The sequence below is a fragment of the Amblyomma maculatum genome, chromosome 8 (assembly GCF_055883805.1).
Source record: "Amblyomma maculatum isolate TAMU_Amacu chromosome 8, ASM5588380v1, whole genome shotgun sequence".
In the NCBI taxonomy this organism is placed as follows: domain Eukaryota; kingdom Metazoa; phylum Arthropoda; class Arachnida; order Ixodida; family Ixodidae; genus Amblyomma; species Amblyomma maculatum.
The window spans coordinates 91,854,192-91,967,524 of NC_139351.1; the positions used below are offsets into that span (position 1 = coordinate 91,854,192).

At 45.2% G+C, this 113,333-nt stretch overlaps 3 protein-coding genes across 6 annotated transcripts; 1 reads left to right on the plus strand and 2 right to left on the minus strand.

Annotated features, from left to right (window-relative positions):
* Positions 1 to 26,027: 26,027 nt before the first annotated feature.
* TfIIFalpha (transcription factor IIFalpha) lies at positions 26,028 to 52,512 on the minus strand. Of its 2 annotated transcripts, XM_084576801.1 has the most exons (13): positions 52,461 to 52,512; positions 51,951 to 51,994; positions 51,758 to 51,830; positions 49,037 to 49,230; positions 42,532 to 42,702; positions 42,240 to 42,378; positions 41,828 to 42,057; positions 38,014 to 38,234; positions 37,381 to 37,490; positions 37,178 to 37,268; positions 32,638 to 32,673; positions 31,640 to 31,760; positions 26,028 to 26,370 (listed from the first exon to the last, which is right to left on the minus strand). In XM_084576801.1, exons 1-13 carry the CDS (start codon positions 52,488 to 52,490, stop codon positions 26,154 to 26,156), a joined length of 1,677 nt encoding a protein of 558 aa, XP_084432927.1. In that variant the 5' UTR covers positions 52,491 to 52,512; the 3' UTR covers positions 26,028 to 26,153. The 2 variants fall into 2 exon arrangements, with proteins under 2 accessions (XP_084432927.1, XP_084432929.1); XM_084576803.1 differs by lacking the exon at positions 32,638 to 32,673.
* A 184-nt stretch (positions 52,513 to 52,696) lies between these two features.
* On the plus strand, positions 52,697 to 56,989 carry Nup160 (nuclear pore complex protein Nup160). Its single transcript, XM_084576804.1, has one exon. The coding sequence runs from the start codon at positions 52,812 to 52,814 to the stop codon at positions 56,925 to 56,927; it is 4,116 nt and encodes a 1,371-aa protein (XP_084432930.1). The 5' UTR covers positions 52,697 to 52,811; the 3' UTR covers positions 56,928 to 56,989.
* A 6,562-nt stretch (positions 56,990 to 63,551) lies between these two features.
* LOC146181804 (non-structural maintenance of chromosomes element 3 homolog) lies at positions 63,552 to 81,846 on the minus strand. 3 transcript variants are annotated; one of them, XM_084576811.1, is made up of 10 exons: positions 81,545 to 81,846; positions 80,136 to 80,290; positions 80,000 to 80,059; positions 79,046 to 79,109; positions 77,959 to 78,038; positions 74,687 to 74,784; positions 72,635 to 72,717; positions 71,247 to 71,289; positions 65,025 to 65,205; positions 63,552 to 63,758 (listed from the first exon to the last, which is right to left on the minus strand). In XM_084576811.1, exons 2-10 carry the CDS (start codon positions 80,271 to 80,273, stop codon positions 63,696 to 63,698), a joined length of 810 nt encoding a protein of 269 aa, XP_084432937.1. In that variant the 5' UTR covers positions 80,274 to 80,290; positions 81,545 to 81,846; the 3' UTR covers positions 63,552 to 63,695. The 3 variants fall into 3 exon arrangements, with proteins under 3 accessions (XP_084432937.1, XP_084432934.1, XP_084432935.1); XM_084576808.1 differs by lacking the exon at positions 81,545 to 81,846 and adding an exon at positions 80,444 to 80,516; XM_084576809.1 differs by lacking the exon at positions 81,545 to 81,846 and adding an exon at positions 80,390 to 80,483.
* Positions 81,847 to 113,333: the final 31,487 nt, after the last annotated feature.

The window sequence follows — 113,333 nt, forward strand, 5'->3', positions numbered from 1 at the left end:
ACGGGCTGATCAAGAAAAATAAAGAACATACCACGGTTTCGCGCTCGAACCACACATTCGCGATCAACCCAATCTGGTCAGGTTTCCCTTTTTGTCGCTTTCTGCAACGCTACAACTAGGCAGTAGGGTGAGGGGAAACGTTGCTGTTTGCAGCACAACGAAGGGTAAGGTACACATAATGATTCTGTTCATGCCCTTCCTTACACCATGGTTGGCAGGCGCGTAGGAACACAGTCATGTAGTGCGTCCCATCCTGATTGGCTCAGGTCGCCTTTACCTTTTGTAGTGCTACGAAGAGGTTACGGACCTCCGCAGTCTCTAGTAGGGCGTAACCCCCCCCCCCCCCCCCCCCTTCTCAGCTGCAGTCTTTGTAGAGCCAATAACAGCCCTTTCCTGGCGACCTCAGGCAGACCTTGTGATGCTCAGAGGCAGAATTCGCGCGAAAAAAATGGCGCCGGTGGTCTCGGTGAGGTACAAGAGTGGCAACTAAAAAAAAATTCATAGTTTGTTCTTTTTTCTGAGGACTTGTAAGCGGCAAGCATGATCGGTGCCATTTGCCTGCAAAATGAAAGCTCTTGACAGACATTTTTTTACCCTTTCGGGAACTTTTTTGGCAAGCGATGATGATGTATATTGTATCCCATTTTCGTGTTACCGGACACAAAACCAAGTATCCCCCGTTGTATGACTTGCAGATATCATTCCATTATTTTTACCTTGTTAACAAATTATTACTGCTGAAAAAGCTGTGAGTTATAAACTAGTTTGTACATTTAGCGCTTCTCATCTTTGTGTTTCGTTCTATATATGGCTTAAATGTAACCAGTCAACGAATAGTGTTTCAGCTTTCCTGTTTCAACCTTTTTCTCACGACTATGGTGCTATCTATTTAGTGCATGTATGGGTCAAATGCTCCTTACATGCTTTGATCGTCAAGCCTAAATATGCCTCGTAAGTGTTTAGTCAGCGCATTTATCCTCTGCCTGTCGTGCTGTTCCGTCGCAGAGTTTTAATGCCTTGCTGCGTTATATAATGCTTGCCTTTCACTTATTGCACTGCAGGACTGCACCACAGAACACGGAAGACATGGAGGTTGTCACGTCCCCTTCCAGCGCCTCAAGGCATTCGGCGAGGCCTTTTCGTGCGCTCCGGTCGAGCCATTATGTTCGCTGACTTAACCAGGGTTCATACTATCAAATTATGTCGCAATAGGTTGAATGAAGACAAAGCGATAGGATCAACATACCTGAAATGCTGCCGATATGTCACAGTTCCTTTCATTACGCATCATTGATAGAAAGAAACAAGAACAGAAGAAAACTATTCACACTGCACTACGAAGATTCGGACGTTGTGCACAAGCTGCGATAAGGGGAGAATAAAGCAATTGCATGCGCTCGAAATCATCTGAGAGTTTGCACATATAATTAAAACATGAATTACAGTAAGCCGATCACCAAATCTCAAACAGTGTGGTGCAGGAGAGTTAGTTAAAAGATATGTATGTGTTGTGTATGTGTTGTGTATGTGTGACCAATTCTCAGCCTGCACAGAGCTACTTCTTTAAATCTGTCTCGTTTTTCTGTGGTGTACCTGCCTATCCTTGGCTTTATTGTGAGCAGTTTATTTTCTGTTGCTGCGTCCCATTCCTCTTGCCATTGTTGCCGAATCATGTTTTTTATGTGTGGCTTGAGGTCATGATAAGTTATCTTGTCAACGTCTGTGTCATTTCGAAGGGCAGCTTACGCAGCAAGCCTATCAGCAACCTCGTTGCCTGGTATACAACGGTGGCCTGGTACCCAACATAGCGTAATTTTAAGTTCTAATTTATGGGCAGACATGAGGTTGTAAAAGAGAAAATTTAGGACTGGGTTCTTATGCCATTTCGAAGAAGATAGAGGTTAAAACGCTGAGGAAGTCTGTAGATTACCGCTGTACGTATTTTGTTTTCAATAATGTGTCTCACAGCTAGCAGGATTCCAAGGCATTCAGCGGTAAATATACTTGTATGCCTGTTGAGTGTTGAAAGTGAAAATTGTGGTCCATGTGCTGCACAGGACACTTGAGCAGACTTTGAAGCATCAGTGTAATATTCACCACAAGTGTACTTCGCCTGAAGTGACATGAAGTGCTGCTGTAATGGCAATGGGGGATGCGTGCTTCCCCACTTCAAGAAACGACAGGTCACAATTAACAGCGTGCATTACTGATGTTCTTGCAGTACTGACTTTCTTGCAAACCTCATACTGAATTTTGTCCAGGCCGGACGCTATTTTCCGTTTCGCATCGTCAATTTCAGCCAGCAGCTCAGACATCGAAAAGGGACTCGCAATTCCATCTGCGTCGGCAGCAGATGGTAGTTTCCAACCTGCCAAATTAAAATTTTCAGCTGAAGGAGGCAATATATCGTATTTTGGGAAAAATGTTCGAGCAGCTTCTTTGGCGAAATCGCCCGGCGACAGATTAGCCGCAAAGCATGCTGTTGCTGCTGCGTCAGTAGAACGACGACCGTGTTCCATTGCACGAAACGTTCGCAGAGTGAGGCATTCGAGGATTTATGAGAAAATAGTTCACACCATGCATTCCACTGGCGTCGCGAGAGATCGCGTTCACATCTCCGAGCCTTCGCAGTAAGATAATTCAGTCGTGTACGTGCCTGCCCCGAAGTAGGGTCTCGCGTAGCAGCCATCTCAGCTTAACGGCGGGCTGCCCACAAGTTAAGCAGGCCAAGATCTGGTGCCGGTCGACCTACATCAATCCGGGTAGTAGTCGTAGCGCTGTTTAGTGCTCTTTGTATACGGTCAACAAGGAGTGACGACGAATCTCAAGACATACTGTCTAGACATGAGTGAAAGCTGTCCCAGTTGATCACAGAACATTTGCGGCGTAAAGGGCGGAGACGGGAGGGATGGAGACCGATGATGATATGGTGGTGATCACTTCCCCAGCAGTCTGGCTCCATATGCCATGAGGGAGTTCCCGCGCCCAACCACCACGTCAAGTCTGAAGCATAGGCAGCACTACGTATTTGACGCACAGACCGTGTTGCTGTCCCAGGTTGATTAAGCAAAACAAAGCATCAGTGAAGGCGTCCCGCACACGCCTACCACGAGGGCTTGCAGTCGGATACCCCCAATCCGGGTGAGGGGCGTTAAAGTCGCCTCCGACTAAAATTGGTCACCCGAGGTATTGCTGACGGACACTTAATACAAAGCCAAGATTAATACGGGAAGGGGCGCCTCCAGCTGGTCTAACGTAATGTGAAACAAGCACAACGGTTCCTTTCAAAAATTTTGCAGCAACTGCTACTACCTCTTGACATAATGTGCACCAGTTTTCAAGCGAAAGGCGCACATGAGGAATGCGCGTTTCAGCATATGCCGCCGCCTTTCCCGGGTGAGAAGCAGTCTGCACGCGACGGTCGGTCATTGAAGGAGACACGTAGCCGCTGAAGCCCGCAATTGATGGCAAGGCGTTCGTTTCCTATAGAAATTCATAGCCCACACCCGGAGCTTGTTAAATTGCAGTCGGGTTTTTAGCTCGCCCACCTTCGTGGAAATGCCTCTACAGTTCCACTGTAGTACACCAGGACGACCGGAATTCGCCATTTTCGGGTACTAGTCCAAGCGCTGCAGTATCACAGATGTCAGGTTGGGCAACTGGTTGATCATATAGCAGAGCAGCGATATTGCAGAGTTATTTGGCGGTGTGGTACACTGGGAACAGGCCGCAAATGGCACTGTTGTGCGGAATGAAGGCGGTTGTGTTGGGCAATTACTAGATTTGGCGGTTACTTCTGCAGCTCGCCGACGTCGAGCAAGCATTTCATGGTGTTGCCGGAGCTTAGAGACCTCTGCTAAGAGACGATTGGTTTGCTCATCCACTACAGCCATATCGTTGTCTGATAGATCAGTACGCTGCTGTATTGGCTGTTGTCGACGGCGTTTCTTGAGCACCGTATCATTAGACTTTGTTCTAGGTGGAGGTGCATTCGAAGCGGGCTCAGGAATCTCTGGCCATTCGTCATCATCCCACTGGAGAGCTGCAAAGCGATTGCATATCTGCACTGGTGTCATGTCTTCCATTGGCCAATGCTTAGAGTTCCGAAGATAAGCCTTCTGCGTTGCCTTTTGCTTTGTCGGACAACTTGGAGATGTTATCTCATGGTCGTCCGATTTGCAGAGGCCGCATCGGTACGTAACTTTTTCTTCAGACGCACCTTCATCGGCAGTAACTAAAGGGCAAGATTTGCGCATGTACCCTGCCCGGAAACAGTTGTAACAGTAAACCACACTCGGTTTGTACGGCCGCGGCCTCAATATGCAGCCTTGGTAGTACAGACAGGCTGGGAGTGTCGGAGGGCCTTGCAAGGTGGTCATGCAGGAACGCCCCTTTCCTATGTGTCGGGCCTGTATGCCTTGGTGCGTGGGGAAGTACAGCTCACGTTGAAGGGCTGTTTGATCTTCGTTTGTGTCGACGTTGTAAACGACGCAACGCTGCAATTCGGAGCCTTCAACTAGATACACTTGCCCAGGCACTGAGATCTCACTTGTGACTGAAATACAACTAAGCGTTTGGATGCGTTCCACCGCAGTACGTTCCACCGCAGGGAGCCACACAGCTATAGTGTTTGACTTCTTCCTTGCCGTGAAGCCCCGAAAACATCTGGTTCCAAGACACGCGTCCAAGTTGGCCTGATGATCCTGTTTGGTATATCGGTCAGGCTTTTGTTGGCTAGAGATTTATCCCGGTGTAGGCGACCTGGTTTTCGATAGTTAAACAGGAGCGCTTTCCTTAATAGCCATCACTTGCCGAAGACGAATTCGGTTTATTATCTTCCGAATGACGCTTGTGAAGGGCACGAGTGCTCGTTGACACGGGTGGTGATACCGATAAGTCCATTGTAGAGCACGTCTCCTCATGTCGCACTGTTGGATGTCCATCTCGGCTTGTTGACTGGGTGGTCATAGCCGTGCTCCGCCCAGAGAACAGTTCACTTACGGGATGTTGTGCATTTTGGGAAGGCTGAATGGGCGCTGGTGCTGATAAACTGGGAGCACCAAGCTGGACCCGAGGCCGATGGTCAGGTTGAGGTGTCGACGGCAGGGCAGGAGTTGCAGCGAGCAACTCCGGCGAAGCTACCTCTGCCAGCGTGGCCGCGGCAGCACTAGGCCTAACCACCGTGCCGACCGGAGCTGCAATCATGCATGGGTACCATGCGCTGGAGGTCTCGCAACCTGACGCCGAGAAGACGTCTGGAGCTTCCTCGGAAGTAGAGGATCCACTTCTCTAGAGACAGTACAGGTGTTTACAAGGACGGCAAGAATCAGACCCTTTCAGACCCTCTTTCGCACATATGCACTGTGCTGTTCGCTTAATAATTGTATTGATGATGTACCTCTATTACCTCTTATATACTGATTATAATACTGTTGTAAGCTAGCAAATTAAAGACCACCGACATAGATATAAACACCTCTTTAACGAAGCCGCACCAACAGTGCTTTAGGGCTGAGTTCCGCTCTCACCCTCCCATCTCCCAGGCAAAGCCCGAGTTGGTAGCATTGTTATGGCCGAGCCGTTAGTCAGGAAACCATTCCAGCGCATCCGCGTGTTCGGACGGCGGCGCTGGAGAGCAGGTCGTGTTTTCTCCGAGAACACGACGAGCGGACCTAGGACAGCAGCACAAGGGCGCAGGTCCGTATCATCGCGACACGGGGAGACGCGCCTTCGAGAAGATAATTCGAGTCGAGCACACTTTTGTCTCACTGAAGGGGACGAACGGGAGCGGTTGCCTCGTCGCCGGGCTCAACCCGGAGCAGGCCGCCGTGTTGTGACTCGCCAAGTGCAACCAGTTATGTTGAAAGGCTAACGTGCTCTCTTTTACGTGGCCGCATATTTTCTCGCGTTCTGAAAATATGCTCGATAAACCTTCAGTTTGCTCATATCCTGAGTGACTCGTGCCTCCCTCAATGCCATGCGGTGATGTCCTATGTCCCGCTCTTCCGATCACATTAGCGTCTACCCGCTCAGCCATGTCACGTGATCTTGTGACGTCACAAAACCCGACGGCCAATCAGTGCACGGCCACATAGCCTTCGAACTACCACCTGACCATGATTTCTCGCTCATAATGCCGACAATGGCGACGCCGGATATCGTAGCGAACAGGGCTATTAACGTTATCGTAGGTGTTAAAAATCACTAGCATGGCTGAATCTATCGCCGCAAAGATATTAATCATCAAAAGGCCCGGAAATACACAACCAGGTCAAGAGAACGGCGGCGAGACTGCCGCCATTCCGTACGGCCGCAGGAACATCAACAGGATCTGTGCGTGGACAGGGATGGGAATCGCGCTCCCCGCTCGCAACAATTGTCAAGGAACATCCTTGCTTTTTTCTCAAAAGCCCTTTGCATGCGGTGTATAGTATTCGATTGTCCTGTGGACTATGCTATATTAGACGCAGATATGCGTCAGATATGCGACTGTGAAGGCACATGAGGTATCTGGAACATGGCAGGCGGAGAGGACACTTAGCAACGCACTACAGGTCGGAAGAAGGCCGGAAGAGCAAACCTGAAACCTCTAGGGTAGGCATCGGTAACGTACACATGACGCAAAATTCATGTTCAGTCGAGGCCTGTGCGCCACCTGCAATGAAGCGAGTCGGCAGGAAGCAGCAGACAGCATCAGCTGCGTCAGGAGCTTGTAAAAGCAAGAAGGAACAATATGAATGAGAAGGCCTTCCAGTCGCATAAAGTTCACCTCTTTAATGGTAGCGTTTCTACGCCAAAAAAATGTTCGGCGAAAACTGTGCCGCTCGTGAAAGCCCAGGTTTTCTGCCTTGATAGCTTTTTGTGTGTTAAAAATGTTTACATGCTGCAAGCAATGAGACAGTATTGGGTTCTATTCACGCATTCCATACGAGTCTTCAATGCGTTTATCTGCGGTACCTGACAGGAAGGGAAGCAGCGTGTTTAAATGCTGTTAGTGCAACAGCTTACAAGTAACAAGAAACGCAGCGTAACCTGCTTTATATTATGTAGAAAGTTTACTTTCACGCGTATAATAAGAAAGAAATAATTGCGTTCCTCCTGTTGAATGTGGTTTTAAATGCGCTTGCTCTTTACCGTGGAATGTGCCCTGTGTTTGGTGTGAAGCCCCCGGTGGAGAGGAGACCAAATGTAGAAAGAAACTCTGCCTGTCCACTCCAGGTCAGATCAGGGAGTGGAAATATGGGTGGCGCCGCGAGTTCAATCCCACGCATGACCATAAAGTGACTAATTCATTACGTAGTCTACTAATAATGCGCCCATAATGACAAGCACCTTCTCTTACATTGTGCATGCGCTCGGCCTATATAATTTATATAATGTCCAGAGTTTCGCTGGTTTGCCCAGCAGAGACCCACCCCATTCCCTTAAAATTTAAAAAGTGAAACTTTGGTTGCAAAAACTGTTACTGAATAGAGATTACACCATGATTGCGTATCGTAGGAAACTTCGAGGATACAGGCTGTAAGTTACTCGCGCATTGCTGTGTCCCCGTTGGTCGTGTTGGAGGACAAGCGCGGCAAGGTTGGATTGCGCGTAACATGACGGTTCGTGCGACAGGATACAGAGTAGGTAGCCAATTAAAGATGGCTTGTTACAGCCACCCACAATGCTGATGGTTGTTGACAAAGTTCCGGCCCTCAAAGGCAAAGCCCAAGTTGTCTTTGGTGGCCACAACTACTGTCTCAGGGCGACACGAAAGGAGCCACAAGCAAGTGCCTATTGCTGAACTTGAATTTCGGACGTATCTTCATAGTTCTCATACAGCTATACTTTGTCTCGATCAGCGAACTTTTGAGGTAATGTATCACAGTCAAGGTCCCACCGCAGGCCTACTTTCCGTAGCCAGCACTCTCACGGATGCCGTAGCTGGGCAGATCCACAATGGATGCTTCGCATCGCACGTGTTCGCTGGCGCAAAGATTATTTCTCGGAAACATGGGACATGAGCGGATCTGGGGGAAGAGGGGAAGGTGGCGGGATGTCTGAAGTGTCACGGTGTGTGATTTTATCCACATGGATATGTAGATCGTGAGCATGGCCGCGAATCCAGTGTATACGCACAGGACAGGGGTATTTTTTACAGAGCTGGTGAATAGATGGTGTAATTTTGAATTTGCGCTGAACAGCCTTAAGCTGCTTATGGGCGGCTAGGGAGTTAGTGTAGATGTGAACAGTATCAAACGTGGGTTGAAGTGGGAGGAAACTAATTGCGTTATGTATCGCCTGAAGCTCCAATGCAAGGGGGCTGCATGTATCCACGCCATACGTTGCGCGAGAGTTAATTTGAGGATGGGAGGGACTGTACACAGCGGTAACTGTACACAGAGCTCCACACATTGGTAATTCTCGATATCATGGCAGATATTGCAAAGCCAAAAACCTTTCACTAAAGCGCTAAATGAAGCGCACTGAAACGAATGCACCGGACATCGACCACTCTCGATGACGTCTTGGCAGATTGCGAAGCCAAGATTCATTCACTCAAGCGCTAATTAAAGCGCAGTGATTAGAGCACCACACTTTGCCTATTATCGATGACGTCTTGGCAGAGACTGGGAAGCCAAAATCCCTTCACTCAAGCGCTAAATGAAGAGCATTGACGAGAGCACCACACGTTGACCATTCTCGGTAACATCTTGGCAGATTGCGAAGCCAAGATTCATTCACTCAAGCGCTAATTGAAGCGCAGTGATTAGAGCACCACACTTTGCCTATTATCGATGACGTCTTGGCAGAGACTGGGAAGCCAAAATCCTTTCACTCAAGCGCTAAATGAAGAGCATTGACGAGAGCACCACACGTTGACCATTCTCGGTAACATCTTGGCAGATTGCGAAGCCAAGATTCCTTCACTAAAATGCTAAATGAAGCGCTGTGAAACGTGAGCACCACATTCAACATTCTCGGTGACATCTTGGCAGAGATTGCGAAGCCAAGATCCCTTCACTCCAGCGCTAAATTAAGTGCTGTGAAACGAGAGCACCACACGTTGACCATTCTCGATGCCGTCTTGACAGAGATTGTGAATCCAAGATCCATTTACTCAAGTTCTAAATGAAGCGCAGTGTAGCGAGAGTAGGGCACATTAGCCATTCTCGATGACATCCTGGCAGAGATTGCAAAGCCAAGATCTATTCGCTCAAGCGCTAAATGAAGCACAGTGTAACGAGAGCACCACATGCTGTCTTCGTTCCTTGTCATGAATAGGGTGCATATTCTTAGGGATCAGTGCAATTTTGAATAGTTTCCGCGTCTCAAGCTCCAGCAGTTCAGCGACATAGGGTGGCTTACCTGACTGAAGCTGTACTCTGAGGCTTGCAATCTCTGCAACGTACCTCTGAGTCAAAATCTCCTAATCTGGCAATGTCCCGATTCTCCGGGAGCTAAAGAAACTGACCCCCCTGATCAAATTACCTGGGAGTCCTACATCCGCAGCCCAAATGTGGATGAACAAAAGATCGTCCTACGCCTGGCGGAGGAGGCTTACTCCAGGACCTTTTCTGCGGCCACGGCATAGGAAAGCCGGCAAGGAGACCCTCCCCCTGGCTGAGCCCCTGCCCCAAGGTCCATGTCGGTGTAAATAAAGTCTTCTCACTCACTCATTCTTCGCGTGTGCGTAGAAATAGTTTTGCTTAGGCCCAGAGACTAGTTAAGCATTTTTGCAGCCGATTACTGCTGGAATCACATGGCTAAGAGCTGCATTGGCTTCCTTCGCCGTGACCTCAACAGCGCTGCTGCGGTGGGTGGCTGTAGTGAATGATTAAAAAAAGTTATAGTCAACACTGTTCAACTCCCGGGCCTATATATATGCTAGCGCATGAAATGAGGACAACGATATGAATGTCTGGAAATGTTTTCATGTGGCGACTATTTTGACGAGACCTGCAACTATAAGGAACTAGGTATTTCTAGCTCACTGTACCTCCAAGTGACAGAATTTCATCGAATAAGAAGAACTCAATGTTTTAGTTATTTGTAACATTCGCATAGAGTGCGCTGCCAAATTGTTCTATCCTACTCGATAAAATACGTTTTAAGTCTGTCTCATCGTAAGACATTTTAAGGTGATTCACAGGTTAATATAGGTATACATGAAGGCTTTTCAGAGTAATCTCATTTTGTTCTCTTTGCACTAATGAAAAGGTGCATTGGCGCAAACACAGTGTTCTCCACAATCGCTTCCAGCGAAATTTAAGCGATCTGCTGATATTTGTTTAATATAACTGGAACATTTTTATTCAACTGCACGTCATCCTATTCTGCTTGTTTTGCACCCCTCATAATAATAATAATAATTGGTTCACAGGAATGGAAAGGCGCAGTATCTGTCACACTTGTGTCTGTGGATACCTGAACCGCGCCATGAGGGAAGGGAGAAGGTGGCAGTTAAAGTGGAAAAAGAGAAATAGGAGCCGTAGTGGAGGGCTACGGTGTAATTTTGACCACCTGGGGACATTTTATGGCCCTGCCGGGGTGGCGCAGTGGTAAGACGCCCGACCACTGTTGCCGGAGTTCCCGGGTTCGAACCCGACCTCGGCGGCTGCGTTTCGATGGAGGTGAAACGAAGTGGCGTCCGTGTGCTGTGCGATGTCAGCGCACGTTAAAGATCCCCAGGTGGTCGAAATTACTCCGTAGCCCTCCACTCGGCCCCCCTTTCTCTTTCCACTTTCACTCCCACCTTCCTCCCTTCCCTTACGGCGCGGTTCAGGTGTCCACAGAGCAAGTGCGACAGATACTGCGCCTTTCCCTTCCTGTGAACCAACCAAAAAAAAAAAAACCGTCGGTGATGAGCATTCAAACATCTGCTATGCTCAGTTTGGCATGTGACGACTTTTCAGTGTTCCGATTATTTGACGTGATTAATACCATCGCTAAATGGTGGCAAAACGTTTAGTAATGAAGAGATGAGGAAGCACACATTTATAGGAAGCACACATTTATAGTTGAAGGCTGAGCTGTCCAAATGTTTTGTTTGGTCACGCTGTACACTTGCAGCACTGTCGGAAGGAAATGCGGCGCTTGCCACGTCAACTTCGACCAAGCTACATCCTCGACCCCAGGTTGTAGGCCGTAATTGCACCCGCCACCGCTTCGGTGGTGGACGACGGCTTTTGTTGCGGTGCGCGTCTTTCTCTCCCTCTTCCTTTTCTTCTTCTGTCTGCACGAGGCAGCGGAGGTGGCTCAGCTACAGAGCCAGTAGCAGGCCCGTGAATTTTCTTTTCCTTCTTCCTACAGCCACAATAACTCGACCTCACTACAGCCATGCTTGGTGAGAGTTAGCCGATAGGACTACAGCAGCCGTGTCAAGTCTTCTCGTCTCGATAAGTCCATCGAAAACGCAGGAAACTTGACGCTGCGATGCAGCGCAGTCGAAACTTCCGACAGTTACAGTGTGGCTGGCAAAATATATGCAGCGTGCACGAAAGAAATTTTGCACGACACTTGACTGACATCACTCCAGATGTCATCGCCAGCCGAATGCACTACCGCAAGTGCAAGCACACCTGCAAAGATAGAGAAAAAAAAAAAGGATGTAGGCAACCTGCCGCAGACTCACAAGCGTACCGCATTCTTGCATACTCACCGTGGCAGCGGAATAAGCACGCCGAACTCCCAAGAAGCTCGGGAAACAAGCCTGACGTAGCGAAGTTGAAAAAAAAAAAAAAGCGGGGGGGGGGGGGGGGGGCTACTTACCTTGGCTGCGGCGGAAACACGCTGTGCCGCAGACCGCAGGCAGCGTCCGTTCTTCAGAGTTGCTGGACGGGGTGGCGAGAATTTCTGAGCGCCGTGTGCAGCCGCAAACCATATGTCGGTCAAAGTCACGTGTGCGCCCGGAAGTCCGGTAACTCGACATAGTGGCTTGGTAGCAACGACGTTCGGAACGAGATTTTTTTCTCAGTGACGCAAGCGGCAGCGGGCTCGCATAATCCCCCTTGAGGCAGCGAGCAAAGCTGGGTATAGGCCCTGTAGTGTTTTGCGCCAATTGTACATGACACGACACAACCCCCGGCTACGTTCAACCTCCGAAGATGCCCCGAGCCGCTCTGCCTAAAACCCGAAGCCCGGGGTTTTGTAAACACAGAGGAGTGGCCAGCCGGAGGAAGACAAAAAGGATCGAAGAGCTGAGTGCGTACCGCGAGTGGAGTCTTTGTGAATGCGGATGCCAGGGAATAAACAGCTCGGTTCTAGCAGAGTGTCGTCGTTATGGATGAACTCTGAAGACGACAAAAATTGGAACCAAGATGGGAAACCCAATGTGAACCAATAACGACGCAGCAGAGCGACGGCACCACACTTAAAGACAGACGACTCGGCGTTGTGACGCACCCGAGATGGAACAAAGAAACTCCTGCTTCTCGGGTCAGACCAATATAAGCATGGAGGTGCATTACTGCTTTTTGTCCGCACGCAGACTCCGTGTCACTGACCCAGCGTTGGAAGCGATGCCATTCGAAATTCGATCACCCCACTGCTGTTAAGATGACAACAGATGGACAACGATGTTGCTGCTTCTTGCCGGAAAGATTTTCTACATCTTTCTGCCGCTCTACCACACGAGTCTTTCGCACGAAACCGCTGTTCAAAGTCTAAACGACCATTTTTCACCAGGGAAGAACATAGTCTTCGAGCCTCTCGTGTTCCACTAAGCGAAGCAGGAGGAAAACGAAACAATCGATCAGTTCCACGTAGTACGTGTAGGACAGCTGGTAGCCAGGTGCTGCTTCGTTGAGCAGGATGTAGAAAGTCTATCAGAAATTAGAGGAGGCACTACATGATCGAGGCTAAGGAGAATCACTCTTCGAGAGTCGGAGACTCACACAACCGCTTTGCTTAGCGAGGGACGCAGCCTAGAGAACGCCAAAAGGAAAGCTACCGGCACAGAGAAACATACTACAGTAGCGGTAAGTAAGGTGGTCCCAAATAAGAAGCAGCTGGCACAACCGCCAGCAGAAAAATAAAATGCACAGAACAAACCCTGATCGTGATGTAGAGGACAGCACTCACATGCTGGAGTAAAATAGAAATGTCCAGCATGGGGATCTGCCTACCAACACAAGAACAAAAATGAGTGTGCTCAATTGAGTATATCGCAGAGGTTATAGAGCGAAGACTCCAATTACTGGACAAGACAACAGACCTCCTGAAAACGAGATCCAGTGCATAAAGGGCAAGGAGTGCAAGTTCCCTATACAGTACTACATAGGACTCGATGTACTCAAGGTGGAATTCTGCCTAGACTCGGGAGCCGGAATTGGTGTGATTGGCGGAAAGGCTTGGAGGGACCTCCTGAAAGCACCCTTGCAAGAAACGAGCATACATCTCGTGTCATACGTAGTGAGTGCAGTTTTTACGGTGTTAGGAGTCTTCAGGGCAAATATGAAAGCCAGACAGAAGTAGGTTGAAATAAACCTTTACGTCATCCAAAGGGAGCAAGCAGTGAGCTGCGAAACTTCATAGTACCCGTTTCATACAAGCAGTAAACGGAGTTTTCAACAACTCTCGTGTGAACTTTGAGAAAGAGTTCCCAAACCTCTTCAAGGTATCGGAAAAACTGAAATATTGCAGTAAGCTCGAAATCAAGGCAGGCTTGAGACCAGTAGCCCGCCTACACAGAGCATCCATTTCAAATTGCGAAATTGAGTGAAGAGATGTCTAGAGGCTAGAACAACTCGACATAAGGCAGCAACAGGGCCGACCTCGTGGATTTCTCCAATAGTGGTAGTCTCAAAACAAATTGATCCGGGTGTAGTTAGGATGTGCATGGACATGTTGGAGCCAAACGTTGCCATAAGACGAGAAAGACGCGTCACGCCGATGCAAAGTGCCTCTCGAAGTCACGGCCGAATGAGGGCAACCACCAACTAGAGATTCACGAGACACCGCAACAGACTGCAGCGTTCGGAACTCACTGCAAACTGAGAAGATGCAACAGTTCCCTTTGAAGTAAACGCAGCAGCAGAAATTTTCGAAGACGCCACCCGACAGACTCCATCTGACGAAGAGGAGATCAACAATATAAGCGATGATACTTGAGTGTCCGGACGTTCTATCGAAGAGTACTTAGGTTAATATCATTGAAAGAAGCCGGACTGACCTTGAATAAGTGGGTTATCGCGACAACTAGAATAAAGTGCTTCGAACACACCTTCTTCGAGTGAGGCATCAACACTAGGCCTTGGCTAGGTGGAGGCAGTCAAGCGCACCATTGGTTCAAAGAATCGCTCGAAAATTCGAAGCTTGGGGATGGTGAGCTACTGTGGCCGATTCATCTCACAGTTAGATCAGATCGTAGAACTACTACTGAAGCTCACCCAAAAACAGAATACATTTGAATGGACCAGCAAAGAGTATGGGCTTTGAATAATGTCAAGCAAGAATTGGTTGCCAGCCATTCCCTCAACTACTGCGACAAAGAAACCTGCCTCATCACAGCTAGATGCAGAGCTAGAGGAATAGGCGCGGTGCTGATTGAAAAGAGTAAAAAAGAAACGCAATATATTGTCATGTTATAGTATAGCGTTGACTCCTACAGAAAGGTGCTATCCTCAAATTGATAAGTAAATGCAGGCCATATTTTCTTTTTTTTTTTTTACTGTAACCGCCTCGAGGAGCTTTTATATTTGAGACGGACCGCAAAACGCTCGTCTCCCCCCTCAAAATCCCCAGTGAAAAACTGTATATCAGCCAGACTACTTACATAGTGGAGCTCATATTAGGAAAAGACAGCATATTTGTCAAGACATTTAAAAGATAACAGCCAAAAAAAAAAAAGAAAAAAAAAAGACTGTAAATCCACTCAAGAGTAAGCACTGTTTTCAACATGTCAGCTGTACCCAAAGTCATGAAAATAAAGTGGAAGAGGGTTACGAGGATGACGCGCTGACGCAGCAGCTAAAAAGTGACGCCTAGGAGGATGACAAGAAGACAGCAGACAAAAAATGCAAACACCTATTCTGAAGCTTTTCCCCAGATTCGTCAAGAGCTGGCGGTAACCGACAACAATGTCACTTTTAGAGGAACTCGATTAGTCCTCCCATCTAGACAGGATACTTGAGAGTGTTCCATAGCGCTCGCAGCATGAAACGTCGACTCTTGAAATTTTGGCAAGTTTATATGAACAGTTCAACGACCGGCACACCTGGATGCTCTACAATCTCCAACGGTAGGCCAATTTTTCGACCTATTATCGAGTTAGAAATTTCCGGAGCAACCACGCCGCTGCAAAGTGGGGAGACCAAAGGACGGCCATGAAAGCCATGAAGGGCCATGAACGCGGAGGCCTCAGGTGTCAGGCCGAGGCCAAATCGACTGAGAAATTGCTCGCAAGTCCTAACGGGAGTGAAAACAAACGATGATTTGAAGAAACGACGATTGTGGTGACTGTGATGACTGCGCCGCCGCAAATGACAGGGAGCAAGGATCCGACCCGAGGGAAGTAACGAAGGCCTAGGCAGTCGATGACGTTGACAACTGGATACCTTCTATGCAGGAGGCACGAGTAAAAGAGTAAAAAATAAAAAAGTCCAAAAGGTCAGAATGGATAAGCTGACAGCCGCCGAAGCCAGAGGGGTGATAGCTCTGAAAAGGTCGCACCATGGCTCTGGACCGAGAAAGGCCGAGGAAAAAAAAATCCTCCTCTACTGAACAGCGACATTAAATTCATCATGAAGTCCAAGCAGGGTTTGAAGCTAAGCCAATACTCAATTGTGATAATGGATAAAGCAATCCAAGAATCAGAAGAATAAATGGAGACTCTAACCCTCAACAGAAACGGCGACGATCATGAAGCAAAAACGAGAATTGACAGAGGAGGCAGTTGCAAAGTCAACACAGATGCGGCACACCTGAGGACGTCATTCGGAGAGTCGTGCACGGAGAGAATAAGCTAAATCAGCTCAGCTTTAACCGAATTTAGAACTTTTGGATTAATGCCAAAGTCACTATAGGTTTCATTTTGCTAGCTGGCTCAATACCTACACCTTCCTGCCTACAGAGCGAGCTAGGCCTAAAGCTATTGCGCGCCAAGTATGCTTGCTCACCGCGCTTCCGTCACGGAGAAAAAACCCGATGGCGATGGTTCAGGAAACCTCTGCGTGTTGTTAGTTGACTTTTATGCAATGCTCACGTAAACTGAGCTAAATTTTCACCAATAGCAGAAAAGAGGTTTCCATGGAACACAAGTCGCCCTCGCCGCAAGGCTCACCTTCGATGCCGACGAGCCTGGCTTGCAGATATTCCTCGGTAGTGGCAGGTCCGTCCGTCAGTCATAGGTAGAAAGGCATTTAGGCGACTCAGAAGCACGACCACAAAGTTAGGTTCACCACCACGTTAGGCATTACACTACAAAGTTCAGCACACCACCACCACAGAAGCAGTCACCGGTCGGAAACTTCCATATATATAGCCGCTGCCCAGCCAATTCAAACGGCAGTGCAAAGTCATCTCATAGCGATCGAAGCGAGGCCGACAGGAGTGTATTGTGTTTCAGGGCAGCGATATCCAACAGGGAAGAAAATACTTCAGTTTTGAGCACAAGTCTAACCAACTGCTGCGAAAACAGTGCGGCGTCGTTTCCTGGTCTCTCCGGTAATTGAAAAACTTGTGCAGGGGCTGCCACTGCATACACACGCAAAGGAAATAATTACTCTTGAACATAAGTTGCCTTCCAGTCTTCAAGTGCGCAGATAGCCTACTCCTGACACTCTGCCGCTAGTATGGCGATAATCGTTCCCCAGGCTCCACGTCCAGCACTGCAACGATCAGCACGGCTTCTGGGGGGAATGCTGCCTTTTCATCCGCTAAGCCCGACCACTTGCGAATGCGTGTTGCTTTCGCAGACAGATTCAGACAGATCTTTTTCTTTCTTTTTAAGGGCGCCTGTCTTTTCCGCGTTATCAGCGGCCGACCCCAAGCAACCACCGACATCCATCGGACGGCCAATGGCCATCCGTTTCGGATGTTCCGGATAGCCGATGGACGTCCGCGAACAGCCAGTGGACGTCCGTCGGCCGTCCGATGGGCGTCCAAATGGACATGTTTGTCTGGCCAATGGACGTCCATTTCGGACGTCCGTTCCCGGATCTTTCTCGCATATTCGCATATATGCTGCATGCATGCTTTTTTCGCTCCCACGAGGCAATAAAATAGAAAAGCAGCTTAAAGTACAACAGGCATATTTTATTGTAAAATGTCTAATTCCTCAATATGACGTAAAACTTGAAGCGCACATCCATCTTCCGTGATGAAGTGGAAGCGACCAGCTTTCTGCAAAAAGAGAGAAAAAAAAACAGGTTAGTAAATAGTCTGTAGCTCATGCACAGCATAATCCTTGACTCGAGGTTTTCTGGAGGATAATAACAAGAAAATTGAGTATTTCTCATATTGTACCTGCCCTACAGCACTTGTTACAAGCAGTCGCAAATATCAGCGAGGTTCTGCCCTCCTTTCCCTTAGTTCACGCCAGTTATACCGCACCCGCTATCTTTCGAATATCACATAGATTCATCTGCAATGCTTCAAGGATAAAGCTAAATAAGCTAAACAGTTCATAAGGCAGTATCATACAGACCATACCTAAATTAAAATAAGCTGATAACGCGCTTCAATAATTTCAAGCACAGAAAAGGCCACTCGCTATCTGAAATGATTTTTTTTTTTTGTAGTGGTGCACAACTTTCAAGCTCGCGAGCTTGGGCGATTATCGCTTATCGCATTGTACAGGAGCAGTTATGCATTTTATCACTGTAATGCACTGCAGCGCAGACTGTGCCCTCGCAACCTGCAACTTGCATTGAAAAATGCAGAGCATGCCACTAGCGAAGGCAAGCATATTTAAAAAAAAAATCTTTGAAGACCGACTGTTTCCCCAGCGCCTTGGTTGACGAAAACAAGGAGGTTGGTTATAAGCCTCGCAAGATTGCAAGAGTGGAACGCGATAGCACCTCCAGCAATTTCCTAGTTAGCGTAGAGGAGAGGGAGAGCCAACTCAATCGACATACACGGACGCCACCGCGCCGATTACTCCTGGTTTTCGGTGTAACTAGCTCCTTAATGCTATCGCGTTGAAATGTGTCAGTAGGTTCACTGCGCTGTTACATATTCATACAATTTTCGCTGCACAGATTTTCACGAAGCTCGATCGCAGTACTCACTTTCAAACGCGGTCGTTTTCGCCGGAGTCGTCCGTCCTGATGTGTTGTCGTGGTGAGCCACTGTTGCTCCAAGGGGGTAATCCTTTCACACTATAGGAACTGGCACAACTGCGCAATCGTTGTCCTTGCAGCGCACAAAGATGGGTGAAGGCATTCGAGCATGGTTGCGTGCACCCGCACAGAACGAAAAAAAAAAAAACTGCTGCCGCGAGCCGCGGCGGCAGGACGACAGCCGGCAATGGCGGCACAGAAACACATGGTACGAAACTACGGCAGAAACATTCACGCGCAGAATTGAATCGGCCATAATAAGTTAACACTATATTTTTACTGAATATTGTTAATTTCTTTAAATAGGAACCCTTTCTTGTAAGGATAATCAAGCGAAACCTACCATCTCCCCTCCTCCCCTCCAACCCACACACACTACGATGGAATACGCAACCTTCAACCAAACAGCACGGCCGCCGGCCGGCGGGACTGGCGGGGATTTCAAACAGCAAAAAAAAAAAAAAAAAAACTTTTTGTAAAGACCCACAGTGCAAGGTAATCCGGCGCTTTCGTTGGCCAAGACGTCGTCGGGGACCATCGTGGATGGCGAAGCCGCGCAGGTGGTACATGTAGTACATACGTTCAGGCTCAACTAGAGTTACAATTGAAGATCACGACCGCCGCTACCAACGGATACAACGAATTGCGGCATGAAAGCTGAGAAATTAATGACAATCGCCCCATACTGTGTATGTGCCAGAGTTTTTTAGGCCAACCAGCTAATCATTTGTTATATAATACAATTCGCTATCTCAGGGGCCGAATGTAAGTTGCAAACCTAATTGGATTTCCTATTGGAATTTTGAGTACCATTTGGAAAATCCGAATGGAATTTTACACGCAATTAAAACTATTTGGAATGCCTAATTGGTATTTGCAGAACCATTTGGTTAATCCAACTGGACTAATCCATTGGAGAGGTGGTGTCCATAATTGGGTCCAGATGTGACCATTTGTAGGTCCCAATTGGCCCCGTTTTTTTTACTAGGCAGGACACATCTCGAGCATTGAAGACAAGTGTGAATGTTGAAACAGAATTTTGTCAGCGAGGAAATATATGTCCTGGAAACATACTCGTCCGTACGTACATTGGACGTACACCTCGTCTCTCATGCGGATATACAAAAACGGACGTAGTCCGTACGTACATCGGACATACACCTCGTCTCTCATGCGGATATACAAAAACGGACGTAGTCTGTACCTCCGACGGACGTACGAATACGGATGTCCGAAACCGGAGGTTGTACGTATGTCCGACGGACGTACAATTTCGGCAAAGGACGTTCGGCTCTAGCTCGGACGTACAACGGACGTCGGTGGTTGCTTGGGACTTTGGCGCTGGCCGCGACAGTGACAGTGCACACCGCTGCTCCCGTGCAGACGGCCGCAGTCGCGCTTCCAAAGGACAGACGGTGCTTTTTTTTTTTTTTTTGTCTGGTTCTTGCGTGGTGCGACTAAGCAATATCAAGATCTTGCTTTTGATACGCGCTCCGCTTCGTCGTGTCCGTTTCATGCAGGTGCGCGCGTTTATCTTTCTTGTCTCCAGCAGTCGCATATGCAAACTAAAAAGGGCTAGAGCACAAGATGTTCAAGCAGTCTCCGAGCGCTCGACGTTTTGCGCATTAAATTTTTTGGTTTCGTGGCGCAAGAATGCACCTTCTAGTGAGTTCTAATCGCAAGCACTGGAACATAATTTAATATGATCTTGTATGTCGTGTAGCATGCCGCTCAGCGAGTGATGTCAGGGTGCGAGGAACAGAAACCAGGGAGGCATTTGTATTGCCACGAGGTGTGCGGATGTGTCCCTGCTCGCCTCCCGCGATATCGTCGCGCCTCGCTCCGTCGCGCCAGCTTCGCTGCCGCCGAGCACCTTCGCCTGCGCCCGCTACCGTCCGTAGCGGCAGGCGTACGTCCTCGCTCGTCGCGCGCTCCCCAGCGCCGGCGAGTTCCTTCTACTAGGAGGTCTTCCCAGCAGTCGGCCGCGTCAGCGGCCACCCGCTACCTCTCCTAGAGGCCTAGCTCGGCGGGCCGCTTCGGCGGCCGCGGCGCCCTACTCCTCGAAAAAGGATTTCCTCGGGGCCGCCGTCGTTTGCTGCGGCGGCGGCGCCCCCCCCCCCCCCTACTTCATGGACAGCAGCCTGCAGAACCGCCCGCGGCTTCCTGCAGCTCCTTGGATCTGGGACGCACCCTGGCTAGCTCTCGCTGCACCCTCGCGGCGCGAGAACCCTGCCTCCCCCATCGCCACGGACCACGTGTTGCTGTGGATCCGGCGACCTACCCGCCGCGCTGCTGCTGCTGCAGCAGTTCCCGGCCGTCTCCCCAGTGGCCGCCCGACTTCGTCGTCGCAGTGACTCCCTGCTGACATCTTTGTGATGCCGCAGTCCTCGCTGCGCTCGCGCTTCCAGCCAAGCCAGCATGCTTGCCACGTGCAAGCCACCCGCCGTCCTCGCAGCACCACTTGTGTGCACCGAGGCGGCTCCACCTCGCCGCCATGGACCACGTGTTCTCGTGAATCCTGGCACCCCTTCCTGCTGCTACCTGGATACTCCGGGACAGCTCCCCGTGGGCTCCCTGCTCGCGGGCCTCGGCACGCTGTCTACTGACGGTCACCTCAGCGCCACCCGCCGCGCTGCTGCCTTGGCAGCAGTCTATCGCGGTCCCCTCCTGCTGCGGCGGTTGTCCCAATCGCCGTGGCGTCCTGCTGTCACCAGCAGTCCTTCCTGTGCCTCGCAGAGGCGCAGTACCAGGCTTCGCCTGGACCCCCCGCAAGCGCTGCTGCACCGGACCACCGACCTGCCGATGCTCACCGGGCTATTTGCTTGGTGCGGGCCAAGACGACAAGGCGATCTCTACCCCCCCCCCCCCCCCACCCCTCCCAACATCCCACTTCCCCATCCCCCGGACACCAAGAGTGCCGCCGCGACATTAGGCCGGCATAACCCGTGTCCGGTTCCCCCCACCCCCCAAAGTTCCCAACCAACCATTGCCACGAACCTTCTCATCTTTATTTGTTGCTGCTGGCTATCACTTTGCATGTGCAGTACATAATGATCTTGGGATTGTTTTCTTATTTACGCGCAGTGTCGCCGAGATGTAACGTTTATCGTTTTCTTTGTCTAAGATGCTCCGACATATGTAGCTGTTCCTATAACTCTAGCCACCCGCGTCTGTTTCTACAACGTTCTAGGTTTTTTAGTCACCTTTTGCGTCTTTATTCAGTTAATTGTTTCTACGACAACTCTAAATTGAACGCTGACATACGAGTGCAAAGGGCATCGTACGGTCGAATCCCCAAAGGTGGAGTAGATTTGTAATAAGGAACTATAATTACTGATTAACATCCGCTCAAGCGCAGCCATACAGCTACGAAAGATGTTCTACTTTTGTACTTCGACGGCCGGCAAGCCCGTTTTCTGGTATCGCCGATGCCGAATTACTTCGTTATTTTGCGGGCGTAAGACAGCCAAATAAAATGTTTATTTTAGTGAAATGCCAGAGTCTTTGATTGTTGCCTACCGCCTTTTGACTACCATGTGACAATATGATGTCGACTGACCGTACTCTGATATGTCTGTGGCTGTCAAACGTAAACAAGGATGGCGGGAAGGGCTTGCTGAGGAAAGCAAATGCATGGGGGAGGCTTGACGGACATATTTCGCTATTGAGCATATTTTTCAATGTGGGGTAGCTTCATCGAACAGCGTAGTCCACCTGACAAAATTTCCAACGCGAACCGATTTCCTACTACTCATCGATTTACATCGGTCTGAAGATAGTGTGCGCCTTCGCCGCTTCAGTTACTCGAACTGTTAGCTTTCAGAAAATCCCCCGTCCACAGTGATGAAGAGGTAAAGGCGATCGTCTCCTATGCCCAGGAATACAGGATCGAATCCGGCCTGCGGCGGCCGGTTTTCGATGAAGGCGGAAATCAAGGCGCTCCCGTGTGCTGTGCGATGTCAGTGCGCGTTAAAAAACCCCAAGTGATCGAAATTTCCGGAGCCCTCCACTACAGCGTCCCTTAATTACAGCTTGAGTCGCTTTGGGACGTTAAACCCGATGAATCGACCGAACGAAACTTAAATGATTGAGATATGAAATCTGGTTGATGACCCAGTAGATTACAAATTGCCAGCAGGCTCACACGTTAGCGGACATAAGTCACAAAGAGAAAGAGAGAGTGAGAGAGAGAGAGAGAAATAAGCGGATAAATTTCGATGTTTTCTCATTTTAAATGCTCGAGTTTTTGCATCCTTCTTTTTGGCCACGTTTTACTTGAGAGGTTAATTTAGGAGGTATTATTTATTGCTTACACATACCTCTATTTCTGCTAATACGCCTAACTACAGCGCTGTAAAGCAACATATGGACAGCAGTGTAGGACACAGAAAACATTGGCAAGAGGTTTGATCACTTTTGCATCCCATCTGCCCAACTATGTGCACTTCCTAGAAATTCCTTGCACGAGCATTTCTTAACGACGATTCACAAGATGGACCGTTGGTCCGCGGTCCCTGAATCCCTTATGTTCACGATCGTTATTATGCGAGGTACGCTGTCGGCCCGCGGATCGGTCAGACGAGAAATGTCAAGGAAGTAGCGGCGACCCGCGACTGTGCGCGTTAGGTCAGCCGAAGTAAAGCTGTTAGTGTATGCAAACGACATTGCTAAAGAGGCAGTAGCAGGCCCGTGATTTTCTTTCCTACAGCCACAACAAAAACAACAGCCTTAGGTTGTGGACGACGTACGGCTGTTGCAGTGCGCGTCTTTTTTTCCCCTCTTCTTTTTCCGAATCCCTTCTCTACTTTCTCGATCTTCTGTCCGCACGAGGCAGCGGAGGTGGCTCAGCTACAGAGCCAGTAGCAGGCCTGTGCATTTTCTTTTCCTTCTTCCTGCAGCCACAACAGCCATTATTATTTTACACACACCACCGGAATAAATATTCAGACCAACATGTTGGGAGTGATGTGGGCCAGCCCACATTATTGTAGTGTTGGGAATAAATTTCTCTTATGTTACTGAGTGTCGAATATAGGTAAATAAATAGTGCTTAATGTTTCACACTTTATTATTGGAACTTGGGCATCCCCGAAGATGCCATATTCAACCCATGAGGGCCGCACGTAGGCCAGCCCGGAACGTAGTGGCTTCCGCAAAGCCCCGCCTGTACAATTAAGGTATTGGAGGGATTAATCAACTGATTAAAACCTTGATCAATGGGGCGGCACTGCCTGCACAAACCTAGGACACATTAATGATTCTGGTGTACTGCCCACATTCGGCTGCCTGGGCTGAATGCGGGCAGCCCTATTTGGGCTGTCCACACGGATACAGATTGGGACCGATCGCGGCAAAATTGGGCAGCCCACGCGGGGTCCCTCTGGGTACGTGTTGCAAATCCCGCATGGGCTGCCCCCATGTCATAGCACACTTTGTGCTACTTGGGTTCACATGATTAAGTGCAGGTGTCCACCACGAGTTCGTCAAACTACTCCGGAGCCTTCCACTATGGCACACTTTCAACTTTCACTCACACTTTCCCTTACGGCATGGGTCAGGTGTCCACAGAACAGGTGTTCAGGTGTCCAATTATAATTGATTCACAGGAAAGGCAAGGCACAGTATGCCACACTTGTTCTGCACCTGAACCGCGGTGGAATGGAAATGGAAGTGGGAAATGTGCCGTAGTGGAGGGCTCCGGAGTAATTTGGACCACCTGGGGATCTTTAACCTAAACAGGGCTTTGGACCACCTGCGAATTTTCAACCTACACTGACATTGCACAGCACATGGTCGCTTCATTTCTCGGCAGGCTATTATTAAAACCAATGCTTGATAATGCTGATTAAAATTTAGAATGTTTAATTATTCATCATTTTTTAGTATTTAATTGAATTGTTCACAGGAAAGGACAATCTGTCATACTTTCTGCAGACACCTGAACTGCCCCATTTGGGAAGGAAGGTGGGAGTGAAAATGAAAGGGCCACAAAGTAGTTTTGACCACTTGGATATTAATGTGCGCTGATATCGCACAGCAAACGGACGCCTCTTTGTTTCGCTTCGATCAAAACGCAGCCGTTGGCGGTCGGGTTTGACCTTTGAACCCGGGTACTCCGGCACAGTAGTCGTGTCTTAACCACTGTGCCACCACAGCAGAACATTTTTTCTTGGTAAGGTCTTTAGTGACTTTACTACATTTTTCAGATCATGAATGAGAAGATGCAGGCATTACAAGCACTAAATCCAGGCAACATGAATATCAACTAGCACAACAGTCTGTGCTCTTTTACTTTCCACCATGCACTGTAAGCAGCCAGTCCATTGCATTTGTGTAGTGTTTCTATGCTTCAGAACCCTGCTTGTGTGACAAGCATGACATTAGACTAATGTACAGTAGAATGTGCCTCCTTTAATTCCTGCACTTAATCTCTCATGAATACTGGCAGAAGTACAGCCATCGACAACATATCACGGACCAGGCTTGCGTGTTCTAACTTTTCTGCTGCATTGAATAATGAAAACAGAAATGTTTGCTGCTTTTATGAGCAGGGGAAGTAAATATTACTTAAACCTGTATGAAATATTGATCCCTTTTTGCTACGCAATGTGCCAGAAGATTTTAACCACTGAAAAAAATGGTCTATACTTTTCTGTCAGACTGAACTAACGCCGAGCACAGGGTTCGAACACCCTTGACTCACAACTTTCCTGCCGTGCAGTGGTTGGTGGTGAAGGCCTTTAATAACTCGAAATGAGTCTGTACAGGAAGACATAATATGATCAAACCTTAGGGGGCTGGTCCTCACAAGCACTGGGCCCCAGTGGTTTCCGCCGCTGCCCGGGCGCGCTCCACCAAGGCCTTCTGGGCCTGTAGGTCAGAGTAGGCGTCAAGCATGAGACAATAGTCCCATGCTCCAAGACAGCCAAGGGCCTGACCAGTTATACAACTCTGACTTTTCAATGCCCAAAGCAAGGAAGACTTTTATGATCACTGTGGTAACTCCATTGGAGAAATGTGAAAGCATCCTTACCACCAATTTTCTTTTCTTATCACTAATTTCTTTACTACTAATTTTGTCACTAATTTCATTACCACCATTTCCTTATCACTATGTTCCTCATTAATAACTCATTTTAGTATTTCATTATCACTAATCATGTTACCACTACATGTTTCCATTAATTATGTTACCACAACCACTACCACCAGCACATTTTGACTTCAGTTTTTCAAGACATATTTCGGCCTCATTTTCTGGCAAGACAACTAAAAAAAAAAACCCCAAAAAACATATTATGCTAACCAATGTATTAACATTCAAAAGCCAAATTAAAACTTTGTCAGCTCTACTAAAATTATAGATATTGGTATGCTGCAAATCGGCAACTATTAACATTCATAGTCAAATTTCCGCAGCCAGTCTGAGTTATGTAAAAGGCCAGTTATTGCTGGCTGCTCAGAATCCGTTCACAACAAACCCTCCCCAATGTATACAAGCTCCACCTAGAAATGGGTACATGCTGTATACGAATGGTATGCCACAAATTTGAGAGATACTAGGCATTAAAGAGATAAAGGAAGGACACCAGCTGATAAGCAGCTACAAGATAACACAGTTTCCAACCTCTTGCGACCATGCAATAACCGAGTTTACTGTAGCCACATGAGTGGAACCAAGAATTTACAACAGGGCTCCACACACATCACGAATTCACAGCAACCATCTTTAAGCCTTACTTCATTCCACAATAAATTGCCAGCTAAAGTGGATAAAAGCCGACTTTATTTACACAACAGCCTCCCATAACCCGCAACAATAACAATATTGTGCGCTTCGTGCATAACCGTTCACTCATTTGGAGCCACGAAATGTCCACCATGGCTCCCTCAGGCTTTCATGGACAGGTACAGCTTTCCCTTGATGGTCTGCTTCTCGGGGTTCAGTTTCTTCAGAATCTGGGCTATCGTGTTCACAAGCTTATCGCTGCTCAGACCTGTCTTCTTGGACTTGAACTTCTGGAGCAGTTCTGTAGTGGTCATTGGCTTCCTAAGTAGGTAGCGCCGCACAGAGTCCTCAGTGATGCCTTCTGTGCTTGATGACCAGCTGGAAAACGTAAGTGTGATTAGCTTCTCATTAACAAATTTCTAATACCATCAACTTTTTTGCAATTCAAGTAAGAAGGAGACCAAAGTATGTTACTTTTCACAGTTGGAACTGAGAGGAGCCATTTTTTCACTCCCTGTCTACATGACCAAAGCGTCAGTATGAACAAGCTAGTTTGAATTTCAAACTTCCATATAACTCGCAAAGTGCTACAAGTAACACAATACAGTAGGACGCTGACGATATGAGCCCTGTATGATACGAATCTTAGGATGATATGAATTCGCGAGGGCCAAACTGCATTTTCTAATGTTCCAAACACACTCCCACACTACTACAGATGATATGAACTCTTGAGCTGTGACCGTAACCTCGAGCCATAATGCTGTGACGTTGCCGCTTCGATTGATAATAGCGCGGTATGCACCATAAGCACTAGGCCGCAGCGCAAGTGACCATCGGTATGACTGACACATTGCTGATGTCGATACCACCAGCTGCGCTGTATGCGTCATAAGCAGCATGCTGTGGCTGCACGGCCATAAAATATAGCAGCCATAAGCAGATCTGCATAGACATAAATGCATTTCTCAAATTTCTGCAATTCAATTTTATTTGTTCTAGATAATATGAAACACCTCATAATGCAAACACTTTTGCTGATCTGTAGGGCTCGTAACGCCAAGATTCCAGCTACAGTAAACCCTCATTAACTCAAAGTTGTAAAATCCAAAAAAAACATTTCGAGATAAGCAGAGTTTCAAGTTAAGCAAAATGTCGAAAATTTTTAGCGACAACTCCTGGCGATTTGTTGCGCGACGCCACCGCCAACGCTTGTCGTTGCCGCTGGTGCACATCACACGGAGCGACAGTACTTTGTGACAGAGGCACATTTTCCAGCGTTGCTGTTACCGCCCCATCGTCGTTCGGTCACGAGGAGTGCAGTTGCGCTATATCCCATATCTAACACTAAACAGCTTGAAATACAATAACACTGATGAAACTTTTTATGCATAGCGTTTAAAAAAAAAAAAAGGGTCGCAGAGCAGCGGTTTGCTGCTACACAGCGATGCATACTTGCATTCCAGGCGGTGGCTTTCTCCTGCTCCTTTCGAAAATTAACGATATCTAGCCACACTAGCCTTTTTATTTTCCTTTACAACCCTACCAAGCTTTTACTAATTCGTCTCGATGCGCCCATTGCATGCACGGATCAGACGACGTGAGTGTCTGCAGGTTCTTCGCTCAAATCGAACTAGAAAAACAAATTTCGCTCGCAAAAAAAAAAAAAAAAAAAAGGCCAGGACAGAAATTGAGTAGCCCAAAGCCTTCTGTGATTGGCTGCCCCGCGAGCTGCTTCCGGGTGAGACGTGAAATTTTCTAAAAACCCAGAACCTGAGCACGACAGCGACGAGCGAAAATGCTTTGGCGGCCCTCGGCCTGTCGCGAGCGTCGATGCTCCAGTGCACAAGGAGAGCTTTTGTAATAAACGCAATAGAAATAAAATTCTCCTGAAAAACGGAATTTTTATTTTGGAAGGCAGAACTTGGTAATGCTTGCGTGCTTTGCGTTGACATTCGGCAAGATAAAAGCGTCCTCAAGCTGCTGAACGCATCGCATTAAGTCATTGGTCGCCGCCGCTGCATTCAACTTTGTTGCAATCCAGCACGCCCAGCGAGCAGCGAAGCTCAGCGGAGCCCTGGAATAGGGGCACCGACCTTGTGAGAAGACGGAAGATGGAACTCTTCCGCTACTAGCACAAGACCCTCCTAGAGAAACTAACGTATTTCCTATCCTATCCTCAACTTTGTTGCGGAGCAAGCATTTGCGGACACCACATACACAACAAAAATCAATCAACGCTTCGTGCACACAGCGCGACGAAACAGAACAACACAATCACTAAATCGCTCTTGCCGCTATGCACGTGCGAAGGGCAGCTGACTGAACTGGTTGAACCAACTGCCTGATAAGACCCATCAGCCCCCGTGCGCGTGCGGCGCTCACGTGACAGCTCCCAAGGCGAAAAACGGCTGCGTCCGCGAGAATTTTGTATTCGCTCTTCAAACATGACCGCGTTCGGCACTTAGTATAGGAACAAAGCGCTCACTCGGAGCCCCTATCACCTTTCGGTAACGACCTTTGTCTTTGGTTCTTCCGGTCAAAATTTCGAGATATCCGCATTACGCACAAAAATGCTTCGAGATAAACGGGAGCTAATACACAGCCCCTATGGGAAGTGAAGGCGCGGCGTGGAAAATTTTTGACTTACCTGATTTTTCGAGATATGCGAGTTTGTGTTAACGAGGGTTTACTGTATTATGCCTTCTCCGCTCAAAGTGCCTAGTAACCAGAAAATATGGTTTCTGTGGCATATGGTAGCAATATAGACAGTAAAGAATTTCTGGTATGTCATTACAGCCAAATTTCATCCCTACAAACCCTGCATTAACAAATTTTTCAAATGAACGAATTTTTTAAGAATCCCCAGCAGATTTCCTATTTCCAATGTAAAAATATTTCAGAATTACGAATTGCAATACAGCGCATATTTCAGAATAATGTATTTTATTTTTCATTTCCTTCTATAATCTAGGAACATCAGTATTACGAATTCGACTATAACGGTGCTGCAAGCTCGCAACTATTGCGTGAAATATAAACCGCCATTTCTGTGTGTATGGTCCGTGGGCTTAGCTATCATCAGCATATCTAGTGCCTGCTCCTAGCACCACCACAAGGCGGTGGTTTAACCCTTTCGCTGTCGGAAACATACCGGTACGTTGTTTTTGAGCTTCCCGCTCACAGTGTCACCGACGTACTGGTACGTTCTGTATCCTGCATTCAATACTAGGCGCAAAGCTGGCGTACTTGGACTGGCTGCGTCATCTGTCAAATCATTCTACAAGTTCGTATTTTCACCCCACACTGTGTTGGTACGTATATATTGAAGAGTATGGAGCCGCTGAGCTAATCCTCGCCAACTTTTTTGCTGGGGGTTGCTGTCGCTCCGTGCGCGCTGCTCTATCGTGCTAAGTGATCATGCGGCGCGCGCGGTTACTGCTTCAAGGGTTGCGCGCGTCATTGCCTCTCCAATAGGTAGACCCATGACTCCATTGCTGTTTTCGTTCTCTCTTGCCACGCCCTTGCTTACGGCTAGCAGCAGACAAGGAGGTTGTTTTAGCCTCTTTCCATCTCCCTCTATCATCTTGATTTCCCAACGTGCGATTTTTCTCCGCTGTGCAGACCACCGAAAGTGCGCCCTCCGTGCGCGCGGTTACTTTCTGAAGCCTGACTGCACGGGACCTTCGACTGCAGACTGGACCGATGACTCTTCTGATTATGAACACGAGCCGAGCTCGAATTCGGACTCTGAAGAAGTATTGAGCAGTTTTTTTTTCTCATATTATCTTCATTTATCTAATTTATAGTCCTGCAGAACACTGAAATGTGCATATTCCATTGACTATGTTATTTGTATAGCAATCATAATCAAAAACAATTCGCTATGCTCGTTCCCTGAAACCAAGACGGCACTAAAGGAGCGTCATGGCCAGATAAGCACCCGACAGCGAAAGAGTTAATATGCTGTAGCCAGCAGGCCTAGCCACCTGCTTTTTTTCTTCTTGTGCTGTGGATCGTTCGCTGGCCAATCGTTCGTTGCGTTCACACGTACGGGAAGCTATATTTTTTTTTCGCGGATTATTTTATTGCGAAGTTTGCGCGATATCTGACAATGCATGCACGCAGAGAAGGTTCCAAGAAGATAGGAAGGCAGCTTTCACTGCAAGAAACAGACGCAGGGAAAAAGTCAATCGGCCTCTGCAGACAGCTGGTATTGCCCCATCGTCTGTTGCGATCACTTTGAGAGACTGAAACAAGATTTTCAAAATTCAGGAAATACTGAAGATGACGTCATATCGAACTCTGGTGTTTTTTAAGCGCATGGACAAAATCTGTATTTTCATCACTCGGTGCAACCACGCAACCGATGAGGTGTTGCGCAAAGTAGAAGGAGCATGTGCTGTAGTGGTGTAATGTAGTGTGTGGTCGTGTTTGCTGCACGCCGCAAAAGAACAACTGATTTCTTCAAATAAATCAGCTTTGAAGTTAGCGCAACATTTTAATTTGAGGCTTTGCCTGTCGACACAGGTGCCTACTGCCAAGATATGTCATTTTCATACCTAGGTTTGACCACTGACTTATAATCGCTGATTTTTCATTAGTACAACGATGTTTCAAAATAACAAATTACTTTTTTGCGGTCAGGCGTGATTCGTTATATCGGGATTTGACTGATACCGACACCAGTTGTTAAACTAACTTCAAGTTCGACATCTCCATTTTCAAACACTGCTGCCATTTGGTGCACCATGTACAACAGTTATTCTCATCAATGACACGACGAATGACGAAAGTCATAGTGTAATCAGTCTCTTGATAATAAACATTTTGGCGTCTTTTGGAAACAGCGAGCAGAAGTTCAGAAAACGCAATCAATTTGCAAGAGGCTGAGGCTAGGCTGAGGCTAAGATAAAGACGGCATAAGAGACCAACTGTAATACCCACTTTGAAAGAAGTAGAAATCCATTCAGAACCATTTTCGAAACATGAAAAATGCTGGTCTTTATCCAGCCCCATCGCAAGGTGCCCCAGATGCTAAGTATCCACAATCTGCAGTTTAGTGCTAACTGCGACTACAGACAAAAAAAAGTTAGCTGTGTTACAACTGGATTCGTCGCTGCTGTGCTTTTCTACTGCACAGCTTCTACAAGGTCCAAAATGCTAGTGACTAAATCTTGCTGCTCGAAAGGTGCCACAGGTTTTACTCGACCCTTCCTAGACTTTTTTCTATGCACAACTTTGTTACCCTTTGACAACACATCAAGTTCTGCCTCTTCAGTAGGATTCACTCCAGTTTTATTCAAGGAGTTCTCAGTCCTTTGGGTCTCAGGGTACACCAAAGGCTTCCCAAAGGTGTCGAGCAACCTTATGAGTCTTGGCTCTCGTCCCTTCCAGCCTAAAAAAGTTAATGTCGGGCAATTGGACACTCAAGATGATGTCAATACTACAACAAGACTATCGCGAGCAACTACTACAGTGTGATCAAACCCAAAGTACAGCGAGTAAATGAAAGCCGGGTAGCTGCCGGCATGCATAATTTCAGGGGCTTGGGGAAACCAATCTACCAATTCCACAGAACACACTCGAGAACTGTTACCCTACGGGACGCCCTTTCAGGCACTGAATGCTTAGAAGGAAAACTCACCTGCTAGGCATGGAAGGTGTGGACAAACTGGCGTCGCTGCGCGGCCGCTTTGCTGAAGACCCGTCCGCCTTCGAGGATGCCGCAGAAGATTCTTCCATCATTTTGCGCTTCAGGGATTTACCTGAAGGGGCACACGCGGTAAAGTAAGGTCACTCTGTGCTCAGCAGCTGATCACCATCAACATGTGATACTGTGCAGTGAGCTGGTGCCCAAATCATGCAGTTATTGCTAGTTTCTTTTTTTTTTTTTTTTTTTTTCATGCATGAAATGAAAATTAGCACTAGGTTAGGTGCACGTGGTGAAGGCAGTTATAGAAGTGGTCAGCCTGCTTGTAAAATGGCAGTTACGTAGTTAGTAGGAGGAGTGTTAGCGAAGTAAAGTCTGTTCCCCATAATTAACTAGTTTGAACTAGAGCAAACCATGACAATGCGTTATGTTAACTAACTTGTGTATGCAACGCTACTATTACCCCAACTTTGCCGTTTCCTTTTCGTTGTTGCAATCATATTGCAATATGTCAAGTTTTTGCTATCTTTATTGTATTACCTAGTATGGTTAAGTTCAAGTAGTAACTATCTGGTAACAAAGAGGTATCCTGTTACTAAATACATCTTGCACGCCCTAACTTTAAGAGGTAAATACATCCATAATCAATAATTAATCTATAATGCAGCCTGCTTTACCAGTACACTGAATAAGTTACTGGCTGTTATATTAATTGTGATATTTGTTACGAATATTCAGCTCTGGCAATAGGACATAGCATTGAAATGTCCGCTCTTTTTCATGCCAAGATGTCAATGCACGGTACCGTTAATCAGTAGACCACTATATCGGCAAGCTATCAACAAATGCAAACACAACTGACTCTGACTAGTCCGACTGAATGGGTGCAGTAAGAAGTGCGCTGGGTGCAGCGTGCCAAATTTCATATGGTCCTAAACGGTCGGACACATGGGCACAAGGACTGGTGCAATTAAATTTGTCAGGATACTTATCACAGTCCCATGGTTCTTGGACCACAATCCCAAGCCCTACAGATGGGTCGAGGATAAGAGATAACAGAGTGGCAGAATTTGTAAGGCATGCTCAAGAATAAAAGGCAAAAAGCAAATGTGACGTAGCAACACCAAAATCATGACGGTTGCAAAGAAATAAACAAAAAATTACAAGATTAACTTGCAGAGGATTACTGTATAAACCGAAATATAGGTCAAGATTTTTTCTCAAAATAAAGCAAGCTAAAGTCGCCCCTCGTCTTATACAGCGGTCTTTAGCAGAATTTGAGGCAAAGTCTGGCAACAAGTGGCGTTTCTGCTCGTGAACAGAACAGACAGCCAAAACCATATCGATATCCTGCAGTTAACCAGGACAGCAGCTTAGGCAAGTCGGTTATCCTTTGTCACGCACCGTTTTTGTAGCAAATCCTGCAGTTATCAGCTTTCTTTTTCCGTCCCAAGCGCATTTAACTTCGCGTGCGCTCTTTCGTTCGACCTATGAGAGTATAAAATGCCTCTTTAGCAATGAATAAAAGCATGTGAAGGCAGTTTTTCCAGACAAAGTGATGTTTACCAAAGGGAACGGCAACATAGCAATTTTCAGCGCATCCCCCATCAACCACTTTTCCTTCTATGAACCCTGAGCACACAGCAAAAAAACCCCAGCGAAAAAACATTTGTCATGAAGATCCAAACAAGTTGCAGAAGTTTTCAAAAGACTTCAAGCCAATCTGAGTCCCTGTGCATGCTATTTAAGCATGGTCAGAGCATATGCAAGCCATGTTCACGAGCCTGTCTTTTGCAAATATTTTGATAGCATTTAAACAGACTTTCTAGAAATTTTTCTTTGCCGTAACCACGATGAGGCTTTTCTTGTGTTTTTATTTGCAATACTTGCGCTAAAAGAAAGTTTGGCTTTTCATGTCTTTAAATCTGCCTCAATTAGACAGGACAAATTAATGCACTGAGCAGCTCGTGCTTCTCTACCAACATATAAATGGCAGTCATAAAATAACATTTTGCCTTAAATGGTAACAGAATTAGGCACGGGCAGAGTAAAAATACTGGCTAACCTAACTTTACACGCAGAGCTGTCTCAAGCATTCCTTCTTCTCATAGAAAGTAATTGATTGGGCCAACCCAACTACAGTGTAGACCGCTTATAACGTAAGTCGCGGGAGTTGCGAAAATCTGCGCTTTAAGCGGTACCGCGTTATAACCAAAACATTGTGTTTTTAGACTCTTAGCATGTGAAACAGGTAAATTACCTTTTAAACACAATTTATTGCACATTTCACACACACAAACACACACGCAAAACAATTGCAACTCAGCATGAACAATGTTTACCTCACAAATGCATTACCAGTGGAAGATTGCGGTGATTTTCGTCTGCCGGTGTGTTTTCACTGCACTCCAAACGATCTCATCCTTAACAAAGCTTAAACACTGAAGCGCCTTGTCGCTCAAGCTGTTTCTCGAAACCATCTGAAGAGTGCTGCGTCCACGTCCTCGTACTTCAATGCACGAATTCTCTTTCGTGACAGCGAAGAAGAATCTTGCTGCAGTTGCTGCCATGCCGTACTTTGCTGCCACCAACGCTTTCTTCAGCCCGCTCCCGACGTCCTTTATAACACATTCCTTGGTTTCGAGCGATAAAGCATGCCACTTTTTCACGGTGTTGAAGACGCCGACAGCATGGTGGTAGAAGCATACAGCACAACATAAGTGCCGACGGACGCAACAAAGAGACTGGCGGGTCAGGGGGGAAGGGGGGGGGGGGGGAAACAGCTGCGCTACTGCTTCTACCCCACACTCTGTGCTGCGTACGCACGGATTGGGTGCTGCCAGCATGACGTACATGCTCCATGGTGATGTACGCGCCTGCCTTCCTTCGGGTACTTCGGGATTGCCTTCTCCCTCTCTCTTTTCATTGCGCGCGTCCGCCCAACAGCCACTGCTCTCCACCGCGGACAGCCCTCCCTCGAAGGGCGCGGAGTGCTCCCTTCAACTTCCAAAAACCGCACTACAACCGGTATTCTGGTTTGCGTACCTGCATATTCTTTGGGTACTTCGAGGTTGCCTTCTCCCTCTCTCTTTTCATCGGGCTCGTCTGCCCAACTGCCCACCCTCAAAGGGCACGGAGTGCACCTTTTAACTCCCGAAAACCGCGCTACAACCGGTATTCTGGTTCGCGTGCCTGCATATTATGCGGTCTGCCTATACATTGAGTTCTATGGTACAAATACCAATGGTCAGAAAAACCCGCGTTATACAGTGAAACCTCGTTATAACAAACAGTTAAAAAATCGGAAAATAGTTCGCTATATCCATAATTTGTAATATAAAATTTCGTAGAATATACATGCAAGAAAAGCAAAATTCAATCAGAGAAGGCACAGCAATTCGGAGGGTGCCTACTTGGGTAAGGTCCATTTATTTACGCGCAAAAGAACTGCATTATCGCGGTCTGCTTTTTTGTGTTGATCGCATTCGGTATCACGCCCTGTTCCACAGTTTGCAAACACTCAACAAGGGCAAACCTACTGCTCTCAATAGTGCTGCAGGGGCGGCGCAGTATATCCAATACAGCAAGCACTTCTTGTGAAGTCGGAATGTTCTCATCGTCTGCAGGGTCAGCCTGAGCTTTGTCTGCGGGATGTTCAGAAACTTCCACAGCGATTTCGGTGTCCGTCAGTACAGCCGTGGTCACCGCGATATCGCCGACGCCTACAAAGTCCTCTACAGTCATTGTTGCGGGCACGTCACCAACAAAACGCGCAAAATCATTCCAGGCCTCATCGAGCTCGCGGAGTTCTGCTTCTGCTTCGTCAGGATCATCCCCATCACTTGATGCACGAGCCTTTGCTGGAACAAAACCTGCATGCCGAAAGTAGTTGGCAATCGTTTCGCCTTTCACGCTGTTCCATGCCGCTTTAACACTTCCAGCAAGTCGATCTTCAAGTCCTGCTTCATATGAAGCTTCACGAGAAGAATGTCAATCAGTCTCCTCTTGTAAACTGCCTTGAAGGCCCTGATTTTATCTCGAGCTTGTTCTTAAACGTCAGTGCTGCTCTTTTTTTCACGTTCACTGCCATCACGCACTACGCACACCCGCGCACCACACTCGACACAACGAGAGACGCAACGCTACAACGGCCACGCTGCGACGCCCTGCTAGCATAAAAACGCGAGACGCAAAAACCAAAAAGGCAAAAGCAACATTCGATCGCACCGCTGTCGCTGCTGCTGAAGCGGCGCTGTCAACAATTGTGAGATGCGAACGATTTCTCATGGCCTCCGAGATCACCTCCGCGCACACAAACATGCGTGCCGGGTTGATCTTGGAGACCATGGATTTCTTTGGCTGTCAACTCTAAATGCCGATGTGACATCTGTGGCGCTGTCAGTGCCTGCGAGGTAGTCCTGAATGTTTGCTGCGCCGCACAACCCACTTGTAGTGCAACGAAGCCTGCCTCCTGCTATTAAAGTGAGGTAGTGCTTGGCATCTCGAAGTTCGTTATATCCGTTTTATGCTGAACCACGTTCGCTATGGGAAGTTAAAATACATGTGCTTGACAAAAATATTTCGGAAGAGTTTGATATATTCAATAATTCGTTACATGCGTGTTCGTTATATCGAGGTTTGACTGTAACCGTTTTCGTGCTAAAAGCGGTTACGTTATAAGTAGTAGCAACAGAAATTCAACGTCATCCCTGTCACTGTATGCTTTTAGTCTGGCTTGAACGTTTCTTAGATACAGGGCACCCCAGTTAAAATGCATCATCATTAAAAAGAAACTACGCCAAACCACTCCTTCGAATCGTAAGCAAGGAATCGCACTGGGAGTCATGTAATGCATTCGAAAGTTGTCGAGCACCAATGAAAATGGTTGAACCTGGGTGCTTCCAATGAGGTAGCTTTTTTTTTATCTGGGGAAAATGAAAGCCCATAAAATTTCAAAAATGCCCCGCTACTGAATGCTCCACGCACCTTTCGATTGTTGAAAAGTGGGAAAATGTTTATATTTTCATATTTCTTTTCAGCAGCACGTCACAAATACAAAAAAAAAAAAAAAAAAAAAAGAGTATGTTTGTACTATTTCTAACGCTTATTTATAAGATTTCCATTTAGACCTCGTAGCGTACTCCACAATGTGACCCAGCCTTGTCCTGTCCTCCTCTTTGCTGTGTCTCGTCTTTTGGCTGGTTAAGTATGAACCCATACCAACGTGCCCAGTCATCAACCTTGGTGACCCGATCCTGACTTCAAGACCTCGATTACGCGTCTATTGACCGATTCCTGTCATTTTCTCGTTTTGTTTTGCAAAGCGTGAGTGCTTTAACATGACCTACAGTTTCACTTACGACAGAAATTCTCGCGACGGGAATCTTCTTCTGAGATAAATGAATCAGTATATCATCTTAAAGCACTTATGCTTGCAAAACAAACAAAAAAAAAAAAGAGCTCACATACCATCGTTAGGTATCAGCTCCGTAAGCATCGCACATCGCTTGCCACAGGTTTTGGGCCGCTCACCTTTGCTCTTCTTCTCGTCGCTCACGTGCTTGGTCGGGGTGTTTGCGCGACTGCTGCTCGCACTCTCGCCGCCATTCTTTTTCTTTGGTTTCTGCCAAGAGGGACAGCTTGTTAGAACTGACCCCCCTCCACACTTGAGGGGAAGGCACAATGTGCAAAAGGAGATGGAGGGAAAAGAGAGTCGAGAACCATGCTCTGCCTACCTGCATGAACATGGCTGATTGGAACTTGGAGTCGTCAAAGTCAGAGTCCGAGGACTCGGAGCTGGATTCTCCGGATGAGTTGCCCTTGGATGCACTCTTGGAAGGGCCAGCTGCGGACCGCACAAAAGAAGGTTTGTTTCAACTTCAACAAATGCACCTTTCTTGGCTCATGAATGGCATCCGAAGGAATGTGTCAAATGAGACAGATTCACAGCCAATCCAACAGCAGCCACATAACAAACCAACATTGGCTAAAGTATCTAAACACTGGGTAATCAATAACCAATCCAAAAAAATTGCAAGTCAACCAAGAATACAATCCAGTAATCACATAACAAGCCAACATTGGCTAAACTATCTAAACAGTGGGTAATCAGTGGCCAAAAGCCATACAAAAACTATATAAAATAAAATACAACAAACAAAAAGGAAATAAAAATATAAATTAAAAATAAATAAAAAAAAAAGGCTTTCACCTTACTGTGCCCTTCTTTAAATTTTTTGCTGTCATAAAAGGAATGTAAAAAGAATGATTTCATTTTCACTGCACCAGAATTTGGCTCTTCTTTGTACTGAAAAAACCTGTATGTAAAGCGCTAGCGAGGCTGCGGGCATCAATAACGTGCTCCTCACCATCCTTCTTCTCAGCCTTGGACTTGGGCTTGGAGGACGCGGAAGACTCTGTGCCCTTCTCTTCCTTGGCGGCAGTCTCTTCCTCCCCCTCGGGTTTCTCTTCCTCCTTCTCAGCTTCCTCTTCTTCGTCAGACTGGTCCACAGCCCGCAAAGCGTCTTCATCCTCAACACCTTTCAGCTCCCGATTGGCCTTCTCATCCTCGGGCTCCTCTCCTTCCGAGCTGCCGCGACATGCGCAAGAAGCGACATGTTGCAGGTGGCATTCGAACCCCCCCCCCCCATCTATGGGTCCCAGGCAGTCATCTACTGAATGAGCTACACTGTGATGACATGGTCTTGTTTTTGAAGGTATAACTGTGTGGCAAGTAGCCTAGGCCCAAGGGTTTCGACTAGCACTACCCCTGACCACAGTAGTGAACGCAGAACGTCCTTTTCTATATCACGACTGAAGTACTAACAACATGGCCACAATCATAGCACTAAAACAACAGTTAGCTGCCGCTCTAATCATAAAAAGGAGAGGTATCAATTGTTAATAAACATAATGCAGTTTCCTTTTTACAATAAATGCCTACGGAAACCCTTTCATACATCATCCCGAAGAAATGGTTATCAAACGAAATCCAATGAACATGAATCCTAGCAACCAAAGGCACTTGTAGGGTCGCTGAGGCTTCACCTCTCCTAAAGGTCAAGAAACTAGTGGACTGGCATTACTGTTTAATGTTAAGCACAGTTGCTGCAGCAGAGTTCACCTGTATTTGAAAATTTCAGCATATCTCGACCCATGATCACTGTTCGCTAAAATGGCACCCGCACAAGAGGATGATGGAGCATGTAAAATCTCACTCACAATGATACCATCTGTGGACTCAGCCTCACATTATCTTAGCAGCTGCCATATGGGTGACATGGCCAAATTCCACCCCGTGGTGTTTTTGCCATACTTGTACTGCGCTGAGCGTGCATTTGAAAATTTTGCGCCCTTCTGAAGAGCTTATTGTGAGGTGCTGCCATCTTCTAGAATGTACAAGTAGTAAAACCTCGTTACAAGAGACATTCAAGGGACCCGAAAAACATGTCTCTTGTAAGCAAGGTCTCTTGTAACCAAAAATTCTAAAATCACTGTGTTGATCAGTTTACTGCACATCAGTATATAAATGCATTCACATGCATTAACAGGAAATTGTTCAGGAAAGCTTAAAGAAGTTATTCATACTACAGTCGAACCCGGGTATATCGAACCCGGATATATTGAATTTTGGTTATATCGAACTCACGGAATATCCCCTTGAAAATCCCATGTAAAAGTATAGGAAAGCCGAGTCATATATCAAACTCAATTTCACCGGTTGTTCGATATATCGAACTCCGCACCACGCACTGGAAAGTGTGCCTTCCCCAAAGACGATTGCATCACTCTTGGCTGTTTGCCGCGTGACGTTTTCAAGCCACGCGCAGAAGGAATGAGAGGGGACAGTTCGGCGACGGCTGGTCTGGGCAGCGCCGCGGCCATTCCCGCGCTCGCATCTGCAGTTATCGTTTCCCGCGCGCCAACACATGACATTTGCAAGCCATGTGCGTGGGTGTGCTCATTCTTTTGCCGAGCTATATATCTCCTTCAGCACGCGCTACACATGCGTTAAGCCATCTCAGCCCGTTTCCAGACAGACGTCGGACGCTTTCTCCAGCGTGTGTTGCGAACCCTCTGCGCGCGGCGGCTGACGTGGCTATGGCGCCCGCGGACGTTAAGAAGCGGCAGCTCTATTTTATTTTTTTGTTTTCTGCGAGTCATCCTTTCTTATCGTTGTGCTGTACACGCGGCGTAGCGTAAGATATGACGGCTGCGGACGTTAAGAAGCAGCAGGTTTTTTTTCTTTTCTTTTTTGGCAGGAGTCGTTTATCCTTGCATGTATGAATCAACGAAAGCATGCGATCAGCTGCTGCGATCATGAGGCCCGCCCAAAGCGCGGTGTGATAAATCGAACCAGGCTTGTGCAATCAAGCCATTACGGGCACTCTGCCAAGTTCGCTCCCCCCCACTGCAGGAGCTATTAAAAGATAAACGCGCCTGATGTTATCACTGGCCAGCATCTTGGCACGCTGCCAAGAAATGAGCTGTGGATGAGACGACCAAAACGGAGTGACGCGTGCCGTCGACATGCAAGCGAAAACGCTGGCGATTTCTGCCACCGCGACACAGAAACCTTGTTTTGAGCTGCCGCGGTGGCTCGAGCGGCGACAGGGACAAAGATCCAACAAGTTTGAAATGTTTCGCTCTGTCGCTGCTGCTTGTCGCTGAGATAGCTCAATCGCTAGCATGTGAGTGAGCTGGCCTTGACGCATTTTTTTTTCCATCAAATTCTCGGGTTCAAAAGTGGAGGGTGGGTTCATTATGCGAGTGGGTTGATTACGCGACAAATACGGTATCGTTTTTTTTGCATCGTAAGTGCCGTCACAAGCCGATTTCTGTATATCGCATTTTCGATATATCGAACTATTTCACGATCCCCTTCGAGTTCGATATATCCGGGTTCGACTGTAGTATGTATTTTTGCGAGTGCAGAGTGTATTCCTTCCCAAATTCTGGAGGTAAAGCACTTCATCTTGCAAGCCTTCCTGTTGCTCTAATACCTTCGAGGCACTCTTACATGCTTGTCAACCTCAGATGCTTACAGGCTCGTCACCCTCAGATGATTCCCAAAAAGAAAGACATTAGGATTCTAAGCTTTCACCTTGTGATCAAATTTTAACAGTGAGGAGTTAAAAATGCTGGATGTCATTCATGCATTTTGATTTGCTTCGTAGGTAACAGTAATGCGATGCCGTTTTGACTTTCCAATCATGAGGAAGCACTCCTCAGTTCCTCACATACACAACAAAAAGGACACTGATATGGAACAGAATTTAGCTAAGGGAATCTGAAGTGCATCATGTACGAGTTGGTAAGCTTCAGCTGCATTGCATGAGCACACATGGGTTGTGTCTCTTCTAAATAGTGAAGAATTTACTCCAGGGGCCTGAAAAAGTTGCCCTTAGTAACCGAGTGTCTCTTGTAACCATGTCTCTTGTATGCAATGTTGTTAACATGGCAGACATAGGAAAACCAACTAAACCATTTTCAAATGTCTCTTATAACCTTGTGGAGGAAAAGAAAACGGACCGTGACTGTCGTGCTGCACATTGTTTGCGGCGGCACGCACTCGCGGTTTAAGTTTTTTCGCACGATTGCAACAGACGCGCGAAATTTGACGTCTTTGTTGTGACGCTAGTGGATGCTCGTGAAGACTTTCTAGGACTTGCAAGTGTTACAAAATTTTTGCCCTACCACCTTGCAGGACAAAAAAGGAAAAAAAAAAAAAGATTGTGACCTAGGTACTAAGCATGGTTAGCGGTGACCCATCCTCACGGTTTTGTTTTCTCCACGCGATTGCAACGGAAATACGAAAGTTGATCTCTATCTTCATTAGGACACTAGCGGAAGCCCGTGAAGGCCGATTTTATCTTTGTTGGTGACCTCTCAGCTTACCGACAATCACGGGGTGTCACTGCTCTCCTGTTTAGTTAGTCTCATTGATGCTATGACTGTAATACCTTGCCTACATACTTTTCCGCCTATTTATCCGGAGCTTCACAATTTTGTTTGTTTGCATTAGCAACAAAAAAAAAAATTGACACTGAGGGTAAATTTTCTTCGAAAACAATCGACACTCAAAGCGTTAAAGAATCTCGGCACTGCACTATTGCAGGTCTTGCTCCCCTCGAAAGATGCTGCAACCTAACAAAGTTTCATACCCCGGAGATTCTCTCTCACCTCGAGGCTGACATGTAGTCCACTTCGCGGTCGTCAAAGTCCCCTTCGTCACTCTCTTCCCTCGCCTCATCATCAGAGTTGTTTTTCTTCTTTTTCTTCTTCTTTGCATCCTCAGCTGCCTTACCCTTTTTCTTCTTCTTTCCGCCAGACTCATCATCGTCCTTGTCGCCATCCGAGTCATCTCCGTCGCCATCAGAGTCGCTCACCCAGTCATCCATCTCTGTGATTTGCTGCCGAGCAGAGTGCAAAGAAAACCGAGAACAAGTTCAAGTGACTCAAGGATCCTGACATCCACAAGTAGAAACTCTACTACAACACACACAGAGGTAAAACCTGGCCCCTACAACGGGGCAGGAGAGTGTGGCATCAGAAGGACGTAACGGACACAAATGCAGAAAAAAAGGGTACTCACAAAGTCCCGGTTTGATTCCTTCTTGCCTTTCTTTCCCTTCTTTCCCTTTTCTTCCTCCCCTTCCTCCTTCGCACCTTCTTCATCAATTGCCATCTTCTTGCGGACCATGATAGAGAAGTGGTTCATGACCTTGTCCCTCCTGCAAACGAATTAACGTTTAATAAGAACCCCTAGCGCACGTCTCATCAAGCTGCAGTGCAGTAAATTGTAGCACCCCCCTGCATAATTATGCAGTAATCCTCTCTTCATGAACGGAGTGCACTAAAAACATGTACAGATCAAGTATGCCCACCTCTCAAACTCCACTTCTGCTTCTTCAGCAGTAAGCGCCTTGAAGCGGTTGACAGGGTTGAAATTGTACCACTCTTCTATGGGGAATGCCTCGAAGACGCCGTCGGGGGCTTTGCAGAAGACGTAGAAGGATGTGTTCTCTGCGACCCCTCCCTCTCGTATGGCTTTGAACCTGGAGATGCAAGCAAAATAGGTGCAAGCAAGCAATTTACGTTGCGGCTCGCGGAGTCACAATTTCACGTGAATGCAAATACAAAAGAACTAGGGACCAGTGCATGTAAATGGTATTCCGTTCATAAAAATAAAATAAAATAAATAAAAAGTGCAACTGAAAGGAATCCTGCCCGCAACTCAATTTTCACAGGATTTTCTTTAAAAGTTTCTCTTTCGGTCTTCCAATGACATGCCTGTGTGTCAAAAAAAAAAGCCCATGGCTTTCTTTTTAAAACTTTTGATAGCCCAAATGATCCTTCTGCTGAATTAAGGACCAGGAAGCGGCTAGCAGAGAGGTTTCACTGATAAAAAATGCTTAGAAAATGCTTGGTGGCTAATAGGGGGAGGTAGCCACGCAGTAAGTGAAGCACCACAGAAGGGAGATAAAAAAGAATACATAAAATAAACAAGCTCATGAGTTCCAAAACATCAGAAGAAAACTAAACCCCGAAATTAGATTTCCTACTCTATCAAGTTACTGTATAAATTTTCCTTACCCCCTTTAAGCACAGCTCGTCATTCCAATTCCAAAACAAAAATTACCATTAAACAATATTTCCATGACCCTTTCCAATGCAAAACATCTAGGGTTAATAGTTCAGAAGCATGCATGAAGTGCAGACAAATACATGCACAGTCACTAGGCTTGCAAGACACGTTGAGAGTGCTAACAGTTAGTACAGCAATCATTTCTGTATGGCCGCTACATGATTGAAAATTGCAACATCGAAGTGCCACAATTTGTCAAGCTCCCAAGCAATCCTGGTATCACTCCTTTTATTTCTTCAGTATGTGATATGCCAGGAATTAAGAAAAGAATATTTATGTTCATTAGATACAGCTGCGGGAATGCCTGTGAACCTGCTACTAAGCTGAGTGTATCAGGGATATTATTTACTACACTCAACGATGAGCCCAAAAATTAGGTTTGGTGTATGGGTTTTGAACGTCCCAAAGCGATGAGAGATGCCGTAGTGGAGGGCTCCAAAAATTTCGACCAGCTGAGGTTCTTATCTATTTCATTACCACAAGAAAACGGCCGTTTTTCATAGGTCTCTAAAGATATTTTTTCGGCAGTACAAATAACACTGCAGCACACGTTGCAGCATAAGAAATTGCACATAATGAAATGCTCTTTTCGAAAACATAGGTTACAAAGCAAAAAATGTATTAGGGAACACACAAAAAATTAGAAAATCGCTATTTTCGTGCCGAGTTGATAAATATAACATTGAAAAGGCACAATATTGTTACGCAATGACGAGAGTGCGGCCGGCCCGTCTGCTGTTGGGGGAGAATGGCACCAATACCGTGACCATTGGCGTTGGTGCGTACCTCCGTTGGTGCTGAGGGTTTGAAGTGTGCCAGGACGGGCGGGTTGGTGAGGGCTGCGATGAAAGCAGAAAAGGCTTGAGATTGTTCTTAGCCCCAGCAAAATGGATCGTCGTTCTTCAGAAGAAAGGTGAGTGGACGAGCCGTCTCCGCAAAGTTGGGGACGAACCGCCAAAAATACGAGCAAAGGCCAAGAAAACTACGAACGTCACTGGTACAGCAGGGTGTAGGAAATGCACTTACAGCACGGATTTTGTTGGGGTCGGATTGAACGCCACGGGCGTCGACGAAGTGTTCGAGTACCTTGAGTTCACGTCGGCCGAAGCTACACTTCTTTGAATTCAGCTGAAGGCCAGCTCTTCGGAAGACTCCAAGAATGGCATCAAGGTGGTGAAGATGGCTCTCGAAGGTCGAAAAAATTCTCCGATACTGCCCCATTAAGCACTACTTCACCACCGCTTACCGTCCACAAACGAACGGCCTCACCAATCGCCTCAATCGCACACTCACGGACATGCTGTCAATGTATGTATCGGCTGATCACCGTGACTGGGATAGTACATTACCGTTTGTCACCTTTGTGTATACAGTGGACTCCTCTTAAACGGAACTTGAAGGGGATTCAGAAAGTGTTCCATTTATGAGAAGTTTCATTTAAGCAAAGTACACATATTTCGTGATGCAAAACTTTATTCAAATTGTTCCAAGCCTTAATGTTGTGGGTGCAAAGAAAAAAATGAATCAATCTTAGTTTGCTTAACATTTTTCAATTGCTTTTTAACGAAGTAAGTGTGCATACTCGACAAGCTTGGCAGAAATTCCACACACCCCTCATGTTCAAAGTAGTGTTGCAGAAGTGCAACAGCATCTTTAGCTGCACTATCTGGCACTGCACTTAGCTCAGGGTCCTCACACTCGTCACTGGAGGAGGACTGGTCGTCGGCCTGCACCTCGGCAATCATTTCTTGAAGACTTTCCTCACGACAGGTGAGCACGTGGGCATCCACAGCCTCGTAGTCCTGTTGCGAAAAAGGAGCACAGGGCACTACCTGCCTGAATATAGTGTCGGCTTCTACAGCTTCTGTATCGGTAGCACTAGCCTCTTCATGAGGTAATGGTTCATGAGCTTTGAAGCCTGCATGGTGGAAGCACCTCTGCACTGTTGTCGCCTGCACTTGTTCCCAGGCACGGACCAAGATATGTATCGTCGACAGCAAGTCAATGCTGTAGTCCTTGCCACTGTCGGCACAAAGCAGCATGCGGTGGAGCAGCTGGCGGCGGTAATGCACCTTGATATTCTGTATCACCCCCTGATCCATAGGATGTACCAATGCAGTTGCATTGGCAGGCAGAAACTCGAGGCTGATGGACTTCAGTCCTTCCACTTGGCCATGGGCAGGGCAATTATCGACAATGAAAACAACTTTCCTGCCCTGCTTAGTAAACCTTGCATCTTCCTCTTGCAGCCATTTCTCAAAAATTGCCATGGTCATCCACGCTTTACTATTGGCAGTGTACGTCACAGGAAGACTTCGCGTTCCTTTGAAGCAACGTAGGTGCTTTGCCTTCCAGACTACCAGCAGTTTCAGTTTTTCGTCCCCTGCCATGTTCGCGCCCACGAGCACCGTAATGCGCTCCTTACTGCGCTTCCCACCAGTGCAGGCTTCGCCTCTGTAGGCCAATGTCTTAGATGGAAGTGCTTTATAGAAAAGGCCCATCTCATCAATGTTGAACACGTCTCGTGGTTCATAGCTGCTTAAAATATCCTGCAGTGGCCCCTGTTGCCAGTCGGCACACAAGTCTTTGTCCACGGAAGCACTTTCACCGGAGATTGTCTTGAAGACTAGGCCATGGCGTTTTTTAAAACGGCTGAGCCATCCATCGCTGGCGCTGAAGTTGTCGGCTGCTAGTTGCAAGGCTATCTCCCGCGCCTTTTGCTCCAGAATGGGACCGTTTATCGGAAAATTAGCGCTCCGCGCACGCTTAAACCATAAAAAGAGAACCTTTTCTAATTCCTCATGCGGCGTTGTCCTCATCCGCATTCGGCTTGAAGCAAAAGTCCCAGTCCTCACAGCTCCTTGTATAGCGGCCTTGTTCTTCAATATCCGCGACAGCGTTGACTTCGGGATGTCGAACTTCTTCGCAACTTCTGTTTTCGACAGGCCGCTTCACTCAAGCTCCTGAAGAACTTGTAATTTCTTCTCAAGCGAGAGCACTTTGTGTGGTCGTTTCTGAACGTTCTCCATCACGACCAAGCATCGACCTCGCGTAGGCCTAACACAGAGCACCAGGACGACACGTGACACGACGATCCGGCACGGCGGCAACAACGATGGCTACTGGATTGGCTTGCCTCAGCTGTAGTTCTGGCTGTGAAGTATTTGTTCATGGTTGTGAGATTACCGTTGCCATGTGCGAGAACATATTTGCTGGTCAGATTCCGAATGTTCAGCTTTTGTGCCGTTTAACCGAGGGTAACAAATAAGCGGTGTTTCAATTAACCGAATAATTTTACTGTGTTGGTATAGGAATCCAACCAAATAACGCTACTTAATTCCGTTTATCCGAAATTTTCATTTAACCGAGTTTTGTTTATTGGGCGTCCACTGTAATTCCTCCCGTCACGATACAATGGGCTACTTGCCCTTCTATCTTCTGTTCAGCTGTGACCCTTCACTTCCGTTTAACAGCATACTGTCTCCCACCACTAATGCAAGTTCCTATGTTCGTGGCACCATATCCTGAGCTGACGCCGCCCATGTTAATCTTGCCGCCGACTGACTACCTCTAAAAACTCTCAAAAACGCCGCCACGATTCTCGTCATCGGGATGTACACTACTTTCTAGACTCTCTCGTCTTACTCTGAGCTCCCGCCTGTAGAGATGGACTCTGTGAGAAACTCTTGCCGCGCTACACAGGCCCCTACAGTGTTTTACGACCAGTCACTTCCGTGACATACGGGATCACCCCTGTGCACCCACACCGACAGTTCGATATGCCACGGACTGAAATCGTTCATGTCGCTCGCATGAAGCCGTGCCACTCCAGCTGTAGCTCCCCGACGTAGTAAGCACCGCAACTGTGCTTTTCGTGCCAGGGTAATGTTACGTATATGCCACTGAAGAGGACGACGATGGACAACAAAGAAAGAGATGACGAAGCTGAAGCAACGGTTGGTGTTTGCAGAACACTTACGTCTGTCATCAGCTGTTGTGTTTTCCTGAACTGACCTTTTGCCACGTATCAATATCTACAGATGCATATACATATACATATTGAAGATCAATTATCCAGGAACGCTGTGTAAAAAAATAAACTGTCTGTAGAGTGCTGTTCTTCGGCTATATAAAAAGAACTACAGATGGAAACAGCCTCATTTCTCGTGCCATGCAGTGAAGCACTTGCTGGTTTTCGTGAGGCATCAAACCAGAATTGCTGGAAGCTGGTTGTAGAGGCCGGGTATACATGTCGGACATGCGGCGGACCTTCAGGAATGCATTTTCAAGGAATTAAACCACCCAGACTCAGAGTCAATGCTCACTAGTGAATAGCTTGTGCCATTTTCGGGTAATTATCACAACTGACTGTCAGTTAACAAAGCCGACAATATGATTCAATAGTTGACTTGCTGGAAGTCTTTTGATCACAAAAATTTGATGTTAATGCTGCATTACCATGAGTGGCAGGTATTTTTTTTCCGCCCCCACGCCGCAACCACACATGCACGTTAGTTCTCAGAAAGTCCATCAAAAATCAGAATGTCACCAGAGCGAGAAAATTTAAACTGGTGCGACAAGTGAAGTGCCTAGACTAACAACTGGGTGGCGCTAGGTACAGGAGAAATTATTCCAACATGTCAAAATCGGTGATTTAAAGCATTGATCACCGGTGATCGATTTGAATAGATGTGGTAACGAAAGAGTTGTGCACTCACATTGCACAGCACATAAAACGTCTTGCTTTTTGCCTCCATTGAAAAACGGCCGCCGTGGCCAGGATTCGATCACGCGTCCTTGGCTACAGCAGTCGAGCACACCACTGCATCACCACGGCAGGGTGAGCGCAATAAATAGGTAAACTCTGTTGAAATCTGAAGAGTGTTGAATTTGCCTCAAACCATCTGCTTATTACATGTCCAGAAAATCGATTCATGAATCTTCCTGGCTATGCTGACTTTTTCTGGCAGCAAGAGGCAGTTTTATTGCATAGAAAATTGCACTTTAAAAAATCCTTTCCACCACTCAATTCAAACACACAACACCTACACCGAAAAGGACTCCAAGACTGCCCTTCTGAAGCGAATGGGAGCTAGCCCGGCCTCCTAGATCCGCGTCCCACTAAATAAAAATTCCGAGTGCGCTGTGGAACCTACACTGCAGAAATGCGAAAACCTAAGCATTGCTGGTGCACACAGTGCATCACGTTTTCTCTCATCATCTAAATGCACTGTCATTATCACTGCTAACGTCATCATTGTCATTATCACTAATTGCAGTGTCATTGTCATCGCTACTATCATCCTCACTGTAGACAAGGTGAATTATGATGTGCGTTTCAAGATCCCGGGCGTGGCGTAGCTGGTTAAAGTGCTCGGCTCGGGACCGGAGGGATGGAAGTTCAATTCCCATTGGAGACTGAATTTTTATTTTTCTGACGACGTTAGTTTCGGTTTTGGATGATGGCGTCATTTGATTAACAGCTATAGTTAGACCAGACGAACAAACGCCAACAGTATGAGCCATTAAAGGCTTTCACCTTAAAACCAGAGTCAACACACCACAGTTGACCCACAAAACCAACCAGTGATGATGGCACCTGCATTCAACTTCACAAGACTTTCCCACTTCACAAAAGCTCCACTCTCGGTGAAATTAGTGCCTTCTGTCGTTTGAACGCAGTAATTTATGACACAGACCAGCTTCAGTCTGTCCCCAGTCTGACTTCCAGTCCAACTACTCACTTCTTGCCTCCCTTGCCGCCTACCCGCAGCAGCCAGGGCTGATCGTCGGGGTTGTACTTCTTCATGATGATCCCATACTTCTTCCGGCGTGCCTCCTCTTTTTGGTCCCGGCCAAACTCGCTGCCGGCACCAAACTTGGGCATGTCCTCCTCAAGCTTGAACTCCTTCATGTTATTCTCTCTCTCCATGCGAACCTAGGAAAGAAGAGAATAAGTGAACATAAGTCTATTTAGAAGGGGTGGCTATCAAGCCTAAAGGCAGAAAAGCAGGAAACAGCGTAAACAGGAGAGAGAAAATAAATCGACTCGAGTACCCGTGAAGTTAAGTACTGCATTAACTTGAATGTAACTATGCTAGAAATGGAAAGCCATACTCCATATTATAAATAAATCGATATGCGCCACTGCAGTGATTCAGTGGTTAGGACACTTGACTACTGAGCCTGTGGACCAGGATTCAATCCAGGTCGGGATGAACTTGTTTCGATGAAGGCGAAATGTAAAGCACCATGTGCTGTGCGATATCAGTGCAGGTTAAAAGAAACCCCTATGGCCAAAATCATTTGGAACCCTTTACTATGGCATTTCTCATAGTCTGAGCCACTTAGGGACGTTAGCCTCCCCCCCCCCAAATATTACACAACAATTAAATCTTTTTTTTTTTTTGTGCTATGCCACGATGCCAGGAAAAACTACTCTCCCATTACTGTTGTGGCCGCACTGCGTTTCGGTAGATAGGGTGATTTGGTCATTCTTCCAATAAGGTTTAGGTGCCAAGGCACTTCTAGTTAGGAAAAAATATTGGTAGGTTTGGTTTGGGTTGCGAGGTTTAACGTCCCAAAGCGACTCAGGCTGTGAGAGACGCTGTAGTGGACAACTTTGAAAATATCGACCACCTGGGGTTCTTTATCGTGGATTGACATTGCGCACAACATGGCCGCCTTGCTTTTTGCCTCCATCAAAAGGTGGCTGCCACAGACAGATTCGATCCCACATCCTTGGGCACAGAAGGCAAGCACCATAACCACTTCGCCACTGCGACCGGTAGTGCAGCAGAAGGGCTGATCCTGGTCACACAAAACATGACCTAACATTTGAAACTTCCGCACAAACTAATTGATCACAGCTTGCCACATAAACTTGCCGGTAAGCAGTAGAGAATTTGAGGACCAGTTAAATACAGAGTTAGCGGTGGTGCCCGCATCACAGAGCAGCATTGTAGAGCCATCAATATTGTGTGACCTCGGGTAAATCCTCTCAAGATGTTGAAAACGACTGTTGCTGTGTACACTAACGGACGCATGGCCGCTACAGTAACCGATGCATGGCTGCTCCAGTTGCAATTCCTCCTTCCCGCTTGCTAGCCGGCCGCTTCGGAGAGACCACTGGGGGGGTCCTAACAACCAGAGACGTGTGGACTGGAATAACTCGAGCTGTATGGTTCTATCGAAGAAGATACATTCCTTGGACCGTGTGCGCAACCAAGGCATCACACGTTCGCTCGCGTCTCTTTTCTCTTTTCTTGCAAAACTTGCAATAAACACTAGTCTCTACCCAACAAATGCATTGAGAGGTTCCTCGCTCACGGGCTCCCACACCCCGAATATAACAAAGACAAACCACTCTTGAAGCCTTGATTTTATATACTACACGAAGAGAAAGCCATCACAGTAGATACCAGCCAGTACAAAATAGCCACTTGACCTTAGAGTTGCATTTCATTTGCCGACAGCTGTGCACCTGCTGAGCACACTGTGAAATAATTTTTATTTTTAACTACGCAGTTCTACTAGTGACTGCCATCGCCTGATTTTTCTCACCCTCCTGCACTATTCAGCTTCTTTGTTATGCACTCATTCTTGTCCTCTATTTGCACTGAGTGCACTGCTTTGTCCGCAGATTTCTGTGCCATCAGCATAGTCATTCAGGGGCAAACCAACAAGGAACTCGTCATACGCGACCAGCCAATCAAGAAATTTAGGTGCAAGCGGCGCTCATTTTGGCCCCAACAAAACTGGCACTAATAGAAATGTTGACCATGCATTCGAAGCCTCTCTAATTCATTAATTCCCAGTTGTTCAAAACACCGGATGAAAGTATGGAACTAGGACTTCATCACTAAATACTAACCACATGAGGTGACAATTGTCGCGTTGTACGGCGAGGCTGAGGGCTGCCAAAGAACTGCCATTCGTCGCATTGCTCAGGTTCTGGGTTTGTATAAATTTTCACTCATCATCCACAAACATCTTGCAGCGCCACCAATTGCCGACTTTGGCGACTGATGTTAGCTAACTTTATATATTCTGAATACCTAAAGACTAGTGAAAATGTGCAAGCGCATTGCAAGTGATGTGCAGAATTCCTAACCGCATTGTTGTCTGCGTACGATCAAAGGAATTTTTCAGGGTGTTGGTGTTCAGCTGTTAGACTAGTGTTTGCACGGATTTGTTTTTTTCAAGGGCCTCCTGCAACTCTGTCAGCTTAAATATTGGCTCTGTACTCATAAATGTGTTGTAGATGACCATTAAGTGTGCTAGCAATTCACGGAGTCATGCAAGCAGGAATGAAATATATTTACATTTTTGCGTTTTGGTGCATTTGTGTCTCGCAGGGTGTTAAAGGGTTAAAAAGTAAAACTGCGCCAACAGGCTAAGTTTTTTCGACATAAGATGATCATCGCATAGCTATCGAACGCACTTTTTAGTCACAAGGAACTTACCTGGGTCCAATTGGATATGTCTTGCTTATGCGCAGCATTGAACCGCATGACATGGTACCGTTTCTTGGTTTGCCTGCGTAATGAAGCATGGTTCTAAACATCCATGCAGCCCCGTTACCCAAAAAAGACGCCCACCTGATCGCAACAAAAGGATGCATCAAATAAAAGGATGCAAAAGGAATAGGAAACTTACTTCGGTATACGAACGACAAATTCTTGTCCTGGGTTGCTGGCGCCCTGTGGTAACAAGGCAAGTGACAGCAGATATATTCGACAGCCAAAACTATGGCAAAGCTTGGGTGATCATTATTACAGCGCAAATGACGCTGGCGACAAACGCAATAAACATAGTGAGGCTCCGGCATTGCGATCCGGCTTTGCGCTCCTGAGCACAAAACACCTGGACACAAATGTGACAAACCTGCCCTCAAAGCCTAGAGACATAGTCGGCCTTACACCGAAACAACAACTTGACAGATTATCACAAAATCGCTTCAAAACATACGGGATCGGCTTACAGCATTTTCTTTCAAACGCGGCCGACCTCGTTAGCTTCAGGATGCGTCAAGTGCGTATAACTGACCAAGTGCTTATATATTACACCTCAAAATTTTCCGAATGTTTAGCGCAAAGGCTATGCTGCATTAAATTAGAAATCCGAGAGCAGGAAGAAATTACTGAGTGAAATAAATTTGGACGTTACCGAAGACGTGCTGGAAGTTGCAGCTGCCATTGACAAGCCGCTAAGGACGATAGCGCCATCACAAATACAACAAACGTTTTGTATACATTTACTAATGTACAAATTTAAAATTCCTGAAAACAATATTTATTTAGTAAATTTTTATTATGTATTGTATTTTTTTACAATATGAGTGTTTAAATTGAATTGTACTAGTTTTAACACTAGCGCTCTGATTTGCTATGGCGACTAAACAACCTGACAAACCACTCACGACGCAAGCCAAGCACGAGACGCCGTTGGCGCGCGCGATGGACGCATGGTTTGCAGTGACAAGACTACAGTAGGTCGTGGACAGGACGACGTGTAGTCATGCTCGAAGGCACGAAGTACGTGAAATTTGTGGAAGTTCCTCTTCGCGAGACGTTGGCGCCAAAATGGAAGGAGCTGACCATCAACACAGGGGCGGCGCAGAGTACGCTCGAAGACATCAAACTTGCCGAGCGCGCTGGTGGTTACGCTTACCAGGAGGACCTGACGCTGGGTAACGCTACCCGAAACCGGTTTATCTACTGGAAGACTAACCACAACGTTCTTGAACTCACCGAGGAGTCGCTGGACGTGAATCTTATCGGGAACAAGCTGCGCCTGCGGTTCCAGCACACACCTCTTCTGGAAGGAGTATCCATCTTCGAGACTAGGAACCATCTCGTCGTTCTCGCGGCTACGATAGCAAGCGTTCACCGCATTTCGTTCCCGCATCCCCGTGTGCTCAAGCCGGACCCTGGGTCGCGCTTTCACACAGCCTCCACCGGCCGTTCAGTGTTCTTCGATGCATCGGCGTCGTTGCTTCGCGATTACCATGTCTTGAACCACGCCGGTCTGGGCACAACTCTCTCCCACAACTCATGCAGCTGGCTGGGGGCCAACGGAGAGGCTATCTTCGTATTAGGGACCAACACCTCCTCGCTATTCGTGGTGTCCATCGACCCCCTCGAAGCCGGCGGCAAGGTGTCGTCTATGGAGATACGGAAGAGCGTCAGCGTGTCCCGTTTCCTGAGCGGTATCCTTCCCACCTCGATGCGGAGCGACGAGGCATCGCTGAGTTTGGTCTGCCACCAAGCCGAAGACGACATCTTCATCTTTGCGCTCTCCAAGGACCTCCGCATCCGCCAGTGGTCATATCGGAACCAGGACCTGCTCGCTGAGTGCTCGGTGATGGACCACTGGCCGTCGTCCAAGTTCACCTGCCGACTCACCGGACGTCACTCGTGCATGGTCAAGGCAACCGATCCGTCTGGTGCCGTGTACCTCGGAGTCTATGCCTGTTTTCCTGAAGGGAACCAGTTCTTCGTCTTCCACCCCAATCAGCTTCATGGTGGTGATTACAAGTTTACACTCCTCACAAAGGTGAGGGCTCCTGAAAATGACCTAGTCGACTTTTGCCTTTCGGGTTCGTCTCTCTGGACTCTTTGGGTCAAGCAGAACGATGAACCGCTAATCTGCATGACGAACATTGATAGACCTATCAGCCCAAATGGTACCTGGGCTAGTGTCCACCTGCAGCCAAATATCCCGCCAGAAAAAGTAACCATGCCAGCTGCTTTGGATGCTCGAGAATTCTACCTTGAGAAGATCTTTGGACAGAACACTTTCTCCTACAACACCCTGTCCAAGGCACTGGGCATGTACAGCCGGCGTGGAGAGGCAACACCGGCCAGCGTCGATTTTGGGTGCCATAGCTTGAGGGATGAGATTGTGGCAGCTGTTGAAGCAGAAATGCACACAAATGCTGTGGAAGTTGAACTTGGCGATCAAGAGTATGTCAATTTGGCCATGACGTGCTGGGGCAAATTCTATTACACCTGTACGCAGTACCATGAGGTTGGGCTGAAACCACTAGGCTTGTTTGTGGACCCAAGCACAGAAATGACAGCATTGATTCGACGTGACCACGTGTCTCTGCTCAGGCCCTGCGAGTGGCAAGAAAGCTGCATTCTCTCAGAAGAGCACTCTCCCTGGTTCATGGAAGTATCGAGCGAGGGCGTCCGAGCACTTTTATCGTGCCTCAAGATGCTGAACGCCTGTTTGACTGCCGACATGTTGGTTGAGTTTGCACAGGGACTGTACCACATGGAAGACGTGCAAAGCCTTTGTGACAAAGTGGTTACAGAGCTGCTGAGCGTGGAGTATCACACCGTGGTCAACAAGATCATTGACACTGTCCGCAGTGCTGTGCCATTTCTGAAGGAACTTGTAGACTCCATGGACCTTGCGTTAGTGAATCTTGGTGCCAAAAGCTCCGAGGCCTTCCATTTCGACCCCTGGAACCTTCTGTTTGGTAGCGCAACTGGCTGTGACTTTGTGGCCACCTCTCTGCACCAGATGATGCAGTTTCGCTTCACCTTCTGCCAAAACTTGCTCCTGTTGCAAGGCCTTGTTGTGGCCGCAGGGCAGAACAGGAGCGATCTTGCTCGGCAGTTCGATTTTATTAGCAGAATAATCCCTGATACCCAGAGACTGGTACGAGCCTATTACGTCGCTCTTTGGGCTACAGAAACTGAAGGCAATCCAGTGTCCAGTGTTCTCGAAGGAGGCATCAGCAGGATGTCTCTGAGTAGCCGGGGGGATGGCTTCGGAATCATCAGCCAGAACACCCAGCATCCTAGCCTAATTCGTCTATTCTTGCAGGACGGTGGTGGAGAGCTGGTGAGGCGACAGCTCTCGGGAAACTACCAACTTGAAGTCAGCCAGATCTGGAGAAGTGTTCTTCCATCGTATATCTCTACTACGGGGCAGCTGATCTGGCCACTTTGGGATGACTACGCCTTTCCCAAGTCTTTGCTCGATCTTGGCCAACATCTGCAGTTGCAAGAGTACTCTCGGCTGCTTGGAGACTGGTGCCGCAAAAACTGGGAGACTAGAACCTTCCTGTTGGCTACCAGCTTGCTAGGATGCAATGAACACCACAAGGCCTGCATGCTTTTCCAGAAGCTTGCACACGGACACGTCCCCACAGAGCCCTACATTCAGCAGCAGGTTGGGAGGATGGTGGCTGCCGACTCAGCGCAAAAGCTTTCTCCACTGCCGCTCTATTACCTTAGAGTAATCAAGGCATTTGAACAGGCTAGGTGCCCCGAGTGCATAATCACTCTTGCAGACGTGGCACTGAAGTGCACGCCTAAGGATGACCCAAATGTCCCAGTGCTGTGGTCGCTTCTGTTCAAATATCAGCTTGAACTGGGCCACATTACAGAAGCTTATCATGCCATGATCAGTAACCCAAACAGTGAACACCGCAGTACATGTCTGCGTCAGCTAGTTGTGGTTCTGTGTGAGAGGCGACAGCTGTCAACTTTTGTCACATTCCCATTCAAAGGGGTTGAAAGCGAAGTCATCAGCATACTTGAAAGTTGTGCAAGAGGCACCGATCTCACGGGGGGGCATCATTATTATGATGTCCTGTATGCCATGCACGTGAAAAGAAGCCGGTATCGAAGGGCTGCGTCGGCGATGTATGAGCATGGCCTCCGGCTGCATCATGAAGTTCCCGGAACAGAAAGCCTCAGGCGACAGGAGCTGTGTTTGCTTGCCGCTATCAACTGCCTCCTGCTTGTCAAGCCTGAAGATGCTTGGGTTGCCATGCCGGTCCTTGTCAGCAGCCCACCGGACCGGTCACCAAAACGCGATAGTTCCGGGGAAGAGGTTCTGCAGCCACCCGCCAAAAAAGTGGGGGTGATTCAAGTTGAGGACATCCGTCGAAAGCTCAGTCTGGTACGTGCTTGGCTTTTACTCATCGAATCTGGCCAAGAAGGCATGGGCATGCCACTTACTCCCGATGAGACCGTCCTTCTCCTGGTGGCCTGCGGCCACTTCAATGTCGCCATTCGGATTTGTGAGCAGTTTTCAATGAAGTTGGATTCTGTGTTTGAGGGCGTCGTCCAGCAGTGCATGAAGAACATGCCGGTGCAGTCTGTCCTGGGAGCTCGCACCATCAATCCGCAGTGGATAATTGAGAATCCAAAGGCTGTGTTGGACATTCCTGGACAGGCATGGCTTCTTCTTCAGCACTACCTGCAACAGCATGAAAGGGAACCAGGGACCACTCGCTACCACCGTTTAGTTACTAGCAAACTTCTCTGCAATGGCTACACGCTGCCGGCATGGTTGAGCGCGTCCTACAAGCTGCGAGATGCACCTGAGCTATTGCGGCTCCTCATTACCTACAGGTGTCTCGAGGAAGCGACGGACTTGTCGGTGGAGTACATCGACGCAGTTTTAGGGAAGGGCAAGGAGTACTTCGGCCTGTCCACAGCTCTGCACGCCACTTCACCACCTGTATGGCTGCCACACACAACGTTCGATAGTCTTCTCAAGGTACTAAAAAGCACACCTCAGATGGAAAGCCAGAATCAAAAACTGAGCCTGAAGCTGAGAGACTATTTCAAGATACTTGAACGTGTGTCTATGGCCATGCGAAGGGAGTGACGTATCTCGTCGTTACAAGCACCAATTTTCTCATCTTTCCGTAATAAACACGTTGGTTTAATAATCGTTGCTCTAGATCACTTAGATGCCCCCATTGTGGGGCATTGCATCAGTATATGCGGAGGGACTAGATGTCTTTGTCAATGAGAAACAAAATGCGAACAGTGCTTTGAATGCGTCAGAATTAGAAATGTCAAGGTAGTGCTCTGTTCAGCATTACAGTTGAACCCTTTTGTAAGGGACATGGACTGGGGAGCGGTTTTTGTCTCTTATATGAGAGATCCCTTATAAGCAGGATACCATGCTTACATTTTCTAAGCAGACCTTATTTCGGCGCAGGCATCCTACGACTAAAATATGCAAAAAAAGTACATGTCACAAAACCTATTACAGCTTTCATTTACATATTCCATTTGCTTGGTGGATCACCACACTGAGCACACCTCGCAACTTTCTTACATTTATTTACTGCTCAAATAGCTGTAAATCTTGGTTTGCTTCATGGCTGCATTGATACTGTTCAACACAACCTCTCCCAGCTTGAAAATCGAGCCAAGAGCCTCACGGCCGATGTGCCAAAGCTGTGTATGTTGGCAAACTATGTCTGCAGCGATCAGCACCGCAACTAGCGATTCGCAACTAAGTTGTGTGTCAGGTAACACTACCAAGAATTCAAGCCAAAAAGGCGCCACAAAATCGTAAAAGTAATGTGCTTACCACCAAGTGCTAGAAGCAGCCAAAACTATAAAACATCACCAGTAGAAATATCCCCCAGAAATTTATGCTTGTTTGACAAAGGGTAGCAGCGGCTGTGAGTAACAAGTTCGTGAATGTTGCTACTCAGACAGGAAATAAATGAAAAGCAAACGAGGCATTTCTGAGTGGAGTTGAAACTGGCGGAATAGCAGAGCAGTTTATTTGTCCTCGCCAGAGCAGAACTACTGTTATGTCATTCGTTTTGGTCTTGGCTATGTCCCACTTTCTAGGCACAATGACTTGTTTGTGTTAGCAGCACCGGCTGAGCACTTTCTTTGCATTTACCAGACAATTTTCGCTATATTCTTTAGACTAGTGGACACAACACCTACGGTAATTCGTGATAGGTAGCTCCACTAATTGGAGAAACCACTGCATACCCCCAATATGCTCGCATATGCAGTCGCACTTGTGCTCTTCATGGCAAGCCTGAAGAGCTTCTCTACATTGCATTCCCACTGCAGGGGCTTCTTTTAGTCATTTCATATCTGGTTGACCTGCTGTTTGTTTGCTGAAGTTATAATTATGATGGTACAGGTGTGTCTCTTGTTTTCACTGTAGCTGCTACTGTACCTGGCGAAAGATGGTGCCGCATTTAATGTTAAAATGTCTGTTACAAGCAAGACTGACTGCCAAACTTTAAGCTAATTTTTTCTTTATAGCCAATTGTCCTTTACATCCAATGTCTTTTAAAAAAGAAGTCCAATTAATGAAAGTCATAGGGTGGCCAACTATTTGGGTGAATGGTGTCTCTTATACCAGATTGTCTGTTACATCCATGTCTCTTATAATGGGATTCAGCTGTAAATGATTATTACTGCTACTAGTATTAGCAATATTAACCCTTTGTGAGGCATAGTTGCATTGAGAATGACTGTAGAAATCAAATGCCTTCAAGGTTATTTTGGCTATTGGTTTTGCACAAAATAGTCACATTCGTACCAGTGACTTCGCAAGATGACCTCAAAAGTGCTATGTTTACATACCATAGTCCCTTCGATTTGCTAAGAAACTTGCATTGGAACCTTGAGAAGTACAATGAGGCAGTTAATTGGTGGAGTAAGCTTAAAATATTTTAATTTGTTTTCTGTTGCACCTGCAGCTAGTTGTAAGAACGGCTATTAGCAAAAGATAATAGAAAATGAGGGACGGTTTGATTCCGCCAATCAATGTATCGTGTGAAAGCGTCCAGATTCGGCTATCCATTCGCATTCAAGAAATTCCCAACTTAATTACAGGGCTATGCCAAGGTCATTTTGACTTTGCCGAATTTGGTTCCACAGGGGTCAACTTAATTTTCAATCCCAGACTTGCGGGAGCTGGTGATAACATGCAATGCACGGCACAAGAGAGTGGCATTAAAACGCAGGGTGATAACCTGTGGTGACAGCTACGAGTTCCCGTACTCGCCATGAAACATCCTAGATTTTGGATCTGCTCTGCTGCAATGTGTTTTTTTGTTTTTGTTTTGTGAGTATGGAAAGTCGATGAAACAAGGAATTGATGGTGAGGCAGTAACACCTCATGAAGTAGAGCTTTGGCACTAAAGCAATGGTGAATTATTTTTTTTTGTATGGTTCAGTAGTTTTCAGCATGCAAAAATATGGTACGTGAGTTTATAGTTACATGTTTCCTAGCACTTGAAGCCAGATCCATGTGTACTGCTGTCCTACAAAGAGTGAGTAATGCAGTTCATCACAAATGCAAGTCGAACACAACATATATGTAGCGTAATGGTAAAGCAAAAAGGAGACCCAATACAAAACTATGAAAGACACCTAAAATTGCGAGTGTGGGTAGCTAGCTAAAGGGAGACTGAAGGCAACTCTATCAAATTCTTGTTCCCCGAAAAATAGGTTCCATGGCTCTTTCTTCGTACCTTAGTCTTTGTCTGACAGTGCAAAATGCATCTACTATTGCTAAGGAGATTGCATTCAAGAATTCTCTTTCCGCATGAGGTTCACTGCATCGAAAAGGACACTGTGATTGCTGTTGCAAAACTAATAGTAGTTTAACTTGGCCTATGGGATTTGTGGTTCAAAATTCAACAGCACACATATTCACTTGCAGAGTGGATTGTTGATGCTGATCCATATACTTCATTTGTTAGCATTTTCTTTCTTATTAGGTCTGTTTTCAGTACAAATCGTGTCTTTTTGTCATTAGAATATGGTAATCTATTGATAGATGTCAACTTTGTTTGACTTCAGTGTTACCGCAACGTGAAGGGAACCGAGATGTACCCTTTGTCTAAAGCATAGAGCCCAAGATGTTAGCTGCTGAACCATGCTTTAGGACTTGTGCGTCATTCCAAGTTTCTTAAATGTCTGAAGGGTTCATTATCTCCCCTCCAAAAGTGAAGCGCTTCTACTGACCTTGCAACAGCCCACTATACTGCGTAGAAGCTAACCTTGTGGGATTTATTTTTGAATAAAGGTAATTCACGTTAATTAAAATCTTTCAGTAAATGTTATGATGCTGAGAAGCAGGAAACTGAGGTACAGATTACTCAATAGAGTTGACTTTTAGCCAACCATAAGACATTGATGTCAAAGTTGTTAAGCTGAAACAGATTTGTTTGCACATGTTTAACAAGAAGCGATGCCTAAGTAGATAGCAGCGTAAAGCGGTCAGTTTTCACTGCAGAGGCTTATAAAAAGCCAGTGCTGCAAGAAGTGGAAGTAGTGGCTGAAGTTAAAAGTGTGCAATGATGTTTTTTCGCAGCACCACTGCATCAGACTGCCTCAACATCTTCCAATCTTTTGGAATGTGAGGCCATGCAGATCTGGAGTGATCTCCTGTGGTGGGATAAGAGTGCGGCATGAATGCTACATACCAAATTAATGCTAAATTTTCCTTCCTAAAAGAAAAAGGAAAATAGGAATGGTATTTTCTGCTTCACCAGAAAATTCCTTGTAAAGCGCACGAGGAAAGATAAACATACTACCAAAATTATGTATTATTCTATATATAGTGAATCTTCCTCAACACTAGGTGCGAATTCCGATACCCTTGATTTGAATTCAGGAGACCATGGATGAGATACTATGCATTGCAAGTACCAGCTAGGTTACTCTGGCAAATTTGTTGAGTTTGTAACTACATACGGTTATCAGCTGGTTTTGATTAACTTCCCCTTTCTTGACACCTACTCTGACACTCGGTTCTATGCATTACATGTGCTGACACTGAGACTCGTTGAGTTTAATTTGTTAAAATGTCAGTTAGCGTTCCTAATTTGATACATGCTGCTCTATTTCCATCAGCTAATGTTACACAAGCCATTCCTTACAACGCTTGCTGCTTTTTTTCTTAGCCTGACCTCCTGTATTTGTGCGAGTCTCAAAGTTTCGGTGCTATGGGTGAGTTATAGCAGGATATCGCATTATTATATGGTACTATTGTTATCGGCATTATTAGAACTAGGCAGTAACAGCCAAATGCAGTCATCTGCTGTTTTCTTTTGCCAGACTGCTGAACACTACTCTAGCTTTTGAATGTCCGGGTCTTCCGCTAATTCATCCCTCCAGTTGGTTGCAGGGACACGAGTAGTGGCAGAGGATTTCCCACGATTCCAGACCCATCTCTCCCATTCAGAATTCTGAAAACTTCGTCCAGATGCACAGAGAATAAAAACAGTGAAAAAAGCATTACCCTGTCTAGCACATCTTTTGTTTGGTATTCTCTCACTCCTTTCATGTAATACTAAGGTCGTCATACAGACTGTATGGATATTTTATACTTACATATTAGTTCCTTGATGCCTCAGTGAAGCCATGCCACATGACCACTGCTGTGTATACTGAATCTCTTTACTGCCCTCTCATCTAATTAATCTCTAATTTCGATGACATAATGATAATGCAGTATCCTTGCAGAAAATTTTTGTTTTGTAAGCAGGTTTAGGTTTATCATGGCCTCGACCCTATTAGCAATCACCTTGCCAAATAAAAGTAAACATTAACAACACAACAAAAACGCTCACAAATAGGCACACTGGACGGGTCAGTGCCTGTCCTATGTGCCTATTTGTATTTTTTGTTGCGCTGTTAACCTTTCCTTTTATGTACAATGCACCAATTAGCCCAGCAATCAGTTTTACCTTGCTAAAAGTTTTATATATGATAAACACCAAGCTAACATCCCTAAAAGCATTTTGAAGCCTTAATGATATCACTTCTCTCAAAGTTTTGTACTATGCCTGTACAAATAGTTGCTTTCTGGTTTGAAGAAAATCGTAATTTTCTTTGAATTTCAAAGTGAACATCTCGAGCAGTACTTCTAGCAAACAACAAAGTTTACTGCACAACAACCATTTTCAAAATCACTTTTTTCACACACTAGGCCATCACATGACAAAAGAAAAACTAATGGCGAATTAGAGTGGGAGAGCACTTCAACAGTGCTCTCAGACAAGCAGGCGCTTTCCAGTGGGAGAGCAGAAGTAGAATCACTGGCTTCCAAGTAGAGGAGGGCTTTTCCTCCACTGAGAGCACCCGAGTGCACTCCCGGCTGCTTCCTCGTCTAAAGTGAGAGTAGAGGAAGTCACACGGCATCAATCTTCATATCCACGCCATCTTTTTTTCTCTCGAATAGGCGACCCTCAAAATGGCAGCTGCAAAACGTCGGCGCTCGGCGAGCGGAAAGCATTGCTCAGGTGCTGTATGCATGTTTGAGAGTCGCTGCTGGCGTCAAAAGGGCCAAAGGAGGCAGATTGCCGCGCTCTGAAAACAAAAGCATACAAAACAAGCGGTTCTATACGGAGCGTTGGCCTCTCCTGGTGTTGCAATGGCCGCCACTGCGGGTAGGCGGAGAATGCTGGGGAGAGAAGTGCGATCACATGGTCGTGGCACTCTGCTCTCGGCACGCAGAGGGCGTTCCCGTGGAAGTACAGTTACACCCTCGCTCGGCGTGCTCTTGTACTGCTCTGTACTGCTCAGCGCCTCTGCTCTCTTCCCCCCAACCGAATGTGCCATAAGAGTGCACAGAAGCTTTGGAACACAACACTAATTGAAAATGGGTTCCCTTGCGGCAGAAATGACCGTCACAAAATTAGGGTTGACCTAAATTTGCGACCAAAAATGACCGTTCGAAATTAGGGGATTCATCTGTAAGCGGCATCTAGACAGTTTGCCCCGAGCCGCAGGAAGTATGCACCCTGTGCCAGTGTCCACTCCTGATGGGATGCACGCAGCTCCGGGCATAAAAAAGGGGAACAAGTGTATTGCCTTTCGTCTCCAACGTATAATGATAGCATTTCTGCACGTTACTGGTACACCAGTTCATAAAGCATTTAATCGTACAAAATTGTAAGGTTTTCTAGAATGACATTAGTAGCTGCACAGCCGCTAAACAATTCTGAACTTAATTGATCATCGCCTACTGCTTATTGTCTCTGCACTGCTTTCAAGGCTCACTACTAACAATAGTTTAGTCGGCACCCTGGTAAGTTTTAAGCCCCAGTCATTAGTTTACTAACAATGTAACAAGTAAACAAACTATAATTGTTACCTTATCAATTAAGCGAGAATCGTAAGTTCAAAGATAGGTTTCCACTCATAAAACTGTGACAGCCTTGTATCAGCCATCGTTCTCAATCTTTCTAGCCTCAAGGAACCTCGAAAGTAGAATGCCCAATATTTTGGCTTCTGTACATTCTTGCCTAATGTGACTGCAAAATTAATGACACAGACCCACAGACCCTTCAAAATTGTTAAGTTAAATAAAAAATGATTGGCTGTGTAATAAAATAAACTGCTGAAAAAAAAGTTACAGAATGACTAGTCCCAATATAAGGCAGTTTAAGGATAGATAGTGAGGCACGCAGGTGCTCAAAAAAAACATCCACATCTCGTCTAAGCACAAAAATACATTTTTTTCTTAAATATACAATTTAATTAATAAACTAGCAAGGTACAAAACAAGGTTGACATATCAGGAGCTTCCCGAAAGGGTGAAATGCATCCATATTCTGTATGGAATGTTTATCAGGAATGCGCTCCTTTCCCGCATCTATGCCGAGCGAGAAACTTCTTCGTAAATCGTCTTCCAGTCCTCTGGCTGCTGCCCCATGATCTGAAAAAAAGAAGCACCACGCATTACCATTCCTAATGCACCTAGTGAGCTGCTTCTGTTAGCAATATGTCGAGGTCTCAATTCATTGGCTTCCAAAGTTATTGGAACAACATCCAAGTGAAGCAATAACCTATCAAATCTGCAACATAACAAACTCGCCTACTGCTCTGTCCTAGCCATGGACATTCTAGCCCGACAAGCTTCCTGACTTCGTCTCATCTAGCGCCTTATCTTCTCCAGTTACCTCTGGCGGCATTTTCCTTGCCTTGGGGACCACAGTGTTTTCCCAACAGACTGCCAGCCAGGTCATCTCAATTTTCGCTAAAATATCAAAAACCTGAATTGGTGCTCCATTCCACATCACTCTCCCTTTGCGTCTTAAGGTTACAGCTACCATTTTCTTTTCGATAGCAGAATGCACTGTATTAAAGTTATTTTCTTAGATCTTTGCCTAGTGTAAACTGCAACGCACATAAGGGAATGAATTGAGGTTTCCACGTGGGAGCAAATCAGTGCATTTTCCTGCAGAGTTCTAACCATAATAAAATATTTAAGGCACTTTGTTTGTTTCACTGGTCATCAAATGTGCAATCTGTACCGGTTTGCAAATATTGATATTGTTAATATGTATGGAATATCTCATCAGTGAAAAAAGAATAGAAAATTAAAAATAGCAAAAAGTTCCCCATTTTGTTCATTTCGAAATTCACGCGGTGTTTGCAAATAAAATAGAACTAGAATTGCACAGAAGTGTAAACCCTGCCAAAAAATTGAGTATGTATTTTATACAGAATTCCGTACAGAGTCTTTTTTTTTTTTTTTTTTTTTTTTTTGTATAGAATGGTCCCGCACATGCACAGCCATGCAGCAAAGCACTGCAGTGAAGCATGCACTACAGCAAAACTGCGGTGAATTAAAAATATTTTGGTGTATTTGGAAATTTTTAAATAAGCTAAAATTTTAAATATCAGTTTTTCAAATATGAATATTCGTGCACTCCTAGTAATTTCTTTTTTTGTAAACTGGGTTCCTAGTTCACCTTGCGTATTGCAGCCCACAGTGAGTGCACAGCAAGTCATATCTAATGCGGACACAAGGTCTAATACGGGACATGAGACATCGATTACAAAATTACTGATGGCTGGCCCTATGCTAAACGCACACAAATGAAGTAAGTGCCGACCTTGGGATTCGACGGGCTTTGTACGCTGACATCAACCACGGTTTTCTCACAGCATCGATGTACTTAATTAAAGAGAAGTGTACCTTGCAGAACAGTTCGAGCATGGCTTTCTTTGATGCTTCTTTGTGGGCCCGCATCCCCCACTGGTACTCATACTCGACCGGGTCAGATGTGCCGGGAATGGGCGAATACTTGAGGTATGCTTGGCTGACGAGCTCCGTTTTAATCAAGGTGCCAACATTGCCAAACACGGGGTCAATGGTGCTGAAAGAAGAAAGAGAAATATACACAAATGACATGCACAGATGGCCAGACCGAGATCAATATGCTACAAGCCGGTGATGTGATTAGGCCTAAGGAATCAAACTATGAGGCAAGTTCACAAAATAATGCCCCCGATTTTTTTTTCTCGAACACGGTTGATTCCAAATTGAAGAAATTCACAAAAACGTAATACAGCCACGTAACTGCCTGACCTGTGCTACTTTCTGATGTGATCACAGTCAATTTGTACAGCTTCGCACCACCAGTGACTGAGGGCGTGCATGCCCTCTTTGTACCAACTATTAAAATGAAGTGCTAAACGTCCCGTTCAGCGAAAAAAGTGGCTTCAACATGACTAGAAAATCATAACTGGTAGATCGTGGTCACGGCGTAGTTATGATGTCGCACGTAGTGATGTCGCTTAAGAAAAAAAACTGGTTAAGTGGTGAAATTGCACCTCCGGGCCTTTGGTCGTGAGTCTTGCATGCTACCCCTACCCTGCCAAGTCATGTTCGTTTGGTTGGATTAAAAATACAGTATCAGATGGCAACCAGTATGTCGATGTCTGTGATAAGGTGCACCAGAGGGCATTCCAAGGAACTCTTTAATGCTATCGCATCATATTCTTAGTGGCTCTCCCAGGTTATTTCCATTCCACTGCAGCCTTGTACTCACAGCCCTAATGATGTTTTTTTTTTCTCAAGTCTAGATCAGCATTGTACAAAGATGGAAATCAGATGGTGACAAGTTAGGACTGCAACAAGGATAGGTAGCAGCATCCATACAAATATGGCAATTGCTTCTTTCGTTTTCAGGCTGCTGTGACAGCAGACACTGTTGCCTGTGCTGGCACCGAGACAGAAAAAAAGCTGGTACAAAGAAGGCATGCATGCCCCAGCTCGTCGTGGCCTGAAACCATTGACAGAAAATGCAGATGTAACGTTTGTGAATTGTATAAGAAACGACGAGAGGCATTACTTTTTGGACAGCCCTTGTAAAATGAGGAAGTGAATTGTTCCATGTACTTAAGTATATGTTAAACGGACTGAAATTAACGTGCACCATCATGGCCACACTATAACAATGGTACAGGGGCACTTTCAAGCAGCAGTCAAATCAAGACTTTGAAGATTCTCAATTACATTCAAATTAGAAAGACTTGTGCGAGAGAGAGACTCGACAGCCTTGGATTTTGACTGACGTAAGTTTACAAACTTGCGTCAGTCTCTCATCGCACTACCAATGGTTATGCCAGAGCTCTTATATACTACCAGTTGCGAAACTTCCCACAGGACCCATGTGGGAAGTTGTCACTGTCACTGTGCCGACCAGAAAGTGGTCGGTGAGGGTAATTTCTCACTTTCTATCTTTTGCGCTGTGCAACAGCTGGACATAGTACCTGTGAGACACAAGTGCTGAGAAGCTTGCACAGAAAACTATTTTGGACATGACGGCCTCCTCCAACAGCCTAATCATGTGCAGCAGAACACCTATAAAATAACACTGTCGGCTAGTAGTGATTACTCAGCGCCTGCTGCGATGAAGGCTAGACTGCATTTGCTACAGACAGCTACCATTAGGTACGACGGCTACAACCATTGGCCGGAGCATGTCAACATACCGAACTCACAGTGCTGGCACCGTGAAGGATGCACAGTGCAGTGTCGGATTCGGTGCCAAAAGTGCTACATCTTTTTGTGCAAGCCTGCTCAGTGCGAATGCTTTTACCTTTTCCACAGTAAGTCTCTCTGAAGTGGTTGATTTAATTAAGAAATTAAGCAATAATCTATTAACCATCTTTTGTGTACGATATCCTGCTAAGGACACTACTGCACTTTCTGCTGGTAGCATGCATTACTTTTTCTGTATTGGGGCGCCCTCTCCCCGAATGGGTACATGGCAAAAGATAATGAAAAAAAAAAATTTTTTCTTCCAGTTCCTTCAGGACATGTCATTTGAAGCATGAAGAACCGAAAATGGCCCTCAGATATGTTTTGTATTGCAAAAATTTATTTTGCGCCTGAAGGGGTTAAACTAATTTCAATGCTTATAGCATAAAAGCCACTGTTTTCGGACAAAGAGTAGTCTTGCTTGTGCACTTTGAAGCAAGCATTTGACAGGCAATTGACAGGCAATTTGACACGAATGAGTCGCATTATTAAAGTGAAAGCCCTACTTGGCTCTGTTTGCGAAAACGTATGCGCAAAGCACGGAAGCAAAATATAACGTGATATGACGTCACAATAAGATGAGACTAGTTAGTAGTCATGAATATATATGTAATGACAGGTAATATATAAATGTCATGTCATGCCCAGCCATGACATGCAAGTCATAATTTAACTATGAGACATTGTCACTTATCATGAATCCGGCAGATCAGAGATCCAATGTGCATGAATATTCAGTGCATGGCTTGTGTATATCAGTCATGACCATGACTAGTGTCTAGTCATGACTCTCAAAAGTGCTGAGCGATGACTCTAGCAGCTACTAAAGAACAGCCAATGCGCATGCTTTCGTATTTCTCCAATCCAGATCTCTGCCGCGCTCTCAAAGGTTTTTATTTAGCATATTGCAGAGAGCCTGAGGTGGGCACTTCTTTTTTATTTCAACAAAATGAGCTACCTTCTCAAACTGACTTTTCTACGATTATACTGCTCTAGTCGTATTTCTCTCTATGCAGCTGTAAGCAATGCTCAGAGAGTGAAGACTACTCTGCTGCTCCCACTGCAAGGACCCTCAAAATCTTGGCAAGCGTTTGATGCTACTCCTAACTTGATAGCTCACCAGCCATGAGTCAGTCACTGAGGCAACAGGCCAGTATTCTGAGGGCTCTATTTTAAATGCCCAAGTGTCTTCATCAATGGACAGAGCCACCTTTGACAGTGCAGATGAAACATCTGCCACTGCACAGATCAGCGAGTGATGCTGTTGCCAATATATAAATGAAAAAGGTGCCTGAAATCCATACAGGAGCTGACAAACACTTTTGCATTCAGCTGTTCAAGGTAAAGCAAATGGGCTGGGTTAAAACGTCACACAGAGGTACATCTTTAAAATGTTTAGTCACCTAATGCTGTCAAATCATGACAACTGTACCTATCCATCGAAGCTAACAAGGAAAGCACAGTACCCCAACAATCTGTCTCAGGAAGCAAACCCTGACGGAATTCTTGCCAAATGGTTTAAACCTGCAGCAAGAATTCGCAACTTCCCAGCAAAGGCGAAAATGATTTCAGCAAGGAAGAGAACATTGTACCTTCACTGGATGGTGACCAGTACCTGCAGTGATTCTAGAGAACCAAGTGCCGTCAGCGACAAAGAAGAAAGCGCTAGAGAAAGCAGCCGCGATGACACAAGAACTGAAGCGCCAGCACAGGTTGCTCAAACATAGCTGTAAGACATGAACACATAAAGAAATGCCAAAAATAAATTTTTCCACAAACTGTCCCTATTCAGTTGTGTTCTTTCTCGGTGCCAAGATTTGCCAGTTTCAGACTGGAAAAGCCCCGAAGTGGACAAACGTCTTGGACTGCAAAGTTTTGAGACCAAAACTTTTCCACACAAGAGTTGAAATTCAACGCAAGGCATGCCAATTAATATTATTCGCTCCTAGCTGCTAAGCACACCACTCCTTCCAGCACTACAGCCTTTCAGAATGTGCCTTCAAATGGGCCACCAAAACAAACCACTATACTGGACATATTATGGTCCGCTGGTCCATCATCAGTTAAATCTCGTTACAAGAGACACTCGGTTATAAGAGACATTTGAAAATGGTTTGGTTGGTTTTCCTATGTCTGCCATGTTAACAACACTGCATACAAGAGACATGGTTACAAGAGACACTCGGTTACTAAGGACACCTTTTTCAGGCCCCTAGAGTAAATTCATCACTACATATTTAGAAGAGACACAACCCAGGTGGGCTCATGCAATGCAGCTGAAGCGTACCAACTCGTACATGATGCACTTCAGATTCCCTTAGCTAAATTCTGTTCCATATCAGTGCCCTTTTTATTGTCTATGTCAGGAACTGAGGAGTGCTTCCCCATGATTGGAAAGTCAAAACGGCATTGCATTACTGTTACCTACGAAGCAAATTAAAATGCATGAATGACATCCAGCATTTTTAACTCCTCACTGTTAAAATTTGATCACAAGATGAAAGCTTAGAATCCTGATGTCTTTCTCATCTGAATCATCTGAGGGTGACGAGCATGTAAGAGTGCCTCAAAGGTATTAGAGCAACAGGAAGGCTTGCAAAGTGAAGTGTGAAGGAATTTGGGAAGGAATACACTCTGCACTCACAAAAATACATACTAGTAGGAATAACTCCTTTAAGCTTTCCTGAACAATATCCTGTTATTGCATGTGAATGCATTTATATACTGATGTGCAGTAAACTGATCAACACAGTGATTTTAGAATTTTTGGTTCCAAGAGACCTTGCTTACAAGAGACATGTTTTTCGGGTCCCTTGAGTGTCTCTTGTAACGAGGTTTTACCTATTTATCTGGTTTACGAATAAGCTAACCAACAGCACATATTAATGAACACTGTTTGTTTATCCAGCTCAACATGGTTTTTGTAAAAGCCTTCCTTGTATTACACAATTAACAGAATTTATGCATGACATAGCCAAAGCTTTAGATTATCATCTCTCTATAGACCGTGTCTTTTTAGATTTCCAGAAAGCGCTCGACACTGTCCTACATGCTTTATTAATTGAAAAACTAGCATCTTATAACATTAATCCACAAGTTATTTCTTGGATATGCTCGTACCTTGCACTTCATAAGCAGTTTGTCGTTATTAACGGGTCTCAATCTCGAATAGCAAATGTCACGCCCGGGGTACCTCAAGGATCAATGTTAGGTCCACTATTATTCATAGTGTACATCAATTACATAAGTGATGGCATCGAATCTCAAATGCTATTATTCGCTGTACTGTACAATGAAATAAAAGGTGCGAGTGATGTGCATGCTCTCCAACATGACCTAGACAGAATCAGTGAACGGTGTGAGAAATAGCATATGAGACTAAATTTAAATAAAACTCTCTGTATGACATTCACCAGAAAGAAAAATCCTCACGTGAGCAGTTATAACCTAATGATACAAGGTTAAATCAAGTTTCTGGATATACTTAGGTGTTAACATCTCGACTAAAGTGGCGGACACAGGTTGATTATGTTGCATCCAGAGCTGCGAAAGCTTAGGGCCTTCTGCGTAGAAATGCCAGGTCTTTTCAGCTACCTGCTAAAGAATTATTGTACAAGACCAATGTTGGGTCAATCTTTGAATATGTCTGCACAATTTAGGACTTCCCAGCAGTGCGAGACAAAGCAAAGTTACAAAGGGTTCAGAATTAAGTTGCTCGGTTTGTGTCAGGGATTTACAGAAAGAATATCTCTGCCGAGACTTTGAAAGAAAGGCTGCAATTGGAGCATTTGGAAATCTGTCGATGTAAGTTGCGACCCAAGTTTTTTCAAGCTATTTATCAGTGTTCTGTTGGCATTGAAAGAGCGAAATATATACTGGCACCCCATTATATTTATGACCGCGTAGACCCCAGTATTAAAGTACGGGATGTTGCCTTAAAAATATGATGTATTTTGATTGTCTTTTTTTTCCCAAAAAACAATATGCGACTGGAACAAATTGTCTTCAGACAGTGCTTGTGCTATGTCCAATGGTGTTTTCTGCTTTATTAATAACCATTTCAGTTTTTGCGGCGCTGTGAAACTTATCTCTTTTATTTTGTCTTTTTTTTTTATGCGATTTTGACTTTTTTCCATGACCGACACTGCTTATGTTATGTTAGTTTTTTATGTATACCCCCCCCCCCCCTGGCACTGTGGGTAAATAAAATAAACAGCAACTGCCCATCTCACTGCCACTTATATGCAGTCCTCCATTGTATATTGGGCACAAAATAACTGTGAGTGAGGAGTACGAGTACTATTCTGAACCAATGGCTAATTAGCGGAAAAAAATTCACACCCAACAAAACAAAAAACATGAAGAACTCACTCTGGGGTAAGGCAGAGCGGCTTCAGCAGTTTCCAGAGCTTATCTGCATGCAGAAAAAGGAAGCAGAGATTACTATATCACACACTTTTTTTTCAGTGGAGAGTAGTGTCTAAACAGCCAACTGAATTGCGTTTTCACAGAAATCATGGCATGCAAATGGCTCACACTCCTAAGAAAATCAAGAAGGCACAGCTCTATGCCAACCACTGGAAAAGAATTTTACTGGTCGTGGGTTGCCGCACCGCATACGTAACAATATTAACACATTTAACAACAAAAAAAAAGAAAATACGGCATAGTATTGGTTGCAATCTGGGGAACAAACTTTATACACAAACTGAACTGCAACAAAGGAACAAACCGGACAGAAGCATGAAAGGTCTCAAAACCCAACAGCTGCCGAAAACATTACTTTTTTATTCACGAAGGTCTTGCAACAAAATAAACTCAAGATAAAAAAGAAAGGTCAAACCGAATATGCTTCGCGCTTTTGCAAAACGTTACAAGGGTTCAACGCTGCTGAACCAAATATTGAGTGAAAGCATTAACTGCGGGTGACCGAGCGTTCTCTTTTTCTTCTTCCTCAGCCCAAATATAAAGCCCCGCTTTAACCAAGCCGCATGAATGTGCCTTAGTGGCCTATAAGGGTAACGTGAATGCCAGGGTCCTAGCAGGCTGATTCTGCCATAAATGTCTCATGTGAAACGCGAGACTCAAGTTGGCAGCTCCTGCCGACTGCTTGAGTTGGTAGCCCAACTCTCACCCTAGTGCCACATGGAGTGTGACGTCACAGTGTCACGTGGGTAAGACTTGGCTACCGGCCGCGCTACGTTGAAGGCTCGAAACCTAGAGTAGTACTGCTTTCGCAATAAAAGTAAATGAACCTTTAAATTGGACCTTAACTATCATTACAGCTGTCATTGCTCTGTTTCAACATTGCTGGTGAGCCAGGTTTTAAAAAGAAATGTCCAATGCACCTGTGACAGCGCTAGGGATGTTAAGGCAACCATATATTATTATGCAACATTTCAACCTTCCCTGCCTGCAATATACACTCCTCCCTCACACACAAGAGAGTTGCAGTTGGACTATGCTAACATTTAATTTTACGTGACACAACACCATCCTGACGCCATAAAAATAGTGAAGAATTAACATAACGTATAAAATGGTTCGAAGGTTCCATACTGTTGGGCGCCGAAAGTCTCTAAGATACGCAAAACATGACCTAAGCCCAAGGGTGCAATGTGTCCCAACAGCCATCTGATGTCATTACCACTCATGACAGCAGGAGAGCCAGAATTTCACCCAACAAGTATAGTCGCCAGCCATCGGCTGATACAATCGAACTATGTGACTGCGTGCAGCATAGAAAGAGGAATACAAACCTTCGGAAACGACGCCATCGCTCATGAGAATAAGGGTCAAGACAATAATGATGAGTCCCTGCTTGGCCATTTCCTTCTCACTTCTGAAAAACCATGTAAAACGAGGCATGTCAGCAACCCCATCAATCATAACTTGGCAGTGCAGCCACAAAGCGAGGACATACTGGATGTGGGTCACAAAAGATATTCTGACTGGTTGCTTGATTGACTGCATAGCGGACTGACTGAGTGATTGATTTTCACGTGCCACAAAAATAAACATTCTGGACGATTGAGCATGCGTTAGTGGAGGGCTCTGGATCAATTCCAACCACACGAGGTTCTTTAACGCGTTCCCTGAATAAGTAATTTTCGGAGCCATTAGGGCGCTGGAAATTGCTTTTTGCATCATGAATCGCCAGTCCAAGCCGCCAGCTGATGGAAGTATGGACTATGCATGGATGCTTTCCGTGGGTTCTTTGAAACTTGCATTCCACAGTTTCATCGACATGTGACTGAGTATTCATAGTTGCAAAACCTGCATATGTGACGGAGACCCTCTGGCAAATAGTGACACAGTGAATGTGTTAACCACGTAGCTGCATTTTAGTACAAAGCACACTGTCGAAAAATTTTATCGTTACTAAAATAAGGGAGCCATGACGAGGACTGAACTTGGAACCATGGGCTCACCATGCAAATGGTATGTACAGTCATGAGCAATATGAGGAAGAACAAACATGGGCTCGCCATGCAAATGGTATGTACAGTCATGAGCAATATGAGGAAGAACACGTTTTGCACAAAATTGCAAACATTCTCGATATTTCCCCATTAAACTTCATGGTGACATATGGATATTATGCATCAAAGGAAACATCTTTAAAAACTAAATAATCTGTTCTTGTCAAACAAAATTGGAGAGTAATCAATAAATGAATGCTCAAACTTTGTTATTGCTCATATTGCTTATGACTGTACAGCCATAAAGCCATTGTGGTGGATACAAGAGAAATTCCTGCTCAACACTAGTAGGAATTTCAATACTAGCATAGGCAGCAGAACAGTGAAAAGGGGGATGTGCTTTCAAAATAGTGCATCGTAGCTAAGCTTATCCAATGCAAGCACATTTTCTATTCACAAAGGTTTTGCATCATGGCTGGATATTCGATGCAAACGAATAGAAATTGACTTAAAAAAGGAAACACAGCCTAGGTTCACTATGGCAGCCAGCACAGTGGGAGGAGAGTAATGGAGAGAGGCAACAAGTGACAGCAAACAGTCATCCTGAATAAATAAAAAAATAAGTTTGATTGTCATATTCACCTTAAGTGCACATCTACACTACAGCAGCAGTCACAATATCAAAATTTTACAGACATACAAGGAAAGAAGAAAAACGAACAGTGCAGTGAAACGAAATCAGCTACTAATTGATTTCCGAACTTTGTAGAAAAGTCTTTTTTCTTCTGCAGGGTTTAAGTTTACGGTGTTGCAGATAGACTATTAGAGACGCTCAACGTTGATTTACGACACCAGGCATTTTATAACATGCCCCGACAATGCAAAGACGGCTGCACTTTTGCATTTCCTCTCCACTGAAAAACTTATTATGGACCAGATTCAGCACAGGCAAGAGACAATACACTGATATGACAATAAAAGGCACTGGCAAAACACACGAAACCATTTTGCTTGTCTATACCACTTTTCTTGTCTAATCTACTTCTTCCACACCATATTTACTGTGCTTTTTATCACTGTGAGCCAGAAGTGATTAGCATTGCGCACAGTCGAAGAAAGGTGATAAAGAAACAAAATTTTATATTCAGCTAATGTAACAGTCCACTTTCAACCACTCAATTCTGTCTCAGCCGCAGACAGCCTTGAAATTCCGACCATGAATAAAGTTGCTATGAAGGCACACTTATATGTGCTGATGTGTTGATACAACAGCAGTGTCCGTGTGCTGCCTAAGAACAGCAAGTAAATGTCTATAAAGCAATTTCGCAAGACAAATCTGCAGGCTGTAACTACCATCAGGAGCAAGAGCACTGTGATCGGAACGCTTACCGCTGCAGAAAATGGGTAAGATCTGAAAGATCCATTTTGTTGACTAGTATAACCGAATCTTGCTTGTCATCAAGATCTACTAATTCGTAACCGAACACCTGCAAAGAAAAAAACTAAAGTAAAGCCATCAGTTAAGAGTGATCAAAAACAAAAAGCAGAATCTCTGCTTAACAAGCGTCTCAGTACAAAAATTTCTGACTAATGGCATTATGATAGAAGCACAGTATCACCCAAAAGACATTCAATTGCGATAGAAACTAAAAAGGGAAAAGGTAGCCACGTCCGTAAATGCTGGACCAGGCTACTGCTATTCAAATGCAGGTGCCTTCCCTCCTCAAGTAGCATCCTTTTGGCAATGTAGCGGCGAAAGAACTATGGGTCTGCATTCCAAGTTTGTGTCGTTTTCGGAATTGACATCTTTCTGACCTCGAGTCATCTCATTGGTGGAAATGCCAGAACTGGAATTGGTAGTAACATTGTTCCGGTGCTTCCACCAGTCATATGACTCTAGGTCAGGGAGATAATGACACTTTGAACTCTTTCTTCTCCTCTCAGCCTCTGCAAACAAAGGTGTTGAATGCCTTCCCACATTGATGCAGTAAAATACCGCAACGCACTATTCATAAGCTTGCAAGGATGCATTAAGCGGTCTGAAGTTTAACAGGACTCAATGCTTCATCACCATGCAAAATGGAGACGCATTGACTTGCTTCATTAATGCGCAAACATCGCCACCATGTTGAGCAGTGCTCGGTGTCCATAGCTATGCAGTCTTTACTTCATGTAATATCACAGTCAGCTACAACCCAAGTTTGCAGTAACCGCCACGCACAACTCCTTTGCAAAGAAAGAAGTCGGCTGTTAAAGCATTTCTTGTTACCTACATAAAAATCTAACTATAACATCAAACTATAAGCTCTCGGATTTCCATGCTCCTGAATTGTTTAGTATCGTCAAATATAAAACAAGCCCCTTGAAAGTAGCAGCACGAAAAAACAAGAACGTGAAGGAACAATACAGGCACTAAATATATAAAGAAGACAAGTGACACCGCAAACCACTCAATCAGCGATAACCAAACAGCAAAGCATGAGTCACTAAAATTCCAAAGTAGTCCCCTGATCTAGATAAACCAACTCATTGCATGTTAACGTGACGGACAGCTAACACATTTGTCACCTAGTCGTAAAATGTGTCTAGCTTCAATGATTTCCCGGTCGATTTGCAATGGATGAACAGCCAAAAATGCATGTAGCTTAAAGAAATGGAAAGCAACCAGCGCATTCCTTAGAATGCACAAGCAAGTTGGTACCTCTAACTTATATCTACACATCTATCGTGCTCCTGTAACCATAAATTTAAACACCTTCTAGTTTGACTCAATAAGCCTGACTGCAATATAGTGGTGTCTGATAGCGGTATGGCGCTGCTAATTTCAAGATGGCACCTTACCCACTCGCCAAAATCGCCATCCTTCTGCAATATAAAACTGATTTTGCTTATTGTTCAGCAGAGCAAAACCAGGGATGGAAGCGGGCTCGGGCATTTTGGAGCAGCTTCAGGATATATAGATGGCACTGAAGGGTAGCCTTTCCATCCTACAGCTTTTTTACTTTACTGCCTCCTGCCAATAGTTCATCATTCTTTGCTTCAGCAATGCTGGGGCTCACTTTTAATATTTTGGCGATAGACCCTGTATGCCTTTCCCAACATTCTTGGGAAGCTTCCTAGTGATTGAAAGCTTTGACGTATCAACCCACAGTGCTAAGTATGGTTTTGTTTACCATAGGCCTGTCAAGCTTGTCAGTGACAAAGAGGCCCGATGGTGAAGTACCTGCTTGTTTTACAGCAGGACCGTTAGAATAACTATCGCAGTTTTTGCAGTCGAACAAGTTTCCTTCCTAACGGCTCACAATAGTTTGCGCTACCTGCTTCACTTGCTGATCTCGCTTCTCTCCACCGGCAAAAGGTTGAGAGGAGGTGCTATGTCACATGCACAGTGCATTTTTCTTTTTTGCAATTATCTCCAGTCGCCGGTGGCTCATACTAAATTTATTTGTGAACGAATATTTATTATGCTCCATGCTTCCTTCCCTTACAAAAACTTCATTCGTATTAAGCCCAGTGCGTTATACCATTGCCACTGGCGCAATGATATTGTTCGCATGTTCTGCTAAATTTGATGACAGAGCATCAAAACAGCCAGTTTGGAGACGTTTTAGAGCAATATTGCATTTTGGAGCAGGATAGAGCCGGGAAAGCAGTCTGGAGCAGAATGGAGCAATCGGAGCAGCACTTCCACCCCTGCAATACACATACCCTGTATCACTGCCCACAGGTGAAACTGCTGCTTTTATAAATTCTAAAATTTTATCCTGCCTTAGTAGTTTTCTTTTCCAAACGTATGATAAATACAGGACATTTTCAACCTTTTAATGCAGAAACAATAATGAAACTGGTTCTTGTGTGCAGACTGACTGTTCCCTTTCATACTGGAGGCAACTGCACATACCTGAGAAAAATTAGTTCCAATATGGTTTTTGTGGTGAACACCAAAACATAACAATCCTAATGGCATATGCACATTATGTTCGGGGCAGAGTCTTCACAGTAGTCTGTACATCGCCTGCTCAGAAGTCGTTAAATGATCTATAAATGCCATTGCTTTAAATGTCACATATTTTTCTTGCAATGAGGCTCTTGTGCCTAGGTATTTTAGTTTTAGTGGCATAACTTTTATATGTGCAGTCTCGCCAACTCTTAGTGCAAACACACAAACAGGTGGTCGCTCTCTTCCAAGCACAACTTCGCCCACCGCGGCCGCATATCAGAGCAATATTTGGCAAGCATAGATCATCCTGGAGGTGGCGCTTCACACAACCTGCTACTTCTCTTCCATGTGCAGTTAGGTCTGGCGCAATGTTGCTTTGAAGAGCCCAACTGCATGCTCTAGTGTTTCCACTAAGAGTTGATGACCCTGTATTTCATGCAGGATGTTTGCATAGTAGGTCATGTACAGCCGCTACACAACTGCATGCTCTAGTGTTTGCACTAAGAGTCGATGACCCTGTATTTCATGTAGGATATTTGCATAGTAGGTCATGTATAGCTGCTATAGGCTGATTTTCAAATTTGAATACAAGTTCAGGATCTTACTGCGCTTCAGCAAAAATAGAAATGTGTCAATGCAATTCTCTCAAAGCAATGGCTACGGCAGAACATAGTCAAAAAAGACTGTAGAGACATTAGTATGCATGGCTCCTTTTTCTTACATGCTCAAGTTTCTCCTTTGCTTGTGCCAAAACTGTACGAATTACTTTTCCATTGTTTTGGAGCACGTGCTTCTTGATGTCTGCAAGAGTTCAATACATTTAATGATTAACACTGTTAGCAAACCAATGCTCACATATCTGAACTGCAACAGCAGGGTAAAGTAGATCCTACAATATATATATATATACATATATATATATTTAAGCTTCCAACTGCACCACTGAATTTTGAGCAAGGCACAAAATTCTCACAACTCTTCTGCCCTTTCTTTAGACTTATTAACGCGACAGCATTAAGGGTCCCGTGTCACAGAAAAGTCTGTGTCGGCAGCGGCGGCCGTCATCCCGCGTTGTCCGGCGTTGGCCGTGAGCGAAAAATCCCAGAAGCATTACTAAATAAAAACAAGTAGGAAAAATAGCCGACCTGAGGAATCGAACGTGGGCCTCCGGGGTGCAAGACGAGCACGCTAACCACTCCACCACGCCAGCTAGATGGTTTGAAATGGACAAAGGCGCGTCTATTGATTGCGGTGTTGTCTCAGAAATATCCCCTAGAGAAGTGTATTGTAGCGTATAATAATAATTATGAGCATGTAAATTACAGAATTACAGTTAAGCGAGTGGCAAATTACTTTTCCGCTGTACTTCCTCTTCGCTTGGCGTGCACGTAGCGCCATCATGTGTGTGGCACACGGAATAAGATAGACAGCGCATGGCCTCCGAGATCTTCATCGCGCCGGCTAGGATCGGCAACGATGTTGCCGACGAACTACGACTGCAACTTGAGGCCCGCGCGTTTTGGCAAGGTGGCTGGCACCGCTTCTACATCTCGGAAGGATTAATAAATCAAAATGAGTATAGCAAGTTGCTCAATGACGCTGTCGCGTTCCATTCTTAAAGGCGAAGCTTAAGCATCCTCCAAATTTTTAACACTAGATGATCCTTCGCCCTGAAAGATTTTTACAAACAAACAAGAGAATGTGCGGCTTTGTGTCGTGTGGAAATACCGCTAAGATTACAGCAAGCAAAAAGTATATACTAGAAAGTGTGAAAGTTTTGTCATCAAAGTGCATCAAGAAATGCTAACCATTTTTCTTGATAGCCTTTTTGTGTTGGTCCGAAATCAAGAGGTAGAAAACAGTGTCGTTCACCTTGAGAAGAAAAAAAGAAACATTAAAAACAAACAAACAAAATGCAGGTACGTACGCGAACCGCTGAGCGCAACTATCTTCTGCAAATAGGCATTCGCACTGACCACCCATAGAATTACCTGGACAACATGTATAAACTTTCACATTGTCTACGCCAGGGGTCTCAAACTATGCGGGCCGTATCGAGAAAATTTCATCCCTCGCGGGCCAAGGGCCAGAAATCGAAAAAAAAAACAACAAAACAAACAATAAACAAGAAAAATCACAAGTGACAGTAACATAAACATCAACCATAAAGTCTCGTTCTCGGGCCACATCCTCCCAATCTTCGTAGAAACGAAAAAGCGCATGTTCGATTTTGAAAGGTTGTAAATGAACACCCCAGTTACCTATCCGCAGTCAAAAACGTGGGCTTGAAGATGAATGAGTGGGCGGAGGGCGGGTTCGACAACTTGCTCTAGAAGGCATGTCAGACCGGACGGAATTCGCATACATTGAGGAGGCACTGCTATTTTTCATTCCCATAGAGAACGTGTACGGGAACGAGGTCTTTTAGATGATTTTAGTTAAAAAACGAGTCTAGTGGTAAAGACGACTCGACTCGTGAAGATAGCGTATGATGCAGATAAAATACTAAATTTGTGAAGCTGGCGGGCCGCGTGTTTTGAGACCCCCAACCTACGCTTTCGTGCATACAATGCACGCTTTGAAAGACGGGTGATTTATTGATTGTTCTGGCAAGCTCCGCGGCGCGAAGCCAAAGTCATTGCAGAAACTCGTGAAAATGAGGCATGACAATTAAGTTCTTGAACGCGTTTATGCATTAAAAGACACGCTACCATTGGGTGCACAAAGTGTCGATGGAATATTATCATGCAAAATGTGCTTACCATACGATCAAGCTCGTCGTCCAACGCACTAGTAGTACTGCTCTGAGAGCTCCCGCTTTGCTGAAAGTTAGAATGGGACAGCTAAACTGACCCTGCCACACACAAGAACCACAGTCACAAATGCCAAATTTAATACCTGGGAAGGCCCTGCTGCAGATGAACGGCCTGCTGCCGATGAACGGCCCCCTGCAGATGAACGGCCTGTCGCAGATGATGGGCCAGCGAAACTTAACTTCTTTTGAACAAGCTTAGAGCGCTTCTTGCTGTCTGCCATTTCAACTGGACAAAGCACTGCACCAAATGAGACATACGAGTGTGGGAAACGATGCTGAAAACAATTCAAAGGAAAACCACGGCAGAACTAGAGCAGAACACTGTAACACAACTAACCACAGAGAGCGTTCCCGCTTACTCTTTTAAATTCAATTCCACACACTCGCTAACCTTTCCGCGCAAATCGTTTTTGCAGACGAGGAAACGAGACACGCCGAACCACCGGCTAGACTTGGATTAGCTCTGGCTACTTTGCTAGCTCATATGGCTAAGAATCGAAATCGAAACTAACGTTGACCACTGGCTTGTTTGTCCTGGTTTGTCCCTCGTCCGGGCATTATTCCTCCAGTAAAGATTACTCCAGCTTCTGCAGAAGTCATGAGGCCCAAACCAGTGCTAGCCACGGCTATGAGCGCGCATCACACGCGCATCAGTGTAAGCACCTTTCGAATCACCCGAATGTGAGCAGCGAGTGGGTACAGAGCATGGTACAGAGGAAGTGACAGGTGCGTCGATGTATAATCAGTATAATGCTCGCTCGAAGGCGTGGCTGTCTCTCAGCCCACTTCATACATCGATGGAGGTGTCACGGGTTTCTTTCGCCGCGCCCGACTGAGTTGGAGCAGCGGGTCGGAGCAGCGAGCGGGCAGAGAGCGACAGGCGGGCTTGATGAGGTATTCAAGTGACGTCACGGGCCTTATTTGCAGCTTCAGCAATGCAATCCGGAGCAAAAGGGGGTAAGGCGATTAGATATGAATTTGCCTGCAGGTACAGTGCCTCTGCAGGGATGCGTTAGCTGCACCATAAAATGGCTGTCGATGCGACGTTGGCGCATACTCCCCAATATGCCCAATACTCCACGTGTGGTTTCGCTTTCACCCGTGCACGGCCCAAACGTCGGTGCATCGGCAACGAGATTATTATTTTTTTTTAGTTAAGTTGAGTTGAAAGTCCTTTATTGTAATCTAAAAACTGTTATGGATAGTACTTACGGCAGGCTACAAGCATTTTATAGAAGGAGCCTAGAGTAATAGGTAAAATGTTAACTCTTTAACATTAATTAACCAGCGTGAATGTAAGCATGTCATCGCTGTATTCTGATGCGAACACCTACGCTAACCCGGAAATGCGCTCTTCTAACTCAAAATACATATTATTAAAAATTGTTTGCAGTCTTAAGTGAAACACCCTGTATATGCAAAAACATGTGGGGTGCGGATGGGGAAGACAGACTTTCATCACATGAGCTTATTTTGTTAAAATGGCGCGTACGAGCCTATATTGAAATGTTCATCCGAGTACATCATTGGCCGCAGTTCCAGTAGCGATGACAGAGAGCAGCCAGTTGCGAGTACTTCACTCGTTCCAAAATCTCTACGAATTCGTTCCGCTCTGGGTGGAGCTACTCGGTTCAGCTAGGCTTCGCTCCAGCGCGAGCAGGCAGATGTCTGAGATGCCGGAGATGCCAGTATGTAGCTGTGTATTTTCCCCGCTCCTTGTTGATCAAACCAGGCGGCTGCAGTGACGGCTGTTGAGAAACTCGCTGAGGCCACAGCAAGAGACAGGAGTGGCAGAACGGCCGGTAACTGAAAAAAAGAAGAGACAATAGCGCGCGTTGAAACGACGAAACCTGGGAGGGGCTAGAGGAAAGCTAACGGCGCCAGAGTGAGAGAGTAGAAGCGCAGAGGACTGTAGCGGCGCCATTAAGGTATACGACGCCAACTAAGACACTCTCCCTGAGTAAACAAAGGTGTAGAAAGCAGTGGTGCTTTTTATAGACAGCACCCGAGCGGGAGACAAAGAAAGCTACAAGATGTGGCAACACTTCACCGAGACGAAGTGTTAACAGTCGTTAGGCAAGCAAGCAGGCGTAGCGGAACGAATGTAACAAAGGGGAGTAAATGAAGAAAGAAGGAAGATGGGTGGAGAAGGGGGGGGGGGGGGGGGGGAGGGTGCTAACGAGCTTTCAGGTAACACTAGCCAAAGTATACCGATGTCACATTTCAGGTTTCACTTTGAGAATCGTGGTTGGCGAAATTTCGCTGTCAATGATGACTCGTGGAAAGAAAACGAAAGACATTTGCTGAGACACGAAGAAGCTACCTATATTTTAGAGGGGCTAAAACTGTGGACACTTCTATAATTAAGATATAATCTGCTCTGGCCTCTGGCGTCTCCAAATTCCTAGCTGCACAGACATGAAGCTTCACTCGGCTATAGCTCCCTTATTATAGATGACTAATATATGTCTAGAGCCTCGTTATTCCGAACCAGCTTAATTCGAATTTCTGGTTTATTCGAACTTACGCCTATAGGTTCTGTTAGAGAGTGCATTAAATACACTTAATTTGTGGTCCGCATATAGGAACGTTTTTTTTTTTTTCGCTTTGTTAAAATATTTCTCAAAAGACGAGCCTCAGTTCTATGCTGAAGCGTGTGGAAGCATAGAGCATACAGTGAGATTCCGAAGAGAAGCAGTATAGAGAGGTCCAGAGGCATCCTTTTCAGACGAGGCAATACTAGGGTGCCTCACTAGCATTTCTGGTTCCTGAAAGTTATAAAGTGGGTGAGAAGGAAAGTTCTCCTCAGCCTCAAACCATTTTCGGTCCTGAAAATGCTATACACTAGATGTATAATGCTGAGCGTGGAGGCGGACACGGTGGTCTGAGAGAATATTGGAGATTATGCACGGAAAAGGGCTCGTATGGATGAAACCTATCAGGTATGAAATCGGAAAATCTCGGATATAAAGAAAATCAAGTATATAATGAAACTTTCTAATATAAGAAAAGACCCAAATATGACGAAAGTATTTAACGTGCTCCTTATTGTAGGATTGTAGACTCGTCAAGCTGGCAAGGACAGCGCTTCTCTACAATTACTCCATCTGTATTATCAGATGGTAAATTTAGTTTGACTTGATTTCCACATAAGCAAAGTACAAAAAGCATATGCTTTCTTTTCCTCGCCTCAATTAAATTTGTCGCCTTAGAATTACTTGTTGCGAACATCCGTTACATACATCATTGCTAAGATATTAAGATATCCTTTAAACCCATGGTATAGTGTTCTAACACTATACCCATGGTGACAGCTGGAGCTAGCCGATTTTTATTCTATATCTTAGCAGGCAAAACAGGTTGTAGGTGGAGGTCGATAGAAGAAGACCTCGCTCAAACAGGTAATGTACCACGGCTAACAGACAAAAAGAAAAAAAAAAGGCTAATAAATTAATTGACCTAGCAGTCAGTGAGGTTGCGAATATTAACCGCGCATAACCTGGCTATTGCGAGAATTGATATTCGCCAGACAATACAGAACTTTCATTTAGATTAATTTTTAATCAACTTCCGTCAACGAATGTTTGATAGCTGCTTGTCATTCAAACAGCCGTATTAGCATAACTTATAGCATAACCTCCTTTATACACTCTGTACCTGTCAACTCCGCGCTCCGCGGCCGTCGCCGCCGCTCCTCCTCCGTTGACAAGTTACGCCGCTGGCTGCCGAGAGATGGTGACAGCGACGTAGGGTCACCTTCGCTAGGCAAGTGCCGGGTGCTCCGTGAGTGTGCCGGGTGCGCCGTGTTGCAAAGCGGTCCGGATAGCCACGCGCTGCCGCTGTCTCGCTGTTTCGTGGACTATTCTGCGGTGTGCAAGGTCATGCTTCTACTTTTCTCTGCCTTCGGTTGCTGCAGGAATACAGCATTGCACCAACTGGTAAGTGCCAGCTTTGCTTTGTCCTTCCGGCGATCGCTGCGTAGTATTCAGCTGCTTTGAGGCTTGTAAAAAAGTGACAGCACCAATATGTTTATTAAGCGTCGATACTGCAATAGTAATGTTAAGTGCGCACCTGTGCTTTCTGGACTGCAATGCTAATTGCTTCCCTGCCTAGCTCGTCTGCGTAGTGTGTTAGTGTGCTCCTGCGAAGCTTTTTTTTTCTTGCAGTATACGCTAATTACGAAAATTTGTGATAAAATAGAAACAAAAGATTTACCTATTGCGAAGATGACTACTTTAAAGTGAGTTAAACCAAATCTTGCAAAGCCTATATTAGTTTCCCTTCTCGCACTCAACCGCATTAAGGCCTGTGAGAAATAATGACAGCACCAGAAGTGTGTTTATTACGCGTCAGTAAGGTAATGATAATATGAAATGTGCACGTGTATTTTCTGGACTGCGATGCGAACTTCCTCCCTGGTTAGCTCGTGTGTGTGGTATGTTACATGTGCTCCAGCGCAGTATTTTTTGTTTCGCTAACTGCGCAATTCTGTGAAAAAATAAAAACCCGAGCTTTGCCTATTGTGACGATTATTTTGGAGTGATCGAAACAGAAAGATGCAACGCGTATATTTGTCTTTCCTTGTTTTTCTAGTTAAAATAAAAACGTTTGTACGACGCTCTGAATCATTGAAAAAGTAACAGCTGATACCAAAATTGTTCTCCTTACAGATCTCAATGGCATACTGCGATGCAGTTGTTCCAATCATCTGTAAATCAAGCTGGCTTCTGAAGTGCTATAAGTGACAGCAGTCACCGTGAACTTTTTTCTCTACTTGTGGCAGCTATTCATCACACCACTTCTACATGGTACTCTTGAAGCACAATTGCTGTTGTGAAATGTGTAAATAAATGCTGGTGCCTTTCTTCTTATATTTTGTTTTATTGCAGCGTAGACTAGCATTGTAATTTTTCTATTACCATTGGTGCTAGCGGAGCAATCATGTAGTTTTTCGAGCCATGCGCAATTTCTTGAAACTGCCTGACATAAAATGTCATATAGTGTTGGTGTTATTGCCTAACAAGTATCATGATCACTTGTTATGCTTGGTGGATGTCGGCCTTACAAGTAAATATGCTGAATATGCACGACTCATGCTTAGGAACAGTTATCCCGCTAGCGAATAACAGCGCTCCCGCCCCGCGCCGACATTCGTACCCGTGCGACCCGTGCGCCTGGACCCCTTTACGACCCCTACGTCAGCGGCGCCCTCAGCGAGGGGACCGCGCAACTTTACTCGACGGCGCCGCTCTATTGTTCGCGCGGCGCGTTGACAGGCACAGAGTATAAAGGAGGCTATGCTTATAGTAAAGACTACCACGCAGGACTTTAGGGCTGTACATAGGTCCATCTTCAAAGTGACACAACTGTAGCAAGCCTCACACTATAAGTGAAATAAAAAAGACATATATAACACTTCCGGTATTACCATCCTTTGCGCGCAAGGTTGACTTGCTTGCCTACAAGTACGTCTCTTTATCACTTACCCTTTGGATTAGCGCTGTTACTGCCTTTATTTCTTATTATAAATTTACGGAGTTTGAGAAGTGAGAAAGCAGGACATTTGTGACAACTATAATTAGCCTACTAATTATCGCACAGCGAAACACATTACTTTTGTCTCATTGTGCTACGTCGTCCATGATTGGGCAAGCAATTTAAAGAAAAAGATTCGGAGAGTTTGGAGCCGTTTTTACGAAGTTAGTGACGCCGGCAACATTTGAAATCTCCGCTGAACAGAGGTGGGGCTATTTAGGATTGCTTGCCCGCAGAGACGAAGAATGGCCCTTAAAAAATTTAAACTGAACGTCGCGAAGTCTTACGGTGCGTGCGCATAAGTGCTTTCTGAAACTGCACCTTTTCCCCCCCTTTTGATTCACGGTGGAATGTTTTATTAAATGACATTGTACAGCCTAGTTTTCGTAGAGGACGCAGCTTGGGATTGTAAAGAAAGCAGTTGAGTGTAAATGTATGTGTGCGTGCGAGAAGGGGGGGGGGGGGGGAGTGTGTGTGTGTGTTTGTGTGTTCAAGAAAAGGGATGAAATTCTGTGAACGTGGTCGTATGCGGAGTGATTCATGATTTTTTTTTTTTTTTTTTTGCAAAATATGGGTTGCAAATAAACACACACAACTGTTTCCCAGTAGTAGAACATAATGCGCGTGTGAAATCAACTAAGCGGGTAAGTGTGATGAGCAGGTGAGTTCACCAAGAAGCACAGAAACTGTCCTTGCAGATTCCTTGGTTTTTGATCACGAATTTTCACTTTGGCATTTTTGAGGATATAAATATCTTGCTTTACTTCATCTTATCTACAGAATTTTTTCCGCCAGGGAGCTTATTACCATCGATGGCGAAACAAATTGTTTCGTCCCTTCCCCGCTCTCGTCACCGAACTACTCTAGAGGGGGGGGGGGGGGGGGGGGGGATTAAAACAGAAAATGTGGAAGATACAGATGTTCTATAAACAGACCTTAACCTGATTATAGCATGGTGCTGTAAATGGAATATGACTCTAAATCCTAAAAAAAATGTTGCCATATTCGTTTCAGCCCAAAAAAAAAGATGAACATCTCAAATAGTTACTTTTTGGGCACAATCCGAAACTTCGAAAGCAATATGCCATCCCTATTTTATTGATCCTCAGGGATGGCTTTAGACGCCCCTGTTACCACATAGAAAAAGCCTTCAGATAGAAGCCAACCTCGATAGCCGAGTGTGCCCCATGCAGACGCCGTTTTTAATGTCGTCGTTTAGCGCAGAAAAGCTCAGCACAAGAGTGTACACAAGTGAAAGAAATTCAGGTGGCTGCAGAAAGTAGAACGCCATTAAAAGAAAGGTCGCCCCGTCGCGATATCTTAGGGATAAGAGCGCTCGACTACTGAACCCAAGGACGCGGGATCGAATCCCGACCGTGGGCCGCCTTTTTGATGGAGGCGAATAGCAAGGTGCCCGTGTGCTGTGCGATGTCAGTGCACGTTAAAGAACCTCGGGTGGTCGAAATTTCCAGAGCCCTCCCTTACGGCGTCTCTCATATAGCCTGAGTCGTTTTGGGACGTTGAACTATAAACCAAACCAATCAAAAGGAAATCCAAATGATCAGTTAAAGAGACAAATGCGAATGAGAAAAGACAAAAAGAAAATGAAACAAAGTTAAGATGGAGATACTGCAATCAGATAAGGAATTTTTGGCACCTGCAACCTCGAGAATCTTGGGTGGTAGCAAAAGAGGGAACGGCATAATGAAAATAGAAAGGAGGGGGGGCAGCGCGAGAAACAGAAGCGAAAAGCAAGCGTGCAGGGAGCCAGATTGATGGCTGCCACTGAGGAAGAGGAGGAGAACTGGGTGGAAGGTAACGCTTAAAAGAAAGAGGTGGCAAAACAAAAGTTGTGTTCGCGGTGAACACAGTAGATGAGAGGAGGAAAGGAGGGGGTGTAGGTAGAATCGCAAGGAAAGGAAGCTGAGGAAGCGGAACTTAAGTTCAGTGCGAGAGAGAGCTACAGCGGCGGAAAGACGAAGCGGTGGAAAGTGGAAGGATTCGGGGCACTGCAGATGGAAAAGCAAGATAAAAGATGCAGGCAAGGGTGGAAAAATAAACAAGGAAGGTGAGAGCTGACAACAGGAAGAAAAAAAGCACCAATAAGAAAGAAAGGCACCGATGTGCCCAACGTGAGAGAAGAGAAGAGAAAAATGAGAGGACGACTGAATGCGAGCAGATAGTAAAAGGAGAGAGCAGCCACGCGTATGACGCGGTGCAAACCACCCAATTAATGGCGATCCCGAATTGAGAGATGGGTATCACAGTTGCTCACTTGATAATGAACGAACCGGAGTTCATTGAAAGGCGTTGTGCTCTTTACAAACAACACAGGCGAACTTGCTGAACACAACGTCAGCGGTTTGAGAACGAGCGTTTGTGCGTGCGTGAGGGGGTGAGAGAAGACGAGTGGAGGAACGAGCGGAGGAGAGGAATGAGGGATGGCGTTAGAGAGGAGAGGAGAGGAGTGCGCCTACCGAGATGTTGACGGAAAGAACGAAGAGGCGAAAGCAATGTGGCGAAGAAGGAGGACTCTGTGCACGCACTGGGGTAACGAAACAGCGCGCGACGAATTAAGGTCACGCAGAATGTATCCAGAATAAGCCGCGAGGGAGCGAGCTCGCAGCCTGCCAATGAAAGAAAAGGGATAAACATAAAAACGTGAGAGAAGCAGATATTGAAAGAGAAATGTTTGCGGGAGCAAGAAAAGACGCGGATGCAAGCCAGAAGATGAAAATAGAAGCAAATAAAGAGAAGTCAAAGGGAACGAAATGGGAAGACGCTGTAAAAAGTAGCAGCATGTGCGTGCGCGTGGGAAAGAGTGGAGAGGACGCTACAGCTACCGGTGGTGGTGGTGGTAAATGGTGCTTGCGCCAGTAGTTCGGTGCCAAAAACATCCCCCGGCTTAATCTACCGGTGACGACGAAGAAGGGAAAGGAGGAAAAAAGTGTGCCCGGTACGACGGCACGACGTCGACGACAACACAACAGCAAAGCGGCCTTCCGCGACAACCCAGAGACCGAGAAGTAGCTTGAGGAACGCGACAGGGGACAGACAACAAAGAACTCGCCACCAGGGCACGGGAGCAGGTGCTGTAGAAGCGAGTGCGCAGAGGATCCCCCAGCCATGGATCGCGAAGCTAGCAGCCTTGTGATAAACTACGCCATCCTCATCATATTGCTGCTCATCTTATGGGTGCTCTACACGGGAGTGAGTTTTCCGGAGATTCGTGCCTTTCTCACGCTTCAATATGAATATCGAGAGTTTATTTTAGTTTTAATTATTTCTGGTCACCTAGCCTGAAGGTGAAGGAAAAAACCGCGATAGTAGTGCCGACGGAGTGTCACAAAGGAAATGGAACTGCCAGTTTATTATTTCTTTTCGTGCAACCTTAAGGTGAAGGGACAACCGCAATAGTGGTGCTGGTGGATCACCACGAAAGAAATGTCTCATTCGATTTGTTATTGGTCAATGCCACCTTAGGGTGACGGAACACCTTTAATAGTGGTGCGGACGTAATTGTGGCGCTCAAGGATTAACACGAAGAAAGTGAACAGCACCTCCAAGACGAGCTCATATCTTCGCAAGAATGGCAGGTTCTAGTAAGGATGAAAAAGTTATCAGAAAGTCGACTGCATGGAAAGACAGACACGTGGTGCTTTTTTGTGAGCTTTTTCCATCTCTGCAAGACCCAAATCCTTACCGCTCCTGAGGTTTTTTGATGTCTAAATGCATTTTGTGTGTCTGCCTGTGTCCTTATTTTTTCGAGGCTTATTCATCCCTACAGTTCGTGCCTACGGTTTTCTCAGACCACGACGTTTTCATTTTCTCTCTCGTGGGAATAAGCCGCTTGAATGTTTGGATGAGGGGCAAATTAGACAGCCACAGTAATGTAGAATGCCCCTCATCGGAGAGATTGTGAAAGCGATGATTTCACCTTGTAAATATGATGACCCTTACCGGCCTTCAGTGATTATTACGTTGTAAGTTGTCCGCATTAAACTAGTTGTGAAGCGAGCGCGGATGTGTAAAAATCCCCGATTGATCAACTTTGGCCGTAAGAATGTTTTTTCAGCAACATTAAGCTGGAATTATTGTATACACAAGAAAACACGACATTGCAGGCAAAGAAAACGTTAATAGAACAAAATGCATTAACTTTGCAACTGGTGTTCTTTGAGTTCACTGAACTGGCACATTAGCTTTGGGATGCTTCACGGAACAGAGGGGCTGGTAGGCACGATGAAAGGGAATGGAGTCTACTCCGGAGACAGCGGTTAGAGGAGGTATAGAGTTGTAGCAGGTCGACGTGTCTTTCGGTATTGCCTTTAAAGTTTACGTTTATTTATAAACGGGACTGGTACCAACGTACGCCAAGTAGATACACTAGTTACGGCACCAGTCATTACGCCAAAGGCAACATTCTTACCGGAGATTTCGCCTATACAAATGTCTTTTTATTTCTCCCCGCTTTTTTTTTTTTATTATTTTTCGCTCGAGAAAGAACCAGGAGGGAGCATGTGCGTATCGAAGTTCATCTTTATGCGTGAAACTAGTAAAAATATGTTCTTTTGACAATAACAGCAAGAAGTAAATGTCTGTATGCCTCTGTTGAGCGCAGCGTTGTTAGAGGTTGGCTGACATCCAAGGTTACGTACTGACTCCCGTCGGAGACAGGGTAACAAGTCATGTCGCCTAAGTGGTCTCCCGCTGGTCCGTATGCACCAGTATTTCACACGCAGCGAAATCAGTGAAACGAAAGGAAAAAAAAAAAAATCTCTTTCAGCAACACAACGTCGAGTACGCTTCCTGCAACGGATATATGCATAAGCTGCTCTCAGGGAGAGTTGGATACCGCGATGAGGCGGAAATTTCGTTGGCCTAGAGCTGCATCACGGGCGTCTATTGGTGTGGCCAAAAGCTGCCGCTTGAGGAGGACGCTCTTTTGTGCTCGGTACCCCGGTTGTTGGACGGTTAACAAAAAAGTCAATCGTAACGAGCCATTTCATCTGCTTCTATAGTTTATATTTTAACTACAGGCAAGTTGTAGCTACAGTAGGCGCATGCATGTGCCAGAAAATTTTGAAGCCGGACTTAAGCGTTTGTTTTCCTCGTTTACTCCTTATTCTCTTGCACTCTAGCAGTAATCTCATCATCCTAAGAGAGATAGAGAGAACATTATTTCAACTTAATATTAAGCACCCAGTATATTATGGACCATGGTCAACAGTCAACTGGACCGCCGGCAAGAGCGAAACTATAGCGCCAAGGCCGCCATATTGATATAAAAGGGTACGAAAAATGAGGAACCTGAATGGCAACGGGGCAGGAGAAAAGACAATGTTATAAATTCGCATAGAGTTGGGGCAATTTAGACACGCGAGGTGGTGCAGAGAAACGAGCGGGAAGAAGCGAGGAGTGTGTTTAGAGGCACGCGTCATCTACTTCTGGTAATCGTCCAACAAGCGGAGCGTGCTATCTGCCCATTACTATGTGGTACACTGATATCTGGCTCTGCAGTACTCTACGCATGATCATTTTAGCAGACGTTCAAGAAAATGCGGAATATCCCCCACCCTCTCCCCCTTTTTCTTTTCGTGATGTCGCCGGAGAATCTGCTTTCAGCGAGGTCTGGCTGTGTAAAATAAAAGCGTTCCTGTCCTCCTTCTGGACAAGCATGCTCTCATCCCTATATTCAAGGCCAGTTATATATATATATATATATATATATATATATATATATATATAGGGGGTGCCCCAGCTAAATGTACCTAAGGTTTTAAAATATACGGTGGGCAGAAACCCAGTGACACCAATTGAGAGCTGTTCAGGGTAGCCTGTACTAATCTGCAAAAACGTAATTAATTAGGTAAGATTAATTAGCTAACGTTTTAATTATTACCTTGAGAGGCAAAGTGTCAATGCAAAAGTTGTAGACCGCATCAAAAAACGGCCAGCTACGTTGTTTCCATCACGGCACGACTTACGCATCTCTATTTATAAGCCTTCAAAAATTCTGTCATGTGACCGGCTGGTATTTTAAATCATTCGCCAAGGGCGCACACCTAGCTTCATCGGAGAGAGCACTGCACAGAAAAACGGATTTTGTTATCTAGGACCCTTCTCGGGCTTTAAAGTGGCGCTGCTGTGGCGAGGAAGTTTATTATTATTATTATTATTACGCTTGATACCATTCTCGGCTGATAAAAACCACTTTGCGTAAATTCTATCTTAATGAAAACTATATAGCTAGGTGTCTTTCAAGCAGATCTACAAGTTTTGCATTGACACTTTTTCTTTCAAGGCAATAATTAAATATAGTTAATTAGTTTTTGTTAATTAGTGAACATTTGGAACCAAAAATACCACAGATTAGCGTAAGCGGCACTGAACAGCTCTTAATTGGTTTGACTGGCCTAAGGAAGCTTACCATACTTTGAAACACTTCAGTTGTTTCAAAGTATGGGTTTCATGTTTTTTCTGTCACAATCCCTACGGTGTTAATTCCTACTTTCTTTTACGTTACATGTAAATCGTTATGATGTTCTTTCAAGCGTTCATTGAGGCGTCATTCTTTTTATTCTTACATACTGTTTGCCGCCCATGGAGCAAACTATACGCGCTATCGATCCTACACGAATTGATTTCTCTGCTTTACAGAACCTTTTTTATGCAACAAACTTTGCGCCGCTCACTTTTCTGCAAATCTTAGCCGGCGTATTAAGAACCGAGAAGACAACTTTAACGCTTACTACACTGGCTATCTTTTTCAGATGTGAGATGTTATGAACGCGTGGAAGAACTTTTATCTTTTATTTTGTTTACCAGTGTTATTCCTTTTGTCGCAGTCTTGTTCCGCGCAACCAGGGGATTATCAACTCGCTCGAGGTTCTGTTTTAATCTTTAACGGTTGAGACATCAAATTTTCTTAGGCACATTTTTTTTTTTTTGAAATACGCGCAAGACATCAGTAAACACGGTTAATGACATGAAATTTCTCTACTCTTAGTATATTTATGATTGAACCAATTTCGTTACATAAGCGCAAGCGTGTACGAAATCACGTGATCACATGAGACCCTCAGATATGGTAAAAAATAGTTATTTCTCCAGTCACTGTCATTTCGGCTTCTGAAGCAGCTTAATCTAAGAGCTTATCATAGGCGTGGCCATAAATAATTTTCGGTGAGTGTTACACGCCGCTGATCGAAAAAAAAATCGAAAAAAAAAACGAAAAAAAAAAAAGCCGTAAGGAGGTGGTAGAGATGGGAGGGGATGTAACACTCAGAAATTTAGGAGGGAGTTCTCATACTGAAATACCTCATCCAGGCTACGCACCCTGGAGATTATGTGAATGATATAACTACGAAACAGCGAATATATTTTAGATTTTGCATGCGTCACGTGATCTCGTACTCGCATGTGAAGTCGGAGCCTTCGTTCAGCAACTTGAAACTGAAAGGGAAACTACATAATTAAAATCAATTGCAAATTATTTATTGCGTGCTGGCTAATTCTATGCGGGAATCCATGTTCACTAATGTCATATACGCACAGTTCAGAGCAAAATAACACGAATAAAATTTTTGTATATCTCAACCTCTTTAACTACTCGATGCAAGTTAACGACAAACTTTACAAGATAGGCTTTACTGTGCGTAGCCAGACTGGACCAGTCTCTTCATTATTTACATCCTACAATATCTCGCAGATGTCTCGCAGTTAAAACTGATGTACACAAACAATGGTATTGGATGCAAGATTTGCGGGCCTTGCTCAATCAAACTCTCGCAGAGTACTGCACAGTTCCAGATTTAACCTAAACAAGAAATTGATACTGCGCGAACTTGCGCCGTTCGCGGAAGCGTGTTTTCAGCGCGAATACGTTCATTCCAAGATAAATATTTCAAATGAAGCTAAATCAGCGCAGTACACTGGGTCTTGAAGATAAATGCGTGAATGCTTATGTGTTGTTGTTTCTTTTTTGCTTGAAGGCATAAAAATTATGTTATCATCGTCTGCCTTCACTTAAGCGCACTCTGAACGTTGTGCGCGAGAGAAACTAGCAGGAGAAGTGCTACAGAGGCACATTTCGCAATTGTTGAGCTATAGATGATAGGCGCTCTACCAACCTACAGAAAAAGAAAAAGGAAACAGTCATGAAGAACGAGGGCGTTGAAAGTCGTAACTATGAGCTTTAAGTGTGGAGGTACCGAGCTTGACTTAGGATATACCGCCATTGTCATGTGCCTGTTTTTTCTCTTTCTAAAACAACACATATTACGCGAATTCAATTACTGTTGGAGTTCAACGGCCACTATCTTTATCTGAATAGCGAGCATTTATTGAGAGGAAGTTGCATCATTTGCATGACTGGAATGTATAGTAACGTTCTGGATTGTATAGTAATGAAAAATATCGCTTACGCAAGCGATGGAGAAACGTTTTTTTATTTACGGAAAAGTTGAGCATCATGTGGTGCTGCCATGTTCTGAGAGAGAAACAGCTTGTCGACGAGAGGTTGACGTTGTTTCCATTGTCAGCTACTGGTGAAGCTAGCCTTGCGATTATTGTGTCGCGCATTTCTCTACCGTGACGACACTCAGGCGTTGACTAAGATCGGGAATTTGCGATGTTAAATAACACTGGAAGTTTGAAGCAGAAATCTGTGACCTGGCAAGTCGACGTCGTTATGCACACAATCTCCCATGATATATCCACCAACTGCTGCTGTCATGTATAGAACGTAGATCAGTCTCTAAGGAAGTATGGAGCAAGGCGGGAAACCTCCCTTGGTCTTTGCGCGGGTTTTTGCTCCTTCCTAATAGAAGCTAATACACCGTGACCTTTCTACCTTGTGACAAGATGCATACGTCCATACAAAAGACGTTTTTCCCCAAGAATTAGATTTCAACTTATTTCAATATTGAAATTCAACAGCTTTCATACTCAAACAATTTCAAAAATCCTATTCGTTTTTCTTCATTTTCTTTCTCTTCTTTTCCGGAGGCTGCGGTGACAGTTTTAGTCAAAGTCGGTTGTCGTTTCTGGACAGTCATTTTCTCGGCTAGTGCTTTGTTGCGACTAAAGCGTGGGAAGGTAAAAAGGCTGAGAGGATAGGGACTTTAGGAAACGGACCGACGTGGTGTATACAGACGAGTGCATATATTGCTGTCGGCACTCCCGACGAAGCGCCTGGAATGCTTCTATTTGCGGCCGGGGCAGGACGAGTGAAATTCAGCCCGCGACTCAAGTAAAATGTACACAAGCGCGTGTCTGCTGCGTTCAACGCGATGCAGCACTTCGTAAGCATGCGAATAACGTAGTGGCTTGCATGTTTGCTTGCAAAGTGTTCTTCTAAGTAAATAAGAAGTCTGGGGCTATATTGTCGTGGTGGAGACTACGTTTTTTAGCAGACAGACATAGGGAGACGAGGGTCTGGTTAATATGTACCAGATGTTAAAAATTATTCGATAGATACTTTTTTATTTAAATTCCCCGGAGGATAGATACTTCAGTGCATTCTCAGCAGGGTGATTGTACGTTAAGGTGAACCTTTTTACGGTATATAGAGCAATGAAAGGGCAATTAATTGACTAAAAAGCTAACTAACCTTGTTTCTTATTTCGTCATTTAAGGCACGTGATTAAAGTGATGAGCTGATCACACCTTCCGATTTGAGATGGGACCAGTTTTCAATGTTTCGGAATTGGCCTCCTAATTCGCTGTATCGACAATGACAAACAACAACAACAAAGAAAAAAAAAAAAAAACAGAGAAAGAGAACTTATGTGAAAGCTCTTTAGGCTGACTGTCTGTAATTACACATAGACAAAACAGGTCACTTGGACAAAATAACAGACGAAGTTTAGACCTCTTATGACGTCAGAGATGTCGGCATGTTTCCCGCGTCGATACCAAGTGCAGCGGCGCTACTTCAGCAATACACATTGTAGCAAAGCTAATTTGGCGTGTTTTCAAAAGAATATTTTTCCCTTTCGACATTTTGAACCACGATGCTGATCCAGGAATTTTATAAACTGAGTCCGCCTTCAAAGCTGAAGGCTTTCAAGTTCTCAATAGGATGTCGTGCCAAAGATTTAACAGCAGAATATTTAGTCTTAATTAATTAATCGTTTTTATGCTGCCATCTATCGCGCAAATAATGTGCGTCTTGCCGTATGTTACCCATCTGCGCAAACTGCACCGACCTATCATTCATGGCTTTTCAATGAAAAACCTGCGTTGAATAATGTGAAACTACCCATACATAGGAAAGAAGCCAAATGTTATTTGAAACCCAGGAAAGCATACGGGAACGTACAGCCTTGTCCACTTCTAGCTATAACACGGTCACTACTTTCAAGGTGTCATTGCATCCGACCCGGCCACGCAGTAATCTAAAGTGGCTGGCCATGTGAAGCAGCACATCCGTGTCTCTGTGTGCTTGCATCGCTTTGCATCGATATCTGCCTGCGTCAGATACAATGTTGCTTTAAAAGCAGTGACCGTGTTCTAGCTAGAAGTGGACGACCCTGTACGTTATTTCTTTTTAGTGTAGTACTGATCAAAATAAGAAATTAATTATTCAGTCATTTTAGGTAAAAGATAAGACAATTGCGCTTGTTCGGCGATCTCCGAATTTGTGATTTCCGCCTGACACATGCTGTGCTCTACGATAATGAATGACGTACTACGTCTAGTTTTAACTTGAGTCTTACGTGTCATGCAACTTTCTTTAGTAATTCGAAGAAAGAGCTACTGAAAGCAGGGGAGAAATAAACTAATATTTATTTCATTCTTGTGTTATACTGTTCGTGAAAGTGTTTGCAACTAGTATCTTGCCACTGTGAGATAAATATGATTATCTCAAAAAAGGCATATCTGTTCATCTATTTAGATGAATGAGTGCGCGTGTCTGCAGTACAAAAAAAAAAAAATGAATCAAAACAATTATCGATCAAAAAGTCGGCATGTACAAAAGAAGAGACTTTGATATATATCAAACTTTTTTTTCGTACATTGACCTTAGTTATGTGCACACGTCGTCGAAAGGGGAAATCTCTTAATAACTATAATGATGATTGTAGACGTAGGTATAACGTAGGACTAAAAAATAAAACTGGAATTCATGATTCGTCCCTGCTTTGTGCTGACTTGAATACGAAAAACAAGAAATTGGGGTGACAGTGTTTGCCGTGACAAATTTTATTCCGTAAATGAATAATCAAAATTTTACCCTGTCTGACAATAAATCACGTGGAACAGTAACTCGACAAAGCATGCATATGTTCTTATACAGCAGGTGTTTCAGGGAAGCCTCCCTTCAATTTTTAAACATTGTCTTTTTTTTTTTTTTAAGTACGGTAGCGCTTTTGCCTTACCACCCTGAGATCTCTCCGCTGTCTGCATAAACCTCTGCCTAACTCACTGATATGCGTTTCTAGGGAAACCAAAGTCTGGCATTACAATACGTGCAGTGCTATACCTCGTTATAGTATGCCTTAATGTGCCGTGCTGTAACTTACCACAACTCAGAGTGACTGTTATGACGCCCTGGCTAGGCACGGTTACTATGACCAATTTTTTTTTCACGACTTACCGTGTCTGCTATGACTTGGTAGACTGACAGCGATGACTTACCATGACTCAGCATGACTTAATTATCCTGGTTTCCATACCTAATAATAAGCGACCATGTGCCACGCCTACTAGGACTTACCATGACTAAGCATAGCTGCCATGACTCATCATGTGACTTACATCGGTCTGGCATATGAATTCCAGCTAGACATTCCGTGTCTTTTTTTTCTGGGGTATAGAGGTGACGTTTGCGGCATAATAACACCGCTACTGGCTTACACAAAAGAGGTGAATTGTGCTAGTTACCTGATTAACTAATCCAACAATAAGCTTTCAAACTTTTTTAGGTAGCTAGTTGCGAGTGAAAATCTGTAACTGTCAGCTAGTAATACCTACTTTCGAGGCTCTATTACTCTCAAAGCTGCATCTAAGCTTAGGCCGTCTCGCGCCAAGAGATGCACAGTTCAGAAGAGCGCGCGTCTGAATCGGCGAGTGCTGCTTTGCGCGGGCCGAGAGCGCGCGCTTTTTGAAAGCGCGCATCATCTCTAATGACAAATAACCTAAACATAACAGCTAAATATGAGCTTTACAGATTAGTTAACCAAACTATTTGCCAGTTCATTTTTCTTTCTTCATGTCCGCAGTCACTGGTATTGCTATGCCAAGTAATCGATTTTTGTACTCTAAAAGGCTATTTTTAACAAGTGGTGACGGCTTCCTTGAAAAACCCGGCATATACGTGTGAAAGGGAATATACAGAACGAGTGTCTTTCCAGCATTCATACATAACTACAAAGAGTAGGGGTTGGTTCTAGTTTTGACAGATGACTCAAATGCTGGTGGAGAAATGAATAAACTTGATGCTTGCTAGTTTAAACGACGAGCTCAGCACGGAAAATATTTGTTGCGAGGGGAAGAAATTATCTCCGTTCTCTGTACAAAGCAATAGAATGAATTTTCTATACTAAACTGAGTTTTGAAACTCCGTACAGGTACGAAAGGATGTAGCAGCCGGAACACTTAATGTCCGCAAATACTCTGCAGGTTTCCTCATCCTCGCTGTATTCCATTTCGACGATGACGCTGCAACCAGTGAGCAGTAATAAAGTGGTTGTGAATCGTTGCCGGACATATTTATTCACCGCCACTTCGTAGTAGCCGGGTTAATTAAGCGCACATGACTTCATGAATACAGGAATATAGCAAATTAACCCTACATAATTGTGACCCTACAAACTGGATTCCAAGGGAAGGAAGGCGTAGCAGGGGGCGGCAGAAAGTTAGGTGGGCGGATGAGATTAAGAAGTTCGCAGGGGTCAAGTGGATGCAGCTAGCACAGAACCGGGTTAAGTGGAGAGATATGGGAGAGGCCTTCGCCCTGCAGTGGGTATAATCAGGCTGATGATGATGATGATGATGAATTGTGGCCATGTTTGTTTGGGAGATAAGTCATAACTCTAGGTCTTTCTATCTCCATCTTCCTCAAGAAGACAGTCTTCGAAGTGCAATATAAGAAACCTTTAAGTAAGCATTGCGGCAGGGCCCAGTAAGTGACGACCAGTGATTCCTTCCAGAAGAGCGAACTAGATGGCGCCACCATCCAAGGGACACGAAGTCTATAAGCGATCCAAGGCCCATATCCTTGCTCGACTTATTTGAAACAGGTGTTTTCGACACAAGCCATATCCAAAGGCACCTTGAAGGCTTCGCGGCACGCGCCCTTGAAACGCTCGACATCCCCAAAAGGCGCCGCGAAAGCTATCGTGTTTATATTGCCATCACAGAGCGGCCGCGCTGGGCACAATCGCGGACCCAATTGATCGTTAAATACTGTCGTGACGCTGGGGCTATGGCGACCCGGCCTTCACTTGGTAGCGTGCAGAGACTCCGGGTTGAAGAAGGACTGAATCTTCGAAGTTGGAAAAATATGTACAAGCAGGTTTAATGGCACTTTGAGAAACTTATTTACAAGATTATTTACACGAAAAAGAAGGGTACATCAGCAAAATGGCAAGCGTTAAGAGTTCATAGCGAGAAGCGACTGGATGAGCCGTTTACCCAGGGCCCAGAGCGACATTTCGTGCTCTGCAGCGTCCTTAAAAACCCCCTATGTCCAGCCCCTCTCTGAAGATGCTGACCAACCAAATCCAGGGCACGCCCCTCAGGTATCGGCATCCAATCGAACACATCACTGCACTGATGGTCTGAAGCACTGACTGGTCCGGCATTCATTCGTTGGGCGTGATCACTTGTTGGCGGGAAAAGCTTGGGAACGGCGAGGAGAGGAGGTACATTTCTATTCTTCAGCAAAGAAACCACAGGCTGGTTCTGGGGGTTTTACTTCTCAGAAACCCGAGTGCACGTGGCGCCGCATAGGGCTCCCAACATGGTCCCTTTTCGACAATTGCAAATCTTTCCTGCATTCCCGGGAAATCACTTAATGGCCGTATGAGTCATGCTCTTCTCTTGTCCTGCACGTCAGCGGACATGTCACTCTGTCGTCTCCTTTGGATAGGAGGCATTCATCACTGGAGGATAGCACTTCTCGACTGGAAGGGTGAACAAAAGAAAGCACTTCCTGCTATTTCCCGCAGGGGGACGTTTCTTTGTGTTTTTCCAGACGTTCTCTTGACAGGGCCAATTTGGCATTTGCAGGTTGTCCACAAAGCAAAACATGCTTACAAAACAGGATTCCTGGAAACAGGCTCACTTAGAGCCAATGGACCATCACCACATATTCACAAAACTTTTCCATGCCCACAGGCGAACAATAGAGCGCGCAAATGCGGATGCTTGGTCGTAACAGCCTCCTCCCCCGCCAGAAGAGACTCGGAGGGCAGCAGCCGCAGCTGCTGCATGAAGAGACGACTTAATGGCCTGCACGTGAACGCTTGAAGCTCGCTGTTGCATGTCGCGTTGTCTTGATTGTTGTAGGCCAAATTGCTCGAGCTGTCTGAAACTCAACTACATGTCCAAACAAGCACTCGGCTCCCGTCTGAAGAGACCAGGTTAAAAGAAAACTGCCAGTGTTGTTCGAGAAAAGCCCACTCTCAAGACGTTCAGGACCCACGTATGCCTCGAAAACCAAACGTGCTGCTTTACATAGTCACATATATTCAAGCGCACGAAAAAAAAAAAAAAAAACCTGATTATCAATTTGGATACATGGTGAGGAACATCTCGGACCGCTTAGAAAGAGCGGCTAAGCGCGTCCGCATTCCCATTTAACTTCCCCTTTTTGTATCTTATTTCAAAATTGTACTGCTGTAAAATCAAGCTTTACCTAAGAAGGCGACTGTTCTTCGATGTCGCAGTTTGCAGCCAAGCCAGGGGACAATGGTCCGTCTCTACGGTGAATTTGGCCCCTCCAAGATAGCACTGCAATTTTTGAATGGCCCATACAATGCAAGCGCACTCTTTCTCTGACGCGCAATAAGCCCTCTCTCTAGAACTCAGCTTTCTGCTCAAGTAGAGCACGGGGTGCTCATTACCGTCGTCATCTCTCTGGCAGAGAACAGCACCTAACCCTCGATCACTGGCATCACACTGGACCGTGAATTCTCGGCCATAGTCTGGAGCTCGCAATACCGGACGGCTAATCAGCACAGCCTTCAGGTTTACGAAGGAGGCTTCCTTTTGTTCGTCCCAGACTACATTTGTCGGTTCTGTCTTGCGGAGAGCGTCGGTCAGAGGGCTAGCCAAAGCTGAATAGTTAGGGATGTAGTGATTGTAGTACCCAGTCAGACCTAGGAATGCTCGAATTTCCGTCTTCGTGCTCGGCCGCGGGTAGTCTGCTACCGCAGAAATCTTAATCTCGCTGGGTTTCCTGAAACCTTGACCTACATTGTGACCCAAGTAGTCCACGGTCGCCCTTGCCAGGCAACATTTCTCGGCCTTTACGGTTAGTCCAGCTTGACGCAAAAGGCTCAGTACAGCTCTTAGATGTACCATAGGGTCCGCCCATGAGTCGGAAAAAACCGCAATGTCGTCTAAATTAGGCACCGCGAATGTTTCACACCCCTTTAAAACCCTATCCATGAGTCGGGAAAAACAAAATGGAGCATTTTTGAGCCCGAAACTCATCATTGTTGGCTGGTAGCTGCCCGTCGGAGTGACGAAAGCCGCGTATCTGCTGGCGCGTTCAGTGAGCGGTACTTGCCAGTATCCTCGAGTAAGGTCCAGCGTAGTCACATATGCCGCTCTACTGACCTGTTCTACTCTCTCCTCAATATTCGGAATAGGATACACTTGATCCCTGGTGAGAGAATTTAGCTTTCGGTAGTCTACCACAGGCCTAGGGTCTTTACCTGGAGCTTCTACTAAGATCATAGGCGAAGCATAATCGCTTTCCGAGGGTTTTATTACTCCCAATTCCAGCATGCGAGTTACTTCCCTATCCAGAATTTCTCTTTGCCTTGGAGAGAATCGGTAGCACCTTGATCGCACTGGCACGTCTGAAGTCAGCTCAATATCGTGCTCAGTCAAATCAGTCCTGCCTGGCCTGTCCACGAAGCAGGCCTCAAACTCTGTTATTATCTCGCCCAGATCGGACAGCTGGGGTTTCTTTAGTTCTCCTCTCTGCTCTGTCTTTTTGAGAAGCTCCTGAGCGTTGCTTCCTTTTCCGCTGAGGCAAATCAAGTTATCCCCCATCTCCTCGGGAAGGTTTAACGTTAGATTTACCACGGCTTCCCTCTGCACATAAGGCTTCATAAGATTGCAATGATAAATGCGCACTGCTTTACGCCTATCGGGGATTTTCACTGCGTAGTTAGTGTTAGAAAGCCTTGCAACGACTTCAGCAGGTCCTTCCCACTGTACTTCGAGCTTATTCTTGGGATCATTGGCTTGCTCCATAGTTAAGTCCTCTCGGGTTCCACTTAAAAGCCTCGTGAAATTACTAGACACTGGCGGCAAGAGGTTATTCTCAAGAACGTCCTCATTCCGCGTCTCATCAAATTCACTTTCAAGTTGACTTATTTGAGATGCCTCGCTCTCAAAGTTTTCCGACCCGCTATCTTCCACATAGACCACTGTTTTAACTGCCGTTTCCTCCGCTGTGGATTTTTCTGGAATGAGCAGTGTAGCTAGTTCTCGCGCCTTTGAACGTGTTAAGGCCTGCACATCTCTGTCTCCGAAAATCAGGCAAGCTTTGACCTTCTCGTAGTTGTCCGCGTCCTCCTTGTTTAGCCGCGCGACAACCTCCGCTGCCTCGCAGGGCAGAACCGTCAATAATCTCTGAGACCACGTGTCTCGCTGGAAGGACAGTTCTTCGCAAGTTCGCTCAAAGTTACCCAGATACAGACCGATATCCCCTGATATCACATATGGCTGCATGTACTTTGACATCTTGAAATCTGCCTCCTTGTTGAGAAGAGGTACCGCTAGCTGGGGACAATTGCCCGACCTCTTGCTCAACTCTACTTCTAATTTCCGGAGCTCAATTTCTAGCTCCCGCTTTTTTGCTTCTCTCTCAAGCTTCTCACGTTCGTGCTCCCTTTCCTCTTTTTCCCTCTCAAGTTCACGCTCCTTCTGCTGTCTGAGCTGTTCCTTTTTTTGCCCGATGAGGTTCCATGCTTCACTGAGCTCCTCATCATCGGTTCCCAGATCAGTGATTGCCTTTATAATCAAGGGTTTTCGTGCCAAACCACTTGTATCAATTCCCAATTCCTCACACAATTGCAACAGTTCCGGTTTCTGCAGCTTTTGTAGGTCCATGATCGCTCCGAGTGTCGGCTACTTCCAAAACAACAGTGCAAACTACCAAACCTAAAGGCGTTTCAACACTTTTTACCAGTTCTAAAATCTAACCCTGTTCTAGAACCTGGTCCACATCAGAAGAAAAGCCAAGCACTCACCCACACATGCGATCGATGTTCCGAGCTGCTCTCTTGTTGGCCGATTGTTGCTCCTGCTTGTTGCTTGAGATGCCACCTCCGATCACCAGATGTTGTGGCTTGTAGCTTCAGATCCACCTCCAATCACCAGATTTTGTAGCTTGTAGATCCAGATCCCACCTCCAGTCATCAGATGTTGTGGCTTGTAGATTCAGATTCCAACGCTGGTCACCAGTCGTTGTGCTTGTAGATTCAGATCCCACCGCTGATCACCAGTTGTCGTGACGCTGGGGCTATGGCGACCCGGCCTTCACTTGGTAGCGTGCAGAGACTCCGGGTTGAAGAAGGACTGAATCTTCGAAGTTGGAAAAATATGTACAAGCAGGTTTAATGGCACTTTGAGAAACTTATTTACAAGATTATTTACACGAAAAAGAAGGGTACATCAGCAAAATGGCAAGCGTTAAGAGTTCATAGCGAGAAGCGACTGGATGAGCCGTTTACCCAGGGCCCAGAGCGACATTTCGTGCTCTGCAGCGTCCTTAAAAACCCCCTATGTCCAGCCCCTCTCTGAAGATGCTGACCAACCAAATCCAGGGCACGCCCCTCAGGTATCGGCATCCAATCGAACACATCACTGCACTGATGGTCTGAAGCACTGACTGGTCCGGCATTCATTCGTTGGGCGTGATCACTTGTTGGCGGGAAAAGCTTGGGAACGGCGAGGAGAGGAGGTACATTTCTATTCTTCAGCAAAGAAACCACAGGCTGGTTCTGGGGGTTTTACTTCTCAGAAACCCGAGTGCACGTGGCGCCGCATAGGGCTCCCAACATGGTCCCTTTTCGACAATTGCAAATCTTTCCTGCATTCCCGGGAAATCACTTAATGGCCGTATGAGTCATGCTCTTCTCTTGTCCTGCACGTCAGCGGACATGTCACTCTGTCGTCTCCTTTGGATAGGAGGCATTCATCACTGGAGGATAGCACTTCTCGACTGGAAGGGTGAACAAAAGAAAGCACTTCCTGCTATTTCCCGCAGGGGGACGTTTCTTTGTGTTTTTCCAGACGTTCTCTTGACAGGGCCAATTTGGCATTTGCAGGTTGTCCACAAAGCAAAACATGCTTACAAAACAGGATTCCTGGAAACAGGCTCACTTAGAGCCAATGGACCATCACCACATATTCACAAAACTTTTCCATGCCCACAGGCGAACAATAGAGCGCGCAAATGCGGATGCTTGGTCGTAACAATACTTACTGAACGGAAATGTTGCAGCGGAAGCTCGCCTGCTAGTGCGCGGTGTTCAGTTTTTGCCAAAACAATGAACCAAATGAAAATTATAAAAAAGGTAAGCAACAACTGAAAAGCCAGGAAATATCTCAAGACAACACCATATAAACGGCAATGAAAAAAGCTCAACAGAACGAAAGCACCAAGGCAAGCTCTTATTCATACTAAATCCGTACTAGAAGATTGTGGGGTGCAGCTATAATAAACATAAGAAGCGAAACAAAAATGATACTAGCCTAATCATCATCATCATCATCAGCCTGACTAAACCCACTGCAGGGCGAAGGACTCTCCCATATTTCTCCACTTAACCCGCTTAATCACTTGTTCTTATTTTGTGCATCATTATATCTCACCTTAATCATCAGACCTTAATCATTAGGGATTTGCGGCCGAATTCTTGCACTAATCACTGCTGTTCTTCACCTGTAGTGGACGGAATGAGCGACACGAATCTGCCGACTACTGACCGTTGGTGGCAGCTACCAGCCGCCACGCGTTCACTAGGATCGCCGCAAGTGCATTGGTTAACCAACCGCCCTAACCAATCTACAGCGCAAGCGCCATCACAGCCCGTGACAGCGCGCCACCCGGATTTGCATAAAAAGACGGACGACCAGCTGCCGCGTGGGATTTGCGGCCGAATTCTTGCACTAACCACTGCTGTTATTCACCTGTAGGTGAGTGTGTTGCTAATACATAAGCTCTGTAGAGTACTACGAACCAGACATGGCAGTAATTGAATTACAGTAATGAAGTTACTGTAATGTAATTAATTTTTCGGTAATTTGTAATGTAATGAATTACTTTTTCCGTTTGGTAATTTAGTAATGCAGTGAATTACTTTTTGGTAGTAATTTCGCAGCAAAGTAATTAATTAATCTCGAAATTACTTTTACTAAAGTGCGCCATCACTCCTTCAATAGACAACAAAGTAGAGTGCGCGAAAGCAGGAACGGCGTGCTGCAATCCGAAGCCAGCGTAACGGATTGGCAAAAGGAGACAGAATTGAGCAGAACTATAGTCAACTAGAATACTCTGGAGAACAAGTTGTTTTTTTTTTCAATAACTTTACTTAGTTTTTGCATTTATAGAACATAGAAAGTAATTTCAAAGTAATTAAATTACTCAGTAGAAGTAATTGTAATGTAATTTGATTACTTTTGGGGAGCAGTAATGAATAATGTAATTTAATTACTTTTCTGCGATTTTCAGCAAAGTAATTAGTAATGTAATTTAATTTATTTCCTTTTCAAAAGTAATTTTGCCATATATGCTACGAACGCCTGCAAATCCCACCTGTACGTTTGTGCGTTTTTGAGCTGTCACTCTTGCGGTGATGGGTGTTGATCTTAGCACATACCGTGTTCGAATAGGTTGTTTTGTGCCAATAGGTAAGGAACCTTTATCATCTGCGCCAGTATGGTTTTGCCCGGGGTCAGCTACTGCTAATCTGTGCGTATGCGGTCGGCTGACCTTATCAGTGTCGTGTATATGGCTCCTGTTGATTTGTGCTGGTGACATTGAAACAAATCCTGGCCCTGACAAATCTGATCAAGTGCTCGCTGCTATCAAAGAAAATGGCATTGTCCAGTGAAAAGTTCTAAAAGAATTTCTTGGAAAAATCAAAGACGTGCAGCTCAGTGTCACAGAAATCAAACGGCGACTATCCAAATTAGAATAAAACTCAGATGTTGTCGGTGACGTCTCTAAGGAAGTCTACAATTTGGACTCGATGCTGAAGGAATCCCAAGACAGGCTTCAAGGCATAGAAACGGCACACATGCGTCAGTCGAGCATAGTTGTTGACGACCTTAAAAACATAATTCGTAGAAATAACTTAATCTTCAAAGGCATTACAGAGGAAATGACAGAAACACGGAAAGATACCGAGGACGTTGTGACTAAGTTTGTGACCAGGAACTTGGGAATCTCAGTTGGCGAAATCGAACGTGCACACAGAATAGGACAGCGAAAGCCGGGCCGCATCCGCCCAATAATTGTGAAGTTCTTAAATTTCAAGGACAAGACCAGCATTCTAAAAAATGCTCCCAAACTTAAAGATCTTGACTCTGCTTCTGTCTGGATAGAGGAGGACTTTTCGCCTAGGATGCAATTTATTAGAAAACAGCTTAGCAATTTAGCTCGAAGTATACGAAATCTTGGTGAAAAGTATAAGCTCTTATTTGATAAGCTCCTTCTTAACAATACTCTGTACTCATTTAACAGTGCCACTAGAAAAGCGATTGTTCTCCCAAAACGCGATTCCAAAGAAGTGGATGTTTGTTCCAATAGCGGCACAAATGAAATGTCTACCCTTTCTGATTCTGAAGCCACTCAGGAACACTGACTACAGAATAAAACCATAAGCTCAACATTGTCAATTTTAGTGTCAAACATCCGCAGCCTGTTTCCAAAGCAAGATAATTTGCGCTCATATGTCGACGCATGCTCCGCCGACCTTGTGTTGGGTACAGAGACCTGGTTATCGCCCGATATTGCTGATACTGAACTATCCTTGTCCAGCCAGTTTTCATTATTTAGGAAAGATCGCGTTACCGCGGTGGTGGGGTACTAATCGCCGTAAGGGAAAACCTGCAAGCGCATGTTGTTGATACAGGATCGTGCCTGGAAATTTTGTGGGTTGCATTACGTCTGTCATCGTCAGTAACTTGCTCCGTTGGGGTCTGCTATCGCCCACCTGATTCACACGAGGAATTCGCCGAAAAGCTGAATGAATCTCTAACTTACCTACAGAAAAAATTTCCACGTTCACCAATATTCCTGGCCGGCGACTTCAATTATCCGAATATCGAGTGGCAGGCATGCAGGCCCCTCCACGGCGCAAGAAAGCGGGAATGCCAAAATTTTCTCGATGTGTTAGCACTTTTCAATCTACACCAAATGGTTTCCACACCTACGCGTAGCGATTCAATCTTAGATCTAGCGCTGACAACGCAGCCTGACCAAACGTCTGTAAACGTGCTGGATGATCTCAGTGACCACAAAGTTTTGCAGCATACATGGCAAATTACTTTTGAAAAGTAATTAAATTACATTACTAATTACTTTGCTGAAAATTGCAGAAAAGTAATTAAATTACGTTACTCATTACTTCTCTCAAAAAGGAATGAAATTACATTACAATTACTTTTACTGAGTAATTCAATTTTAAATTACTTTCTAGTTTCCATTCATGTAAAAACTAAGTAAACCTAGTAAAAAAAACAACTTGTTCTCCAGACGCGAAGCACACACATTCTTTCGTCTTTCCGCCAAATTCCGTCCCATAGAGCTGTTCCTTCCATCTTTCCTATAGCACTTGCCATTACAAAAACAAGACCAGAGCAAAAACCGGAACAGACCAGATGCACTTCAGTAAAAGTAATTTCGAAAGGAATTAATTACTTTTGCTGCGAAATTAGTACCAAAAGTAATTCCTTACATTACTAAATTACCAAACGGAAAACGTAATTAATTACATTACAAATTACCAAAAAAGGTAATTAAATTACAGTAATTTCAATACTGTAATTCAATTACTGCCATGTCTGTTTTGCAGTGCGATTTCACAGTAGCCAGAAACAAACGAGAAAAAGCAAATAAAATTATATTTGATTACACCAGAGCAGATAATGATATGATACTTAATGAGCTATCATTGTTCTCTGCAGATATGTTTAGTTCTTTCAATTCGCGGGACGCAAATGAAAACTGGTCTATTATTCGTGATAAATTAACTTTGCTAAAAGATAAGTACGTGCCTAAATCACCATCACCACATCTACAGAGAGCACATGGTTCACAAGGAGCGTCAAAAGATGTATAAACAAAAAGAAAAGTGTACGCGAAAGCTAAAAAGTCAGCTTCTGAGCGCGATTGGAATCAATATCGTACACATGCCCAACACTGCGAAACTGAAATTGAAATTGACAAGGACAAGTTCTATAACAGTGATGTTACACATCTATTAAAGAACAATCCTCAAAATTTTTGGCGCGTTGTTAATCCAAACTATGGTACAAACACCTCAGTGTCAATAACTAAAGAAGAAAAGCTCCTTACTTCCCCTGAAGTAGCAGAGGAATTCAATTTTCCTGCTAAGTTTTCACTGATGAGAGCCCTTTATCTACTGACCTGCAATTTCCTTCATTTCCTGAATTTCCTGACCATCATTCCAGAGGAAGGCCAAGATCTGGCATGTCTATCACTGTCAATTTGTCTCGGAGAACGAAAAGCAAAAGTTTGAGATTCGTTCCTTTTATTATTTTTTTTTTCTTACTGACGACCACTTCGCATGTCACTCTTCACAGTCCTCTGTCACTCTTCGCTGCGGAAGACGCAAGCCACAACGTAAGGCCAGCTACTTGTCACAACTGTCACCTTTATAAATAACAGGCGCTGCTTCAGGCACGGGCCTTTCTTAAGTGCTCACCGTTCCCGAAGTGACTCGCTGAGCTGAGCTGACACCAGTGTAGGCCCGCCCCGTTGGCTCAGCAATGTGAGGCACTTTCTGCCTCAGCTCTATGCTAAACATCAGCCCTTTTTGCTTTCGCACGTGTACATCGTCCGTTTCTCGCACTGATGTTATCTTCTTCGTCCTTGAATGCGCTGAAGGAATCTACGGCGACGCAGTTATGATTTTTGACATAGAAAAGCTCATAAGTTCGAACAAAGAAGCTTGTGCAGGAGGGTCGTATGGCGGATACAAAACAAGCTGTGTAGTTCTACGAATCGGCCGAACATATAACGCACCACTCATCTCTTGTAGCGTAGTATCCCGCTGAGTAAAAACAATCATCAGTCAACTGTCCTCACGTTGAGTACTGCTGAATAATTCTGAGCTGTTTTGAGACCAGGGGTTTCGCCAGAAATCAAAATTAGAGGTATACCTGAATTTCTGGGAGCGGGAGGAGGGGAGGAGTTGAGCATAGAGGAGGGGCAGTAGTCGTCTTTGGATAGCGCAAAAAAAAGAGAGAGAAATCTTTTCGAATTAGGGGAGTGCCTGCAGGATAACAACGGAATACGTACGCCTCCTTATAGTGTGTAGGGAAAGCACTGTTGAGGGCTGTAAATCACATTAATTCGGCTCTGACTGGGTATTTTCCGCTGGAATGTTTTGTCGCTAAAACAAGAAGCAATTCGCCTAGCAGTTCCCACTCCTGAACCGTTATGGACGAAAATCACAGCTTACAAACGTTCTTAGTTTTGCCGAAAGGAAGGAGAAGAAAAAGAATGTCTCAGACAAATTTAGGTATGACACGAAGGAATGGGCAATGGACTTTTAATACTCGTGTACTTAGGTGTGTAATACTAGCTAAGGCTATGTAAACCGCAGCGGCGCTCATGAATAGGAAGAGCTACAGTTTGATTTTGCGCACCAGGGGTGGTTATTTACCGTGCTTCAAAACCCCATTAATTTCTTATAAATTTCAACTAAGAAACTACAGAATATTGAACAAGTTGTGCAAAGATGTTTAATCTTTTTTTAATCGCTTTTAGCTAAGTATCAGCCTGAAAGGACAATGAATTATTGTGCAATGTGTAGACCACGTATTTTCTGGTGGCAAGTGTTTCAGTAAGCGAGCATACCTTTTCAGTGCAGCAAAGAACTAATTGGATTCGATATAAGAAAGAAGAGTGAGGTGCGCAAAGTGCGTACGCTAGTAATGACCATTTCGTGCCGTCCAGCTCCCTTCCAGTACTAGTACTACACAGTGTGCATTCGGTCAGTACCTACTCACTTGATAGGCAAAAAGCTTGGATACCCCATTACCACCACCAACAACAAAACATAAAACTTGCAGGCGACAACTGCTGGTTAATGATTGTGTGCTTTACTTGAGTTTGCATCATTGACACTTCTTTCATCTTTAACTGGCTCACTAATATGTTTTTCATGATTTTACACTTGTTGCATTATACACATTTCGCCTTGGCGCGGGGCGCTGTACCAGCTGATGACGCGCGGTTTTCGTTTCGCCGCCGCTTTCCCTCTTTCCACACTTACTGCTCACTTAGGAGCCTTGGCTGCTTCAACCTCTCTAAAGACCTAATAAGAGGCGGTTCTCACATCTGGCTCCTTGCAGGCGCCAGATGCTTCACTTGGGGGCTACGCCATCATTTTCGCCTAAACGCACTTGTACTGACTGCACAGTAAAACGTTGGAACTAGACTGATAACAATGCAGTGAGTTATGCAAAGGGTAATGATAAGAGTGACGTCCATTAACTGAAATGGAGCAACACGAATAAGAGAACAGCCTCCTGTTAATGGTACTTTAGATGTAATGAGAGTATAAAATACATATGGATAAACCACGCAACGCGGCCAGCAGACAAGAGAATTTCTCTTTTTTATACGCGGAGGAATACAAGCAGAGTTAAGAGTGGCATGGGACGGCAGGAAGTCAGATGAGTGAACGAGATTATTAACTTTGTTGCACTAAGGTGTACGAAGGTGGAACAGGTGGGGAATAACTGGCGGTCAGTAGGAGAGTCCTTTGTCCCGCAGGGGACGTAATTGGAACGATGATGGTGGTCACCATGGCAACAGCTTTTCGCGGCGTTTGTGTTCGGTGCATCTGTCGCAATGGTAGCGTCACCGCGCGCATTTCACCGCAACCCTTCCTCGTATATAGCTCACCGTACAACTTTTAGTATTCGCGGCGGCAGCTTTTCGATGAAGGCGAAAAGCAAGGCGTCCGTGTGCTGTGCGATGTCAGTGCACGTTAAAGAACCCCAGGTGGTCTAAATTTCCGGAGCCCTCCACTACGGCTTCTATCGTAGCTCGAGTCGCTTTGGGACGTTCAACCCCACAAACCACAGGCAAAAAACAACAAAAAAAGAAAAGCAAGCTACGAAGCTGACTGTTTTGTTTCTCCTGACATGGTAACATCCGGCGCAGAACCCACTCGAGCGAGGCTCGCAGAAAAGGTCTTTAAAGTGATGCTGTGCAGGTGCCTACCCACAGCGTACGGGCAAACACACGAAGAAAACAAAACTAGATAAGCAAATAAAAAAAAAACATTAACTACCACGTGTTTAAAAGACGCTAGACTGCTCTGAGCATCCAAGCACTTGCTTGCCGCCGACCCTCAAGACCCGTCCGGAGTTCTAAATATTGCACTGAAGACCCCGACATGAACAGGCGAACACGGGCAGCGCAGCAGGGTGAGGTATGCAGGGAACTCTTGAGAGATGATGCACCGCACGCAAGTATACTCATATGTTGGAAGGAAAAAAAAGTAAAATTACGAAACAACCAATGAAAGCGGTGAGTTTCAGTCAAAAGAAAATATTACGAAACTGGTAGGAAAGGTACAGCCCCGTCTCCTGTGCCTGGTCCGAATGTACTACGATTCTCTGTTCGACCCGCAAAAGCTGTAGTTCTTTATAACCATCCCAAGCTTTCTACGAAGTTTTGTCTTGTGTTGGATTAAGTAGTTTGTAGAGGAGAAACTAAGTCGTTTACGCCGTAAAAGAAGAATGCACTAGTGTGTAAATATTCAATTAAGTTGCCTGTTTGGAAGAAAAATTACGGCTTGCCGCTGACCATACATGGCAAAATTACTTTTGAAAAGTAATTAAATTACATTACTAATTACTTTGCTGAAAATCGTTGAAAAGGAATTAAATTACATTACTCACTACTGCTCCCCAAAAGTAATAAAATTACATTACAAATATTTCTACTGAGTAATTCAATTACTTTGAAATTACTTTCTAGTTTCCATAAATGCAAAAACTAAGTAAAGTTATTAAACAAAACAACAACTTGTTCTACAGAGTATTCCAGTTGACTATAGTTCTGCTCAATCCTGTCTCCTTTTGCCAATCCGTTACTCTGACTTCGGATTGCAGCACATCGTTCCTGCTTTCGCGCACTCTACTTAGTTGTCTATTGAAGGAGTGATGGCGCACTCTAGTAAAAGTAATTTCGAGAGGAATTAATTACTTTGCTGCGAAATTACTCCCAAAACGTAATTCACTACAGTACTAAATTACCAAACTGAAAAAGTAATTCATTACATTACAAATTACCGAAAAAGTAATTAAATTACAGTAATTTCATTACTGTAATTCAATTACTGCCATGTTTGCCGCTGACCCCGGAAGCAGATTGATAAGACCAGGAATAGATCGTCCAAGATTAAAATTACAGCAACAAGAATGCATTGACATCTATTTTATAGTATCGATTCTGAAAACTAAAACCATGCAATTCACAAAGACAACAGAGGGAAGCAGACTACGACATTCAACAACAATTAAAACCAGAAGTGTTTCGGGCAAAACATTCCACCTTTGCTGCGCGTATGACGTTTACTCGTGGAATATACTCTGAAACACAAATAAAATTTAGCTTTCATATACTCGGGTATTTCGAGGTCAATATTGAAGAGCAAGAGCTTAGATAAATTGATTAACATTCCAAGAGACCCCCAAATTATTCATCGACAAAACCGCGTTAGGAACATAAGCATAGCATACTATATTATCGGTCGTTCGGTTGCATATTTCGTGGAGTTTATACTGTCGTAAAGGATGTTTGCACGGACCTTCCTGAGAGGTTGCCAAGTGTACGTGGCTGCTATCGATGTTTCGGATCCCTTCGAATAACTTGAGGCCAACTTGAGGGCGCAAATAATGGAGGGGCGCTTTGTTCAGAATCCTCAAATAGCTGCGAGAAACCCTGCACTCTGAGGCTGTCTATAAGAGCCAAAAAAATTATATGCATTTGTTTTTTTTATAATTTCTTATAACTCTAATCTACTGTGTTCGGCTTTCCCCGTTGCACAGCATGTGGTCTAAATTATGGAATAGTTTTCTGGTGTTCCATAGAAATGTTCTACGCCAGAAATAAATTGGGTGACCTTGTAAAAAAATATCATTGATTTTCGGTCAGGAAAGATAATTGCTGCATTAGACTGAAGAGAACGCAATAATTGTCAGTCAGGACCGTGAACACTGTCGAACTGGCTTTGGTGGACATTTGAAGGCAAAAAAAGTAAATTTTCATACAGGCCCAAGAAGTG

Excerpts from the sequence above, each read along its gene's own strand:
- Nup160 (XM_084576804.1), top strand. The coding sequence starts at position 52,812 with ATGCTCGAAGGCACGAAGTACGTGAAATTTGTGGAAGTTCCTCTTCGC.
- TfIIFalpha (XM_084576801.1), bottom strand. The coding sequence starts at position 52,490 with ATGGCAGCTGCAACTTCCAGCACGTCTTCG. Across the intron at positions 37,491-38,013 it reads CAAGGCTGAGAAGAAGGATG|CTGGCCCTTCCAAGAGTGCA; the intron begins GTGAGGAGCACG and ends TGCGGTCCGCAG. Across the intron at positions 31,761-32,637 it reads CCAAGAACCATGGGACTGTG|GTAAATCCCTGAAGCGCAAA; the intron begins ATAAGTATCCTG and ends GTGCCCCTTCAG.
- LOC146181804 (XM_084576811.1), bottom strand. The coding sequence starts at position 80,273 with ATGGCAGACAGCAAGAAGCGCTCTAAGCTTGTTCAAAAGAAGTTAAGT. Across the intron at positions 80,060-80,135 it reads CTGCAGCAGGGCCTTCCCAG|CAAAGCGGGAGCTCTCAGAG; the intron begins GTATTAAATTTG and ends TCTAACTTTCAG. Across the intron at positions 65,206-71,246 it reads CCGCTCTGCCTTACCCCAGA|CACCATTGACCCCGTGTTTG; the intron begins GTGAGTTCTTCA and ends TTCTTCTTTCAG.